Genomic DNA, 144,179 nt, shown 5'->3' with positions numbered 1-144,179 from the left:
TTGCATGTATTTTCTCCTGATATCTCAATTCTTTGGGTATTAATTTACTTTGCTTAGATATATTTGAGAGTTTCTTACTATAATTTGCCAAGTGTTTTCCTGTATATGCAAAAGTAGGATAGCTTCTTTTCTCATGCAATGAAAAATGTGCACTATCCACGACTCCCCTAAAGGTACATCTTTCCTTCTCTGACTTTGTGTTTCTAAGAATTTTTGGATAAGAGAAGATGTTTTTGATAAGATGGCTAAATTGACCACATGCTAGTTGAACCTAGAACCTAAAAACTCTAGCATTCCCTCTAGATTGCAGCACCATAAGAATCAAGCAGTAAATCATATGAATTATGCACTTTAAATTGTATATTCACTGCTTATGTGCTGAATTTGCTATATGCCTTGCCTCTACATGCAAGTAAAAAATTTACTTTGTCCTTCATGGTACAAGGAAAACAATTAGGTGCTGCATTTCAGGGGGAGTGTATCAGATGAGGGTGGCTAGGCCCTAGTAAGTTATAAGATTTGACTTTTGGCTAATCTATCACAGATTTTCTCTTGTCTAGAAAATCTGGTTGCTCTTTGTCATTTCTGTGATAGTCATACCTTGTGGGTTAAGTCTTCACACACACGCGCATTGCATGAGTTGAGTTGTCTATTTGAATTTTCTATGTCCAGAAAAATATTTGTGCTAATCTTAACTCTCTTTTATATCTCTGCTTAGTTTTGAGATGCTCTCTGATTACGCTATCAGTGGATTATACATGCGTGTTCTGAAACTGACTTTGGAAAAATTATTTTTCTGCAAATTTTCCTCAAGTTTCAGATTTTCAGTGTAAAGTGTTTGGACGGACTTATTCTTACGTCCAGACGAGAGCAGCCTTGCCATATGCTGACCTAGCAATTGCACATCCAGTCAGGATCTCTATAGGTTTAAGACTTGCTTCTCTTTCTCTGCCATACACACATCTTTGCATTTTTATCATGTTATGTTATGTGTTTTTCTCGTGGATTTCTCCCGAGATTTTGGCATTTTTTGCACATCTCTTTTCATCCCATGATCTTCATTGTGTCTTCCGTTATTCTTTTAAGTCTTTGTGCTTTTAGAATATTGGAATATTTGTTGGGATATTTTCTTGAGATAGTGTGCATGAAAATCCTTCTCTATCTGTGTGTTGGGCTGATCATGATATATTTATGCCCTATGAGTAGCTGCATTGCTTATATTTCTTTTTGGCATCCATTTGACAGCCGTGTTAAATACCACATTATTTTTGGAACTAACAGGATCTAATGGTATTTCTGGAGATATTTCTGGTTGGTTTTGATTAAGGAATATGATATCCAGTGACTCCCAGCACAATGTTTGACAGATGGATCCTTTGGAAAATTGATTGTTGTTGAAGTTGGATGTTCAAATTCCAAAGGTCTCAGGATTAAGACCAGTTGCTTAGAGGATGTCAATCTGCGGATAACTAGGTTTAGGCTTTGCAAAATCAAGAGATTGAAGATCTTTCAGTCCATGGTTCCCAGCTTCCTGAGCTAGAAGCAGAAGTAATACAAATCCAGCCTTTTATACAGAGTTCTCTCTGTTACTTGCATTCAGTGGATCAGCAGGATTTGATACTTGAAGGATTTCTGTTCCTCTCTTTTGGACCACTTGCAGACTTTTCTCTTCTTTTTTTGGATTTTAGAAAGTTTTTGTACGTGGACATTATTACTCTGTTTACCCTGGTCCTTTTGAGACCGTTAGTGGGAGTAATTTCTATTACAGTTAGTTTTTATTACTCTGTTTTTCCCTTTGTCCCTTTGTGACAAAATGGGAGAGTAATTTTTTGTTTGGACCGGGAATGTATTTCCAAACCGGTCAAGTATTTTTGTCCCAGAATGGCCAAAAGGGGAGTTTGTTAGTATTTTAGCCTCATTCTGTGTTTGGACAAAATCACTTGTGTGTGTAAAGATGTTGTAAACAGGGATTCCACTATTCAGAGCACTCTCAAAAGACTTAGCTCTACGAAGATTTCAGTTCCCTGTCAGTAGTCCGGACGATCGAGCCATCCCATCTGGACACCCATCTGACCACTATTCCATCCGTTCGAACGACGTACCATACTGTCCGGACACCAGTCAGACCAAGCATCATCCATCCGGACGACGTGCATTTCAGTCTGGACCCTCCACTGTGTTGAGAAGTTTCTATCCAGCTTGCATCCGTACGGACGTCTCAGCAGCCCGTCCAGACGCATCTCGGTACTCGACCAGTCTCAGATTCTTTCCAAGTTTCGATAAAGGAAAGATCGATCAACCGTCCAGACGATGTGGTATCTCGTCGGGACGTGCGTCTTCTTAAGGCAAGAATCATAATTCAAATATCATCGTCCGGACGTCAGTCAGCCTCGGTCTGGATGCGCGTGCATCTAATATGGAAATTGCCGATTCGACTTCAACCATCCGGACGACTGCCTCTCATGGTCCGGACACGCGCATAGCAGATATGGAAATTGCGTGTTGAAGTTCAGCCATCCAGACGCTCATCCCCCATGGTCCGGACGCGCGAAGCCTTATAAGGAAACTACTTGCAGTGGACGTCCGACCGTCCAGACGATGTGCCATCCCGTCCGGACAAGGCTCTTAAACAGGAAAGATTTCTCAATGAAATTTTTGGAAAATCCTGTCGCACAGTTTTCTGTCCAGACGGCCATGACCACCATTCGGACAGCACCCAGCTATATTTTGCCTGACGTTCATTTGAGCCCCCAGCCTATATAAAGAGGCCCCTGGGCATTGAGAACTGCAAAAATTCGGTATTGAATTCCACAACTGCTCAGAGACGTGATTTTTCCTCTGAAGCCATTTCAAGTGTGTTGTTGCTGTGCTACATCAGAAGTCTATCTTAGGGGTTGGCCCTAAGGTAAAGGATTCCATTGAAGACCCCTTCAGGTAGGAGACCTGGTTAGGAAGTGTTCGTGTTGAGTTACACGTCAGAGAGTAAGGATCGACCACTGCATCGGGTATATGTGAGTGTTACTATCTTGTATCTAGCTTTGTCTTCTGAATAGTGGAATTCCTGGGTTTGGCTGCCCCGGAGTGGTTTTTCTCTTGATTGAGTTTCCACTTCATCAACAAAAATCTCTGTGTCATTTACTTTCCGCTGTGCTTAATTTTTGTTGACACTTTGTGCACACACTTGCCTTTTATTTAGAAGTCAATTTCAATTTTCAGTAAGGTTGCTATTTACACAGGGATACCGTATTTTTCAGAGTCTTCAGTATTTATGGACAGTGCCTATTTATGACAAGTGTCAGTGTCACAAGCTTCAAGAAGGCTATTTCAAATGTCTCATGAATTCCACTCAGCAAAAGTCGGATCCTTTGCAACCGTCTGGACAGGCTCTTGATACCGTCCCGACACTCCCTTGTGTCTAGAAGATTCTCAGTGCTCCAGTACATCCGTCCAGACGATCGGGTAATACCGTCCAGATGCCATTTAGAGTTCGAGAAGAAATTGGATTTCTTAGTCAAACACGGATCAGGAATAGAAATCATCCAGATGGCCTTCAGATACTTCCGGGCGATCATCTATGTCGAGAACCGTCTGATGGATCCAGCAAATATCGGTCCGGACGGCATGGCAACACCTTCCGGACGCTCTCCAGTTTCTAGGAAGATTTTGCACATGTCTCAATATTTTTATCATAACTCTCTGTTCAAGTATCGGATTGTGATGAAACTGGTGTCGTTGGAAAGCTAATAAAAAATGATACAACATGAATGTCCAGATGGCCAAGACAAATGTTTGGACAGCCCAGAGTCTGGACGGAAAGATCAAGCCTCCGGACGCTCTCCAGAATTCAAGAAGTTTTGGAATTCCTTTTCAGACACGGAAACAGTTGACTGTAGACTGTTGTCCAAACGTGCGTGCCAGAGACTCCAATTTTGACTAGAATTAGGACTTGTAAAGCCTATAAATAAGAGGCTCTACGCATGTATTATATCATGAATTCAGTTGTGAATTCCTTGTAGCTTAGAGAGGGTGTTTAGGGAGATATTGAAGATCTGCTAGCTTTCTAGCTATTGCCGTTATGTGCTCTTTGGTTTGTGTGAAGTCTATCTTCTGACAGATCTAGCAAATATCCATCAGAAGGTTCTCGACACAGATGATCGTCTAGACGTATTTGAAGGCCGTACGAACGGTTGCTATTCCTGATCCGTGTCTGACTAAGAAATCCAATTTCTTCTCGGACTCTGAATGGCGTCCGGACGGTGTTGCCCGATCGTCTGGACGGATGTACTGGAATACTGAGAATCTTCTAGAAACAAGGGAGCGTCCGGACGGTATCAAGAGCCTGTCCAGACGATTGCAAGGGATCCAACGTTTGCTTAGTGGAATCTGTACAGAATCTTTATGAGCATCTGGAATAGCCTTCTTGAAGCATGTAACTAACACTTATCATAAATAGGCACTCTCCATAAATACTAAAGACTCTTAAATATACGACATCCCTGTGTAAATAGCAACCTTATAATATAGTGTTTTGTCAACAGAATATAGCCAATAAAAACTAACGCCACTGATCTTTGCACCATAGGATATGCAAAAAAGCCTTTTTCCTTTCTGGGCAACCCTTTTCTTCTTCTTCTTCTTCTTCTTTTCTTTCTTGTCTTGTTCCTTGTCTCTCAAAGATTGACCAATAAGGAAAGTCCGAACAAATATAAAACTTTAGATCATGTTCCATCTTCAAGTTCTTTATTACATTTTCCTACAATTTATGAGAAACCACTACAATGACTAGAAATCGAAATGACGATGTGGATTTGAAGGAAGATCAACAAATAAGCATCAAAATAGGCCTTTCAAACCCATGTTTCAATAATCATCTAACACCAAACCAAATAACTAAATTTTAAAACTTTTCTACATTTTCTAAGAACCTAAACACAAGAATAAAAGAAGGTGAAGAAAACTAACCACTATGGGTTCAAACTCCTTCAACTTCTGCAACTTCTTCAACTCTGTCTGAAGCTTCCTTTGCCATGGGATGGCCGCGAGCCATCTCTCTCGGTGGCCACCCCCAACCACCTCTGGTGGGGGCACCACCACCATTGGGGTGGCTAGTGGTGGAGATGCTTGGGTAAGTTTTTTTCTTCCTTATTTTTTTAATTTTATTTCTTAGATTTTAACTTATAAAACATTAATTTTAATAGTAATGCTTAAATGCAGAGTTTTAAGCATTATCCTTTTTCCCCTCCTCTGTTGGCCTAGGCACGGTTAGCGTCTTATTTGAAGCCTAGGCTTCCTCACATTTAACTTTTAATTATATTCTTTGGAAGCCTAGGCTCCTGAAAACCTGGGTCTTCCCTGGTGATCTAGATACACCAGTTTTTGTATTTATTATTCTCTTTTAATTATATGCTTGTTATTAAACAGATTATTAAAATAATAAAATATGCAAAGTCACATGTACAAACAAATAAATAAATAAAGTAGTAGTCACAATATTATAGGAAAAATCCACCAGTTTTACCCTTATTAAGTATAAAGATACTTACAGTTTACACTTCAAAGATTATCTATAGAAACTACATAATTATATCCAAACATTAATAGAATAGCAAATAATACTATGTGAATCTACTTATTTCTTTATTTCATAAAGAAATCATTATTTATCTGGACATCACAACGGCCATACATAAAATGTAAATATAACCTTATCGTTATATTTTATACCAACAAATAAAATAATCCTTTTTATATTAATAAAAATGGATGGCACAACAGTATAAAATACTGATATTCTTTTTTTCGCTTTTGATCTCTAAATAATATAACGTCGTTTGGACATTATATCAGCATATAAAATGGATTAATTATAATACCACAGTTCATGTGGACATTATAATAGCATTTATAAATAATAACCAAAATACCTATATTTAATAAAAATTGTCCTTTTCACTTTTAAATCATATTAGCATAATATTTCTTTTTAGACATAACAATTTATATAACTAATTGTCATATAAAATAATCCTAGTTTTATCCTTTTATAAAATTGAGCAGAATAACGGCATTAATATATTGAATGCATAAAAATACTTAAAAGTATTTGGGCAGCGTAACGACGCTTTTGTAAAATAGTAACTTTTTATTCGGCCATTATAACGGCGTATTTTTTATATTTAATAACTCCGCTTTGAATACCATGTTTAAAACACAACTTAAAAACGTTAGATTTACTTAACAAATAACTCATAAAATCACAATATTAAAAACAAAATTTTATTTAAACTAAATATCATTTTCTTTTCTTTTTCTTTTTCTTTTTCTTTTTCTTTTTCTTTTTCTCTTCTTCTTCTCTTCTTTTTCCTTCTTCTTTCTTATTTTTCTTTCCTTTCTCTGCAGGTGAACCAAGAACGAGACAGAAAGGTGAAGAAAGAAGGAGAGAAAGAGAACTAAAGAGAGAGATTTACCTTCTGATCTACTTCCATCTTTGTTCTTATTGTAGGACCCAAACCAATAGAGAGAGAGAACTGAATTTGAGAGAGATTGGGAGAGAAATTGAGAGAGGATGAGTGATCGTGAAGGGGAAGAAATGGGCTCCTTATATAGTGAAATGAACAGCGCAGATCACTCTAAAGTGATCGTATCCAACGGCTGGGACGAAGATTCGGATAGATTTTATATTTAAAATCGGATTACAGGTGATTCGGTGCATGAATCTGCATTTCTGCAGAAAATTGATCGATCACATTTTTACACTGTAGAAAAATCAATCAATCGCATTGAACAGTAAGTCAATCGATCGTATTTTTACACTATAAAATAATCGATCGATCAATTATACTTAGTCAGAATTCCATCTGTTTTAGTACCTATATAATTAAATCGTTTGATCGATTGATCGATATAGACTTAGTCTAATTTCCCATCCATTTTAACTCCTATACACTTATATATATAATTCTAATAAATATTTAATCTCTTAAATATATATATATATATATATATATATATATATATATATATATATATATATATATATATATATCGATTAATATTTATTCACCCAATCCAACCATACATGATACCCAGTTCACACACATTCCAGCCTATACACATTAAAAGAAAAAGAAAAAAAAAGCCTAGTTCACACACGTAGCTTCCTTTAACCACAAAGTAAACAAATTAAGCTTAGAATGGATAGTTAGAGATAAAAAGTAATTGAAATATCACAGCTCCACACCCAAACCCTCCACTGCCGTCGTCCATATGCTTTCTTCCCACGTTAGATTTCTAACCTTGGATCATTTTTTCTCCAAGTCATCCTAGCTACCCATTTCACTATAAAACAAAGGTACACCTTCCCCAATTCAAGCACAAATCCCCTTCTTCTTCTCCGTTTCTCTCAATTTGTAGTAGCTTCATCCCTCTCTTTCTCTGTTTCTGTCTCTCTATTTCTAGCAACAAGAAGAAAGCAAAGAAAAAAAAAATAGAAATCAAACCAACACCCATAATCGGCTCAACCCAGAAAAATAGAGAAAGAAAACACAAACCAAGTGCTTCAAAGGAAAATACCTTCTCTTCCTCTTGCTTTCTCTTTTCTCCTCTGCATCTCTCACTCTCTGTTTCTCTATTATTGTAACTACTCTCTCCTTCCTCACTCACGGCAAACACAGAAGAAAGGAAAAGAAAAACTCTCTCACCGTAAGTCACTCTCTCTGTTTCTCCGACTCTCTTGTGTGTGTGTGTGTGTGTGTGTGTGTGTGTAAAGAGAAGAAAGGGAAGAGAAGGAACAAAAAAAAAAAAAAGAAGAGAGAACTCTCTAATAAGAGCTCTCTCTCGTACAAAAGAAAGAAACAAGAAGCAAAAAGAAGAGATAAAAGAGAAATGACCCTGTGTGTGTGTGTGTGTGTGTGTCCAAAAAGTGCATAAAAGGAATAATAAAAGAAAAGATAAAAAGGAAAAATAAAAGAAATAAAAAGGAAAGCTTATTTCTCTTGGCCGGTTCTACGATAGGTGGTTTTTGCAAAAATACCATTTGAGGTATTTTTATTACAGCTTTGATTTTATGCGTTTTACAGTTTTTATTATTTTAAGTAACTAATGTTTTAAGTTGTGTTAACAGGTATTTCAAGTGGCGTATTTAAATAATAAATCACGTCATTGTGATGCCCAAGTAAAAAGTAAACATTTTATAAAAGCACCGTTACGCCGTCCAAAATACCAAAAGTATTTTTAAGGCATTGATAACACTAATACCGTTATTCCACCCAAATTTTATAAGATTAAAATAATTATTATTCATATTTATGCCATTGAGCTATTCAGTTATTTTTAAAATGTAAAACCCATTATTTATATTAATGAAGTTATTATGTTTGTTTGATAAAAATGTATATAAGCTTCTAACACTAAAGTCGTGGTAATGTCCGTTTTAATTTAAAAGGTATTTTTACGCTAATGCCATTATAATATCTAAGCGACATTAGAAATTTGGTTAGGTATTTAGAAGTCGAAAGTTATAAAAGTGTTAAATAGGTCCTTAGTATTTTATACTAATCACATGCATATAACTATGCAGCCATCTTTTCTGTGGATCTCTCTTTGTAGCAGAAAAACCGTGAGTATTTCTTACTCACTGGGGATGATACGTGGTGGTCTTTAGTAATGTGGTGTTTTTTGTTTTATTTAATTGTATACGAGTTGTTTGACATTTTATGTGTGTTGTTTGTAAAATCGCATATATCACTGTTGTAAGTATTTCTTACTCACTGGGGATGATACGTGGTAGTCTTTGATGATGTTGAGATTTTTGTTTTATTTAATTGTATGCGAGTTGCGTGGAACATGTTTTGTTGAGAAATATGTTTATTTTATTGTCATGTATGAAGAACCTATTGATAAATTGTCATTGCATATTAGACTATTGACAATTATGAACCTGTTAATAAGAAAGACTAAGGGTTAACGTCCCAAGGCAAAGACTGCAGGTTAGAGTCCCAAGGCAAAGACAGTGGGTTGAAGTCCCAATGCACCATCAATCAATCTCTAAAGACCGAAGGTAAAAGTCCAATGGAAAAGACCAACGGTTAGAGTCCCGAGGCAGCACTGTTTCAGACAATAGGTTTTAAATAAGACCAAAGATGGTTAAAGTCCCTAGGCATTGATCAGTAAACATCAATCGCTAATAATAGCCTAAGACCGGTTTTGTTAGAGACCCACGACACCTAACTATCTCTATCTATGGTAAGACCGGAGATGGTAAAGGACCCATGACATTGATAAGACCGTATCATGTGTTAAAGTATCAAGGCATCTATTCATCCATCTATCTATGGTAACACCGGAGATGGTAAAAGACCCATGGCACTGATAAGACCGTTTCATGTGTTAAAGTCTCACGGCATCTATCTATCCATCTACACTAATAAATAAATGAGACTGTGTTTATAGAAATCTTAATGAGATTGTGCATATGTATTTATATATGTCATCATATTATTGCATAATATACTTTTAAATAGTTCAGTATTTCATTATGTTATTGAAGGTTGTTGACTCACTTGACCACAGTATGGGATTGTGGTGATAACCATAATCACATACGAGTTTATGCAGGATGGAAGGAAGGAAGGAACTACTAGTATTTATATTTAAGGATAAGACTTTTGTTATGTAATATTTTTGTGTGTTAATTTGTATTAGTTGAAAACTATGGTTAAGTATTATTAAGTACCACATGTGGCACATATGTTATTGCATATGTAAGTTGTATGTGAACGCCATATTATTTTTATTATATTATGAGGTAATTCAGTCAACTCTAATGTGTTATTGTTTAAAAAAATATATATATTTCCATTGCCAATTTCTTAACTCTGATGATGTTGTAATGTCACGTGGAAATCAAAATTTTCACTTACTCTTTTTTGTAAAAAGTGGGGCGTTACATGACAAATCGTAACCCTCGATTTACCTCGAGATTTTGACAAAGGTTGTGGAAGGAAATCGGGATGCAATTAAAGTTTGGTACTGCATTTCACCGACAAACCAACTACCAGTCATAGAAGACTATTCAAACACTAAAGGATGTGTTGCAAGCTTATGTCTTAGATTTCGTGGGCTGTTGGATACGATATATCCTGTTAAATGATTTTGCGTCCAACAATAGTCATCAGGCAACCATTAGAATGCCGCCTTACGAACATAAGTATTAGTCACCATTGTAATGGCACAACATTGGTGAGAAACAATTGTTGGGACCGGATATTGTTCAAAGTGCATGAGACAAGGTAGCCCTTATCAGAAAAAGGATGGTAGCGGCACAGATTTGGCAAAGAGCTACGTCGACAACCGCAAACAAAAGTTAGAGTTTGAAGTAGGGGACAAAGTATTATTGAAGATATCCTATATAAAGGGTGTGATAAGGCTTGGGAAGAAGGGAAAGGTTGAGCCCTCAAGACGTAAGACCCAGTGAGATCTAAGAGAGTAGGCCCAGTGCCATAGAAAGTTTTCTTTCTACTGGACCTAGTAAGGATACATGATGTATTCCCTGTATCGATGCTAAGGAACTATATTGCCAACCTAGACCATGTCATCAAATATGATCCTCTATAGAGGGAGGGTTGACCTACAAGGAAGTACCCGTATGGATTGTGGACTGCAAGGGACATGTGTTGCGCATGAAAAGCATTCCTATAATGGCACAACCATGGAGTTAAGGAAGCCTTTTGGAAGGTAGAGTAGGGCCTACAGAGAGGATACCCATAGTTATTTGAGGAAGCATACGATCATGGCCAAGATACTCACGTACCTTGATCATGAATGGAACTATCTTTTCTTTGAATGGATGAGGTTAGGGGTAGAGTACGATGATGATTGGTCTAGCATGGGTAACATTGGTTACGAAGTCCTCGATGATCTACCCAATGACTTCCCACATTTCTACGGAAAAGTTGGAAGGTGAAGCCTTGGGCATGTACTTACGAATGGAAGAAGATATATGGAAGGACAATGGAGTTATAGGACCGATATCTGTTAAATGGATGAGACGAGATTACCCAAGAGTCAATTGAGCACGGACCTTAGGAGACGCTTAATGATGAAGGATCCTTACAACCTTTGTTTGTGGATTTTGAGATCTGAAATTTTAAGTATGAAATTTTTAGAAAGGGAGAGGAATGTAACACCTCACTTAAAAATCATAGATTAATATGTGAAAACAGGTGTAATGATGATAAATCCAATGAAAATGCATGGTAACTAAAAGAGAATTACCAGGATAATAATTATTTGAGGAATTTTTTTTTATGTGAATTATGGGAGCAATTAAGGTGCGGAAGTTAAGGTATGTTTCCTAAAGGGCAGGAGAATACTAGAAGTACTGTTTGAAAAGGGAAAACATTAGACTTTAAGCCCTAAAACGACACTTACCAAGCTTTACATAGTCTCCATAATGTGTGTTTCAGAAAGAGCTTCCTAGAATTGGGCCACATACGCAATTCAGAGACTCATAACGAAATTTATTCCAGTTTTACATGGCACTACTTAATGCTATCTAGAGCAGCAATCAAATGGCGATTACTTGAAACGTGAACAGGACATGTTTTGAGCTATAAAAAGGGATTTTGGGATATGGTTCCATTATGTGCGCCCTTAAACTTCAAACCACGAATTGACAACCCTAAGAGAGAGAAAGGGAGAAAATGAAGGGAAGTTGAGAAATTTAAGAGGATAAGTACAGAAGAGAGTGTGCTTGGAGCAAGAAGGCATAGAACAAACTTCAAGGCTAAGATCCTAACACTCTTCTCTTTAAGTTTCTTAAAGTTTCAAATTATTTATGATACATGGATCTACTATTTGCAGTTTTATGTAGTGTGTGTGTTTTCTGTTAGGAGAGAAGAAGATCTCCTCCATGAAAAGACCCAATCTTTTCTTTAAAAAGATTGAGACTTTGGGAGTATATACTGAAGGATGGGTTGTAGGAGGATGGAAAACGAGATTAGACTAGAGTGTAAGTCATTTATTGTGGATTAATGATGATTTTAGGGTTACAGAGTTAGAGTTTTATGGATGTTCTTAGCTAGTGTCATTTAGCGTCACGAGTCTACAAGCCTTTCTCATTTCAGTGCTCGCCATTTTCCATACTACTCAAGAGTAGATCTACTACTATTTAAGGTGCTGATGTGTAGATCCATTGTATCTTCATTGTAAATGAAAGCCATTTTGGAAATAAAGGTTGCATTTGAGGATTGATTTGTGTTGAGGGTAGTGTTATGAAGTCTATTTAGGCCTTGGAACGCGTTATATACGTTAAAGGTAGGACCTTTTGAAATTTTAGGGGTTCTATCTATACATCAGGAGAAAGTTCAAATTCTTAAGGTTTAGGCACTAAGATAGGGTTTTTAGATGGGACATTTAAGGAAATTATGTGACAAAGTTGTAGGTTTTGTGTAGAGACTTCAATAGGATTTTGAAGGGATCGATTGCAATAATAAGACGATACGCAACATTGAGAATAAAAATGGGAGTTTAAGCCACCAAGGTAAGCACATTGTGCTAGTATTTTTATAAATGTTGAGCCTGCTGATTTTATGTACAATTTTATGCAGGGTTTAAAATAAATGCTCGAGTTACCTTTTGAGGATTTTGAAATGTATGAAAATATTCTTATGCATGAAATGTGTGACATAGACCACTTTTATAAATGTTGTCTAAAATGATGCACGGAATGTTTTAAGAAATGCTTTATTATGTTAGTATGCATATATAAAATGAAGGGATAAATATACTTTAGCCTCCTGAACTAACAATCATTTTTTATTTGTCCCCATCAACTTACAGGTATGACACTTAGGTCCTTCAAACTGCTATTTTGTTGCAACTTAGCCCCATCTGTAAGTCTTGAAAGTTATGTTGGATGGAAAATCAAATTTGACCAAAATGTTTCGAAAATACTCTTATTTTGACTATTGAAAAACAAAAATTACCCTTTGTAATTATTAATTAATAGAAAAGACAAATCAATCTTATTAGATTTTTGGGATAAATGCATAATCAGTCACTGTGTTTAGCCTAAATTACAAATCACTCCTTGTGATATAAAAAATAATTCGTCATCGGGGTAGGCAAAAATAACAATTTAGTCACTGCAGTCAAATTTCATCAAAACACTTTACGGATTCCATTAATTTGTCATGTTAGCACCAATAGAATAATGACATGTGTCACTCTTAATAAAAAAAAATATTAATATATGGGGGTAGCTCGCCACCACCCTTGACCCCATATGGAGTGCTCGCGGTCCACCCTCAGAGCGGGCTGGGGGTTTTTAATTTATTTTTATTTTATATAAAAAAAAAAAAAAAGTGACACATGTCATCGTTCTATTGGTGATGACACGTAGCACACTAATGGATTCAGTCAAATGTTTTGACAAAATTTGATTGCAAGAAGTAAATTGTTATTTTAGCCTACTTCGAGAACCTTTGAATTATTTTTTATATTGCAACGAGTGATTTGTAATTTAGGCTAACCACGAAGACTAATTTTGTATTTATTCCTAGATTTTATTTTTTCTACTAATTAATAAATATAAAGGTTATTTTGATTTTGTAATGGTCAAAATAAGGGTATTTTCGAAAGATTTTGGTCAAATTTGATTTTTTGTCCAACATAATGGTCAAGACTGACAGAATTGAGAGGGGGGGGGGGGGTTGTCATAAATTGGTAGTTTGACATGTCAAAGTATCATGTTTAACAATTAATGGGGCCAACTTAAAAACGTGTAGTAGTTGAGGCTTTAATATAAATTTACCTTCTGATCTAGTTACTACTTGAGGACTCAATATTGCAGAATTTGGCATGCTGCTTATGGTAATTAGTACTTTTGGCTAAAGCTGCAGAATGAGAGCCAGTTTTGGATTGCATTAAGGAGCTTAAAAAGTGCTTTTAGTACATAAAAAGTTGTACCAAGCAAAAATGGTCAATTTTTATTATTTTTTTTTTTAAAAAAAAAAAAAAAGAATTTTGATTTTTTTTTTGCTCCAAAAAAGCTCAAAACTGGATTTCAGAGAAGGTTGAAAATGAGGCTTTTTCTAAAAAGCTCTTATAGGCATTTTTAATAGAAAAAAAAAAATCTCTATTTCCCAACGTAATCCCAAACAGGTTCTTAATGATTCGAGATGTGTTGTGTATTAAGGTTTAGTATAGGTTTACCTTTTAGTGATGATGTTTACCATGTAGTAATTTTAGTTAACATTAGGGCTGAAAAGGCGGGCGGTTATTAACCACCCTAAATTGCCAAGCGCTAACCGCTTAACCATCTAACCACATTTAAAGGCGGTTGAAAAAAATTGCTAATTGCCTATGGTGGGGCGATTAATAGTTTTAGGGTTAGGCAAGTAGCCGCTATAATCGCTAATCTCCTACCTATATATATATATATACACACACACAAAATGACGTCGTTTTACTCTAGGGTTAAAACTTAAACGTGGTAATTATTCATAGATTCACTTGTTTTGTCGCACTCTCTCATCTCTGAATCATTCACAAATTCACTCATTGTCAGTGCCCTAGTCTTGCTGCTTTTGATCCTCCTCCTTTTCATCTTCCTCACCTACAAGCCATAGTGCTTGATGTGCAAATTTATTTAACTCGCAAGCGCACGAATCGTTTGCAATATAGTGTGCGTGCAAGTGCGAAATTGAATCCACAGGAAATTGCGTTGTAAAAACTAATTTCTATTTAAACTAATTCTATTTTAACCAGTGCCGAGTTTTTGAGATTTTTTTTTATAAAGCATAATAATAAACTAAATTAAAATTGAATAAGAACAATTAAAAAAATACTAATGTTTTAGAATCCACCTCGTCATGTCAAACAACACATTCTTATATTTTATTCATACATTCGATAAACAATTATGCCTTATTGATTGTTCATAGTCCTAAAGAAAATACATATTAAATCATTCAATGAATGCAACCATTAAATAAATCACAACGAATACCCAATTGAAATTAAATCATTCAATGTATTCGTTTTGACAAACAAATCACAATGGATATCATCTTTCAATCAAATCATTCGATGTATCCATCGATTGAAACACATTGAATATCCAATTTTTAATAAATAATCATTCAATCAAAAAACATAAATCAATTAATTGAATTTGGCCTTGAACAATTTAATGGTAAAAAAATTCAAAATTATATAAATAACATAACAAGAACGTAAATGTAATCAATGGCGATGTTTCATCTTCAACCTTAATTAAAAAATTAACCTCTCATAACTAAAAACAGCATACTAAATTTTATTAAAAATAATAATAAAAATAAAAGACTTACAAAAGAAAAAATTGCAGGAGAATAAAAGCCAAAGACGCTATGTACAAAGAGGCTCACGCCTCCACCCCCTCCACTTTTACAAGAGAGGAAAAGAAGCATGTATATGTATAGCCACAAATCCCTAGTTTCGGCGCCTCTCCCTTAAAGGAAACATATAAAAAAATCTGATTGCCCTCTCCACTTTCACGTTTTAGTGCACTGCCAGGTTTGGAAATAAATCAATTCGTGTCTTGTGTCTCTCTGCATCTTTTGCATGGAAAGAAATCATGTCTTGCGTCATAATTGGTATATATCACTGAAAATAACGTGTTCCAGCCTCTTTCTTGCACTGCCAGTTCTTGCAATCACGTGTGTGCAGTGTAATGAGCTGCAATTCTTCTCAAATAAATATGTGCTGCCAGGTCATGAGAAAATCGCATAAAGAGCTGCTCCTTAAGGAAAGAAATCATGCAGAAATCCTGGCTGGGTCTTCGGTGCTGCCACTTGGAGAGAAGCTGTGACTTGGTTGCTGCCCAGCTTAGGAAATAAATCGTGCTGCTGTCATGGAAAGAATTGATGTGCTGCCTGATATGGAGAGAATCACGTATGAGCTAATTATTGCACTTGAGGCGGCCGCACGACTGGTATGGAGAATGACGTGTGTAAGGAGTGGCTGAAACTCTTTCCTATTGTGCAAAACTTGTGCTACCTCAATCGGTGCTCTGCAGGTATGGAAATAAATAACACGTCTTCCACCTTATTAAGAGTTGCTGCCTAATTCTGGAATGATCGTGTGTTGATTCGGTGCACAGGTCTGGCAGTACTTATGGAAGGAAACTCTTGTCTTGAGCTGCTATAGGATTCGGTCTTCCAAGTTGCACGTCTTTGTTCGGTGGGACAGTTATGGAAGGAACGTGTACCGTATCTCGATCTGAATGTGGAAAAGAACAAATACATGCTAAACAGCCGCACACTTCCCTCTTGGCCTCCTCCACGTTCACGTTCTAAAAGGAAATACTGACTTGCATGCACCTAAAGGCTAAACACTTGTGTCCACGTTAAGAAGAAAAAATCATATGTGCTGGGTCGGCGCCTCTACAATATTCCCCCAGTTTTTGCTTTTGTTTGTTTATTTATTTATTTTTCTTCTTTTTATCTTGCTTTGCACTTTCCTTTTCTAATTTAAGTCCCTTGCAAGTCTGGAGAATAACACCCATGTATAAGCACCGCTAAGGTCTAGAAATAATCCATGTGGCTCCTCCACGCACGTGGACGTGTATTTATTTTTTTATGCTGCCAAGTCTATTCATTTATATTTTCTTCTCCTCAATATACCTTTTCTTTGCCGTTCTCAAAAAATACCACCATTTTCTCTCTATGATCCTGCAAAACACTAAAATACCAAAACTAACAAAAAAAAAAAATAGAAAATAACAAAACTAAGGATTTAACAAATGCAAATAAAAGGGTCCAAATATACAATATTTGGCACTCATTAGTGCTTCTTCTGCTCCTCTCGTTCCCGCACTATCAAGGGTTTATTAATTTTTGTGTGCTTGTCTTGAGGTGCATAGACGGGTGATAATTTTTTGTTAGAGAAGTGATAAATGTGTCATTGTGGGATTGAATAAAGCGTCTTTTGGGTGACGATTGATTTAGGGGCTTTATATTTTATTTATTTCTTGTGTTAAAATTTTGGTAAAATCAAAGTTGAAGAATCTTTTGAATTCATCTTCTCTGAATTTTGGTTCGTGGATCTTAGCTATTGTTATTTTTGTATTCTCATTTGGATTCTCATTTTGAAAAGTTGTTATAATTAAGTGGTTATAGGATTAATAATCATTAACCGGCAATTATAAAATAACCACCAACTGCCTAAGGTGGTTATCAAATTTCACTGACTACCTTTTCACCCCTAGATAATATGGTAATTCTTAGTAAATGTTCTGATTGTAATGATTAATGTTGATAGAACATTAGAAAAGTAATGTATTTTCACTGCTTTATATTCTGATTTTGAAGAGTAGAGATAATCTCTTCAAGTTATTTAGTTATTAAATAACCTCGAGGAGATTACGGTGACACTCCGAGTTAATTACTAGTTAATTTATTTCGGAGGCGTTATAGTTAGAGTTTTCTTTTGTATTGAGTTAGTGAGAGTTATGTGTCTATGTGTATATGGTGAGTATTTTTGTGTTGCCATATAGTATTTTGCGCGCATTTATGTTGATTGTGGCATTGATATTAGTGTTGTGATACATTATGAGTTAGTCTCGTTGGGCTTCATGTGCATATGTAGTGATCACTATTTGAGTTATGCATGGTTTATACTTGCATTCTATTTGAGTGGATCACGTGATTGTAAGTACTTGTTATATGCTATGCTTCCTGTATTCTTAACTGGTTACGTACGTGCAAACATATTTGGATCATGTTGTGTTTTGGGATGCCTATTTGCATTTGTTTTGTGGTTGAACAACTTATGATGTCAAAGTGAGAGATTGTTATATTTATTTCTTTTGAATGGGTCAGGTTGTGTTTTGGGATGCCTATTTGCATTTGTTTTGTGGTTGAATAACTTATGTTGTCAAAGTGAAAGATTGTTATATTAAATTTTTTTGGGTGGACTAACATAGTTATTTTATTATTAGTTCATAATAGACTAGGTCATTCTGTAATACTTGAGGAAGCTTATACTCTCACCCTAATTATAAACAGAGTTGGGTCATTTTATTATATCGTCTTACTTGATCTACACATGTTACCAAGGAATGGCAGATATATACGGTTTAAATTCTAATACAAAGCACCCAACAGTCATCTAATCTACCAATATATATATATTGGCATTGTTGTTGCAGTCTGAGTAATTTATTTAATAAACAACCAAAAAAGTGTTTTGCACGGAATCCAAATCGGAAAAAAAAATAAGGTCCATCTCAACAATTAATTCAAGTCACGTCATAAGATAGAGATGTGGCCGTGTCAGTTTCCTCCTCGCTACTCCCAAAAAGAAGCAGCAGAGGGAGGAGATATGGGACTCAAAAGGCAAGCAAGTGAACCGAATGGGGTCAGTGCTGTTTTTTTCTTCTGAGCAACCGAATGAGATCAATCACTCATTGAGTTGTACAAAATCAATTATAGGCAAATTAAGTTTCAATACATTAAGAACGAGCAAATAATGAAATTAAGTCATACTGACAAAATTATTCACCAACTTCTTTTCTTTGCAACTCCCAAAAGAAAGGGTACATAGCAGATCTCAATGGGCCCTTCCAATCATATTTTTGGCGCTCCATGATTTTGTGTATGCATGTACATACATACATATTACATAATGCATATATGTATGTTCCATAAATAACAATTCGTAGATATAAGCAACAAAGTATAACAACAGTGAAGCTATATGTATATATATAGTAATCCAAAAACAGATCAAAAAGAAGTTACCCATACACATGCGTACGTAAAGGGCACGGCTTTAGAAATGATTGAGAGAGAGAGAGAGAGAGAGAGAGAGAGAGAAATGGAAGAGGCTGTCTCTCTCCCCAAGCAATAGTATATTTTAGCATCTGAGCATTTGTACATGATAATGCTTGAAAAACGTCCCAACCCGCGCAAATTAAATTAAAGTATTTCTCCATTAGGAAGATGATCACATGCCAAGCATTAATGATAGGTGAGGATCGGGCCGGGATCACGTATCTGGCTCAATCATGTGCACTTCACATGGTTATATGCATGGGTGCTGCTGTACGTACGTGGTGGTGACATTACTTCAGCCCTAAGATTACACATACCCACAAAAATAAAAAATTAATTATGCGTCGACAATTGAATTGTACAACAGTAACACTTCAATATTTTCCTTCACCTTCTAGCTAGTTCTCGCAAATCTACAAAGAAATAACTCTTATGTTTTATTTTGTTCATCTTTTTTGAGTGGGATGCACCAGGGCCGTAATATTGGGAATAAATTGGTGTATTTAACGGTTATATAAAATTAATATTGACAAGTTTTTTAAAAAAATTTAAATAATATAAAATTATGTACAAATGTGTAAATCTATCATTAAATCTATGTGACCACATGTAGATTTTACAGATTCAATAACAAATTTTAATATATATATATATATATATATATATATAAAAGATGTAAATAAAAAAAAAATAAATAAATACTAAACACATCTTTTTCTATAGTGTCACACGATGCAGGAAGGCCCAATAGGAAGCAACTGTATTGGGCCTTTTTCTTCAAAAATCAATTCAATATGATGTGACTCCTGAATCACGCGCGTGTCAGAAATTAAACAGAATAAATAGATACCATATTTGATCTATCTAAAAAACTAGGAAATGTATACCCAAGAAAACAATGTTATTCCCTCCATCTTAGTTTAAGTGTCTTCTTTCATTTTGGGATCTTTGCGCATCTAAAATTTATTCTAATTTCGATATCAATTCGGTTTCTTTTATGTACAGAGGTTTTTGATGTGATGAACAGTTGAACACATGATTTACAAGTTTTTGAATGATATTAATGTCAATTTTATTTTTTCTTTTATATCTATATTAACTCCCCCTCCCCCTCTTCACCTCACGTACGTTCTGTCTACCATATATATATAAATGATGTAGTGAAATATAGTTTCATGTTTCCACATGCATTCCTGCAGAAGATAAAAAATGTCCATGCTTTCTGCCAGTCCCAAGTGCATGCTACCTCCAACCCTGTTTTATTTTCGGATTGCCAACCCAAATCATATCCTTCTTGCTGTTATCATAACTTACCCTATTTTTTTTTTTTTTTTTTTTTTTTTTTGATATCATAACTTACCTTTTGATGACAATCATTTGCGCTACAATGATTGTTGTCATCTGTCTTTATCATCATCACATGCCAAAATCTGATATGCCAAATGAAGTCAAATTTGTTAGCACAAATAATATTATTATGCTAAACAATATATCCAGCGGAAATAAAATAAAGGTTTAGGGTTACCTTTAGCCATTATTGTTCAACCGTTTTGCAAGAATTTCTGAAGAGTAAAAATTATAAGATATCTTATAACCTATGCCTTACTGTATTGCCGTACTGATAGTGTACATAATCTCTTTATTTATAGGGTAGGTTAGAGACACTCATATATGGTAAACACCGTATTGTTCCTCCCATCAAGGAAACAATAAATAATTAAATTGATTTCAAATCCATTTAATGATTCTATTACGGTAATTTAATTAATTTAAATTACCTAATCATCTGTCTTTATCTCATGACCCTCTTGGCAGCTTTCCAATGCTCTAATCCTGGATTACTTTGATATTGTCCCAGCATTCCAACTGCTAATGCAATGTCAGGTCTGGTGTAGACTTGAGCATACATCAAGGTTCCTACTGCAGATGCATATGGGATGCATTTCATCTGCTGTTGTTCCAATGCATTTTTGGGGCACTGGTCTTTACTGAATTTTTCTCCTTTGGTGATAGGTGCAACACTAGACTTACAGTCACTTATTCTTAATCTCTCTAAAACCTTTTCAATGTAGGCCCTCTGAGACAGTCTTAATATTTTATGTTGTCTATCTCTGTGAATCTCTATGCCAATGACATAAGAGGCTTCACCCAAATCCTTCACTTCAAAGCTTTGAGATAGTAACCGTTTAATTTCATGTAACAAACCTAAATCATTGTTTGCAAGTAAAATGTCATCCATATATCGTACTAGAAATATTACTTTACTCCCATTGACCTTAAGGTATATACATTAATCAACAAGGTTCTCAATAAATCCGAATGAGGTAATTACCTTGTGAAACTTAATATACCATTGACAAGAGGCCTGTTTTAGTCCATATATAGATTTCCTTAACTTGCAAGCTCTCTCGCTATCATCATCAAAACCTTCGAGTTGTTTCATATAAAATTCTTCTTCAAGATCCCCATTTAGGAAGGCTGTCTTCACATCCATCTAATGTAATTCTAGGTCAAAATGAGCTACTAATGCCATGATTATCCTAAATGAATCATTCTTTGATACTAAAGAGAAGGTTTCGTAATAATCAATGTCTTCCTTTTGAGTAAAACCATTGGCTACAAGTCTAGCCTTATATCGTTCAACATTACCATAAACATCCCTTTTGGTTTTATAAACCCATTTACAGCCTATGGCTACAGCTCCTTTTGGTAAGTTATCGAGATCCCAAACTTGGTTTTTAGCCATGGATTCCATCTCTTCCTTCATGGCATCGTACCACAATGTGAAGTTATCTCCACTCATGGCTTGTGAAAACATAATTGGATCATACTTAGGTCCAACATCAAAGTCAAATTCTTGGAAGTATGCAATGTAATCTGTAGAGATTGCTAGTCTCCCTATTCTAGAGTGTTAGTATTTTATTGGCTACATTCTGGATAAAACAAAAACTCTTTATGTAATAGTTGCGTTTTAACAGGATGATCGGTTTTCAATTCAGAATCTTCATGTATTCAGACAATGATAAAATCAAAGACAATAACTGATCACAAGCTGTTTAAAGATGTTCATGAAGAGTCCTTGCAAAATCCAAGACAAAAACAACCGGTTCCTGTGCAACCATCCAGACGGGCCTTTGAATGCATCCGGACGCCTCACAGTGTCTTACAGATAAACATTGAAGACGTCCGGATGTCAGAGCAACACCGTCCGGACGCTAGGTCAATCAATATTCAACAAGGAGTCTGATTTCAAAAGTCGACACTGTTTGGGAAGTCTCTGCAAGACATCCGGACGATGTCCAGTAGTTCAGAATATTCCAGAGTTTCGTTCGAACGCAGAAAGGATTTTAGCGAAGACCGTCTGGACACTCGGTCAAGCCGCCTAGACGTGAACCTGATAAAGATAGAATTACGCTGTTTCTAAAAGGATATCGCAAAAAACCGTCCGGACGTGGCTAACTTCCGTCCGGACGCTCGCTAGTCAGAGTCCGAATCTTAGCAGTTTTTAAGGTCTCTTGAAGCCTATAAATAGGGGGCTCTAGGCTAGTGTTTTATATAGAATTCAGTGTCGAATTCCATAGTGCTTTGAGAGGGTTTCTAGGGAGAATCGAAGATCCGCTAGCTCTCAAGCCGTTGCAGATGTGTGCTTAGTTGTTCGTGTGAAGTCTATCTTAGGGGTTGGCCCTAAGGTAGAGGAATCCATCAAAAACTCCTTCAGGTGGAAGATCTGGTTGGGAAGCGTTCGTGTTGGGTTACACGTCAGAGTTAAAGGTATGACTACTGCATAGGGTTATGTGAGTACGAGTGTCTTGTAACTAGCTTTGTTTTTGGATAGTGAATTTCCTAGGTTTGGCTGCCCTAGAGTGGTTTTTTCTCTTCACAGAGTTTCCACTTCGTAACAAATATTTTGTCTTATTTAAATTCCGCATTTAAGATATTTGTTTGCACACAAACACACACGCCTAGTTTAAATTAGAAGTCATTAAATATTTTCAATTGGTATCAGAGCTTGGTACACTCTAGTTAAGATTTATTTATCGAGTGTGATCTTTCATTGACTTCTTTGTTTCTAATGGAAAAATCTTGTGATATGAGTGATAATAATACTACATCTTCTTCACATGCTATGCCTGCTCATAGAACTATGTTTGTTAAGCCTGGCATGTCTACTCATTATTCGTCTAGTAGGAATAGAGATAAAAGGTACAAATCTATCCCTACTTGTCATTATTGTGGTATTATTGGTCATACTCGTCCTAACTGCTTTCAAATACGCTCTCAGAAACCATGGGATAAAAAGCATGTTCTTTGGGATAATGAGTCTGGTATTAGAAATCAAATCAATAATATATGCGATCAAGTAAAACTCATCAGTGAAAAATTAGAAAATCCTACCCCTTTTAAGAAAAATTATGTCATGTCCAAAAAGGAAAAAGATGTCTCGAATAAATATGTTTCGGTTAAGAAAAGTGACAATCTATGTTTAGTTGTTCATACTGCTTTAAAAGTCCTAGATACTTGCTTGTGGTATTTGGATAGTGCTTGCTCCAAACATATGACAGGTGACAGGGCACTTCTTAAAGATATTCAAATGGCTAGAGGAGGAAGAATTACTTTTGGAGATGGAAGCCAGGCCAAAGTGATTGGAAATGGGCAAATTAACATTCAAGGGTTAGAAGTATCTCAAAAAGCCCTATATGTGGAGGGTCTCAAGGTAAATCTTCTCAGTATCAGCCAATTGTGTGATGATGACCTGGTTGTCCAATTCTCTAAAAAGGAATGGAACATCTTTGACAGCAATGGAAAATGCCTAATGGGAGGAGAGAGGACTAGTGACAACTGTTATGGCATTCCAAATCTCTCTTCAGATTCTCAAATCATCTGCAATAAAGCTACCACTGATGAAAGTGAACTATGGCATCAACGGTTGGGTCATTTAAACTTCACCAACATGTTCAAAATTGCAAGCAAGGAAGTTGTCAAAGATCTTCCTAAAATGAAAAATACTGGGAAAGGAGTTTGTGGTCCATGCCAGCTGGGAGAACAGACTTGTACTGCTCATAAGAAAACATCAGGTATCCTTACTTCCAATAATTTAGAATTGCTGCATATGGATCTCATGGGTCCCACCCGAACCTCTAGTCTCAGTGGGAAGAAATATATTCTGGTTATTGTAGATGACTATTCCTGGTACACTTGGGTTCTTCTTCTTCGGGAAAAATCTGATGCTTTTGAAGCTGCTCAGCAGTTGTTCAAAAAAATTCAGATAGAGCAAAATTGTCCTATCATAAGGATTCGCAGTGATCATGGCAAAGAATTTGAGAATGCTCGGTTTAAAGAATACTGTCACTCATATGGCATTCAACAGGAGTTTTCTTCTCCTATTACTCTTCAACAAAATAGGGTTGTGGAGCAGAAAAACAGAGTTTTTCAGGAAATGGCTCGAGTAATGATTCACTCTCAAAATCTTGCTCAACATTTTTGGGGAGGAGCTATCAATACTGCATGTCATATGATCAATAGAGTCTACCTGAGGCCAGAAACTAGCAAGACTCCATACGACATTTGGCAAGGTAAGAAACCCACTATTAAATATTTCAGGACTTTTGGTAGTCTATGCTATATTCTACGAGACAGGGAAAATCTGGGAAAGTTTGATCCCAATAGTGATGAAGGCATATTCTTGGGATACTCCACCAACAGTCATGCCTACAAAGTCTATAACACCAGAACAGAAACAGTGATGGAGTCCATAAATGTGGTCTTTGATGATGAGATTAGGGCACATAGCAAGGGGGAGATTTCTCAGTCCACCCTAGAGACACTACCTTCTCTCACAGGTAATGTAAGTGAGACTTCCTCTGCAGTAGTAGAACCTGTATCTATTCTTCATATCTCTCCTACAGCAGCAGATGTTCTTCCTGACTCACCTGATGTTGTACCTACTGAGGAAACTGATCCTACATCATATCAAGATTCAGAGCTGATAAATCCTCCCATTGAACCCGCATCTTGGGTCAAGCTCAATCATCCTTCCAGGCAGCTTCTTGGGAATCTCAATGAAGGTAGATGATTGAGAAGTAGAATAATCAACCCCTCTAATGAGGTTGCTAATCAAGTGACTTACAATTGCTATCTGGCTCAATTTGAACCAAAGAAAGTGGAGGAAGCCTTACAAGATGACAGCTAGGTTACTACCATGCATGATGAGTTGCATTAGTTCTCTCGTAATGATGTTTGGACTCTGGTTTCCTGACCATTTGATCAAAACATCATCGGCACAAAGTGGATTTTCAAGAACAAATCAGACGAACATGGCACGATAATCAGAAATAAAGCACGGCTTGTTGCTCAAGGGTACACTCAGATTAAAGGAATAGATTTTGACAAAACCTTTGCTCCAGTTGCCCGCCTTGAATCTATCAGAATTCTGCTCTCTATATATTGTCATCTAGGCTTCAAGCTTTATCAAATGGATGTCAAGAGTGCTTTTCTGAATGGCATTCTTCAGGAAGAAGTTTATGTAGAGCAACCAAAAGGATTTCTGGATCCTCACTATCCTCATCATGTCTACAAACTGAAGAAAGCCTTGTAGGGTCTCAAACAAGCTCCACGAGCATGGTATGAGAGATTAACCACTTATCTTCTGGAAAAAGGGTTCACAAGAGGATAGGCAGATCGGACCCTCTTCATCAGAAATCACAAACTCATTGCACAAATCTATGTAGATGATATCATCTTCGGAGCAACCTTGCTGAAGAAATGAAACAAGAATTTGAGATGAGTATGATAGGTGAGTTGACCTATTTTCTGGGGATGCAAGTTAAACAAACTTCTAAAGGGATATTTATTTCTCAAGCTAAATATGCAAAAGATTTGGTGAAACAGTTCGGTATGGATGGGAAAAGCCATGCTCGTACTCCCATGAGCACAAATGTCAAGATTAGTGCTGATCTAACAAGCAAACAAGTAGATCCTACTTGATGTGCAAATTTTAATACTCTCAAGCACACGAATCATTTGCAATATAGTGTATGTGCAAGTGCGAGATCGTATCCACAGGGAATTGTGTTGCGAAAATTAATTTCTATTTAAACTAATTATATTTTAACCTAGTTCCAAATTTTGTGAATAATAGAAAAATAAAATAAAACAAAAAAAAAAATGTACTAAGGTTTTAGAATCCACACCCACCAAATCACAACAACATATTCTCATGTTCGTCAATTCATATCCAAAGTTCTCACCGTAAAAATCTTATGAATGTTCTACTATGCTTCAAAAATTAATTAAATCATTCAATAAATCCGTTCTTTGCACAAACCACAAAAGATATCCGGTTTAAACCCAATCATCAAATGTATCCGTAGAACGAAACACAATGAATATCCAATGTTTTAATAAATGAAAAAAAATCCAAGCAATCAATTAAATGAGACTATTCTCAAATCATCACATGTATCCGGAAATCACAATAGATATCCAAGAAATCATCTCAATAATTGAAAAGAAGTAGAACATTGAAAATATTAAATCCAATAAAATCGGATAGCATAAACTCTCATGAAAATATTGTTGCTCTTCAAATGTGAAGTTTCATCCTCAACCTTAGTTGAAAAATTAGCTACTCATGGATAAAAATAAAATGATAAATTTTATTAAGAACATAAAAAGAAAAAACTTACAAAGAATAGAAGCCAAAGAACCCAGCTGCTGCTATGTACAATGTTGGGATTGTGTCCTAAGTGATGCCTAGCAGGGGGTATTTATAGCAGAAGATTAGGTTAAACCCAACTTTTACAAAATGGCACCTCTACCCCTCTAAACCCTAAAGGAGAAAAGAACGCTAGGGTTTAGGGCCATATTTTCAAAATGGCACCTCTACCCCTCAAAAACCCTAATAAGAGAAAAGAATGCTAGGGTTTGAAGTGTCTGCAGCCGCCAGGAACAAAGAAATTCACGCTCTTATATTGCGGAGCATTTATAACGTAGCAGACATTCGAATTAGGAAAATTCTATTTCATAATAATTTGTAGAATTTTGAATTAGCTTTCCAACTTTGCTGATTTCACTTCAATCTGATACTTGAACTGAAAGTTATGGTCAAAATATTATTACTTGTGCAGAACTTGAAATTTAATCCAATCTGATTTTGATTTCCAAAATTTGCATTTTTTTTTTTCTCTTTAAAACTACTGTATTCTCTCCATGATCTGCAAAATACTAAAATACAAAAACTAACCAAAAACATTAAAAAATAACAAAGCTAAAAGTTTAATAAATATGAATTAAGGAGTCCAAATATACAATATTTGGCACTCATCACTACTCTTTACAGAAGTATGATTGGCAGTCTTCTCTATCTTATGGCAAGTGGACCAGATATTGCTTTCAGTGTCAGAGTTTGTGCCCGATTTCAAGCTAATCCTAAGGAATCTCATCTTACTATTGTCAAGCGCATCATCAAGTACATAAATGCCACTGTTAATTATGGTATCTGTTTTTCTAGAGAAACAAATCTTGTGCTTGTAGGATACTCTGATGCAGATTGGGCAGGAAATGCTGAAGATAGGAAAAGCACATTTTGGTGGTTGTTTTGATGTTGGTACAAATCTGGTAGCTTGGATGAGTAGAAAACAAGCCTCAATTTCTCTTTCCACTGCAGAAGCTTAGTATATTGCTGCTGGAAGTTGTTGTACCCAGTTATTGTGGATGAACAAATTACTCTGTGATTATGGCTTCACTCAAGACACTATGGTCATTCACTGCGACAATACAGTGCCATCAATATTTTAAAGAATCTAGTTCAGCATTCTCGGACCAAGCACATCGACATCTGGCATTATTTCATCCGTGACCTTGTCGAATCCAGGAAAGTAGCTCTTATGTTTATTCCCACAGAAAATCAATCGGCTGATATCCTCACCAAACCTCTTGATGGAAGCAGGTTTGAATCTCTTAGAAAAGCCATTGGTATTTGTGACATGTCCTAGACATGTCTTTGATTCATGCTCGGATACGACTCTTCTTTTCCTCTTAGTCTCTCTTCTGGGTTGCATGATTTTTTATTTTTTTTTACAAAAAAAAAAAAGAAAGAAAAAAGAAAAAAGAAATTGGGGGAATTTGGTGCAAGGGTTCTGCAACAACATCTTTCAGCTATCTCACATATATTTATCTGTGTTGACAGTTTACTGTACTTTGATAAAATATGCATTCATATGGTTAAGTTTCTAAATCTGATATGTGCTGAATTTTCCTGCTACATTTTTACTAGATAGTTGCTTTTCTCATGCGATAAAACCTGTGCACTATCCAAGGCTCCCCTAAAATATTTTTTTCTCTTCTCTAACTTTTAGCTTCTGGATTTTTTTAATGAGAGAGATTTTTTTTTTTTTACTAAGATGGTCAAATTGACCAACTCGCTAGTTGAACCTAGAACCCATAAGTTCTTGCATTCTTTCTAGGTTGCAGCACCAAGTGATAAAAAGCATTCAAAACTGAATAAAAATGGATAAATAAAAAGATCCACTGCTTATGCTATAAATCTATTCTTGATCTTGTCCCTAAAGAAACAGTTTGTGATCACATCATTGCAAAAATAGACGGTCACTAAAGGACATAGTAAAAGAAAAGTGCTGCAGCTTAGGGGGAGTATATCAGATGAAGGTAACTAGGCCCTACCATAATAACATTTGACTTTTGACTGATCTAACATTGATTTTCTTTCTTGTTTAGAAAATTCGGGTGTTTTACGTCATATCAGTGAACTTCATACCTTATTGAGAAAGCTTTCACACACACACACACGCATTGCATGAGTTAAGTTTACTGTTTAAAAATTTTTGCTCTTAGATTATTTAACTCTTTTCTATATGCTTGCATATTTTTGACCAGCTCTCTGACTATTTTCATAGGTTCAGATCCATGTGTGTGCTGATTTCTCGTTGACGACTTAACCTCGTTCTTTTATCCTATTTTTGTTTTTGGTTCTGGTTTTAATTAATACTCTATTTACCCTTTGTCATTGTGTGACAAAATGGGGGAGTATTTTTTGGTTGTATTTGGTATTTCGACCGGCAATGTGTTTCCAAACCGGTCAAGTGTTTTGTCCCAAAATGGCCAAAGGGGGAGTTTGTTAGTATTTTATTGGCTACATTCTAGATAAAAACAAAAACACTTTATGTAATGGTTGCGTTTTAACAGAATGGTCGGTTTTCAATTCAAAATCTTCATGTATTCAGACAATGATCAAATCAAAGACAATAACTGATCACAAGCTGCTTAAAGATGTCCAGGAAGAGTCCTTGCAAAATCCAAGACAAAAACAATCGGTTCCTGTGCAACCGTCCGAACGGGCCTTTGAAGGCGTCCAAACACCCCACAATGTCTAACAGATAAAAATTGAAGACGTCCGGACGTCAGAGCAACACCGTCTGGACGCTAGGTCAATCAGTATTCAACAAGGAGTCTGATTTCAAAAGTCGACACTGTTTGGGAAGTCTAAGCAAGACGTTTCCACGACGTGGCAACACGTCCGGACGATGTCCAGTAGTTCAGAATATTCTAGAGTTCCGTTCAAACGCAGAAAGAATTTTAGCGAAAACCTTCTGGAAGCTCGGTCAAGCCATCCGAACGTGAACCTGATAAAGATAGAATTACGCTGTTTCTAAAAGGATATCGTAGAAAACCGTCCGGACGTGGCTAACTTCCATCCGAACGCTTGCCGGCCAGAGTCCGAATCTCAACAGTTTTTGAGGTCTCTTGCAGATAAATAAGGGGCTCTAGGCTAGTGTTTTATATAGAATTCAGTATCGAATTCCATAGTGCTTTGAGAGGGTGTTTAGGGAGAATCAAAAATCCGCTAGCTCTCAAGCCGTTGCCGGTGTGTGCTTAGTTGTTCGTGTGAAGTCTATCTTAGGGGTCGGCCCTAAGGTAAAGGAATCCATCAAAAACCCCTTCAGGTGGACGATCTGGTTCAGAAGCATTCGTGTTGGGTTACACGTCAGAGTTAAAGGTATAACAACTGCATAGGGTTATGTGAGTACGAGTGTCTTGTAACTAGCTTTGTTTTTGGATAGTGGATTTCCTGGGTTTGGCTGCTCCGAAGTAGTTTTTTCTCTTCACAGAGTTTCCGTTTCGTAACAAATATCTTGTCTTTTTTAAATTCCGCATTTAAGATATTTGTTTGCACACAAACACACACACCTGGTTTAAATTAGAAGTCATTAAATATTTTCATAGAGGACCTTCTTGGTTCTACTTCCTCTGCATTTTGCAATGGGAAAGGAGATTCATTCTGAACCTGTTCTATATGAGTTGGTTGTTCTAGATCTGGTTGTGACTTAGGAAAATCAAATTAATTTCCTTGTTCCTCATGAGCCAATTGTTCTAGAACTGATTGTGGCCAAGGATAATCAATCTGATTTTCCCTGGATACAATCAATCTTCCTTTATGAAGAGGAGATTTGGCCAACTCTCGTGCTTCCTCTAACTCTATTCTTTGTGGATGAGCACTTCCACTAGGTTCTGCATCTTTTAAAAATCTTGCATTCATAGACTCAACAATCCTAGTATTATGAGAAGGACAGTAAAACTTGAATTCTTTTGAGTTTACTGCATAGCCAATAAAATGACTGCTCGCTGTCCTTAGGTCTAATTTCTTCATGTTTGGATTGTAAATTCTCACTTTAATAGGACAACTCCATATGTATATGTGATTTAAATTTGGATTCCATCATTTCCATAATTCAAAAGGTGTCTTGGGGACAGCCTTGGATGGAACCCGGTTTAATACATACACAGCAATTTTTAAGGCTTCACTCCACCGAAATAAAGGCAATTCAAAATTACTAAGCATGCTCCAAACCATGTCCATAAGTGTGCGATTCCTTTTTTTCTGCTACACCATTTTGTTGTCGTGTGCCAGGCATTGTGTATTGAGCAACAATACCTTCTTTATGAAGGAATTTCGCAAATGGTCCGATCATTTGTCCATTTTCTGTGTACCTACCATAGTACTATTCACCTCTATCAGATTTTACGATCTTAATTTTCTTTTCCTTTTGTTTATCTACTTCCACCTTATAGGTCTTGAAGACATTTAGCGCTTTAGCCTTATTAGTTAGAGAGAGCGAGAGAGGGCTACCTTTAGAGGTTTTGCTCCTCAAGCTAGGAGGCTTCTACCTTGGGGTAACTAAGCCCTTTGTTTTTCATGCACGTTTAACTGTATAAATTCGCATCTATACATGCTTCGTCTCTTTTTCCAAAAGTCTACATAATTAATTAATGGGTTGTTTTTATAAGGGAAAACTGCAATTTACCCCCCTAATGTTTACACCAATTTGCAATTCTGGTACCAATGTTTAGATTGCTTCAATTGCACCCAAGAAAGTTGCAAAAATTTGCAATCCACCCCCTTCCGTCTAATTGCTTCGTCTGATGAGACGGAAATGCACCCACGCGCGTGGCACGTGAGTTTTTTGGGCCAAACTTGACGAAAATGCCCTCATCAAAACGCTGCGTTTTGCTCATCTCCTTCAACGAATTTTCGCAAAAATTGGGGCTTCGATGGTCCTGGGTTTTTGAACCAGCCCATCGACCCAATCTGAGACTTTATTGGAGGAACCAGAGGGAAGAGGGTTTGGGGACTCGGTGATGGAAAGGCCGAGAGTGATGAGGGTTCTGAAGCCGTAGGATTGGGGCTCTTCTAGCTCCTGCGCGAGCGAACGGTGGAGATCGAAGCTGGCCCGGGCGAGTGCCGAGAGGGGCTGATCGTAGAGGACTCGAGTAGAACCAGGGGTCGCCGGCTGAACTCAGAGCGATTTCCGGCAAGACAAAGCTGGGTAGAACCAGGGGTCGCCGGCTGAACCCAGAGCGATTTCCGGTAAGACAAAGCTAGGTTTTCGTTTGTTCAACGGTGGACTGTCGAAGAGCACGGATTTCGGCCATTTCAGTAGGATTTTTCCGGTGAATTTTGGTAGAATTCCTTAATGTGATTAAACCTTGGGAATTGCTTGATTTTTGACCGATTATATGTTTGATTTTTGAAGATGGGTATTTCTGGGTTGTCGTTTGTTCTTGGCCGTGTACCTCTGTTTTCTAGCCAGTGACATGTGTGTGTATTGATGGCCGAACGGTGGTGTGTGTGTTGATGGCCGAATGGTGGTGGTGTTTGATGGATTGATTATGAGTGTTTTGTGGGTTTGATCAGTAGAGAGTGTTTGGCTTGTGTAGCCGATCCTTTGATTTGGCCCAGTCGAGCTCGAGGAACCCACCGGCAACCAACGCCTTCGAGAAAATTCGCTGAAGGAGATAAGCAAAACGCGGCGTTTTGATGAGGGCATTTTTGTCAAGTTTGGCCCAAAAAACTCACGTGCCGCGCGCGTGGGTGCATTTCCGTCTCATCAGACGGAGCAATTGGACGGAAGGGGGTGGATTGCAAATTTTTGCAACTTTCTTGGGTGCAATTGAAGCAATCTAAACATTGGTACTAAAATTGCAAATTGGTGTAAACATTAGGGGGGTAAATTGCAGTTTTCCCTTTTTATAAAGTTGGATCCTGAAATTGAGACATTGAGATTTAAAAGTGTAGATTTCGTTTTATAATTAAAACAGTAGCTAGATGATTATATCACGTTATTTTAAACGCTCTTGCATGACTGTTTGACCACGGGTTTGATTATGGGAAAATAAAAGCTAGCACCTTTGACGTTTTAAAACGATGCATGAGTATGTACTCGATTGATATGTGTGTGTATGACATATTACGTGCATTAAGGTTCTTGTGGTAACTAGGAGGTGGATTATTGCATGAGACTGTCACAGAAGACCGAACATTTGATTCTTGATAGTTGAATGTTCGGTGGTGACAACAGGGTGTAATTATGGTTTTTAGTAATCAATTAGGGTTTTTAACGCTTGGTTAAGGATTTATAGTATGCTTTATGTCTAATATTAAAGTATGATTTGCAGTGATACAAAGACTAAGATGTCTGTGATTAGGATGAGCAAACGAGGTAAGTAAATGCTTACGAAATTGTTCTTTTTCACTATGTTATATGATAATGAACTGAGCATACTATTATTTCCTGTTTCAATACAAAATATATAATGTTTATAAACACTTCAAAAGGGGTATTTGTTTATATAATGGTTGTAATAACTGAACATATGGTTTATCGTCATGTACAGATGGCGGGCACACGTACATATAGGAACTTGACCCTATGGTCACAAATATTTATTTTTATTATTTGGCTTTGGACCCAATGGTTTTATACGTGACCGACTGTATGAACGGATCACAACTACGACATTGTTAGTGGTGTTGACCATCCGAAGTTTAAATTCGGTCGGGCTACTAATGATAATGGTACGCAATAACATCGGGACACCGATATTATACTACTGGCCCTTCCGGACAGCGTCAACCCTACCAAGAAAGGGCTAAGGACTTAGATAGACCAAACTATAGACCGTATGTATAATCTACTTATTATAGTTTTTCTGCATTAAAATATAAGTGGCTTGTTACAAAATTATGTTCACCTTACTCTAAAAACCATGCCAATTTTCATGTTGGCATAATAACGGCAACATTGACCTATTTTGCAAACCCACAACATTGTTGCTTACTAAATTTGAGGCATGTGATTATTTAGAGAGAGAGAGAGAGAGAGAGAGAGAGTCCAAGAACTAACCGCAATGGCAAATTTATTTAGAGGCCAACAGGGGTCACCAATGTCATTAGACCTAGTAAACTTAATAAAGATCGAATCGAGCCCTCTAAAGGAGATCATAGGAAAATAATTGATTTCATAAATTAATGTTTGATTCATAACATATAGGATATAGAACAATATGAAATAAAACCTTATGATCTTAAAAAAAACATGACATCTTTTTAATTAAGTTCATTACCTATATTAGAGAGAGAAAGTCCAATAACTGACCGCAGTGGTAGATCTATTTAGAGGCCATTAGGGGCCGTGGCCTCTTTAGGATCTATGCATATCTAGGTCATATATAGGTAACAAGATATCATATTCTTCATCACAACTGCCATGAAATCATCCTTGCACTCTCAAACGTCACAGAAAGAAATTTTCTCAACATTTTGCTTGTTTAGGTTGTAGGCACAAATGTGAATGACGATAACAATAAAACATGCTGCAGTGCAGGCATCAACAGTTGCAGGACCATGCCTGGGACTACATAGGCTTTCCGCAAGGGTCGAAAAGAGTTCCTGCAAGTGGCATCAGGTTTTAAAACCAATTGCCTGGAATAAGCAAGGCACCTCAGCACCCATTCACCATTTAAGAGCCCAAGATTCTTAATAATGCTTCACAATCTTCACATGCAAAATATAGAATAGTAAAAACTGAAGCCAGCCATCACTAGCAAAAGCATGATGCTGTATCCCCGTACAAAGGTTTTGAACTACCACTTTTCACGCAAAATCAGTACTTTTTCTAAACTATTAGCGCACAGCATACTCCTAGTGTGATTCAATCTCTTAAGAATCCTAGTGAATGTGCTGATAGACTCCCGGTTGATCAAACCTCCTAGTGAGAGTTGATAACACAACCGGTTGGTAAGGATGAGATTATCTAGAGGAGATTTACTTGTAATTAGATTTCTATCTAAGAGTTTGTGTTAAGCTAAGGCTTATCATGTAAACTATACTACCTTGTATGTTCTATATATAATTCTATACACACTCACTAGATGAGCAAGCTTGAAAGCCAATATACTCTGAAATTCTACATAAACCATCAGCAATTTTTCAGCACATATGACTCTTAACTGTGTAACCAGTAGAATATATATATTTGTGTGTGCGCGCGCGGTGTGTAAAATTTCAAACCATTTGCATCTTATACAGTGTCCTGCAGTACCAGCAATTGAGGAATCGTTTTCAATAAAAGTACAAGCAGCTTGATAAGAAATTCATCCCTGATACATTGGATAGTTGGATACTGCCAAAGGAATACCACTAATTACCTTACTATTCACACATCCACGGCCTAAATTTTTCTTTCCAGTTCCTGCCAATTTAGACAATTGGTCACAAAGCTTCCTTCACAGAACTGGATCAATGTAATACTTCAAGCTTCACTCAAATCCTGGGAGAGTAAAGATTTATCTCTCTTACTGCGATGCTGATGGGTCTGATCTTGTGATGTACTAATTGAAGATGCTGGTGTAACTGGTAGAAGAGAAACAAGACAGACAGGTAAAGCATTCACAGAAGAAAGATTAAAACCACAGATCAAGCAACTAAAGACTCAAAAGTTAAACCACTGGACCTTTTTTCTTTAAAACCCCATAATTTGAAAACCAAACTGATCAACAAATAAGAAAGGGAAAAGGGAGAGGCAAGAAATAGATGTCCAGCCAAAATTGGTTGGTGAGTTTAATATTAAGTGTTTTATCCGATTGACTTTTAGACCTCAAATTTTAATTTTGCAAATTTAAGACCCAAATTTACAATCACTTTAAATCCAAGATATTCATCTAGTTTTCCATAAAAATAGCGAAAATGATATAAAAAGTTAAAATTATGCCCCTTGATGGAAAAAAAAAATAAAAATGAAGAAGGGACCAGGATGCCTAACTGACGGTGGCTAGGTACGACCCAACCAGTAGCTGGGCGAGACCATCGCTGGGTCGTATCCAGCCACCATTGTGACTGGGCTATCCAACTACAGCCATGAATAGGTCATAGGTGACAGCAACCACGGTTGGATCACCCAGCCACCGTGGCTCGATCATACTTGGCGACAACCATGATTGGATTGTGGCTGGGTTACCCAACCATGGCCATGGTTGGTGGTGGTTGGGAATGACCCAGTCATGATTGCAGCTGGGCCGTACCCAACCACAACGGTTGCTGGCTTACCTAGCCAGGTCGTGACCCAGCCCCCTTTATCTGTTCTCTTTTCTTTTTCACTTTTTTTCATAAGAGGAACAATTATATTTTCCTTTTTATCATTTATTTGATAAAAAAATTGATCGAATCCCTCGTATTTAAAATGATCGTAAACTCAAGTCTTAAATTTGATAAAACGGAAATTGAGGTCTAATAATCAAAATCAAGTAAAGGAAAGCAGGAATCAATCATATTTTCTCTAAAACAAAGTACAAATAAATTTATGTTAATCACTCCGACCTCCATGGTATTAAAAGCAAAATAGGACCTCCCTCGCATTTTCTGGAAGTACATAAGAGTCTTCTGTACCCAAAGCATTGTCAACCAAAAATATAAATTGGCAATTATTCCCACATTACTTTTTACAAAAATTTAGGATTATGCCTCACTTTGAGAAATTCAAAATAAAATATGACATCCACCTAGAAGAAAGGGTACAAGTTCGAGTCTTTGAGCCAAGAAAAGGTTTATGATATTATAAATGTTACAATAACAAAACAAAAGGTGGGTATCTTTAACATTTTTCATATTTATTTGAACACTGTCCTTGATATTTTTGCCTATGTCAATGATGAATTGGACTGAAGCATTCGTCACGATTGAAACCGATGGGATATCCATTTTTTATTTTTATTTTTGAAAATATGAAAGAGGCTTGTTTATAAAATCACGATAAGTTGAAGTATTTTACTCATTTTTTTCTAGTTAGACATACTAAATTAGATTGCAAGGCATAAAAATTATAATGACAAATAGGTATCACATTGTTTTTAACGCATGAAAACTTTGGAAACATATAACTTAAATATACTTCTTTTTTCCATTTTTGCTTAGTAAAAAGAAATTTTATAACTAAAACGAGACAAATTAGTACCCAAGAAGCATACAAGAAAGTCTGGTAAAGATTGCAATATGAAATTCATAGAATCAAGGAAATCAAAACCATAGAAGAGTAAGCACTATTAAAAGTACATTCTGTCATACAAACATTTAAAAGAACAAAATGTTAAATTTCTTTTTTTTTTTAAATATTTAAGTAATGCATATCATTAATAAGTGCAGAGGAGCGCAACCCTAGAACACAAGATGTATGCAAAGAGAGTCCCCATTAATGGCTAAAAAAAGAACAAAAACCCATAAATTCATAAAAGTTAAAAACATGAGAAATATTATAAGCCTTTGTTCAGATATAAAGCTATATGACCAAAATATTCTTGAGCTCTTCCACCAACTTCGCACGATCTTCAAAACATCTTACATTCTACTATCTCCATCCTTCAAGCGGCTAAAACTAAAACAACTTCCTACATGAGCTCGCCAACAATCTAACTCTATCACCCTTCTAGGCATGACCCATTCTACTCCAAAAAGGCTAAAAATCGCACTCCAAAAATTCTTTCGCCAGTTCACAATGGATAAGAACATGATTTATGGATTCTCCACTCGTCTTACACATGCAACACAATTCCACTATTATTACTATTCCCTTAGTCAGGTTATCCAAAGTCAAAATCTTACCAAAAGCCACCGTCAACACAAAAAAACTCTCAATGGACTTTCCAAATACTCTTCCAAAGAAAAGATGTGTACTCCTCAAATTAGATAACTCGTGAAAAAATTACCTCACTTCAAACTTCCTCCTCTTTGAAGGGATCCACCAAATGCTATCCTCACCACCTTGTCTTAATCTGAGATGATACAATAAATCAAAAAACGCAATTGCCAAATCTACCTCCCAATCCTGTACATATTTTATAAAGATACATTCCACTTAATATCAACATGAGAAAACTGCATATTATCCGCAACCCACACCTCCATACAATGAGCAATACTATACAACTCCGAATAAGATTCCCTCAGTAGTTGATCCCTACATCATACATCATGCCCGAACCTAATCTTAGATCCATCTCCCACTTTATATCTAACAAATCTCGAGCTGTTTGGACGCTTCTCCAAGGCTTTAGATTTGGTTTATGGGTTTTTGAAGAGAGTGGGCTTTTAAGTCCTCTTTTGGGCTTAAACATAAGGTGGGTAATTTTGTGGCAGGTTGGGTGATTAAGAGGTATAAGGTTGCTCTCAAAGGTTTCCAGTTTCGGGCTAGGTCTAGTCAATTGGTGCTTAAGCCCAATGCCAAGAGGGTTGCTATGGATTCAGGTACTGAGCCCTCGTTGGTTTCTAGTGCGATGTTGGGCGGGTCTTGAATCTGGGTGCGAGTCCAAGTGTAGGGTTTGATCAGACCTCTCTCCTCTCCCAAGAGGCGACATCTTCAGTGGCCATAGTTCCGAAAGCGTTTCCTGGTCTGCGGACTTCGGCGGCGTTTCCAAAAGTTCCCTCTATGGTCCCGTCCAATCGTACTCTGGACCGGAATCTATTCTAGCATTTTCTGGGTGGGACTCTTTTGCTCCGGCGTCGTCTGTGCACACATTTTCTTCCCCTTCTACGCACATATCTGCTTTCTTTTCCCCCCCACTTCTATCCCTTCTGTGCAAGTCTCCAATCCAACTCTTTTTGAGCACAATCCGAGTTTTTAGGAGTTTCCTTCGGTGCCAGGCATCACTACTGTTGGGTCAAATTTTCCGGCGGCGGCAACGTTGGGTGAACAGCTCTAGCTTTCGTTTCCCATGATGTCGGTATCTAGGGCGCCTATCTATATATTGGAGTCTAAGTCAGTGTTGAGGTTTTCTCAGATGCAGAAGGATGCGCAGCTTAACAAGAGCTTGATTGCCGAGTCTTTGGTGGCGGCATTCACCGCCTCTCTTCCTCTGTTGGGTCCTCTTTCTTCGCCTCCTATGGAGACCGTGGCCGCTAGGGAGCCTCCGGTCAGCTTTGTTAGCCATGGGTTCCTTCTTCCGCACAATCCTTCTTCCCCACCATTTTTAGTGGGAGGATCTTTGAGGGGAGGTGATTCTGAAGAGGCTATTGGTTCTCCCGGGGAAATGTTCAACATTACGTTATGCCTTCAAGTTGTGGGGATTTCCTTTGAGGGGAAGGAGAAGGGTTTTTTGAATGTTATGGCTCAAGTGGTTGAGGGCCAACGTCTTGAGGTCCTTGTCTCCACTCCTAAGATTAAAGGTAATAGAGAACTTCATAACCTTGAGTGCGATATCAATTATGATGCTAGGAGTCTCGATTCTACTTGGGGAAAAAGCAAGAGGGCTTTGCTGTGATGTAATATTGCTAAGGGCTTTGGGGCAGGTTTTCCAGGGGGTTTTTAGGATTTCTGTTGTGGTTGGGTTTTTGCAGGTTTTTTTTCTTGTTTCTTTGCCCTTTTTGTTTTTGTCCCCTTTTGTATACTTTCTGTATGCTCAGGGGCGCCTACGCTTTCTATAAAATTTCTCTAATTACCTATCAAAAAAATCTCGAAAAAGATCCTTACCCCCTTCAAATATGTTTCCACACTCCAACACCAAATGGCCCCTTGACCTCCTTAGAACACTAACCTCCATTCATACTATCATATTTTTGCTTCCACCACAAAACGACAGTGCTTGATTAAACTTAATCAAGTTTTTTACCTTCAATCCACCAATTTGCTTAGGAGAACAAATCTTCGACCATTTAACTAAATAGAGCTTAAACTCCTCATTGATACCTCCCAATAAAAATTCTCTCTGAAGTTTCTCAATCCTATTAGCCACACCCATTGGAATAGGAAACAATGATAAACAGTATGTGGCCAACATTGGACAAAGTACTTATGATTAAAGTCAACCTACCTCCTTTTGACAAATATAGCATCTTCCAATCTGCCAACCGCCTGTTCCTTTTTTCAACAATGTCGTTCCATATAGAAGTAGATGTTGCATCTAGAGGGAGACCCAAATATTTCATCTGTAACAAAGCCACCCTACACCCAATAATTCTGGCCAAACTTTCTAAATCATCCACCTCACCAATTGGAATGATCTCTGATTTTGATAAATTAATCTTTAACCCCGATAACGCTTCAAAGCAAAATAAGAGACATCTTAGATTATGAAGATGTTCACAACTAGCCTTGCAAAAGATCAATGTGTCATCTGCAAACAACATATGTAATACAACCATTGCTGCATTATCTTGACCCCACTGAAGAGCCATCGAAAAGTCCCCTGTCCACTTAAGCCAACATCATAGTACTTAGAACCTCCATAACAACTACAAATAGTAAAGGAGAAAACGAATCCTCTTGTCTTAAACCCCAAAAAGGGGATCCATTTATTAAAACAGAATATCGTACCGTAGAAATGCAAAAAGCTATAAAAGCTCGTCGTTTCTCCCCAAACCCATTTCTCTTCAACAAATACAACAAGAACTCCCAAGTCACATGATCGATCATATGCCTTTCCTAGATCCAATTTGCACAACCAAAATTGAATCCAAAATATCTCTCCCTTTAAGAAACGCATTATGCGAATCTAATATGATCTTCCCCGGCACCTGTTTCAATATTGTTGGGAAATAATTGGTCCCAAAGCCACATGGCCACCGAGTCAAGTCATACCTTCAACCCATAGGCTCAACCCGGTCCAATCCGGCCCGGTCACCTCGGATAGAACACCTCGGCTCGACTCGGTCCAATCACCTCGGACCAACCCGATCCGACTCATGTGGTTCAGCCTGGTCCAAACCTGCCCGATCACCTCGGTCAAAACGCCTCGGTCGGAGTGCCACGGATGTTTGTCGATCCTCAGCTTAGATAAATCAACCCAGTGCTTGAAACATTTCGGATTATTGCATGACTCGATAGATGGGACACCTCGGACCTCAAGACTCCGCAGGGTGCGGAATACTCCGAGATCTCCTAGTCTGTATGGAGCCAACATGTCTCAGATGTTCCCACCTTGGAGTTTTGGTCAGTACAAACACTGTAAGGTTATCTCCTGATCTTCAGCAAAATTAGTATTTGTTAACTATTAGAATTCTATGTCCAAGATTTATGAGACTTCTGTTGACGCATCCAATCCCAAGATTTAAGGAACAGATCCAATCCCAAGATTTGAGGAACAGATTCATATCCCAAGATTTGGGGAACAGATCCCTATCAACGTGAAGTTCATTTGAAAAAGGAAGAGTCCTATCCAACCTACACTCAATTCAAACTCTGAGACGATAAGGTTGAAATCTGCACGATCTAGTACTAAGACTCATATTCTAGATATACTTCAAGGACTCCTGTAAGTCTATAAATAAGGTCACCATACCAGGTATTAAGATATATTCTCTAAGCTCTGAAATTCTATAATTTTCCCTAAAAAGCATAAAGTGTGTACTGACTTAGTCATCAGAACTAGTCGTTTGTTATTTTTTGCAGATTATCAAGGAAGATTGGCGAACGAAGAGTTTGATTGACGAATTATAAGGCGACACGTCACCATACCGGAAACTGTACCAACAAATATGTTCACTAGTACCTTAGATATTATTTAGAACATAACACCCACTAGACTTACGAGATGAAAATCCTGTATATCCACCACACTAGCTATCTTTGGGATAAGAGATATGAAAGTTGCATTAATACTTTTCTCAAAACTCCCTCGACCATAAAACTCTCTAAATCTTGCCATAATATCTAAGAACCTCCCAACGTGTCTGAAAAAAAAAAAAAAAAAAAAAAAAAAAAAAAAAAAAAAAAAAAAAAAAAAAAATTACATCTGAAGACTTAACTCCATTCATTGTTTTAACCACCTCAAAAGCCTTACTCTACTCAAATTCTATTTCAAACCAAGAACCCTCCTCTTCACCAACGGAATGAAAAGAATGACCATATAGATTTGGCCTCCAACTATCCTGTTTTGAATACAGTTGCATATAAAACTGCACAATATCCTCCCTTGTTTCTGTAGAATCTGCTGTTCCGAAATGGAAACATTCATTGAAATATTTTCTTTACAAAACCTGTGGATAGGGCTGGCAATTTTTTATACGACCCGCAAATCTGACACGAACACAACACGAAGTTATTGGGTTTAGGTTTAGGTTAATTAGGTTCAGGTCATAAATGGGTCAACATGTTTATAATCGTGTCAAACGGATTGACCCGATTGACCTGCGGTTTGAACCGTCAACCCATTTAAAAGAAACACACACAGAAAACCTCCTAACCCTAACATCATTTCACATTCTTACCCTCCAGCGGTGCCGTCCAACTCCAACTAGTGTCCACCACCCTCCAGCCGAAACGAATCATCCTTTTTGCAAAATTTGGACAGGGAAGAGAAAATGGCCCCGCCTCGTCGTCTTGAGCAACGCCAGTCAACGTGTCAAGCTCAATCTCTTCAATGTTCATCTTTTAGATGTTGCAGGGTTCCTCTTTTACTTCAAAATCGACAAAAGCTAGAAGAAAAGACCCAACCCAAACCAAACCTTTAAATACGATTCCTATCTTCTTTTTCCCCATTGTAAATGTTGGAGGTTGGAGCCCTTCCTAAAAGGGCGTAGCAGCTCTGCCCTTCAGCATCAACGATCCGCTAAGCAATAATGACTGTAAACTCTCTTTCCAATTACTATTTGTGTCAGCCAATTAATAGAATTCTAATTTTATTCATGAACTCCGATTTTCATAGGATTGAAATTGGATTTATAATTACAATACAACACTTCAATTCCAACCCTGCTTGACAATCAGAGTTATTAGTTTGATTCTTTTTTTTTATGCTGCACCAGAAGGCATCTGCAAAAATTTTGGTTATCCTGGATTTTTTTTTCATGCTTTTGAAAAAAAAAAGTTTGAAAAACAATTTTTTTTAAAAAAAGGATCAGGTCAGATGGGTCATGTCAATTCGGCACGACCCCTTAACTAACTAGGTCTGTCATGTCGTGTCAAGTTTAGGGTACCATCCTGTTTAGCTAATCATGTCGAGTTTGGGTTGACTCTAACGGATTGGCGGGTCAACCTGAACTCAACACGCCAACCCATTTTGCCAGCCCTACCTGTGCATAATTGGGAGGTGGAAGTGGTCTCTACTTTTTTTGAGTTGTTGTATTCCCAAAAGCTAAGGCAAGGAGCTGAAGATAAAGTGTGTTGGATTCCTTCTAAAAAGAAATCATTTGAAGTGAAATCTTACTATCATGTGTTATCTAGTCCAGTAAGTTCCTATTTTTCTTGGACCAGTATTTGAAAAATTAAGGTTCCCTCAGAGTGGCTTTATTTGTATAAACAGCAGCTTTTGCTAAAATCTTAACTTTGGATAATTTACAAAAGAGGAATGTTATTGTGGTGGAGCGAACCGTATGTTTAAGAAAAGTGGGGAGTCTATGGTAATTCTCCTTCATCGTGAAGTTTGTTTTTCTAATTGTATAAGCTTGCATGGATTATGCCTCGAAGGATGAGAGAGTTGGTGAGTTGAGGGGACAATTGGGACACCGTAATGCTTTGGACATGTGGAGGTTGACATCGTTGTCTTTAATGTGGTGTATATGCAGAGAAAGGGACACAAACAGCTTTGAAGATGATAATAGCTTACATGTGCATATTTTCTCTATTAAAATAAGCATTATCGTACTATGTTTTATTCTAATTCTTGCATTTTTATATTTAATTGATGAGTATTGTTTAATTATTAAATTTGAGCTTAAATTAATATAAGTGCAAATGAATTATTTTCTTTTGTAGGAATTAAAAAGCAAAGAAAAAAGGAAAGCTGTTGGGCAGTGGAATTGCAAAAGACCAAAAGAAAAGAAAAGAAAGGAGTGCCGCATGGCACTGCAACAAGGAAAACAAAAAAGGAGAGAAGACCATAAAGGAAGTGAAGCCCAACAAGCCATGCAACAGTTTTGCTAGACACGACCCATGCACACAACTGGTAATATTAAAAAAGGAAGGAACAAACGTGTAGGAGTTGCCTTGGAGAGCAATTTTCACAAGAGAGGATATTTCCTTAAACTGAGAAGCACCGACCTGAAGTACATATTCTCTTGTAAACGTGGAGGGGTGCATGGGGTAGGCGCAACAGAGAGATTTCTTGCCAAAACCGAGAGACACAGGTCTTTAATTTCCAAAAAGAGCAGCAGACCAAAGCAGCACACGTTTATTCTGGGAAGCGCTGAACTACATGAATCTTTCCAAGTCTGCAATGACCAAATTCACGCACAAGACACAGTTTTCCCTAATAAGGAAAGGGGACCACAAGACACGTTTTCTTTTAAGTCTGCATGCGCCGAATAACCCGAGGCTGAGCATTATATATATCATGTTTTTCTGGTAAAAACGGGGGGTGGGAGAGGGGGGGGAAGCTATTTTCAAAGCAAGTACTGGATTGTCAAATTTCTCTCTGGAACGAGCCAACAGAGTTTTAATTTTTTGTTTTGTTCTCAATTTATTTTATGTTTAGTACTTTGATTATGAGATTTATTTCCATAGACATGAGTGGCTAAATCTCTAGCTAGGGCAAGAGTTGAAACCTAGTATTCTTATTATGTATTCGTGACACCATTTTATTTGTTGTTCTTCATGGTTTAATAATTGAATGTCAGGGATAATTTTAATTAGAAAGAAGTTTCATGAGAATAAATTTATTTTGATTTGTTATGATTTTCGTTTATATCAAATGCTTATTCTATTTGATTTGATATGATCCGAATTAATAATAGATGCTTATTTTATTGTATCATGTTATCAAAATCAAATTCCAATTAACCCACATTCACTTTATTTTATTTTTAAGAGTGCTTTATTGATGTATTTTCCAATTAGGAGAATTGAAATTCTACCTAATTGAGTTATCATTATGTCTCATGAATACGTAAAATGATGCTAGGTGGATCCTTGAAACCCTAGTATTTCCATTAATTTCTTCCAAAGCAAATTTATTTATTTTAGTTTCGTAGTTTACTTTTTAATTCAAATTCTATTCCATTGCTCCACTTTCTAGTGGAAACCAAAGTCAACTTTCTTCTTCTTTTTTTTGGAAAATAATAAAAATTATTCTCTCGTGTTTGATCATTCTCTATGGATCGATCTCGTACTTACCAAGAATTATTACTTGCGAAAGCCTACACTTGGGTTTGCACATTTTTTGGTACAACAGCCTATTTATAATTTGTCTGTTTTTTTGGAGTTTTGTTCCTCTTTTTCTATACTTCAAGAGCTCTCTTGTATACTTCCTAGATACTAAAGTGGCGTCATTTTGTGCTTTTAATTAATTTGAATTACTTATTAAAGAAAGAAAAAAAAAATTAATGAATCTATAGTGCTATTTCTTCTATTCGAATTTGCCAACCTATAAAAAAAGTGTACTTAACTCGTCCAAACCAAAGAACCCTAGATTTCTACCTCAAACTCACTTCTTCATAGAGAAGCAACCTCTCCAACTCCCTAGAAAAATCCTCTTTTTTCACCCTTTCCTCCACAATCAAAGCTTTCCATTCCGCAATGACATCAAGCTCTCAAATACCATCCATTAAATCCTTTTTCCACTTCCCTACATTACCAAAAAATTCCTTCATTCCATTTTTTTCAAATAAACTTTCAATTTGCGTGCCAACACATAACTAGGGGAACCCTGAAATTGATAAGACTTCCGCCATAATTTCACTTGATCCACGAAGCCCTTAGATGTCAGTCACATATTTTCAAACATGAAATACCTACTTCTCCCACTCAAAACCTCACAATCTAACATCAAAGGGAAATGAACCGACAAGAGTCGCGGTAGTCTCTTCTAAACTACATCAGGAAACTGTTCTTCCCAATCAGGAGAAAATAGAATCTATCAATTCTTGACAACATTGAATCATCATTGATCATCCCAATTATTAGACTAAGTGAATGGGTTTCTTGCAGTTCCTTCAGATTTGAATTCCTTCTTTCGTCTCTTTAGTCCTTGGCAAAATGACAAGTATCTCAACTTCTACTCAAGTACGGAAAGGCTTATCCTCTTGTAGTAATGTTATACATTACACTTTTATCCCACTTTGTTGAAGTGCCCTACCAACAAGGGGAATCTCCATGAGCCCCTGTTCAAAGATGAAATCTAAACTCCCTCACAATTGGAGAGAAATGGGTATCTCCTGATCTGTCACTCAGATATCGAATGGCATTAAAATCTCCTCCAATGCACCATGGCTTTTCCCACCAACTCTAATTCCAACCAATTCATCCCAAAACAATTTTCTGTCATGGTCATTATTAGGACCATACACACTCGCAAATGCCCATTCAAAATTGTCACTAATACATCTAAAGGAACACTCAATGGTAAATCTCCCAACACAATCCTCCAACTTTTCCACCACCTTTCTACCACACATTAGCAAAATTCCTTCATAAGCCCTTCCCAACCCTAAGAAACACCAATCCACACGTGCACACCCGCACAAGCACCTTACCACATCCCTAGTAACAAACGTTAGTTTAGTTTCTTGCAAATAAACAATATCCGCCTTCAAATCCCTAATAAGTGCTTTAATCCTCATCCTATTTTCTTCCTCATTCAGCCCTCTCACATTCCAAGATCGTAGCTTAGGCTTCATTTAAGAGAGTGGATGCCCCTCCACTCACCTTCATCTCTGTTAGACCACCCTCCCTTTACATCATAATCAATTTTTTCTTTATAAGTAATTGAAATTTTATTAAAAGCAAAAAGCGCTACTCGGGTACACATGGAGTATACAGAATAAACACCTAGGTAAGAAGAGAAAAAAGAAAAATTATGAAAACTAAGCTCTCAAGGAGCTACAAACGCAGCTATCCAAGTATAAAGAGTAAAAAAGAATAAGGACTCAAGCTCAGCCAACAACCTTTACATCATAATTAGTAGAGCAAGCCAAACTCTTTAATTCTCTTTTTCCCCTTATATATGTCTAAGCGTATAGGTTAGGAGTGCTAACATATGAGTCAGGTTCCTATTCGCTTCAATAGCTGTAAACACAGCCAACATCTGGTCCTTCAACCCCTCACAGGGCAATCCCATGACATGACAAAAAATTTACTACCGAGTCTAACAATATTAAGTTAGGCAACTCCCTTTCATCTATTACACCCACAGGATTAACATCCAACGGCTCTATCTCTGTCAACTCCTCTACACTGTAAGGCACCATATCCAAAGTAGCAACTTGATCAACCCCCATTTGCGTTAAACAAACATGAATCACCCTCAACCAATATCCAATGCCTCTATCTCCTTACTGCCTTTCCCCATTTATTTTTCCACGAAAACAACAGATTCTTAGAACCACACCCTAGGATTAACCTGTTATACCACTCGGGCCCTTTTCCTTTAACTTATGAGGCCGAATATCCTTACGGCCCATCAACAGCTCATCTTTACCTTCGAATGAATACGCCCAAGCCTTAACACTAGGTTCTTTAGAATTTCCTTCTACTAAGCCTTCCACATACTCGTCACCACTTAAATCCAGGACCACCAACTTATCCAATTATCTGTTGATTTCCTTTTCAAGAGAAAGCAAAATCTCCTTTAACGGCTTCATATTTAGACACGTTCCAAAACATTGATCAAAAGATCAACTCCAGCTTGAGCAGCATGGTCTCCGGACAATGTTTTTGCCTCCCTCCTTCCAAAACCGTCCATTGCCTTCAATGACTGTTTACCAGACTTTCCCATAATGCTCATGCTCATATCCCCTCTTTCCTGAACTTGCCCTTTTGCTTCCATCATTTCCTCGTAGGACCGTCGTCCGTGCTCCACTGTCTGCAAGCAGCCTCTGATTAGAAACACATCTCGTCCTTCCTGCTCCCAATAATATCTTTATGCTCAACAAGCTTCACCACTCGCCTCTTCTGCGAGATGCATTTTTCCCACCCACTACCTTCTCAACCCTCCAAGATAATTATAAAGCTGTGCAGCCCTCCACCACCGTATTTTGAAAGTTCCATAAACGTCGCATGATTGTTCTATTGCCTCTACACAACACTATATTTCCAAATCTAAAGGTCCTACAAAACTCTCTCAAATTAACTTCTTTGATCAAATCCTCCATCGTATTTAGCAATCAGACCATGCTCTGTATGCCCATAACCACAGCTTGAAAGATCCCTCTACTCCTCTCGGCTAGTCAAACACCGCCATTCCCAATCTTAGACTAAATCTCGTAGGACTTTGTTTCCACGTATAAGTAACCCAAATAACCCATCAGAAAAAAAAAAAAAAAAAAAAAAAAAAAAAAAAAAAACCCCCGACAAAAACCCCATTGAAGAAAGATCCGTATGGACCCTCACGCGCCATGTCAAACTATATGCTCCAACCCTTCAAAATTTCAACCCTTACCTTCCTTCCAAATAGTTCACAATAGGCATAATAGAACCATCCAAATGTTACAACTATTATGCGGACCAAACTTGCCTTTATACGTTGAATAAAAAGGACATTTGAGACCACAACTCTCCAAGCACCTAACAATATAGGAGAAGATGACTAACAGTTTCCCATTATTCTTATACTGTAATACCAGCTAATATGTTGTATCCGGCTTCCAGACATTTATTGTAATAGATTAATATCAGACACCCTAGCAGGTCCGCCATGATTTGGACATGGTACAATCAATTGTGGTATCACCATATGAGAATTGGAGAAATAAACCCTACTCTTGACGCACAACTAAGTCAAATTGCATTCTTCTGTCATCAGAACAAAGTTCGGCAAAAACAACCAACCTTAATCAGAATAAACAACAGGAAGACAACCAATGCTATATAATATGCAAAAATTTAAGCCTTTGCTGGTGAAACATATAGCAAGAGTGAACAAATCACTATGCCAATGACAAACCCAGGGGGGCAGAAGGAATTCTTTAAAAAAAAAAAATTAGGGTTCTTTTCTTTAATTTATAAATGATAGTCCCCTCAAAATTCATTTCAGCGCAGTCCAGCCCCCAAGATTAAATTCCCAGTTCCATCCCTGCACTGCGCTGAAATTCATTTTTCCAAGATTAGAGTGTATCATACCTAAAATAGTAGTCAAGCAAAAAAGTGTACCTTTTCTTGTTTTGGCTGGTTTTATGCCACCACCAACATTTGATGATGAGGAAAGAGGCCTATTGGCAGGCAAAGGTTTCATCGATGTTTCAGACTTCTTTGACGATATCAGAGAAGAGTAAAGAATAGCATCAACAGCTTCACGTTGTTGTTTCCTCTTTGCAATCAAATCTCCAGGGCCTACCTGACTGGGGGCTTTACCTCTATGATTTACATCTCTCTCCTTCAGGCTGCCATCAGTTAAAAAAGCTGCAACTTCCTGATTCCCCAGGCTTCTATCTACTTCAAGAGATCTCTTTGGTCTTTTGGACCCTTGTGATTTCAAAAGGTTATGACTATCACCCAATTCTTGTTTAGAGTGGTCTGAATTACTCGTAGAATTTTCAAAATTAACTTTCCGCTTGCTCATATGAGTATTACCTAAACTCGCTTTCCTTTTAAGACTCTCTTTGCCTTTTCTATCACCATCTGTAACATCTTTCCCTGAGATTGCAGATTCAACATCCTCAGAGGTTCTGTTGTTACCATCTGCAACTAAAGATGAATCTTTCTTTATTAGGAATTCATCTTCATCTTTGGCACTTCTGTTATTTGGCATATTTTCTCTAGTTGCTGGCAAATCTTTTTCATCTCGTACACCTGTTCTTTTACTCTGATCTGCATATTTTGTTTCCCTTCCAAAGGTTCGCTTTACAGTGCCCTCATTTTGTTTTGCATGCTGGCTAGCATCTTTACCCTTTTCAACATGCTTATGCTGTCTTGAATGATTATAGGATATTCCTGGTGCACCATCTTTATAAAAGGCTGTTTCAAACATGGACTGGTATGGCATTTTAACTGAAATAACCAAGCTTCTCTCTTTAGCATCCTTCAAAAGGGCAGCCCATTTATGGTTTGTCTGCAAAGTCCTGGCATTACCCAAGATCCAGAGCGAGAGCTTGGCTCTAGTCAATGCAACATTCATCCTTCTTACATCAGCAACAAACCCAATACTGCTCGAGTTGATCCCAAGTGAAGCGGAGCTAGGCTCCCCTGCTCTAACAGTGGAAAGTATAAGTATATCAACCTCCCGACCTTGGAAACCATCCACAGTATTAAATTCCACATCATCTATGACAGAAGATCCAAATGCACTTGAAAAACGAGAACGTAAAAGAGAGAGTTGACATTTGTATGGAGTTATGATGCCAATCCTTCCACCAATAAATTCAGATGGGCACCTAAACAATGTATCCAACTACAAAAATTAAAAGTAATAAATCAACAAGTAGAGAAGTTTGTGTACCTCTTCTTGAAAAACAGTGTATTGAATAGAGTTGCCTACCTTTTCTTCATAAACCTAATAACTTCAACTGCAGCATCAGCCTCATTTTCATTGTAAAGGGACAATGCACCAGAATTCTTACCACGATGCTCTCGGCCATCAACAATGTCATAAAATACATATGGCCCAAGACCCTCAATTTCATGAAATGGAGCTGACTTGCTCAACATTTTATCACCATTTAGGAGCTTTCCATCATAAAAATGCAAAGAAGGAAACCGACATATTTCTGGGTGCATTCTATACTGTGAGAGATAAAAATTTGTCACTAAATGTTTTCATAACTCGCAAGAAGGAAAAAAGTGTAAAAAGACTAGGACTTACCCACCTCAATCAATAATAAATAACACGAAATAAACTAGAAGCATAAAAAAAGGACAAAACATATTAACTAGCAACTATACAGGGCAATTTTGTAGAAAGCCAGAGGTCCAAAAATAAGCAAAGTATATGAAAGGTGGAAATTAAGTAACAACAAATAAGAGAATTACGTAATTGATGCGACCATTTCGTTTGGTCAAGATAGACGAAATTTTGCTTGTCTCACCATGCCACATATTTGGACAAAAGATTTTCCATCAGAGAATAAAAGATAAAGAAATTGGAAAGGAGAAATATCATGGGTACACTGTCTAGAAAGATTTGGATTGGCAAGCAAAAGCCATGACATAGTTTACTTGAGCCATACCATGAATGCATTGTTTGTTTTGAATGTCCATCAAGTGTGTGAAACTTATGCCTTTGATACACAAATTGAATCTATTGGATGAGGTGTCACCTTATTGAGTGCTTATTGTCTTAAGATGTGTATCAATTGTGCAAAGTGTCATAATAATACCCTTAGGAGTGCCAGTGTTTTCAGTGATAGGTCATTTTTGGTTAATTATGTCCAAAAATGCTTGCAGCCGTGTCTGGACGGACCTCAATGTCAGAGTTCACTAATGAGTGATTGTGTCCAGATGGATCACTTACCTGTCCAAACACGACTTGAATGGACACGGGACCTTTGTTATTAAAACACCCAAAATGTTTTTCTTTTCTCATTTTTTTTCCTTAGGGGTTTCTTCAAAATCACTCTCGCGCACTCTTATGGGCTGAAATCCTCTTATCTTACATCTTCAAATCATCAACTTGTCTCAAATCTACATGAAGGTATGATGAGTTTCATTTGATTTTCTCATTTTGTTCTCTTTTTCATTTTTGCATTCAAACAACATGGTTTAGGGCTTAAGTTTTTCTTTACTTAGGTATTTCTCATATTGTTTTGGATTGTGAAAATGTGTTGTTGAGTTGAGTTCATATATGTATTTAGGAAGGATTTCATGATTGGACATTGGTTGGTTCACTCACACACACATTGTGCTCACCACGTTCAATAAAATGCCCCAATGGATGTTTTGTTGAATTTTGTGCTTGCAATTGATTGGCAACGCATTCTTTTACACTCCAGTATGCATTTTGATCGTCATTGTGCATTTTGTAGACCTTTCTACTTTTTTTTGCATCAAGTTCTCATTATGTCATTAACTTAGTTTTATGACTATTTGTGACTCATTTTGAATTTTTGCATGACATAGTAAGTTTGTTAATAGTGTTTAAACATGTTGCATTTGGCATATCATATTGCATTGGTCATTCCTAGGGTTTTGGTGGTTCAGATAGTCTTTGGGAGCCTTTACACACTTGGGTGACTTTAGCCTAAGTAGGTGTTAACAAGTCCAGACACGTGCACTTTCAAGTTGGTTTGTGCATCACCTTATGCTTCGTTAACTAACTCGTTTGGTTTGGACTTCTTGTTTTTGGTTTGCTTGTTTTTCAGGGAAATTATAGAATCTTCAAAGAAGCGCTCACGAACAAAGGCTGTTGCTCAAGCGCTCAAAGAAAAGTTCAAGTCCCGAACCTTGGTAGTAGAAGTAGAGCGAGGCGTTAAGGTAGCTGGCCTTGAAGAACCCCTTTACTCTTTATTTTAGAAATCTTTAAGACTAGGGGTCGGGAGTCCTTGTTTAAACCGGTCAATGCTTATATTAAAATTGTTTGCGAAATTCTACACGAACATGGATAAGATAAGGATGGACCCTCCTTGCTTTGTGACCTCCATTAGGGACACCAAAATCAAGTTCACTTCTGAGCTTGTCTCGGAGGTGACTCACATCCCTCTTGTACCTCAGCGTGGCCATCCTTTTGACGTCCTTGAACAACTAAACAGGACAATCATGATGACTGTCTTCGCTTTGGCAAATGGTCCTTCTTGGCTTGAACATGAAAAATCTGTCCCTTCAAATCGTTTCACCACAGCCATGCGTCTGCTTGCTCAAATTATTCTTCAAAATGTGTGGCCCATAGATCACTACACAAGTTTAATACAGAGGAAAAAAAAAAGGAATACACAAAAATCTTCCTTTTTAGACCTTACTGACCTCACCAGGAAAAAATGGGTTTTAGAGGGCTAGGTTCATGTTTGCCGTAGTTGATGGGATTGCGGTTAATTTTTGCGCTCATGCAGTTGTGCAAATGATTGAGTCTTTTTATGATAAATCAAATTCTCTCCCACATGCTGGCCTCATTACAAAACTGGTCAGACATTTAGAAATTCTCATTCCCAGTTCTGAGTTTATCTAGCAGCCTTTTGGGTTTCTTTGGGAAAGCTATGGTTCAGAAATCCCAGGCCCAACTCTCTCTGCCAAAACAGGATGAGACTCAAGAGGAACCTACACCTGCAGCTGGAGGTAACCCTGGTGCTTCTTCAACTTCCTCTTCTGTCCCCATATCTGCTCTCATGGAGCAAGTCACCGCGCTCATACAGACGATGTCTAATGTTGAGAAAAAGGTGACTGCGATGGATGAGTGACAGATAGACATGGAAAAGAAGCAAGCTGCCATGAGCGAGCATTTTGAGCAGCAGTTGGCTACACTTGGGACACAGCTGGGTCAAATTCAGACTAACCTTGCTGCGGAGGCTGACGAAGTTGAGCAAAAATAGATCAATGTGCAGAACATTCTACAGATGATGATTCCGGAAGATGAGCAACAGAAATGACTGCTGATACTTTTTTATGGATATTTTTTGTGTATTTAAAACTTATTTTTGGTTGATATTTCACTTTTGCACTTGGTGACAAACAGGGGGATATATTTTTTGGATATTTCTTGACTGATGTTAACTTATATAAGTTTATAGGTGACATTTATTTATCTATGGATGATGTACTGAATTAATTATAGTGAACGGAGTATTCTCACATGGATGTAATGCTGATATGATATATGAAACCAAAATTCAATTACTTCTTCAGTACTTGCTCATGAGTTTGATTTAAATTTTATTGATGTTGAGCTACTTTAATTATTTGTCAGTTCCCCATGTATTTTATAAGTTTATTCATGATTTCAGGAAATATACTTTCAATAATTCATATATAAGCTATTTTCATGGTTTGTTAGGTTTAGATTGAGTCTTGTGGTAAATCTTGTAGTCTTGTCCAATTTTATTTGGTTGTATATTGTTTTTTCATCGAATGGCCAAATTAAGAGTTTGTTAGGTTTTTTATGAGACAATTCTCAAAACAAGTGCCAAAACGTAATGTGGTTGGGTAGATTTGTATTTAGGTTTGAGTTGAAAATCCTTCAAGAAATTCAAGTACATAGAGCTCAGTTTGCAAGTCCGTTCGCAGGTGTCTGGGCGGAATGTCAAGGCAGTGTATATTGTCTAATGGTTCATTCGCAGATGTACAGACGAATTGCTCAGACATTATGTTTCATCTGCAGGTCCATTCACACCTCTGGATGTTTTGGAGAAACATAATGTTTTGTCTGCTAGAGTGTTCGCACATGTTCGGACGATTTGAAGATAGAGAAACTCATCCGCAATTGCATTCGTAGATTTCTGGAGGCTCACGTGTTAAAGGCATGTAAACCCTAAAAGTGTTCGGACAGCTGACTTACATGTCCGGATGTTGCCACAAAAAACCTAAACTGACTTTAGGTTTTAAGTCTGATTTTTCCAAGTCTATTAAAGGACTTGAGAGGCACGGTTTTTCCATGAGCTGAGCAAGGCTAAAGTTGAGGCCTTTGAGATTATTCATTGGGCGCTTAGCCGTTTATTGTGTGCAAGAGAATCCTTATGGTGTGAGCTGAATTGTTAATTCTCTTGGAGTTGATCAAACCACATTTTCTACATCAACACCTTGAAGTTTGCTAGTGGGTCGATAACATAGACCAAGTAGAGGAATTGCACAGAAAGGATTTGGAGCTGCTGCAGTAGGAGGCAAGTAAGAGTGCATGTCTGTGTAAAAATGTCTAAACAGTTACAAGGGTTGTAAATGTTTTGCTTGTACTACAAATTCATTTTAGTAATTGATTTATTGGGTTTGACTGCTCCGAAGTGGCTTTACCTTTGATGTGTTATGCAAATGATTTCCACTACGTTAATAAAATTATGTTCATGTGTGCTTGATTGGTTCATATTTTTGTGGTTTGATATATTGATTTTTTTTGTTGATAAGTAAGAAGAACTTTATTAAAGAAAGCGTAAGGCGCCCCTAAGTACACAGGAAGTATACGCAGGGAAAACCAAAGCTAACCCAAAAAAACCCACAACACCAAGGCCCCAGAACACAAAAGAACCAAAACAAGCTACAAAAGAACCCAACTAAGAACAATACTACCCACTACCCGTCAAGGCACAACAAACCTACAACATGTGTGCCTTGTCTTTCCTGCGCCTAGAGGGGTAGTTCGCGTCACCATAGTTGATGGAACTATGCAAATTTAGAAGCTCCCTTTTCCTTTTAGACTTCTGGCGCACAAAAAACTGGAACTCCTCTTCCATGGCATCCCGAATAGCCAAAGCCTCATCCCCAAAATCCCCATCCATCGCCCAATCTAAGGGCAAACCATCCCAATAATCATCTTCATCCTCCTCCCACACCACAATCTCCCCATTATGATCAAAACCAACTGGCCAATTCCGAGATTGGGAGACACCAATAAAGCAACCACTCGAAGGGGACGAAGGACATACCACCCCACCAATGTTGACCTCCTGAAGCGCCACGGGAAGGACTGAAATCGGGCCCTGATGCACTGGCGTCACTGACTTCTTCATTGCAGGAGGCTTTGCCGCCTTCTCAGTTGGCGGCTCTGCACCTGTAACCCTCTTATCAACGTAGCCAATTGACATCTTCACGGCTTCCAAAGAATCAGAAAGTAGCCCATCATTCCACTTCACAGAATGCCTTTCCCTCAATTTTTTCGCCCTCCTGTAGTAACACTGAAAAGGCTAAGAAACCACCACAGGGAGGGGAGAACGCAGCTTCTCTCCTAAATTAGCTGCTCTAGCGAGAGACGGAGGGGCAGCAAGGGGTTTAGGAATCAGAAGCTTCCCCAAAGGAGTGAACTTAAAAGAGACAGAAGCAGAATCCGCCGGAAAACCCAGATCCAGTGCCGGAGAAGGGGGGAAACCGAACAGATTCGAGGCTAGAGTCCGGCTAGAAACCGCCAGAAACACCTGGGACCTGCTCGACTCACCCCCGGAAGAAACCTCCGTACCTGAAACTGTCCCTGTATCTGCTGCCGACGAGGGCTCCGACCTAGAGAAAACCCCAACAAAAGCCGATGAAGCTAGGCTCGCGCCCTCTTTAGCTCCCAACGCTGTAACCTCCAAACCCCCAGGAGGAAGCCGATTCAGAACCAACCTAGAGGACACCTCCGTTGACGTCTACGGCGAGGATGGCGTGGATAGGAAACTATAGGTTTCCGTTTGTGTCGGGCCTCACGAAAACCTAAAAGTTTTCGAAACAGCCCCGACCCGGCAAACCGGGTCAGAACTCTCCTCACAGCCCGGCCCAAAGCCAAATGAAAACCGGGACCCAACTTACGCCACGTCCGCAATCTCGAATTTTCAAAATTCAAACGAGAGTACTTACCCTGCGGACGTACAAACTGGTCTTTGTCCAACAGATCAAGCGGGTGAGGCTCCAAAGAAGAGCAATCCACAGCCGATCTCAAAACAGCCTCTGCATGCCGCACCGCCGGAAGAAGATCAAGCTCGCATGGTGTCGCCAACGAAGCCCTTAACCAGGACCAACCATCACCCACTATGGGCATCGTCTTCCAACAGTGGTCGAATCCGACCTCAAAACCTCCACAAAAGAACGCCCCGTCCACTTTGGAGCCAAGCCCAGAGTCGGCCGAACATCCTCCACCGCCTTCTTCTTCGATGAAGAAGAGGAGCCAAGCCCGCCACCCACCGAGACTGAGAAAAAGTCTACAACCTTTCTCAGCTCGTCGGAGAATTTAAACCATCCCCACCCTCCACGGCCCTCGGGGATAACAATGGACCCTTTTCGACTGCCCAATCCGAATGTTGTTGCCTCTAAATAGCGCCCAGCTTTATTCCCACCTCTCCGAGCAATTAGAACCTTTGAACCTTCTCTGAACAACTTAACAAAATCTTGCTCTACCGAGAGACCCAACAACAATTCCAACGTCGACGCAAGCCACTCGGAGCTCTGAGCATTCAAAAAGATCACACCCAGGAAATTTTTCCTCTTCTCCTCCACCCTCAACGTCGACGCCCCACCCAAAACAGAGAAGGTGAAAGACTTCGACTCCACTAAGAAAATCTTATCCATCTATGACACCCCCGGGACTATGACGACCAACCTAAATAGCTACATCGCCGAACAAAGAACCACCCAACGAAACAAATGACCGAAATACAAAGCTAGAGGACCAAGCAGGAGGCTAAGAGAGATAGAGAAAGTGAGAGGACGGAACAGAAATCGAACCCCTAGCTGAACGCGCTCTCACGCGCCGTCACTAGGTCAGAGAGGAGAGACAATGGCTACTTTTTTCTCCCTATATCATGCGCAATTTGGTTTCTTGATATATTGATTTTACAGCTGCATAATTGCCATTGCTGCTGCATAATTGTTGATATATAGCGTTGGGGTCTAAACACCTGTTTTTCATATACTATATGGTAATGGGCTATATAACTATGTGGTGTTGGGCAACCGTAGTGCATTGCACTTATTAAGGATGGCTCCATTGTGTTTGATGTGGTGTCTTTGGCGAGAGCGGAATGCACGCAGCTTTGACGATTGTGAGAATAGTTTGCTTGATTTGAAGTTAGTGCTATAAACCCTATATACATGGAGAGTGGCTTGGAATACTTCATTTGTATCACGAGCTTTATGGCTGAAGGAGGAGGAAGAGAACACAATTTTTCACAGGATGGCCAACTTACATCATAAATTCAATCATGTGGACTCTTTGAATATAAATGGTGCAATGTCCAAGAATCCTGTGGATGGGGACAAGAACACACAATTATTTCACAAGGTGGCCAACTCACATCGCAAATTCAATCATGTGGACTATTTGAATATAAATGGAGCAATGTCCAAGAATCATGTGGAGATTCAGGAGCATATGGTACATTATTACAACAAATTGTATTTTGAGCAATGTTCTTGGAGGCCAGGGGTGGATGGTCAATCTTTCCTATCCATTGTTGCGAATGAAAATATTTGGTTAGAAAGAGCGTTTGAGGAGAAGGAGGTGTGGGATTTGGTTAGAGATTTGAATGGAGATAAGGCTCTAGGTCCAAACGGCTTCACAATGGCTTTCTTTCAGAAGTGTTGGGAAATTTTAAAATATGATCTTCTGGTTGTATTTGCAGAATTTCATAATTGAGGTCAGTTTGAAAAGAGTCTTAATGCTACTTTTATTTCTCTGATTCCAAAGAAGACTTATGCTATGGATGTGAAAGATTTTTGCCCTATTAGTTTGGTAGGGGGGATGTATAAGATTATTTCCAAGGTTCTTGCGAACAGGTTTAAGTCAGTATTGGGCAAGATTATCTCCAACACACATAATGCTTTTATTGGCGGTCAATAAATTTTGGATTTAGTGCTTATTGCTAATGAATGCTTGGATAGTCAAATTTGATCGGAGGAATATGAGCTGCTGTGTAAGTTGGATTTGGAAAAGGCATATGATCATGTTAATTGGGAATTCTTGCTCTATTTGCTGCAACATTGTGGGTTTGGGGAGAAATGGAGGGCTTGGATATGATTTTGCATTTCTACGGTGAAATTTTCTATTCGTGTGAATGGAAATCCGTCGAGTTTTTTTAATAGCACTCGTGGGTTGCGACAAGGAGATCCACTTTCACCTTTATTGTTTGTGGTGGTTATGGAGGCATTGAGCCAGATACTGATTGCCGCAATGGATCAAGGTAACTTGACAGGGTGGGACCCAGGGATTCTGATGCTTTAGTTGCCAATCATTTACTGATTGCCGATGACACGTTGATTTTTTGTGATGCGCAAGAAGAACAAATTCGACATCTGCAATGTATCTTCTTATGCTTTGGGGGCAACTTCAGGATTGAGGATTAATTTAAGAAAATCAGAAATTGTTCCTATCGATGAGATAGAGGATGTCGAAGGGTTGGCTCAACTCCTTGGATGTCAGGTCGCATCTTTGCCTATGACATACTTGGGTTTGCTGTTGAGTGCTTCTTATAAGGCTATGTCTATTTGGAATGGTGTCATTGAGAAAATTGAACGGCGATTGGCTGGATGGAAGCGTATGTATTTGTCAAAGGATCGTTGGCTGACTCTTCTTAAAAATACTATTTCCAACCTTCCTACGTATTACTTCTTGTTGTTCACTATTCCAGTGGGCGTGGTTAATCGACTTGATAAACTTCAAAGGGATTTTCTATTGGGTGGCATTGGAGATGAGGCCAAATTCCATTTAGTGAATTGGAACATGATCTATGCTCCATTACAATTAGGTGGGTTGGGAGTTCACAATTTCATCCAATTTAATCGAGTTGTTCTAGAGAAATGGTACTGGAGGTATGGTCGGGAGAGAGGCATTATGGCAATTGGTGATTGACGTCAAATTTAAGAGCCTAAGGGGTGGGTGGTGTTCAAAGGAGGTGTTGGGTACTTTTGGAGTGGGTGTGTGGAAAAATATTAGGAGGGGATGGGATAAGTTTAGCAACTTGGTTCATTTTGAGGTTGGGGATGGGTCACATGCAAGTTTCTGGCATGATTGGTGGTGTGGAGATAGATCTTTGAAGAAATATTTTCCAGTTTTGTTTAGTTTTGTGAGGAATAAAAATGCGATGGTGGTAGATAACTTGGTTGTTCAAAATGGAGTTATTCAATGGAATGTTATTTTTACGCATCTAGTCCAGGATTGAGAGATGAAGATAGTACTTTCTTTCATAGCTCAGCTTTATTCTATTTCGGTTCGACATGGAGAGGATGACAGGTTAGTTTGAAACCTCTCAAAAGGGGTCTATTTGAAGTGAAGTCCTATTATGAAGTGTTAAATAGGAAAGATGGCTCTTCATTTCCGTGAAAGAGTATCTAGCGTGTTAAGGCTCCGGCAAGGGTGGCTTTCTTTATATAGACAACAGCTTTAGGTAAAATTTTGACACATGACAATCTGCGAAAGAGGAATGTCGTGGTGATTGAGTGGTGTTGTACATGTAAAGAGAGTGGGGAGTCAATTAAACATCTGTGACTTCATTGCAAAGTTGCTCGTGATCTATGGAGCTACATTCTTACTTTATTTGGAGTAGAGTGGGTTATGCCATGAATGGTGCTGGAGTTGTTGAGTAGCTGGGGCACATTATTTGAATATGGTCTAGCTAAGGAAGTTTGGCGGTTAGTTCTGTTGTTTTTAATGTGGTGTATTTAGCAAGAGTGGAATGCGTGGCACTTTGAAGATGTAGTGACATCGATGATGTAGCATCTCATCATAGCTTGAGTGTTGTTACTTATGCAGACTTTTTAAATTTATTTTCCGTTCGTTCCTATTAGGGGCACTCTTATGTACTTCATGTGTATTAGGGTTGCGCCCCTCTATGCTTTATTAATGAATTAACATTACTTATCAAAAATTAAAAAATAAAAGAAATAAAAGTCTAATTGCCTTTCCGTGTAACATATATGGCTAACATTTACTCAGTCATGACATTGTATACTTACAAGAAGAAAAAAAAATACAATAGTTGGTATCAAAGCCAACTTGATCAAGTCATATGTTGCTAAATAGAGTTTGGTGGAGTGCAAATCTAGCAAGAACATTAGGAATTTGAGCGAAGAAATTGAGATTCTTCAAATTGCGTGGATTATATAGGCATATTACACGGGTATATGTGTGGGAGCGATTGTGATACCCCCTAATTGTGTAGATTGTGAAGGCATTGCATGCCCACATGATAAGTCCCACATTTAGTGTATACTCGAAGGTAATGCGTTATATAAATAATTTCATGAAGCTCTTTTTTTTTTTTATAAGTAAGAATTTCATTAAAAAAAGCGTAAGGCACCCCTAAGTACACAGGAATAATTTCAAGAAGCTCTAACTATAACTAATCTTCTTCTTTTTTAAGTGATAAATACAAAATCAGTCTATGTGGTTAGCCTAAATTACAAATCCCTCACAGTCGTATCTGTAAATTCAGAGATCCCTGCCATATACCAAAAAAACAATTTAGTCCCTAGAATCAAATTATGTTAAAAGATTTAACAGATTCTGTTAGGTGCCACGTCAACACCAATAAAATGACATGTATCACTCTTAATTAAAAAATATAAATATATAAAGTTTAAAAAAACTGAAAAAGTATTATTTTTTTAACAATAATACTTGTTTTTTTTTATATATATATTTATAATATATTTATATTTTTTTGTTATTAAGAGTTACAAGTGTCATCATTTTATTGGTGTTGACCCACTTAATAGAATCCGTCAAATGTTTTAACAAAACTTGACTCTAGAGACTAAATTGTTTTTCTAGTATAACCAAGGAACCTCTGAATTTACTTTAATACAATAGAGAGTGATCTGTAATTTAGGCCAACCACAGGAACTGATTTTGCATTTATCCCTTTTTTTTGTAAGTAATTTCATATTATTAATAAAACGTAGAGGGAGAGCAATCCTAGTACACGGGGAGAATACAAGAGAAACCTTAATAAGAACATAAATTCAAAAAACCTGCAAAAGTTGAAACAATCAAATTATGATGTGCTGCTATCCACATATGTAACGTGTTAAGTGTAATTTCGCGACTTTATCACCAATGTCTCTACGTCTTCAAAGATCCGAGCATTCCTCTCTCACCAAAGACACCACATTAAACACAGCAGAGTCAACCTCAATACTTCCTTAATTGTACCACACCCAAACGAACCACCCTAGCTTTTTCAACAAATCGATGACCTGTCTCGGCATAATCCAATTTACACCAAACAAATTTAGAATATAACTCCATAGTTCTCTTGCCACTTCACAATGAAGCAATAAGTGTTCAATGGACTCCCCACTCTTCTTACACATACAGCACCACTCAATCACCACAACATTCATCTTTTGCAAATTATCAAACGTCAAAATTTTCTCTAAGGCTACTGTCACACAAAAACGCCACCCTCGAAGAAGCCTTTATTCTCCAGATACTCTTCCATGGAAATGAAGGACCATCCTGGCTAGTTAACACTTTATAGAACGACTTCACTTCAAACTTACCCTTCTTGGAAGGGCTCCAGCCTAATCTATCCTCCTCTGCATGTCATAATTGGAAAGAATACAGCCACTCGACAAACGAACTCCATCTCCCAATCCTGAATTGGTTGCGTAAAATTACATTCCACTGGATAATCCCGTCCTGAAAGTGCGTATTATCCGCCACCCAAGCATCTTTTGCCGAGCAATACTAAACAAAGCTAGATAAGACAACTTCAACGGCCTATCCCCACACCAAATATCATGTCAAAACTTACTTTTGACCCAACCCTATGACACCTCAGTCCCATATTGGGAAGATGAATTGCCCACATAGGGAGTGGGTGGTTTATAAGAGATGTTCATGCATGCTAAGTCTCACATTGCTTACTTACTAGGTGAAACTGCGCTTTATAAGTGATTATATGGAAACTCCAAATTGACTAGTCATTTGGGGGTAATAGAACAGATATGTCTAGCGCTTTTCTCAAGATCGTTACAAATGGTATAAGAGCCACCTAGTAATGCCATGTGATGTTGTACTATTAGTACTGCATGACGTGGACCTAATGAGAACGTCAAGAGTTTAAAGAGGGAAATTTGTAACACTCTGGTCCCATATTGGAAAGAAGACTAGTCCACATAGAGAGAAAGTGGCTTATAAAAGATGTTCATGGGTGTTAAGTCTCACATTGTTTACTTACTAGGTGAAACTGATTTTATAAGTGATTCTAGAGAAGGCCCAAATTGGATAGTCCTTCTGGGGTGATAGCACAAATGTGGCTAGCGTTTTTCTCTATATCATTATAAACCCCCACCTCAAAGCAGATAAATTTGGAAAACTTCTCCCACCCCCTTCTAATATGTTTTCAAACTCCCACTCCAAATGTCCCCATTACCTCTTTTGAACACCAACCACCCCTTGTACTCACATATTTAGCTTCAACCACCAATCTCCATAAAGCCTCGCTCTCCATAGCATACCACCACAACCACTTTCCCCAAACGACTCGATTAAATTGAATCAAATTTCGAACTCCCAAACCACTTGAGTTAATCGAAGTGCAAATCCTCATCCAATTCACTAAATGGAATTTAAACTCATCCCCAATGTCACCCCATAAAAAATCCCTTTGAAGTCTCTCGAGTCTATTAGCCACTCCCACTGGAATAAGGGAATAGGGACAAGTAATATGTAGGTAGATTGCATAGAGTACTTTTAAGCATAGTCAACCGACCACCTTTAGATTAATAAAGTTCTTCCAACCAACCAACCGACGTTCCATTTATTCAATAACGCCATTGCAAATAGAAGTGGCCTTATATGAAGCACTCAACGACAAACTCCAAATATTTCATCGACAATGAAGAAACTCTACTCCCAAGAAGATGAGCCAAATTTTTGACATCTTCCACTTCTCTTATAGGAACAATTTCTGATTTTCCTAAATTGATTCTCAAATCCGAAACTGCTTCAAAACATAAGAAAATACACCGTAAATGTCGAATTTGTTCGTAATTCACACCACAAAAAAATCAGAGTATCATCACCAAATAGTAAATGAGACACTACCAAGGCTTCATTATCCTTGGACCCCACTGAGAACTAAGAGACCCTGATCCATTGCCACAGTCAACATCCAGGTCAATGCCTCCATGACCACCACAAACAATAGCGGTGAGAGCGAATCCCCATGCCGCAGCCCACGAGAGCTAATAAAAAAAGGGGACGGAGTTCCATTCACAAGAATGGAAAATTGCACCGTAAAAGTACGAAACTCTATCCAATCCCTCCATTTCTCCTCAAAACCACATCTCTTAAGCAAATAAAGCAAGAATTCCCAGTTGACATGATCATACGCCTTCTCCAAATCCAATTTGCACAACACCTCGGATTACCCCGATCTAAGTCAACTATCTAAGCATTCAATAGCAATAAGCACTGAATCCAAAATTTGTCTACCTTCAATGAAGGCATTTTGTGAGTTGGACATAATATTTCCCAACACCGACTTAAACTTGTTAGCTAGAACCTTGGATATGATTTTATACACCCCACCCACCAGACTAATAGACTTGTAGTCCTTCACATCCACAACACCTATCTTCTTTGGATCAGAGAAACAAAAGTTGCATTAAAACTCTTCTCAAACTATCGTCGACCATGAAATTCCAAAAAGACGGCCATAATATCCTTTTTCACTTCTTCCCAACACTTTTGAAAAAAAGACATAGTGAAACCATCTAGTCCCGACGCCTTATCACAATTCAATCCCCTCACCACTACCCACACCTCCTGCTCCTCAAACTCTCTTTCCACCCAAGTACTCTCACCCGCATCAATGGATCAGAACGAAAGACAATCCACCCTTGGCCGCCAATTACACTGCTCAAAATACAATTTGCTATAAAAATGCACTATATGATCCTTCTCCCTAGGATTATTGGACATTGAACCATTGATACTCAAAGATACCACATGATTATTTCTTCCATGTGAATTGGTCACCCTGTGAAAAAATTGTGTTTTTCTCCCCATCCTTCAACCACAAAGCTTTTGATTGCTATCTCCAACTCAGTTCCCCAAAAAAGGAAAGTTTTCTCCAACTACTAAGACATATCTAGCTTCCTCATCCTTTCCTCCTCCACTAAACCACTATCCTCTACAATTATATCCAGATCACAAATGCCCTTTTTCCTCCCTTCTTCACCAAAAACCTCTTCATCCATTTTTTTCAAATCCGCCTTCAAAGCTAACAACTTACTAGCCAAAACATGGTAAACCATGAAAATCACAAGACAGCCACCGAGTTTTAACATGTTCAACAAAACCTTTAGATTTCAACTACATGTTTTCAAACTTAAAATACCTCCTTCCACCTCTAGGAGCCCCACAGTCCAACAGCAAAGGAAAGTGATCTAACAAAAGTCATGACAGTCGCCTATGGATCACCTCTGAAAAATGTTCTTCACACTCCGGAGATAGTAAAAATCTATTTCTAGACCCTGTTTGCTCTCCTGATTATTGGACCAAGTAAACTGCCCCCTTACAATTAGTATATCCACAAGACCTTGCACGAAGATGAAATCCGAAAACTCCACCACAGCTGCAAAATAACTTGAATCACCTAATCTCTCACTTGGAAACCGAACCACATTGAAATCTCCTCCAATACACTATTGCATCTCCCACCATCACATCAAACCAACCAACTCACCCCACAAATCCCTTCTGTCCCCATAATCATTTTACCCATACACCGCCCCAAACGCCCAAACAAAATTATCATCAATATTTCTCAAAGAACAAGCAACTGTATATCTCCCCACACATTACTCAATCTTTTCCACCACCCGCTTATCACACATTAACAAAACTCCACCTGAAGCCCCACTTGATCCCATATAGCACCAATCCACATGTTGGCAACCCCATAAACTCCAAACCACCTCCCTTGAAACAGTTCCCACCTCTCTCTGCACCCTTATGCAAACCGGATACTGTTGAATCCCACAACTGTCCTAATCTCAAACGTTTCATCAATAAAAGAACTAATTCAAAAAAACCAAGAAGGCCCAATGCCAATTCACTTCATCTAAAATGGTAATCTTTTTAGGGTATAATATAGATATGGCGACACTTTTCGGATCGTGACATAATAAATTCTATATCAAATCAAATGTGATAATCTTGGAATCCATATATGGTTGGGGTGCGGGGGGGAGGGAATTCTATTTTACAGGCTAATAGCTTTTTTTTATAAGTAATTGAAATATCATTAAAAGCGAAAAGCGCAACCAAAGTATACCAAAAGTATACAAGAGAAACATTTAGCTAAAAACAAAAATCTTAATATAAATACGATAGAATATCAAAACTAAGCACCCCAGTATAGATTGTCATAAGTGCCAACTTGCATTACGATATCACTTCTTTTGTGCTGAGGTCTAATTATAATAACAATCCTATATATGTTATCCAATCTATCACGTAAAATATATTAATAATACTGATGAGGGGAAGATTTCGCAATCTACTTCACCTGCTTGGTCAGCATAATGACAGGATGGCCAGCCTTTTGTACACGTTCAAACATGCTGCATTCATATAGGAATTTACTTGCAACACTAGAAAGAACTGTCGCAGGAAGCTGCTTTGGGTCGCCAACCTAGAACGGAAGATTGTAAGTTTCAGATCCATCTCTTCTCACGGCATATGAAATTTTAAGATTAAAGAAGTTAACGGTCCTTACCATAATACATTTGGTCCCGCTTGACTTTAAAAGTTGAAGAGGAATGAGAGTAGCAGGTTCCAGAGCCTGTAGTGGCAAGAAGCAATGTTTAAAAGACAAAAAGCGAGAGCAAGACCAGTGCTAAAAAGACTATAACCTTAATCAAGCAAAGAATATTTTACTTGAGCAGCTTCATCAATCACGACGGCATCAAAAAGAGTATGCTCAGAGGGAAACCCAAAGTTATTAGTTGACATAGATTCAGAACACACTCCATAGAGGTCTCCACCACAGCCACTTAATGTAGCCACCACAATCTCAGCTTCCTGTAATATAGACTTCCGAAGCTTACGTCTAAGAAATTTGATTTCTTCATTAGCTTTCCTCTCCTGTGTCTGAACATTGCTAAGATCTTTATAAATTTGCTTCTTTTGTTCATAAAGTTTTCTTAGCTTCAACCCTATTTCTGTATCAGACAATTCTTCTGGAGAATTCTTAAGATCATCATTTCCATCCCTCAAGGTAGTACGCTTGGTTTCATAGAACCTGATACGGTCAACTAATTTTTCAAGATTAGAACGCAGAGCTATTAAAGAATCCACACTTGTTTCGTTCTTTTCATTGCAAACTTTCATCCTCTCTTCCACCAAACGTTGATCAACAAGTGTATCAACAAAGAATGGTAGTGAATTTGGATGGACAGTCTTCACATTCCCAACCCTTACAAGATATGGCTTGTACATCTTTCCATCACTGCCATAAAGACCTTGACTAGAAATTCTAGATACTAACTCATCAACTGCGGCATTCGACTGAGCGCAGATAAGCACTCTTCCTCTTGCTGAACTTTCCACAGATTTTGAATTTTGTTGGACATCGTCGCTTAATTGTCTAGCCAAGGCTGCATCCTGCCATGCCCTTGCAATTGCAGCAGTCTGGCTAATCCATGGACTTGATTTGGTGCATATAGTACTATTTGTTTTCAAACTGGCACCGCGGAAATGTTTTGCAATACCCGTCCTCTGTAAAGGTGAAGCAAGCAAACCACTGACAATGGCCAAAATAGTCCGCGTCTTGCCAGTACCTATATACAAAAGCAATAAAGATAATACATAAATCACGAGCACAAAAATATGCAAAAAGTTGGACCAAGGGAAATCAGATACCTGGAGGACCCTGAATAAGAGATAATTCAAAATCCTTCTTCAACTTAGGTGATCCAACAGCAATACTTATAGCTTGAAGTTGACTGTCATTAAATGATGATCTCAGTACTTCCTGCAAGGGTTGGGACAGCTTACCCAGATCCACTTTCTTCAATACATCATTACCAAGAGAATCATTGACAGGCTTTAAAATAACTGGAAGTATGGGGATGTCCTTAATTGATGACAGTGCCTGAAATTCTCTAAGTTGAGGTGTAATGCTCATGATGCGACTTGCATGCCATTTACTTCGTTCAATGAGGTTCTTTCTAACTTGATTTAACCGTGAAAACCCATTTTGAAGATAGAACCTGATAACTAATATAGTTAACCTTCTCTTGTTGTCTCTCTCACGCCTCTCCACCTGGAAAAAATATGCAGGTTGCTTTAGCAAAATATGATATATGATGTAATCTGGCTTCCCAGGCTCCTAATGGGCCACAAGTAGGCCGGTTAGGGCAGCCTAGCCCATTACGTACCTACTTGGATCGGATATTTGATAGAATTTTATCACAATACCACTCCTTTTCAAAATGTGTAGATGCATTAAAGCTATCTAAACAATTACTTTTGAACATATAACATGGATCTAGCTTCTAACTTCATAGCTCCTTTAAAAGTATGCGCAGACAGATATAGGGATTGAGCAGAATGAGCAAAATAAAAATCAATCAGAACTTAGGAATCAATTTATATAAATAGGAACTATGGCCAGTAAAGATAGCCACATCAATTTAGAAATCTGTTTCTTCTCTTTTGATTGTAAGGATTCTCACCCAACTCTTAGAAAGGATGTTATAAGGTAATATAAGGGCATACCTTTCCAACCATATGAATATCATGGGAAGATTTTTGCAAAGGCTCTTTTGTTATCAAAACAAGATCATTTTCAGAAAGGTTCCTAGAAGCTGCAGAATCATTGTCATCATAGACAAATCGAACCAGATGAAAGTCATCAACTCTCTCAACCACCATCACAGATAGGCTGCCAAAATACATCTCTTCCCATGAAGGCATTTCCAGGAAGGAACTGTGTAACTGTGCTTTGAACTCCTCCAGAACCAGTGGCCGAAAAATCTCCACATATTGTTCAGGTGATTGAAAACACACAGGAACCTCCTTGAATTTGCTAACAATTCGACTCCCATCTGCACCTGTGGATGCTAATCCAACAGTTGCAAAGTAATCAATTTCCAAAATGGGTCTATACCAGTCATCGAGCTTTGGTGGCTTGAACCTTTTCACTCCAGACCCCGGTCTATGTAAATGGCCAGATCTATTTTGAAAAGAAGATTTAAGCTGAATGACTTGCCGTTTAGGAAGAGAAGTATTTGACTTTGCCATAAATGACTGTTGAAGTCTTGCAGATTTAAGCGCAGACTCGATTGGATCATCTTCAGTATAGTGTACTATCTCTTTCAGAACAGATGAGTTATTAAGATTAATTCCATTATGGGATTGAGACTCATTTTTTTTGTATTTGGAGTCTATTTCTTTCCTCTTACTATCTACATCTTTTGATTCGAGGAGAGAAGCAGATGCTGGTATACCTTTTAATCTATCAAAGCCCTTATCCTGAGAAGCAACCACACAACCATCAGTGGCATCTTTTTGCTGAAAAGACTCCAAGCAATTCTTAGAAGTGTCAGTGTCAGAAACTTTCTTCTTTGTAGGGTCAGAATGCAATGCGCTCCCAGGACCTGCAATCTTTCCATCCAAATTGCAGTAACCTCTCTTAGTATCAGATTGTATGACCTTATCGGCTGATATAGATTCTTCAGTTTCACTTTCAGACAGAAGAATCATATTATCTCTATCCTTTTCATGAGCTTCTGTTACCAAGTCCAAGATCTGCACATCTCTATCATCCGCAGAGAGAGGCCGCACATTTGAAACTAAACCAGGACCTGCAGTCTTTCCCTCCAAATTACAGTAACCTGTCCTAGTATCAGATTGTATGACCTCGTCGGCTGATATAGGTTCTTCAGTTTCACTTTCAGACAGAACAATCGCATTATCTCTATCCTTTTCATGAGCTTCTGTTACCAAGTCCAAGATCTGCACATCTCTATCATCCGCAGAGAGAGGCCGCACATCTGAAACTGAACGCTTCCTCTCATTAGACAAGCACTCAGGAACTAAAGATTTTGACCTAAAGGTCGTCACTCCAATGTTACTAGAAGCTTCCTTAGATAATGACGCAGAAAGGCGTGAAACTTGTTCCATCAATTCATCCGTGGCAAAGTTATCTATATCAAGTGAAAGCATAACATATGATGACTATCTTAATGATGGCCTGATAATGCTATACAAATAAATAAAATAATATAAATAATAATAGCAATAATAACAAAATATGAAAGCTTACCGCAAGATATTAGATTTTCAATGGCATTGATTATCATTGTAGCAGTGTTACCAAATGAATCTTTGAGAAAAGACAGCAAAATAGTAACTGTCTGTTTCCAATACACGATTAGGACTTTGAGCGATGACTTTCCCCAATCCATCAGGTCATTGAGCCATGAGAAGTTATACAAACTTTCCACCATCATTCGGGAATCCCCAGGCTTTTTACCAAAGGATGGGTAAATTATTTCAAAAACAACAGGGAGGATCTGAAGTAAGCGGACACAAGTCAACTGAAGCAACAAAGAACTAGTAAGAATGCCTTCTAAGTGAAACAAAGCTGTAATACATCAGATAGAGCTATAGGGTAGAGTTTAGGTGATTTGCGTATACTATTAGATTTCAACCAGAAAACTAAACTACATTTCAAGAAATTTTAAGGAAAAAAATAAAAAGACAACAGTACATTACAAAACAATAGTATTGTACGCTTAACCACAGACAAGAACTGGTAACCTCATAAAGTGTGTGCGCCAACACAGAAAACTACCAAGGACACACACACACACAGAGACAGAGGGAGAGAGGAAACAAATGGCTAAAAAGAAAGTTCTCATAATGACAACACTGGCGCATTATATGTACTCTAAAAAAATGAATATATATATATATATAAATAACCAAGATTTTAAAAGTAGTAGAAGCAGACTTATAAGCAAGCACTAAAGCGCAAAGACAACCATTTACAAGTAGAAAGATTGCTGAATACCTGACAAAAACTGTGATCAATAAATGCCTTCCCTTCTACTAAGCACCTCCGAATAGAAGGCCAAGCAGTTTCTGATAGTAAGTAAATGAACTTTTCCTGTGCTTTTAGGTCAACATTTGAAGAATGATCATTGACATTCACAAGCAATGAATCAAAGACCGGCTGCCTCAGAAATCCGCCTTGGGAAGAGAAGCTCGTGATATTTAAGTTATCAGATGAATTTCCAGTAAAACGTAGGGCAGATAAATCCCCTTCTTCGAGTAATTTGCGTAGAACGAAGAAAAAATGTTGTAAAATCTGAAACTTTTCTAAAACAGAATCCAGTCGAACCTGGAATAGTGCAAACAGAGCTGTTAGGAACAATATGACAGGGATGTTTTTGTTGTAAAATTCATGATTTATCACATCTTAAAAGGACATCCTACAACCGTACAACAAAAAATTCCGCTAGACTCTACGAGCCTCTCCTAGAAACCCAGTAGCCAAGTCAGCTATTAGTTGATCCAAAATTTAATAGAGAGAGAGAGAGAGAGAGAAAGGAAGTCTTTACCAATTTACAAGCATGTCTCAAGCCCAAAAAATTGGCAGACAATGAAGATCTATCAGAGCAGAGAAACTTCAAGCCATAAGCAAGACCCCGCGTATTTGAAGCCTGTTCCAAGATACACTTCCCAAACTGCCTCACATTCTGCATCAAACCATAATATATACATAGATACAAATAGCACTTAATGGAATGCCAACCAGAATATGGAAAGAAAGAACATTAAATTCATCACTTTAATCATAAATGTAAATGAAATGATGTGTAAGATGTAAAAAGATTAATTTGACATACATCACTAGGATCCAGAAGTGAAAGTATCAAGCTTTCACCCATCCTTGATTCCCACGTCCACTGCTTCCGGATTTCTCTTTGCCCCACTTGAACTACGAAGTGTGTAGTTAACCTGTAACACATCTCTCATGTAATCACTCAAGGAATGTGTTCCATACCAAGCTATACATTGTCTGATAATACAGCCATCAATTTAAAATATATACGACTTCCATAAGCCAACTTTAAATATATAAAGGAGTCTCCTACTTTTACTGAAATGCTATCAACCTGTTGAATGTTCTTATTAAAGGGAGACACATTGACGATACTTTTACTGAGTTCGTTGGCTCCTTCCCCTCTCCACCATCATCAGAACCAGTTGGGATTTTCCAACTAAAAGAACTGGAGATCTCTGTCAAAGAGGATGAAAGCCATGTTCTCACTGGAAGTGCCATTTCTGCACTGATTTCAGGTTCAACCATAGAAAAACGAGATCGAGCCCAGAAAACAGCCTTGGAAAATGATATTGGAAAGACTAAGGGATCAATTTCAAGTAGAACATCAATCCATAGCATGGGAATGCACATCCACCCTTGATATTCCCGAGAAGTAATTTTACTCTGCATGCTGAATTCCCTCCAAGAACTATTGTCCTCCTCTTCAACATCTGGAGTAAATGGAAGCCCATCAGATTGTTCATCATCATCAAAGTGGTGAGACATGTTTCTATCAATAGTCCAAGGCATGCTGCAATTCAGCATTGTAGTTATAAGGGCAGCAGCATCAGAGACTATAATAGTTTGTATAAGATCAAAGGCAGGTTGCCTCAGAGAACTGTGGAGTGAAGAATCATTCAGGGATGACACAAGAGAAGGGCCCCTGTCCAATAAAATTGCAAGGAAATGAATTATATAACTTCATCTATGTCCACAATCCATGTCCAACTGAATCACCGACATAGTAATAAATACATGCGCATTGCAAATGTTTATAATTGTGCATTTAAATTGATTTGAAAAGTTGTCAACATTTATAATTGAAATTCAGGACCACACCAAACATCAGTGTGGATAAGGGATCACAGTTCAACCATCACGCCAATGTTTGGTAGGCTGGTTTTTCACATTATACATCCTTTTACCAAAATTAGCTATCTTAGTGAGATTTTAAGATCAATGAAAAATTTCAGATATTTATTTACATATGATTGCTCAGGTTTTGGATCGGGTGCAATGATGGGGCCCACCTGCATGGACAGGCGTGGGCCTCACAACTCAAGCTACCCACCACCTGCCCTCTCATGAGCTACCCCACATTGCATGCAATACAGGCAAATCATTGCACCTAATCTCTATCTGATTGTTCAATTAATTGTCTTGTACAATTAAGTTGGCTCATTTTTATTGTTTATAATTTTCAGCAAATCACAGTATGCTTAAAGGAAATACCAAAAAAGAAAAATTGTAAAATAACTGTTTGTTTGACCTGCAAGAAAAGGCTTATTGTTTCGAGTAATGGGTAAAATGTTAAAGTTAAAACCACTGGTTTAAGATGCTTATACCCGAATGGAACGTCCCAGTTTTATGCAAGCTAAATAGGAAACCCATTAGTTAAACAAACTTTGACCAGGTTTTTTTTTTTATAAGTAATAAATTGGTCTTGTTAAAAGCGTAAAGCGCCCCTAAGTACACCGGAAGTGTAATGTTGGAGACATTATTTAATGTTTAAAGAATAAAAATTAAGTGATTAAATGGTTAGGATTAATTAGATGTCAAGAAAATGCAACCCTACACCATGTGCGCCTTGCCTTTCCTACACCAGGAGGATGCGCTAAAACTTTGACCGGGTTTTAAGCAACTGAAATTCCCATCACGTCTATATATATTTTGTTTTTTGTTTTATTTTTTTATAGGTAAGCAAGCAAAGGCGCCCCTTAACATACAGAAAGTATACAAAGAACACCAAAACAAAAAAGAGAAAGAAAAAGGAAAAAACCCGCAAAACCCAAAAACAAAAGGAAACCCAAACATCCCAACAGGAACTAACCCACAAAAGCCAAAGACCTAACCCATATTTAGAGTGGCCATAATTCAATATTACCCTCTTCTCGTCCCATTTAGGGGCTCTCTTGTATAAATTCCTGTGTATAAGGGTTGCGCCTCTCTGCGCTTTTATTGAACTGCGTTAAAATTACTTATCAAATAAAATAATAATAATTCAATATTACCCTAACGAAACACGATCTTGGAAAACTCAATCCGACATTGAACATTTTACTCCAAATGCTAACTTTAGCAATTTGGTTTCCTTTTTTACCCTTCATAATTCATCATTTTGAAACGGAACATAGATTCAAAATTTTTTAGGCAAACAATAGATTCACAAGTCAAGACTACCATACCACCTTTTACGTGCCTTCAGCTTCTTGTCTACAGGGATTATAATCAGGGTAAAACTCTTGCCACTCTCTCTCTCTTCCCATGGCCCCCAACCCCTCTCTTTCATTCTTTGTCAAGGTGGTTCTCAACCGGTAACTTGTTGGCAACACCTTGGAGAGTGTTCATGTGAGCAGTGCGTGGCGGCATGTTTGTTTCGATCCCCTTCAGCGATTGACGCCTGCGGTTGGGTATGGAGAGCTGGTTCTATGTGGAGGCTAAATCTTTTTTGTTCTCAATCGAGCAAGGGTCTGCAGAGCACTTGGTAGTGGAGAAGCAGAAAGCTTTCGTAGGGATATAGTCCTTTTGGGCTCGCGTTGTACTACGTGGCTGCTGTCGATGGTGGAAGAAGCTTTGCGAAATCCCGGGGTTGAAGATTTCGTCAAGTCTTTTAGGGAAGGGTCTAAGGTGGGAATAGGTCCGGCCGTTTCTTGGAGGTAGCAGTCTACGCCGTGGGTGGCTTAAGAGGTCTTGTTCTGTTTCCCGAAGGCCATGATGGGCAAGGCTGGAGCCGTGTTTCAGGCAACCCAGGAAGCATCCCGATCTCTTTGGGGAGTGGATCGAATGGGCTCGCAGGCCTACCCCAAGAATGGGTCTTAAGTAGGGCTTGGTTTCAGGTTGGGTCCAGTAGCTTGGGTTCCAGACCAATACCCAGAAGGCTATTTTGGTGGGTTCTGACACAGTTGTGGATTCAAGCTTTGTGACTTCGTCAGGTTTTGGAGCGGCTGACGGGCGGGTCTTGGTTACTCGTGCAATTTCAGGTTTGTCGTCGCCAATGGCTGCCGATGGTCCTGTTTCGAGTTCCCCTGGTCCTGTTCTGGCGTCTTCTTGGCGGAATTTTCTGTGCAAGCCTTTGGATCAGATTATTCTGTCATTACGAGTTCTGCGACTTCAGGTTCAAGGTCGTTGGTGGCTGTGTTTGGTCCTATTCCGACTTCATCTGGTCCTATTCTGGAGTCTTCTGGGCCGAAATCTTTTGTGCAAGCCTCTCCCTTTTGATCAAACTTCCTCTAGGCAACCCTATGTGCAAGCCTTCATTTTGGAGGTAGACTCGGCTACTGAGGTGTCTTCTCCGGTAGGGGTCTCCCTTGGCACCACTTCTTCAGGGGCGGCTGCTTTAGGTGGAAGGCTCTGCTTTTCTCTTCCAGTAATGTCGAAGTGTGGGGCTCCTATCTACCCATCGGAATCCAAATCGATGCTGAGATACTGCCAAAGATCAAAGGTAGGCAGAAGAGCTCAATTGGACACTTCTCTGATTGACGAGGCTTTGACAGCGATTAGTGCTTCGACAGAGCCGCCTTCTAGTGCCATGGCCCAGCCCTCGTCGAAGCTTGGTGGGGGAATGGTTAGTTAGTCTCCTTCGGCTAGTCTTCTTCGGCGTGGCTTCCTTCTCCCAAGCGTTGTGGCCCTTCCTTCGACTGGAGTGGGTGGGTCTCCTATCTCTTCGGCTTAGTGTGCGGGTGTGAAGATGATGGGTGTTGGTGCCCCACCAAGGCTTGGGTGCCCTCTGTTGTCGTCTTTCTTAGAGGTGGATGAATCTTCAAGAGGAGATGTTTTTGAAGGGGTTGGTAGTTCTCCCGAGGCCGCGATAGATGTTAATTTCTGTTTCCATACTCTAGAGGTCTCCCACGAGGGGAATGTGAAGGGCTTTTTGGATTTATTGGCTCAAGTTGATGAGGTGTAGTGTCAATAGTTTTCAATCTCCACCCCTAAGTTTAAAAGGAGTAGAGAGGTAAAAAACTTATAGTGCTCAATTAATTATGATGCTAGGGATTTTGGTTCTAGCCGGGGCAAAGGCAAGAGTGTCCTTGCTGTGATGTAATGGTCTCTGGGTTTTGTGGGCTAATTCCTGTTGCGGTGTTTGGATTTCCTTCTGTTTTTGGGTTTTGCAGGTGTTTTTTTCTTTCTATCTTTCTTTTTCCTGTTTTGGTGTACTAAAACTTTTACAGCCTAGTGGATCCATCTATATACGCTCTGTATAAGAGCACTAGTAATAGACACCTTATGGTCCATTCCATTCCCTATATAGGGGAAATTTCAAAAAAAAAAAAAAAAAAAAAACCACCTCCATCATTTTCCCTACATTTTTTTCAAAACCCTTGGGTAGCTACAGCACTACCCAATGGATTGGGTAGAGCACTATACATACCCTATGGATTATTACAATCCTATAAAAAGCACTCTCTCTCCTCTCACCTCTCAAGTCCCCTTCTCCTTCTTCCTCTCACAACTACCCCATCTCCCTCTTCCCCTCGGGCCTCTCTCTCTCACAGAACATTCCACCACCACCTCAACAATCCTCAAAATGCACATTCCACCACTACTCACTTATCAAATTCACACCCCAAAACTCCACAACTAAAAAAAAAAAAAAAAAAACCTAAAATTTCACTCGAAATCAACAAACAAAAAATGAACAGCAGAATTCATGCTTTAGGCCACTCACAACCACCATCGTCAGCTCAAGGAGCAATCAATCTGGCTGGGCGGCACAATTCCTGAGAAGAAAGAGACGAGAGAGAAAGTTTGAGCGACATAGAGGAGAGAGAGAGAGAGAGAGAGAGAAGATGCAGATGGAGACTAGAAAAGAAACGGATGTTTCTGGAAAAAAAAAAAAAAAAAAAAGTACAATTAAAAAATATTATTTTAATGATATAGGGAAATATTAAAATAATATATTGTGGGGTGTATATGGATAGGGAGACAAAAAAGTAGTTTGATTCTTTAAATTTAGGAAAAATCGTTGGATGTCTACTGCTAGTGCTCTAAGCCTACCCCTGTCATTCTGCACTACATGGTAAGTAGCAAACCACATTCTCATCGTCATCCTGCATACCACAAAATGAACAATCTAGGTAACTAAAATAAATACCGAATTGGGCCAGATAAATGCCCAGTTCATAATTTCCCTGCTCAACCATAGGGTCGATCTGGTTTTAATAATACAATAAAAACAAGATTGTGAAAGGCAATCAAACAAGAGAAGCGGAACTAAACAAGGACATAACTTTCCCTTCTTTGTTCTTGGCGCAGGAACAAAAAAAAATAGCTTTAGCAAATGTAATGTCTATCGATAATTTCTATGCTAAGTATTTAAGGAACAAACGGGAGAAACGGTGAAATGATGACTGCTATTACTAATGCAAATTCTATTGTCTTTCAAAAGCTCTCAACCTCTATATAATAATCTTCATTGTTAGAATAAAAATTAAATGATTAAATTTATCCATTCCTATTAGCTTAAAATTTTGAGATAAGTGGTGATTTTTCTTTTTTATAAGTAATTCAGATCTTATAGAGGAAAAGGTTAAACCCTCGTACACGAAAAGTTTACAAAAGGGACTTAAGCCTATAAGCTACTACAATGTAAAAGCAAAACAAATCAACCATGTTTGTAGAGATAAAGCTAGGAACATTAACAAGAACCAACACAAGATAAATCTCAAAAAAGAAGATTTTAGAACGAATACATTTGTCTTACTATTCTCGAAAATACGACGATTCATCTCTCTCCAAATGCTCCACATTAAGACCTCATTTGGTTTGCAGAATGAGTATTTCATTGGGAAAATGAATAGTTATTCCCAGGAATAGAAAAGAGTGAAATGAAATGATTATTCCTAATCTTTAGTTTGATAACAACACATACACTTTAATTGGAATTGGAATCCAATCAAACTTACTAAAAAAACCCCCACATTATATTTTTTTTTTCAAAAAAACTTCAATTATAAAAAATAAAAAATAAAAACAAAAAACAAAAAAAAATTGAAAAATGGTGGGTGGCCACCTACCAATGAACCGAGGGTGGCCGCAATCACCCCCAGAGTGGTCTCCGGGGTTGGCCTGTGCCACCCCCAATTGCCTTGGGGGTGGTGCGACCACCCTCTACGCTGTATGTGGCTAGCCGGCCACCCCAATGGTCGATTGGCCAACCACTGTATAGGGGGTTGGGTTTTTTTTTATTTTTTGAAAAACAAAAATCGAAAAAAAATAAAAAAAAATAAAAAAAAATAAATAAATAAGTCTTTTTTTTCTGGAAATTACAGTCAATTTCCATTGGAATAGCTATTCCTCATTTTTTAGAGGAATCCGTATTCCTCTTCGTAATGGAATAGTTATTCCAATGGGAATAACTATTCCAAATAATAGATCCCTACCAAACAAAAGAATAACTATTCCATAAAAATAGTCATTTCATTCCAGGGGTCTATTCTGCAAACCAAACGAGGCCTAAGAGTGCAGGAATAACTGTCCAGATTGCCTCTCTGGGATGTCCCCTCCCTTGTACTATCCAGCAATGAAGAAGCTCTTTGATGTTGCGAGGCATAACCCACGAGACTCCAAAAAGATTAAGAATCAATTGCCAAAGAGCCAAAGTATACTCGGAGTGGATAAGAAGGTGATCTGTCGTTTCCTCGTTCTTTTTGCACAGACATCACCAATTAGCTAAAGAGAAGCCCCACTTTCTAAGGGTATCCACCGTAAGGATTCTACCAGAGCTGCTGTCCACAAGAAAAAGGCAACGCGAGGAGGCGCCTTGACCTTCCAAACACTTCTCCAAGGGCATGGACTGTGTTCACCTTACTGTAACAAAGTATTAATAACTCTTCATGTAAAGCTATGGCTGCTAGAGGGAGTCCACAACAAGCTGTCCACTTCCCCCGGATGTGTCTTCAAGGAATACAAGAGACTAAAGAAAGAGTCAAAAGATTCTAGTTCCCAATCATGTGCAGCCCTAATGAAACTAGGATTCTAATTGACAAAGGAACTGGATAGATCCAAATAATTAGACACAGAGGCCTCCTTGTTTCGAGCAATGGAATAGAGTTCGGGAAAAGAAATCTTAAGAGGCTCTATTCCACACCAAACACCATGCTAGAAACTAATGAGAGAACTGTCCCAAACCTTGTAGAAGATTGGAAAAAGAACCCCAAACATTTCTAATATTCCTCCAAAGGCTCATCCCATAAGGACCTCGAGCTTCCTCTGAGCACCAACCTCCTCTCTTGAGCCCATATTTTGACTCAATCACCTGTCTCCATAAGGAATGCTCATCATGCCAAACTCTCCAAAGCCACATTTACCAAGAAGACCTTTGTTGAATACCATCAACTTTTTAATACCCAAACCCCCTCTGGATACAGGGGCGCAAACTGTCTTCCAATTAACCAGATGTATTTTGGGATCCCCGCCTAGACCATACCACAGAAAATCTCTCTTAAGGCATTCCAAACGCCAAGCTATACTTGCTGGTAATGGGAAGAGGGAAAGAAGGTATGTAGGAAGACTGGATAACGTGCTCTTTATGAGCATAAGACTCCCCCCTTTGGACAAGTAGATCTCTTTCTAGCTAGACATCCTTTTTTCCATTCTCTCAACTACCCCATCCCAAATGGCTCTAGATTTGAAGGGGCACCTAGAGGAAGACCCAGGTATTTCATAGGAAAAGAAGAAATTCTACAACTAAGAATACCGGCCAGCTCCTTTATATTAGGAAACTCCCCCACTGCGGCTAACTCAAATTTTTGGAAGATGATCTTCAATCCCGAAATGGCCTCAAAGCACAGGAGGATGTGATCCAGATTATGGATATGTTCACTATTAGCATCGCAGATAATAAGTGTATCATCTACGAACGAAAGATGAGAAACTTCCAAAGAAGTATTGATGTTGTTAACCCGAAATCCTAATATAAAACCCCCAACCATCGCTCTAGAGAGCATACATGACTAGAACAAAGAGAATAGGCAAGAGAGAGTCTCCTTGACGAAGGCCTCGAGAACTCCCAAAAAAACCGTTCAGGCTACTATTAATCAAGATGGAAAAGAGAGCCATGGAAATGCAAGCAGAAATCCACTTTCTCCATTTAGCACCAAAACCATATCGCCTCAAAACATAATAGAGGAAGTCCCAATTGACGTGATCATAAGCCTTTTCCAGATCTAGTTTGCACATAACACCAGGAACACCCGATTTCAGCCTGCTATTCCAGCACTTGTTGGCTATTAAAACTAAATCTAGAATTTTCCTCCACCCAATAAATGCGTTCTGGCTGCGGGAAATGAGATCTCCCAACACTTTCTTCAATCTTCCCCTCCACCTTGTTAGACGTAGTCAAGTTGAAAGAAGAGCCATGTTTGTCCTCACCACTCACGGAGTTGACTTGAAATTTTGAAGAAACAACAGCCTTTGCGTAAGAACGATCCACCGGAAATGCACATTGTGTTGGTGCTGAAAGGGCATCCTCTGGAGGAACTTGAGTAACAGTAATGTAAGGTTTCAACAACCACCTCAACACCTTGTCAAAACCGCACCAACCCCATAACTCTCTACCGTCGGGTAGAGGAGTATGACTCCCCTCTGTCCACCTCCACTCAATTCCTTGATGACCAGGTAGGCACCATGGGAGTTACGACTCTTCTGGCAAAGAACTACACTATAAGAATCTCTAACTTTCCTAACAAAACCCACATTGTTGTTCAGACCAAACACCTCCTCCATCATCGACAGAAGCCATAAAGCTCCCTCTCTTCCCAAAATAATCGACCAGAGATATCCCTTACCACGCTCAATAATCTGAAGCCTGAAAGATTTACCCCCCAAGTCGAATACGAACTCAAAGGATTTCGACTCAACACAAAATATTCTGCCCATAATAATAACCCCAAACTGAAGAATCTTATAGAGATTGCGAAAGCACATCCATCTCAAGGACACCCGCAATCTTAAAGGGTGCTTAGGCGCATCTTCTGCGGTCTGAGGGATATTTTGTAGCTGCTCTAAAGCACATCTGTATAGGCCACTACTTTTAGTTGAATATTCAATGTTTTTAGTTGAATATTATGTGGTGCATCTTCTATGGTGATTTAACTTGGCATTAGAGCCAAAAGTCATGAGTTCGTGACTTCTCAATTCACCTCTCATTTTTATTAAATGTTCTACATATTGGACCTCACTTATTAAGGGGGAGTTTGAACCCACACGTGAGAAGTGTTAAAATATAAATTAAATTAATAAATTAATCCATTCCTATTAGCTTAAGCTTTTGGGATAAGTGGTAATTTAACTTTCATCATATAAAAGACATCCTTTTTATTCTTGGTCTTCACCACCGGCATTCCTGATAAAGGCACAACAAGGAAACACAAGCTCTACGAGACTGAAAGAGATGCGTGGTGGAGAGTAGTGGACTCCAAATACGGTAGTTCTTGGGGTGGGTGGTATTCTTCTAAGCTAGTAAGAGCTTTAGGAGTGGGGGTGTGGAAGTTCATCAGAAAAGGTTGGGGATTCTTTCGCTAGCTTTACTAGATTTGTTGTAGGGGACAGCTCCAGGATCAACTTTTGGCATGATTTGTGGTGTGGAGACACAGCCCTTAAGGTAGCTTTCCCAACCTTTTTTGGAATTGCTTGAGCGCAGGACGCCTCTGTTGCTGACAACTTAAAATTTTTGGGTGGTGCCATGGAATGTGAGCTTTTCTAGAGAGGCACACAATTAGGAGGTGGATGCTTTTGCGTCTTTTCTCCAGGCGCTGCATTCAGTTAAATTGGGAAGAGACAGAGAAGACAAGTTGTGGTAGGTCCCCTTCAAAATAGGTTTGTTCAATATCAAGTCCTTTTGCTCCTTGGCCTCTTCTGGAGGTCGCTGCTTCCCCTGAAAAAGTGTGTGGTGCACTCAGACCCCTTCAAGGGCGGCTTTTTTTGAGTGGTCAGCAGCTCTTGGCAAGTCTCAGGAAGCGGCATGTTATTGTGATAGACGGATGATATGTGTAAGAAGGTTGGTGAGTCTGTGGATCATCTTCTTCTCCACTGCGACGTGGCTTCTGCTTTGTGGAGCTCTCTCTTCATTCGTTTCGAGTTGTCCTGGGTTATGCCTAGACGAGTTATTGTTGGTGGTCCTCTAGAAGGCCGAAGAGTGCTACGGTGTGAAAAATAGCGTCTATTGGCCTCTTTTGGTGCTTTTGGAGAGAAATGAAAAATAGAAGCTTTGAAGATTTGGAAAGGTCCTTAGAGAAAATTTTATCCTCTTTCTACCATAAGTTGTACCTTTGGACTACTGCCTATGCGTACCCTTTGTCTTTTAGCTTTGATGTCTTTGCTGATCATTTTTCTCTTTCTATTTAGGTGTTTTCTTTGTATATTCCCAGTGTACTAAGGGGCGCATTACACTTTCAATGAGATTGGCTCATTACTTATTAAAAAAAAGCTCTAAGCCATTTCTTATCTCTAAATCCCTTATTCGTAATGTTATGATAAAAGTATCCAAGCAAATCTAAAGGAAGTTCACATTCAAAGAATAGAAATTATTTGACAAGTACTAGACTTCATTAAAAGAACAAAAGAGCGCACCCTAGTAAACAAGAGCTATAAAAGATAAATTCATATAATAAGAAAATAAACAAAAAACGAATTAAGACCTAAGGATACTATGGTCTAAGAACTCCAAGAACGAAAAAGAAGATACTGGTAGACAACTGTAACGACACAGGAAAAGCACTAGCCACATATGCGATATCACTCCAAAATGACTAGTCAATTTAGAGCTTCCTGAAAATCACTTATAGAGCCTAGTCTCACGAAGTTAAAAACCATTATGGGACTTAACACCCATGAATGTCTTTATAAACCACCCACTCTATATGGTGGGCTATTTATCTTCTCAATGTAGGACTAAGGTGTTACAACAACATTTCAAACAACCATAGAAACGCCGGATATAAAAATCATATCAACCACAAAACAATTAGGATTACATACCACATATGTGCACATTCAAAAGGTGGGCATGGCGGGTTCATCTTATAACCTCGGAGTATAATAAGAAGAGCTATCTGAAAATAAAATCTTGCAATAAATAGCAAAAGGTGAGCCAAAACAGTAGAACTATCATTAATACTAATCGTATAACATCAATATTAGCACCAATACATGGCTATAACCACATTTATGGCCACTATTTGAAAATCTAGAGGTAGAAAAAAGAACCTGGCAAGCCTTTTTTCTTGTTAAAACACTGAAGTTACTGCTCACTGGCACTTGATGAAGGAGAAAATATAGAAAATTCCTACGTTGCTTTTCATGCTCCCCATCTTGCAAAGCTTCAAGAGACTGGATAGATTGAATGTGTACATATCAGTAATGCCAGTAAAATATACCTAACATATAACATAATCAGAAAAATAGTATATTCAATGAAACATTTGCATAGGACTTAAAGATGAAGTGGTATAATGGTCCACTGACGTGCCTGCAGAAAAGGCTGAAAAAGATCAAAAATGTCTTTATGGCTTTTCTCGTTTCGAGTATGGAAACACTGACCCAATAGAGTGTTGCGCATCACACTTGGAGACAATGTAGACCTCAACCAAAGCTTACAACCTTAAAAGGAGCTCAAAACATCAAAAGCAAAAATCAGCTCAACATTAAACAGCATATTGACCTTTGCGATTGAAAAAACAACAGGTGCTCACCAAGCATTTCAAATAGTAGTCTCAGACAGGTAACTGCATGAGAAAATACAACCGAATCGCCACTGATATGATTGAGTACAAGGTCAAGAAAAATGGGGTAGCGCTCCAATATCCCTTCTTCAAAAGCTGGAGGTTCTAAGAACCCAAGCCTTCAATAAAAAGACGCGCACAAATTTACCATTAGCAGAAAAACAGACTAGGAAAAAAGGGAATACTTGTTGAAGATGAAATTTAGCCAACACTTCCTACAATGATTTGATTCCAAGCCATATGGATACACGGTCCAGCTTTGCTCTTGGCCTTGAAGTCTCAAAAGTTGATGGCAAAGCTTCTGTGTCCAAAAAGCCTATAAATTTCTTAAGCAAAGGCTGCAAAGGTTCCAAGTCTGTTACTCTCCTGCACACACAGAATACATAAAACGATCCAGGTTTACTGGGCTGCAAAGCAGTAGAGAATTTAAGAAACCATCCCCCCCACTGATGATATTAATTCCAAATTACATCCTTCAAAACCAGCCAAGCTTTAATGAGATTCTGCACAAGTTTTTTTTAGCCAGAATCACTAATATGTTGGAAGTCCTTGTAGTTTAAAAGTCACTCTGTCACAAGATAGGTTATTACTCTTCCTTTTCTTCCCCATTTTCCCAGAAAGGGGATTTGTGTTGGAAGGGGCTTTTTGCATAAAAGACAAGAAATTTATAATTTCATGTGAAAAGTGAAGGACATAAGCAGAAAGAATGAGTCCCACAATAAGCAGATTCTGTGGCTGGAAGAATAAAATAAAATTCACAACACTAATAAATTTTGGATGCACATACTAATAGCAGTGCTTAGAAAATCATATTAAATTAAATAGAACAAAGACCATCAAATAACATAGTGCCAAAATCCCCCGCAAAACAATTCCCCACTCCACAAACTGCAAAAATCAGTGCTTATAAAAATGATATTAAATTAAAAGAGAATGAAGAGCATCAAATATCATAGTACCAAAACACCCCCAAAACAATTAGCTTCCCCCAGGCAAGACAAAGAACCCAAAAGTAGCAATAGCTTGAACAGCGTAACTGTAAAAGGAGGGGGGGGGTAGTATTACCTCAATTTTCCCATCGATCCAGCAAGACGATGACCAACAGAACGCACTCCTCTTTTGAAAAAAAACAATGCATAAATGCCCTGAAAGGAAATAGGTTACTTCGTAGGGCAAAAGAAAATTTTAAAGATAAGTGAAAGCGACTTGAGAAAATATGCAAACACAGCCAAATAAATACCGGAAACTGTTGATGTCTATCCAAAGCCAGTTCGTGCTTACTATCAATTGCTTCAATAAATGTTTCAAATTCAGTGAACAATAACTGATCATCCAACAGGATAGGGAACATCAAAACCTGTGATCAGATAGACAACAAATTCAAGTCACTTGAGCATCAATTGCAATGCACAAAAGCAAACATAACACGCTTCTGCATAACAAGCCGAAGAGATCCAGCGCATAGCTATAGATTCATCTATCTGTTTGCTGAAAATATGGCAAAGTCCTCAATATAAATACAACCTTTTAAGTAAATGCTCCAATAAAAAAGGTCAGAACTCTATAATCACCTTATATCTTGTGTGGCAACCAGGTAAAGACTTGAGTAGATAAATACTTTGTAACATATTAGGATGATCAATTGATGAGACTCGCATTCAAGATTACACTATTTAGAATATATTTGAAAATGAAACCCAAAGGAAGAGTGATACTTAACAGAAACTTGAATCGATCAGGAGAGGAAGGGAGCTAAAAAGCAAGTGCACACAAGGGGGAGGGGTGGAGAGAGAGAGAGAGAGAGAGAGAGAGAGAGAGAGAGAGAGAGAGATTACTCAAATATGGAAATGGAGCTCAAAAAACCACAAATTATCAACGAAATGAAGAAAAATCTTTTCATCACGGAATTCTATCCTCAATGAAAAGAGTTTTCACTGAAAGCAGCAAAATTAATCAAGAAAAGCAAAATAAAAAGAGAGGAAAGAAAAAGAGAAGTGTATATTGGTCATAGTTTGATGTTAAAAGGCTTATGGATTGTTAAATTTTGTTAGAATAAGAACTTAGGTATCGATCTAAAGGTTTTTATAAGTTTAATTTAAAGATTACAGTTCTGGCAGCAGATCAAATCTGGTTTCAGAAGCTTGAAAAGGAGAGGAAAGGATAATTCCCTTCCCATTATTAAGCCACAGTGAATACCATATACCTTCAACATATCATTCCATAGAGAAGCTGATCTAGTACATGAACAAATATTATTACAAACAAACAAAAAAAAAAAAAAAAAAAAAAAAAAGGAGAGTAGCAATTCACCCATGAAACAAAAACACTACTTGTTATCCATTTTCAAGCCAACACTGGCAACTAACATGATGTTGATTATATTACAAAACAAGTAAACATGAAGAAACATCACAAAGAACAATGTACATGCCTCATACATGACACTAACAACTTCAGCATTATCACAAGCTGGATCATATTCTTCCCGTGCTATTCTTGCTTTGATCTCTCTCAAGTGCTCAGTTACCCTTTCCTCATTAAGACTTCGTATCACATCAAGAAGGGGACTAATGCAACTCTGCTCATACTCCATATTGTATGCCTCTAGGGCTTGGTAGTGCTGAGAGATGCACTGGATGCATTGCCGCATTTCTTCAGTGATCCTCTTCCATAAACGCTTGAGAGGAGAATCAGGATTCTCATCTTTAAAGTAATTGTAGAACGTCTCCAAAAGAGGACCCATTAATTCCCACGAGCCACACCAGATATGGGTTTCTTTTGGCAAACAAATTAAGAGATCAAATGCATCTGCAAACCTGACATAGTAAAAAAGCTACTTTACCAAATAATGAAAAGGAAACCAAACCAGAAACAAATTGAGAACAGTTGCAAGATATGAAAAATTGGAAGAACTCCAAATCAGGCTATGTATAGAAATTATTTTCCAAGTAACAGATTTTATTGTAAATAAAAAGGGCTAGTATTACAAGGAACAGTCCTCTCTCTCTCCTTCCTCTCTACCTCTCTTCACCAGCGAGTGCTGAGTGCGTGAGGTAAGTTTGGTGTGTTTCTCGGCTGGAACTAGTGGAATCAGTTTCTTTCTAGCGTTTCTTCTAATGAAATCATGTCGGTCTCTAGGAGATGGTCGGTGGAATCCAAGGATTTTGAACTGGTGGTAGTTGGAGGTGAAACAGGGGTACGCTTCCAGGAAAATTGCAAAGGAAAGTTGAGGTCTATACTTTTGGATAGAGACGAGATAGCTTGGTTGGTACGCATCTTCAAGGAGATTGTGGTAGTGGAAGACTCTTGGGTTTTTTGGAATCAAGCTCAACCTGGGTGTCCTCGGATCATTGCTCAGCGCTGCTTTAACAGACACAGTGGCTTCTTGATGGTTGAGGAACATGGCGGTGGAAGGAAAAGTGGCGTGGTCCTAATTCCAGAAGGAAGACGCGGCAAAGACTAGGATCTTTTTGGCTCGGCTTTACATTTGGTTAACGAGCATTTTAGTTCTGGAGTTAGATTGGTGGCGGCACGAGCAGAGGTTCAAGCGGTGAAGGGAAGTAGGAGGAGTTACGCAAAGGTTTTGTCGAAGACATTGCCACTGCTGGAGGAGAGTCTTGGTGTTTGTTCAGGGCATGTAGCGAGGGTGCCTAAGTGGGTGAGAGAGGTGACACTTGGTGTTTCCATGAACAAGTCTGTCCAAGCTCCGGTGATCAGCAAGAGGAAGGTGAAACTTCCGGCAAAGTCCACCCAATTTTCGACAGAAGTAATTCCGGTTCCGGTGAAGACTTCCAATCCTCCGGTGAAGGTTTTCACATGGAAGCATGGTCCAACGGTCTCTGAACAGCAAGTTGTGAAGGGAGGGGTGGCTTCCGACACACTCTTCCATTTTGGTGAAAGCCTCGAGCTCTCCAATATAAGGAAGACACTGCTGAAGCTAAAAGAGGAAATAGGCATTTGTTTGATGAGGCTGGGCTCAGCTAAGGATGGGCTTCTGGGCAGGTAGCTTAAGTTGTATTCAAATCCAGCCAAGCCCAATCCTAGAGGAAATTTCACCTCAAAGCAACCCATCAGTGCTTGTAAACCCAATACTAAGGTTTTTAAGCCCAAGAGGAAGAAGTTGCTGGTGGATTCAGGTGTGGGTCAGAAGCCCGACCCAAAAGGGAAGGCCACTATCACTGGTGGGTCGGCCCATTCGTTGGATATTTTGGACGCAGATCAGCCCGATGACCCAGGCGCGTCATCGTCTACTGGGGGTTCTCACGCAATGCTGCGTCCGCCGGTGGGTTCTCTCCCAATGAGTGTTGGTGTGGTGAGTGGTCCATTAGGGCTTTCAGGCTCCCCTTCTGCAGTGGGTCTTTTTTTCGGTGGAGATTCTAGCAAGGATCAGGTGGCTGATAAGTCGCTTGTGAGGGTTTATTCTAAGTAGACTAAGCCGGTGAGTGTGGTTCAGGCCGACGCTCGTGAAGAGATGCCTCAGAGGACACCGGCGAGTGAGAGTCTGCTAATTTCGATGGTCGAGGTGAGTGATTTGGGGCAAATTTTGCCGGTGAGGGTGGTTCAGGCCGACAATCATGAAGTGATGATTCAGAGGACATCAGTGAGTGAGAGTCTGCAATTTCCAATGGTAGAGGTGAGAGATTTGGGGCTGTTGTCTCTGGGTCTCAACTCTATGTTTGCTGGAGTTGGGTCTTCTGAGTCTTGGTCGCATGGTTTGAAGTTGTCAGTGGTTGTTTCTCAGTTTGCTTGGTTTTGCAAAGGGCTAATTCCAGCTTGCCAATTGGGTGTTCAGAAGTGGTTGTGTTTCAGGAGGGTGCTCAGTGTATTGAAGAAGTTAGCAGTAGGGAGGACTTGTGCGTTGCGGAAGAGGTAGTAGGAGAAGCTGATATTGGTAGGGTGCCTCCTCTAAATACCTATTCCCCATCCTCGGGGGGTCTTTCGGGGTATTCTGATTGGGTATTCAGTGTGCTAGTGCAATTTATCCCATTGTGGGAATCTCATATGTGAGTCATAAGTTGCAATTGCTGGCCCTCTTAACTTTTCTTTAAGAGGAATGTCGTTTAGAGGCGCAGGGTGATCGGTCTAGTAGTGCTATGAAGGATAAGAGGGAGGTCAAGAATTTGGAGAGTTCAGTCAATTACGATGCTGAGGCTCTTGTTCCATCCGTGGGAAAAGGAAGACAAGGAGGCATCCAAGTGTGTTATGAAGCCAAGAATTCTCTCTTGGAACGTGAGGGGGTTGAACAAGAGGAGAAAATGTCTAAGAGTTGGTAATCTGCTCAGAGATTGAAAGGTGGATGTTATTTGCTTTCAAGAAACTAAGCTTCATAATTTATCGTGCAACGTTGTGCGCAGCTTATGGAGATGCAATCATATAGACTAGTGCACCTTGGATTCCAATGAGGCCTCAAGGGGCATCCTTATAATGTGGGACACAAGTGTGGCGGAGAAGATCAATCAGTGTGTGGGGGAGTTCACCCTCGCAGTCTCTTTCAAGTACGTTGCGGATAATTTCGCCTAGGCCTTTGCAGGTGTTTATGGCCCGAATTCTGGGTGTGATCGTAGACCTTTTTGGGATGAATTGGCTGGCATTTGTAGTTGGTGGAACCTATCGTGGTGTATAGGGAGAGACTTCAATGTAACGTGCTTTCCCAATGAAAGATCTGGCGAGGCTCGTCTTTGTTCTGCTATGACGGACTTCTCTCACTTTATAGCTAATCAGGGCCTCATGGATCTCCCTCTTGCTGGTGGCTCCTTTACTTGGTCGATTTCTCATGATCCTCCGGATTGATTGTTTTCTTGTTTCCCATGATTAGGAAGTCTGGTTTCCCTTAATTTCTCAAAAGAGGCTTTCTCGCCTTTTTTCGGAATACTTCCCAATCCTCTTTGATTGTGGTGATGTTTCTCGAGGGAGCATGCCTTTCAAATTTGAAAACATGTGGCTTAAGGTAAAAGAGTTCATGGGTCAGGTGAATTAATGGTGGGATTCTTACTAGTTCCAAGGTTTGCCTAGTTTTGTTTTAGCTCGTAAGCTTAAGGCTTTGAAGATGGATTCGAAGAAATGGAATGAAGAGGTGTTTGGCAATGTAGAGAGAAACAAGAGGAAGCTTTTTCAAGATCTTCAAGCCTTCGATGTTATTGAAGAATGTAGAGCTTTATGGGAGGAGCTTTGGAGGAAGGCTAAGGTTGTCAGAGATTTAGAGAAGTGTGCTCTTATTGAGGAGGTGAGTTGGAGGCAGAAATTTAGGGTTTGTGGTTAAAGGAAGGTGATAAGTGCACTAAAAATTTTCATTCCATAGCCAACTCAAATAGAAGGTACAATTCTCTGGATTCCTTATTGATTGGCGACACTCAGTCCTCTAATCAAACAGAAATCAGTGAGCACATCGTCAAGTTTTACCAAAAGCTTTTTACAGAGCAGTGTAGGTGGAAGCCTTTGGTTGATGGTATCTCATTTGATTCTATTTTGGAGATAGAGGCCAGTTGGTTGGAGAGAGCTTTTGAGGAGGAGGTTAGTAAGGTAGTGTCAGCTATGGTTAGAGATAAGGCACAACAGACCACAGCCAACTTCCTATTATGCGTCCTTCAGCCAGGTCCTGATGGCTTTTCTATGGCCTTCTTCAAAGAGTGTTGGGATGTTTTGAGGGGGGACATTATGGAGGTGTTTCGGGTTTTTCATGATAGAGGTTTTTTTGAAAAGAGCCTCAATGCTTCGTTCATTTTGCTTATTCCGAAAATTCTAGGTGCTATTGCTCTCAAAGATTTTCGACCTATTAGTCCTGAAGGTGGAATTTACAAAATCATTGCTAAAGTTTTAGCAGATAGATTGAAGAAAATTTTGGAGGTCATTTCCAAATCTCAAAGCGCCTTTGTCAAGGGGAGGTAAATTCTTGATCCAATCCTCATTGCAAATGAATGCCTTAATAGTAGATTAAGATCAGGGGAGCCTGGCGTCATGTGTAAAATGGATTTGGAAAAAGCTTATGATCATGTAAATTGGGACTTTCTTTTGTATGTGCTGAAGAGGTGTGGTTCTAGGAGAAAATTGTGCTCTTGGATAACTCATTGTATCTCCTCTATGAGATTCACAGTGTTGGTAAATGGTTCTCCTAATGGCTTTTTCAGTAACTCGTGTGGGTTGAGGCAAGGGGATCATCTCTCACCCTTGTTGTTTGTTTTAGTGATGGAGGCTTTGAGTCGCATGATTTCTGTTGCGGTCAATGGGGGTCTACCTGAAGGCTTCAAAGTTGGCAATGCTACTTTCTCTCATTTGCTGTTTGCCGATGATAACTTGATTTTTTACAATGCTTGTCCTTCTCAGTTGCGCTATCTTAGAAGTCTCTTTCTTTTGTTTGAAGCTACCTCGGGCTTGAAGGTTAATTTGGCCAAGTCAGAATTAAATCCTGTGGGCGATGTAGATCAAGTAGAAAGTTTAGCCGATATCTTAGGGTGTGGGGTTGCCATTCTGCCGGTGAAGTATCTAGGCCTTCCGTTGGGGGCTTCCTATAAATCTATTCATATTTGGGACAGTGTTATCGAGAAGATTAAACGTCAGTTGGCCAGCTGGAAAAGGTTATACCTTTCCAAGGGAGGTAGAGTCACCCTTATCAAGAGTATCCTTGCCAACTTACCCACATATTTTTTTCTCTTTCTGCTCTTCCGGCAAGTGTAGGTGCTCGCATTAAGAAGCTACAACGAGACTTTTTATGGGGAGGGATTGGTGATGAGTTCAAATATCACTCGGTGAGTTGATCTATGGTTTGTAACCCAATTTCAGAAGGCGGGATGGGTATTAGAAATTTGGTGATGTTCTACCGGGCTCTGTTAGGCAAATGGTTATGGCGTTATGGGATTGAGAGGGAAGCTTGGTGGAGAATTGTGGTAGATTCCAAGTTTGGCAGTTTATAGGGAGGTTAGTGCTCTTTAGAGCTTGTACGTGCCTTTGGGGTAGGGTTGTGGAAGAACATCAGGAACGGGTGGGAGAAATTTTTAGGCCTTTCTAGATTTGAGGTGGGGGATGGGGCTAAGACCAAATTTTGGCTTGATAGGTGGTGTAGGGATACAATTCTTAAGGAAGCTTTTCCTGTTTTATTTGGAATTGCTCATGCAAAGGATGCTTCTATTGCGGAAAATTTGGAGCTCTTGGGTGATTCTAATCAGTGGAGCGTGAGCTTTTCTAGAGAAACGTATGACTGGGAAGTAAATGTCTTTGCTTCTTTTTTCTAGGTGTTGCACTCAGTCAATGTAAGAAGAGGTAGTGAAGATAGGCTGTGGTGGGTCTCCTCCAAAAAAGGCTTGTTCAAGGTCAGATCTTTCTTTAGCTCTCTGGCTTGCTCTGTAGGGATTCATTTTCCTTGGAAGAGTGTGTAGTAGACTCAAGCTCCTACACGGGCAGCTTATTTTGCGTGGTCGGCGGCTATAGGTAAGATCCTTGCAATGGATAATCTCAGGAAGAGGCATGTTATTTTGGTGGATAGATGTTGCATGTGCAAGCGAAATGGGAAATCGGAGGATCATCTTCTTCTTCACTGCGATGTGGCTTACGCTCTATGGAGTGCTCTCTTTATGCATTTTGGTTTGTCTTGGATTATGCCTAGGAGAGCCATTGACTTGTTTGCTTGTTGATGGACATCTAAAAGGCTGAGGAGTGCTGGGATTTGGAAGATGGTATCGACATGCCTTCTTTGGTGTGTTTGGAAGGAAAGAAATAATAGATATTTCGGGGATTTGGAGAGGTCCTTGGAGGATGTTTTAGCTTCTTTTTTCATACTTTGTATCTTTAAACAATGGCTTTGGTGTCCCTTTTATCGCTTAGTTTTAGCGATTTCCTTGTTCGTTTGTCGCTTTCTAATTCGTGCTTTCTCTTATATACTTCCGGTATACTTAGAGTCGCCTTACGTTTTCAATAAGACAAGTTTATTGTTTATCAAAAAAAAAACAAGGCAAAATTTACCCAAAAACAATTAAAACAAAATCTGGAAAATCCAACAAAGAAAAAGCAGAGAAACGATTGGAGGTCCCAATCCACTAGTAAAATGATCTCAAAAAGATAAACTTCAACCTGGTAAAGTTTAATTAGAGATTAGAGAATCTTTGCAGACTCTTCTAACATGAAACTCCAAAAAAGTAATGCATAAACTCCTTATGTTCTGTGCCCAAAAAGAAAGAGGTAATCAAAATAGTGACAATTAGGAAATTTAAATGGTTATGTTTTTTGCTTAGAAAAAACAGAAATGGTTATACTTTTTCGCATTTGAGTTTCAACTCTATCCCAAGCCCAAAAAGAAAAGAAAAACTTTAACTTTAACATAAACTCAAACTTAATTTTTGTAAAAATCCACTTAAAAAGTACAATTTAGTTAAAATAAATTATGCAAAATTGCCAAAATATGAAACCAACTCCTTATGTTGGCAACAATTTCCAACATGTAAAGCCTCACAAATTAATGAAACTCTCAAAAGAAAATTGAAAAAAAAAAAAAAAAAAAACCAAGACATAGGAAATTGAGAATCGTATAAATTGGTTGCTGGGAAAAGGAGAAAACAAAATAAACAGACTAAAGGTTAAAAAAAAAAAAAAAAAAAAAAAAAAAAAAAAAAAATCAAAACTGTATGAGCAGCATGAAATCCACTGAAAAAATAAAAATAAAAAATAAAAACTCAAAGTTAATCAAACATTCTATTATCACTGTATTTTTAATGACTCTTCTCTTTTTCTTTTTTTTCCTTTTTAATGTATTTCGACCATTTTGTTAGCAACCAAACTATGCATTACTACATTGGAAAAAATTCCAAATTAAAATTAAAATTCAAAAAACAAAAGAAAAAGAAATTGATCAAATGCATTAATATAAGAAACGGAAAAAGGAAAAATAAGCCTACAAGAACTGTTACGCTTCATCGAAATTCCGTTTCGAATCAAAGGGGAAAAAAATAATAAATAAATAAAGGCCTTGCTCGTTTACCATTGCTCCTTAAGGTGGTGGAGACGGCGTCGTTTGGAAGGGTCGTGAGCGTCATCGTCATCTTCTTCTTCCTCGATGGCTTTCCAGCGGCCCAATAGATCTCGTCTCCTTGCCAACCTGTTCGACATTTCTCAATTTCCCAAATATTTTCTGCTCTTTTCATCAACTTTCTATTTTTATTAGGGCTTTCTCTTTTTCTCTAGTGCGCGCTCAAAAGGGCATTTGATTGCAGAGGGTATATGCATACCGAGGAAGGGAGTAATCAGTCATTTAAACTGAATAAAGGGGGGTAAATTTGGTTCAAAATGTACAGCCATACAGGTCGGTTTGTTAAGTCTTATTCACTCAAATGATATTAATCCTCCTTTGAAATTTAATCCTCCAAATAAACGTAAAATGTTTTTTGAAAAATATTTTTTTTGTGTTTGGTACGACAAAAAATAATAATTAAACTGAAATTTGACAAAAAAACTTCTTTAGTTTCAAAAAATTATTTATATTTTTAAATTTCGCAAATCGTTTTTCAAGTGTTAGATTTTGCTTCGACCACTGCTACACTACCAAAAACCCAACATAGGGTCATTGTCAGACCATTACCGAGCCACTCGAAACCACCACCGAGCAACCTTGGAAGACAATCGAGCCACTTCCAGACCATTGATGGACCACCACCAAGCCACACTTGGACCACCACATAACCACCTCGAACCACCACCTAGGCACCTCAAACCACCATCGAGACAGCCCAAACCCCCACCGGACCACCACTGAGCCACTTCATATCACCTCCAAGCCACCCATGGACCCCCACTGAGCCACCCTTAGGACAACGTCGAACCACTACTGAGCCACTACCAAACCACCATCGTTAGACCACTACCGAACCACCATTGAGCCACCCTGGACTTGCATTAAGCCACCCTCGAACTGTGACGACATATTTATTTTTCTTATACAAACATAACATCAATCATTACAGTGGCACGACTATATGTCGCAAAGCCAACATATGATACATACCCTATAATATGTACCTGATATATAGAGTCACATCTAAGTAGCGGAACACATCTAAACATAAACTGAATAGCGGAAAGCACATCTATAAACATCAACTGTTACACAAAAGAGCCATACAAAAGTGTATTTGTTTAAGGCTTTTAAACATAACATTAATTGCATACTAAAAGGATGGCTCAATAAATACAAATGTCACAAGCGACACGAGCCATATACCAAAATATGTACAAAAGCATGGACTATCTGAGTCCAATCAACCTACGACCCCAGCGAAGTGTCTCAGTCGTAATGTCCCAAGTGGTGTGCCACAAGGTCCTCGTCGACGTCTATGGTACCTGCAACCAAAGCATTAGCATCTATACGGTCATGATGTTTGACATGTCCAACACCATGCCCGTATAGGTGAAAGCATGAGTCCAACAACTCAGGAGCATTGTACACGCTGGTTTTCGCAACTAAATCACAGATATCTAAACATTTCTAAGCATATTAGCTATCAACATCAATTGAATCATCACAAACATGTCATACATACTCAACATCTCTTTTTCATCATATTACACATCATCACTTTCACTTTACCTGCTCAACATCATATTCATCACAATACGCATCATCATTTCACAATGCATACTCAATATTAATTTCTTATCTCATTACACATCATCACTTTCATCTCATTTTAATGTCATAGGAGACGCAGCCCATTGGTCTTCCTTTTTCTTACTTTATATTTCATCTTTCACTTTCATTTTGTTGTGCCAAAGGGGACTTAGCCCAATGGTCTTCCTTTACTTTGCCAAATGGGACGCAGCCCAGTAGTCTTCATTTGCTTTGCCAAAGGGGACACAACCTAGTGGTCTTCCTTTGCTTTGCCAAAGGGGACGCAGCCTAGTGGTCTTCATTTGCTATGACAAATGGGACGTAGCCCAGTGGTCTTTATTTGCTTTGCCAAATGGGACGCAGCCCAATAGTCTTCATTTTACATAACCTCTTTTTTCTTTACATTTGCTCTTTTCAATTCTAAATGCCAAAGGGGACACAGCCCAATGGTCTTCATTTCACATTTTGAATTTCCATGCACATACTCATCATCACATACTCATGTTCTTTTCACAAACTTTCATCATCATGCTCATAACTCATTCATCATCACATAATCATATAATGGTCACTACATCAAATTCTCATCTCAATATCATTTCATAATCACTTCATAATCAACATAACATATCCACATCTCAACATTCTTTCGTCATCACTTCATAATCATCATTTCATAACCATATCTGAAACAACATTTCATGATTCTATTTCAAACCAACAATTCACGATCATATTATTCACACATTTCATATTTATACTCATTCACTATCTCACATTCACTTCACAAACCTCATATCAATTTCACAAATCAATCATTATATCAAATTCTCATATCATACATCATTCTATTTTCACAACTCAAAGATCATTTCATATCAATATTTCATAACTACTATCTCTCAATTAACATTTCGTAGTCATATTATTTTCATATTTCCAACACCATTTCATATACATTTCACAATCGTCATCTCAAATATCATTTCATCATCTTAAGCACATAATCAACATAAATAACAATAGTTCAATTATAAATTCATAACATAAAACTCCCTAAGTTTTCAGTGAGTAAAATACTCACATTGGCTGCTCAGTTTAAGGCTTAATGATGGATCCCCAACAACAGCCTTGCAATGTACCACTGCATTTCATAATACAATAACACATTAAAACTAAATCGAAATACTCCTAATTCTAAATACTACATAGGTTCTTGGTTTGTCTCAAGAACCCAACACGATGGCAACTTATGTAATTTATAGGGTTTACTTTTACTACCCATTAATTAATTGTTCAATACACTAGGACTCATTATTAATATTTGTTTCCTCATTTGATTACTTTACTTCAAACCCCCTTTTTTATTTCGATACCATAAATATTATAACTTGGAATCTATTATTAGTCCCAACTTATTTAATAAATATAATTTATTAATGCTAAACTCTTTATTTATTTTCTTGGCTGTTACACGAACTACCATCAAGCCACCTTAAACCACCATCAAACAATCCTGAACCACCATCGAGCCACCTCGAACCACCACCGAACAACCACCAAGCCATCTCGGACCACCCCAAAGCTACCCCTAGACCACCATTGAGACTCCCCTAGAACACCACCGAGACACCCCCTAGCTAACATCGGACCACTACCTAGCCACTGCTGAACCACAACCGGGTCACAGTCAGCCATTGCCAGACCACCGTGAATAAAAATTGATATTACAGATTAATATGATTGAATGAAAATATACAAAAAAATTTGTGATTTTCCATACGCGCCAAACACCGAAAAATGTTTTCAGCAAAAAACATTTTAGGCTGAAACAAACGGAGCCTAAAGGAAAACTTTTCATGCTCAGCTTTTCAATAAGAATCTGGTTTCTATCTTGTAAAAATAATAACATGACACTTCCTGTTAAAATAATAGACGACTGAGATATAACTTCAATATTTGTAGGCCAAACATCATCCGGTAGAGCTAGTACAAACGTTTACATTTGACACCGTCCCAACAGTACATCGGTGCTTGTAACACTTAATGTTCTATTTGTTTTGACATAAAATGTTTTCCATCGTAAAATAATTTTAACGAAATAATTTTTCAGAAAAAATGATTTTTTCTGAAAATATTTTCCAACGTTTAGCTCGTACGAAAAAATACCAACAGCGTAAAACAGAATCCGGCAACTATCGCCGAAATCCGGCGACGTCCGGCCGCCGTTTCCGGAATTCGGTAAACCAGATTCAGACCAAACTGGCCGGAATCCAACAAGTTTGGTTGGAAACAGGCAGAAATTTCCAGATTCCAGCCAAATTGACCGGAATCCAACTATACTGGCCGAATTTCGGCCGTACTGGTCAGACTTTGGCACCGACAGGATTTCGGCCTATTTCCCCAGAATTCGACTTGCTAGATTCTAGCGGCAGTTGCTAGATTCTGGCAATCGGATACCAAAATTCGAGGATCTTCGGTAGAAGAATTGGGCTACCAACAAACTCCAATGCTCGACGGTTGCGGATTTCCACAAACGTGAGTGCAAGAATGAAGAGTTTAAATCTAAAAAACGATTTAAGTTTTCAAAACCGTAAATCGTTATCCAAAAATTAAAGAGGCTTTTACGATCAAACTGAAAATGATTTTCGTTGACCATTATTTTCGCTCCCACCAAATATCGAAAAATACCGAAATCATTTTACGCCGAAACAAATGGAGCATTATATTAATGTTGATAGGTATATCTTCTTGTTTCCGAATGGCGAATGCTTTGTCCTTCCTCTGCCAATGTTGAGAAACTTTCATGTCTGGATTTCCTGTTGTCCTTTTATTTGGGTTGCAGTCCATTTCTTTACCATACTTATCTATTGATGTATTCACAAATAATGATAAAAAAAAAAAGAAAAAAAAAAAGAAAAAAAAAAAGAGATTCATTATTCATATAGAAATTTTGAGGAAAAGCCAGGCCTTAAGCGCACAGTATATAATGTAATTTTTTTGAAGAACTATATTCCTTAAGCTAGTTAGCACATATTTCAATGGTAAAAAAATGTAATTGAGTATAAGCTGCAAGAAAATTGGGGAAGGAAGAACAAGGATGACAGTAAATCTCTTTAAACATTTAGAGCCATCCTATTTGAAATCGTATGATAATATACTCTAAAATTTGTTTGAAGAACCATAAATGTTAGGGAAAACTTCACTTAACCCCCTCAAACTTTCATCGCTTTTTGCAATCTCTCCATAAAGTTCAAAAACTTTTTAATTGAACTTTAAAAAATTTGCAATCTCACCCCTCCGTTCGGATTTTCCGTTAAATCCTACTGGAAGGGCGAGAAATTCCCAAAATACCCTCAATTTTAAAAAAGATAGTTGTAATTTAAGGGTAATTTTGTAATTTAATAAAGTTTATAGGGGTATAACGTTCATTTCACTATTTGATCATCTGATTTAACCCCAAATCTTAACGGGAAGAGTGAAATTGCAAAAAAATGATACCTAACCGGAAGTTTCATGGAAACCTCTCCATTCCATGGAAACGAAAAAATTGCTCTATTCTTGACACCCAAACAGATGGGTCGTCTTCATCCCACCAAGGAAAGTCCATTTTCATGCACAAAAGATTGTGATGACGTGTTACAAGTGAGGTTCGAGGTGGAGATGGTTCCACACTATGCTTCTTCGGATGACTTGCGTAATAAGCTCCTTCAATTGCGTCACAAATCCTAAGTCAAACTGTGTCTCCAGTGAAGTCTCCTCCTTGCGTGGCGAAGTGCTACCACATGCCATTGAATAAGCTGTTAAATCAGAAATTCCAAGTACTCGCTTTTGGTTGCGTGTGTAGGGCATATAACTTTTTTATTATTATTATTATTGTTTGATTTTTTTCCCCTTACACAGAATAGGCTATTCTCAGAAGAATAGAATCTGAGTAAGGGTTGTCATAAACTTGTAGCCAAACAGGTACAATTCTAATCTTCCCCTTGGCTTGGTCTCTACACAGCTAAGGGGAAGATTTGAGAACCACCAATAATCGTATCACACCCACCTTCAACACCCTGACCAACTGAGACGGGGATCGACTGAAGCAACCTCTAGTAGCCACGTCCGTCATCGATAGTTGCTGATGCATACCACGACGGCTCCCTGAACAAGATCTCACATGTGAGTTCTACTGACTTCCCTATCTCTCATTTCTCTTCTCCCTTAGCCATTGACAACGGCGACTAGCTTCAGACACCGTCGTAACAAGCTAGTTGACCTAGCCATCATGGTGGTTGGGCTTCGTTACTGAGTCACAACAATTTGGTTGGCCACATCCACTATTGTGGCTAGGCCCTCTGAATCGCCCACTGCGAGCCCAATCACTGCGGTGGCTAGGCTTGTCGTGTAATACCCCAAAAATGACAATTTTATATAATAATAATAATAGTTAGCATATAATTTGTAACTAAATCCTATTTTCCAACATAAAACATACTTGTATTATTAACTTTACTTTATAAATAAAAAAATAATAATAAACCTTGATCGAACGTTCGACCTATCTTTAGAACGTTTGATATGGACCCTTACTCTAACGTTCGATGTGGACCTCTTTTCGTGTTCAAAACAGTACACCAAACATTTGAAGAATCTATGGAACATTCAATGTGGACCCCTTTCCTTGTTCAGAATAGTACACCGACCGTTCAAAGAATCTATGGAACATTCGATGTGGACCCATTTCTTTGTTCAAAACAGTACACCGAATGTTCGACCCTACCTGAAAAGTAATTTTAACCTACTATTTACCTCATTCAGCCATATCTCCTTCAAACCTCATCTATTTAAACCACCCTGATGCCCTTCAGACTTCTCTACACCACCATGCATCCTTGTTGCCTAATTTCTTGAATAAAAGAGAGGTCCTAAAGAGAGAAGAGGTAATATTGGTGTAGGTCTACTTCATTAAGAGGTAAACCCTAAACTTGAAACTCGTTTTTCATGCTGTTAGTGTCCTAATCATGTGTTGTATTGTGTTTTTAATGATTCTTAAACATACCATGAGATCTTCATAATTCATCTCTCTTAAAAATGAATATTTTCTAAAAAAATTGGAGCTTACACTCATTTTTCATAAACTCTCATGTTGGCATGATTTAACATGTTATTATTATGCTATTTTGAGCCTTGGTTATAAGGGAGAATGGTTTGGGTTTGAGTTTTGTATTTTTCATGCATTTTGTCACCCCCTCAAATGTTCGCTGCATTTGATCGAATGATCGACCTCGATACCGAACGTTCTATAGTGGCCAGAAAGGGTTAATTAGGGTTATAATGATATATAACGCTTGGAAAATTAATTAACTGGTAATTAACTTGACGATTCATCTCTCAGTCTCATTCCATAAGGAACAAGACTCAGGGATCTACTACTTATCAATAAGAGAATACTACTCAACGAAAACATAAGATATTTTATCAACATTAATTACAATCAAAGCATCTACTAATAGTCATTACATTAACTGAAATCACACTATACATATCATCGATAAAAAATCAGAGCTAAACCTTAATACACAATCAAACCTCAAATTCTAAGCCTACAATATCCCCCCAAAAGTACTAACTACCATGAGTGATCTTTAAAATCCAGCAATCAATCATCAAGCATAACCAGATCGATATCATTATGCCAAACTGCCGCAATTGCTACAAGATCCAACTCGAATCCAATATCTAAAGGTAGCCCAACAATAAAACAACACGTTTCATAAATAGAAAGGTACAAGCGTAAGCCAACGACTTAGTGAGCAATAATACACATAATACAAATGTTATCATATGGTGAACTCAGTTTAAGATATAGATCACATGCAACAATGTAAATTTCTAATTCCTCATTTGACAAACTGATCATGGATGCAATATAGATATAATATATGCTTTAACAAGAGAGTCATGTCATAGTTCAATTTCATATGGTCTACCGAGGATATTAACCTTTTCCCTGTAGGAATGGCGCTGTCTCGAGGGACCTGTAATACAACACCAGTGCCCATGATATCTACGTTACCATCCATCATTAACAGCATGACTGAGTCTAAGCTCGGGTGGCCCACACTGCTAATAAAGTCCGTAATTGTGACCCCCTATTCAAGCATGGTGCAGCAATCACAAAACAACTATTGGATCTAAGGCTAACACAAAAAGAAATAAACCTTTGACCATAGAGAATAACCTGTATAATAGTAAGCCCATGGCCGTTATCCCACACGTACCAGTGTACCATGTCATGTGATGCAATTTAATATTCACTGTCTTTTACATGCATGCTTTTCATAAACTCATTATTTTCATTATCTTGTCATTAATTACTCATTTTCACAAAATATAATTCACAGTAATCAAAAAGTATATTTCATGTGAGTTGTAAACATGCATGTTTTGGTACACAAAATAATCATGCATGTTTTGGTACACCAAATAATCATGCAATGCGGGAAAAATGATAATAAAAAGTATCTATGTGAGTTTTACTCACTTGTATCGCAAGGCTCCTCAAAAAAATCCTCCATAGGCTCCACAACCTTGAAATCTGAGAAAAGACCTAGCATTAGCCCTAATCTCGAGCTAAAACAAGTCTTAAATCCTAAACAACTCAAAATAGGCTTTTTGCCTGTCAGTCGAACGTTCGGCCTTGACATTGAATGTTCATCAGTGAAGGGCAAACGTTCGGTGCTAGAACAGAATCCCAAATTTGAACCTAAAAGCCACAAAACCACTTCTAAGCAACTCCTAAGGCCTTAACATGATTCCTAATTGAGTCCTAAGCCACAATAATGCCTCCATGCAAAACTTGGTACGTTAAATCTCATCAAACTACTAATCTAGTATTAAAACCAAATGCCAACTAGAGATACCAAAACCATTAGCTAGGGCATGAAAACTAACTAAACAACATAAAAACAACTTAAGAAACGAGTTAGGTTAGGAATGTTACCTCCTTTAAAGATTAAGAACCAAGAAAGCTCATTCAGTCTCTCTCCAAAACACTCTCTCACTCTCACTCTAGGATTAAACTGAAGAAATGGGCGGAAATGAGGTGAAAAGGGTGATGGTGGGGGTATGTATAAGAGAAAAATCGGAGTCGATAAGGATCAACAGATCTGTCCATTAGCGAATGTTTGTCAAGCGAAGCTCAAACCCTCGTGTACAATTTAGGGTTAGGCAATCGTTTGGCGTACGATTTTTGATCATTCGAGGTGCTGTCTGACATACATGCTGAAGGTGTGGGATATGCCTTCCGACACAATACAACAAGTCAATGATTGTTCGTGGTGGGGAATTCAAACGTTCTCGGTGGGGGGACCTTGAATGTTCTCGGGGGAACTACGATTATTTTAGTGAGGGAAGGGCGAGCGTTCATGACTCTCAGTGAACGTTCGGTCAACACAAAAAATTCAAAAAGGTCTAAACTTCCAATTAATACCTACTAAATCCTATTAATGATAGGTTAGAATGTTAAGGTTGTATTTAGGTTTTTTTAGAACTCTTTGTTAGTTTGTGATTGGCTACATTCTATTGGACAAAATCACTTCTATGTGATTAAACAGGGATGCTGATTATATCTAGAGTCTACACTTCTGTTTTGTACTTCAAGAAGACTCTGTGCGGATTTCAAAATAGTTAGTTCAGTTCCCTTGCATTCGTCCGGACGACGTAGTATTCTGTTCGGATGCTCATCTGTCAAGCATCATCAGTCCGAATGACGAGAACTTTCCATTCGGACTCGAATCTGTGTCTCCACATGTAGAAGAGGAGGATTCTTACTACTCAGAGCACAATGATGAAGATGGGGAGAACTCAAGGAGGCATATAAAATCCTCTATGTAGAGTTCAAGAAGCTGAGAGAGACTTGGAAGCAACATATCCATGAGCTGAATAGTTTACAGACTGAGAAGAGTTCACTGCTGCTCAAAATACAAGACCTAGAGGAGAAGCTATTAGAGACACAGCTTCAGTTAGAGAGGGTCACCGATGAGAAGCTGACCCATATGCTGTCAATCCAGAAGAGCTCAATAGACTAGACCGGACTCGGGTATGTAGCTCCTCCCTCTAACATTCCCTCTACTTCTAGGACTGTCTTTGTCAAGCCCACAATCCTCGAGTCTCCACTCACAGTCGTGGACAAAGGGAATGACATAATCAATGGAGATATTCCTGTCACTCAAAAACTCCCTACCATTAGATGATCTCCCATATGCCATCACTGCGGCCTAAGCGGGCATGTCTGACCCTAGTGTTCCCTTCTCAAGGCTCAAAGATCAAAGGTCAAAAAAGAGGTGCCCAGACAAGCAAATTTTGGCACAAGACCTCTGGCCCAGCATCAGGCTCCAAGGTATCAGGTCCCCCCAGTATCAAGCTCCATGGCATCAAGCTCCAAGGCATCAGGCCCCACGACGCTAGACTCCCTAGCATCAGCTGCCTTAGCAGAGATTTGTTCCTGCCAATCAGAATGGCAAACAAAAGGCTAACAAATCAAGGCACTTCATGAAGAAGCCGCAAAAGATGAAAGATGCTCAATTCTATAGGGAGCTTCCTATTTGGATGCAGAGCATGATACAGTGGATAGATCATCAGATGAAGTCCTGTAAACAACTACCAAAAGGAAGGCATGCATGGGTCATAAAGGAGGCAAACATTCACCCCTTGAGGGAGAATGGACTCACCTAGTTGGTGAGAGTACACATGCCTAGGATTTGGTTCCTAATCCTAGAGCATCAGGTTTGATTGCATTGCATGATTTTCTACTTGTTATATCTTTGTTGCTTTGCAATTTAGGAACCACTGTTATTTGCCCCCTATTTCTCTTATTGCTTTTGAGAGAACTTTGCAGGTACTATTTGGGGAAGACAGAAAAAGCATGTCGGCTGACTTTTTTTTGTATTGGTAATTTTGATCTTTCACAGGTTTGATCTTGCCTTACATGCTAGTCTTATGGTTGTTTACCTTTATAGCATGTTTTTATTGTTTTTCATAAAAATAAAAACTGAGGGAAAAGTTGTAGGAATTTTATTTTTTCTTTTCTTGGTATGTCAGATATTGCATGTATTTTTGCCTGATATCTCAGTTCATTGCGCATTAATTCACTATGCTTATATATGATTGAGAGTTTATGCCTGATATCTGCCAAGTTTTTCATGTGCATCTAAATGCTAGATAGTTACTCTTCTCATGTGATGATTTTGTGCACTATCTAAGGCTCCCCTACGGAACATTTTTTTCTCTTTGACTTTTTGCTTTTGAAGATTCTTATGAGAGAGATTTTTTTGTAAGATGGTCAAATTGACCAACTCTCTAGTTTAACCTAGAACCTAAAAATTCTAACATTCTCACTAAGTTGCAGCACCAAGTGATAAAAAGCATTCAAAAAATCAATAAATATGGATAATTAAAAAGATCCACTGCTTATTGTGCTATAAATTTGTTCTTAAACTTGTCCCTAATGAAACAGTTAGTGACCAAATCATTGCAGAAATAGACGGTCACTAAAGAACTAACTAAAAGAAAAGCGCTGCATCTTAGGGGGAGTGTATCAAATAAGGGTTGCTAGGCCCTAGTAAAATAAGGTTTGACTTTTGATTGATCTTCATCAATTTTCTCTCTTGTTTCAAAAATTCAATTGTTTTAAGTTAGATCAGTGAACTTCATACCTTATTGAGAAAGTCTTCACACACACATGGATGACATGAGTTGAGTAATCTCTTTAAAATTCCTATCTACAGGAAATTTTTGTGCTGATTAAACTCTTAACTCTCTTTTATATCTCTGCATATTTTTGAGATGCTATTTGATTGCTATTTCAGTTGATTATACATGCGTGTTTTGAAGCTGACTTTAGGGAAAACAATTTTTCTGCAAATTTTCATTCAGTTTCTGTTTTTCAATGTGGAGCGTCTGGATGGTCTTGTCTTGAGTCTAGATGGGTGTGGCTCAGACGGCCGGAATGTCAAGTGACACGTTCGGACGTATGCAACCTTGTCACGTGCTTATGTGGCATCACGCGTCCGGACGGGTTAGTGATGCGTCCGGACGAGCACCTACAGGGTTAATTATCGTTTTCTCCTTTAGCCACCGCACACTTCCTCTCCTTTTCACGATTTTTTTGTTAGATTTTGGAGTTTTGTGCATTTTTCTCACGGTTTCTCACGATTTCTCAGTCCCTTTTGTCCTTTTGTGCATTTTTTATCCATTCCAGGTACTTTATTAGTTCTTTTATATTCTTTTCAATGTATTATTAAGTGTTAGAATATTGGATCTTTTGTGGAATATGTTTAAGATGGAATTTGCATAGTTTTGATTTATCTGCTGCTAAGATTGGGATTTTTGTTCCATCTTTTAAATGGACTGTTTTGTCATATTAGTGTGTATATTTTTTTTAGGGAAGTCCATTTTACTGCCGTTATAATGCCAAATTTTTTTTGGACTAACGGAACCTAATATCTTTAAGGTTATTTTTGGCAATTTTTTGTTTGGTTTTTATTTACAGAACCATGTCTTTTGGCAATTCACAGCGCAGAGTTCGTCAAATGACAGAGGAAGACATGGCTGCTTCCAGAGCCCGAATAATCACCAAGCCAGTCATTCCAAAGAGGAATATAGTTAGAGTTGATATTATGGTAGCTCTCCTTCGATGTTTTCAGTGAAATTATCCAGACCTATCACTGGGGCTACCTTCACAATTGTGCATGCATCGTGCTCACTAGGCTAGTCAGAGAATTTTATGCTCATCTAGAGGTGGTGCAGAATGAGGACAATGGCATTATCCTTCAATCTACTAGTGCAGGGCATGTTATTATGGTTGATCCTTAGGTCATTAGCCAGATCATTGGGGTGCCAGTGCTTCAGATTTCAGCAAGCCCTTTTAATGAGGTCGTGGTTGCTCCCTCCTTGGATAATCTCAGGGAATTCTTTCATGATGTCCCACAGGGCGAGGAGCGATCTTCTACCATCCAAATCGATGCTTTGTCTCCCTTGCACCGCCTGCTTACGAAGATCATCCAGCACAACCTTTGGCCTATTGTTAGGAGGAGTGATTTGATTATGAAGAGGGCTCAATTCTTGTATGTCATCTGTCTGAGATTACCATTCTGCTTGTGTAAGTATATTCTTGATGTTATGCTAGAGGCTTGAGATAAGGGTAATACCTGTCTTCCATTCGCCTGCTTGATTACTCAGATTATTCTATAGGCTGGCATTGATGTTTTTGGAGAGCCCAAGATGAAAATTCAGGATCCCATCAACAAACAGACCCTGATGAAGTCCAATGCCCAGCTAAGGCATGAAGATCAGGATGAAGCTCCTCAGCCTCCTCCTATTCATGTTGAGATGCCTAACATAGCATCATCTTCTTAGACTGCTCCACAGCCTCCACAGCATGATGCAGGTTATATTCAGATTTTAGATGCCTTGGCATCTTTATAGGGGGTATGAGTTCTATGCAGCAAACTGTTCTCACTATGCAGCAGGAGGTTAAATCTATCAACCTTCGGGTGGAGTAGTGCTAGTTGGACACCCAGGAGTGTCTCAAGCACCATCATCCGTTTAGCAGTGATGATAAGGATCATCTACCCATGGCTGAGGATGATTGATTTTTTTTTTCTTTGTTTTGCTTTATTTTGAGACATTTTATTTTATTGTTTTGGATAATTTGTAAACACTTTTGAACTCTTGGATTATTTTTACTTTGTTTACCCTTGTCATGTTGTGACATTAAGAGGGAGTAATTATATTATGGTTTTTCTCATACTCTTTTTTACCCTTTGTCCTTTTTTGACAAAAAGGGGGAGTATTTTTTATTTTTCGACCGAGATTGTATTTTTAACCTATCAAGTGATTTTTGTCCCAGAATGGCCAAATGGGGAGTTTGTTAGTTTGTGATTGGCTACATTCTGTTGGACAAAATCACTTCTATGTAATGATGTTGATTAAATAGGGATGCTGATTATATCTAAAGTCTACACTTCTATTTTGTACTTCAAGAAGACTCTGTGCGGATTTCAAAATAGTTAGTTCAGTTCCCTTGCATTTGTCCGGACAACGTGGTATTCCATCAGGACGCTCATCTGTAAAGCATCAACTGTTCGGACGACGAGAACTTTCCGTCCGAACTCCAATTTGTGTCCAGAAGCTTCGAATTGTTCAAGGTTGAATCTGTTCAGACGTCTCAGCAACATGTTTGGATGCCCTTTTAGTGTTCGACAAGTAAAAGGATTTCTTTCCAAAACACAGATATGGGAAGACAGCTGCAATCGTCTGGACGATGTAGTGTTCCTGTCCGGATTTTATCCTTGATAAGGCAAGTCGTGCAGAAGACGTTCAACCACCCGGACTTCAGACTCCATTGTCCGGACGCTCAGGCCTTAATAAGGAAATTACATGCAACAGAAGTGCAACCGTCCAGACTCTAGGGCAACATCGTCCAGATGCGGCCCTATTCCGAAAAGAATAATTAGCGAATTTGGAAAGACGGTTGCAAAGTTGTCCGTCCGGACGCCCTCAGCTACCGTCCGGACATTGCCTAGGAAAATCGTATCAGACTCAGTTTTGGTTTTTTGTAGCCTATAAATAGAGGCCTCTAGGCATGTAATTTGTAAGAATTCGGTATTTAATTCCATAGAGCTTAGAGAGTATATTTTAGGAGTTGTTGTGCTGATCCACTTACTCTTAAGCCGTTGCCGTTGTGTGTTGTTGCTGTGCTAAAATTGAAGTCTATCTTAAGGGTTGGCCAAAAGGTAAATAATTCCATTGAAGGCCCCTTCAAGTAGGTGACTTGGTTGGGAGGCGTTCATGTTAGGTTACACGTCAAAGTTCAAGGTATGACCACTGTATAAGGGTATGTGAGTGCTATTGCTTTGTAACTAGTTTTGTCTTCTGAATAGTGGATATCCTGGGTTTAGCTGCCTCGGAGTGGTTTTTATCTTAATTGAGTTTCCAATTCGTTAACAAAATATTTGTGTCATTTAAATTCCACTTTTATAATATTTTGTTACACGATACTGTTCGAACAACTGTGCAACCGGCTTTCCAAATTCGCACAATATTCTTTCTTGAATAGGGCTACGTTCGGACGGTGTTGCCCTCGGACGGTTGCACTTTAGCTGTACATAATTTCCATATCAAGGATATGAGCGTCCGGACCATGAAGGCTGACGTTCGGATGGTTGAACCGATGCACGCAATTTCCATATATGAAGCTTGAGCGTCCCGACCATGAAGTCTGATGTTTAAACATTTTAACTTTGTATGCACGACTTGCCTTATGTAGGATAGCGTCCGGACGGGAACACACATCGTCCGGATAGTTGCAGCTGTCTTCCCATATCTGTGTTTTGGAAAGAAATCTTTCAACCTGTTGAACACTGAAAGGCGTCCGGCCGTGTTGCTGAGATGTCCGGACAGATGCAAGCTGTAACAGTTCAAAGGTTCTCGACACAGAGGAAGGACAGGATGGAAAGTTCTCGTCGTCCGGCGAATGATGCTTGGACAGTCAAGCTTCTGGACGGAATATCTCGTTGGCCGAACAGATGCAAGGGATCCGATTTCTCTAACATTGGAATCTGTGCAAAATCTTCTAGAAACGTATCTCTGAATATGAAGACTCTGAAAATACTGAATCATCGATAAAAAGCATCATTACAAGGAAGTGATTTTTGAAAAATTAAAATGACTTCTAATATAACTAAGTGTGTGCAAAGATGTGTGCAACAAAATATCAACAAACAAAAATAAAGGAGACAGATATTTTGTTAATGAAGTGGAAACTCAGTTAAGAGAAAAACCACTCCGGTGCAGCCAAACCCAGGATATCCACTATTCAGAAGACAAAACTAGTTACAAAGTAGTAGCACTCACATACTCCGGATGCAATGGTCGTACCTTGAACTCTAACATGTAACCCAACACGAACATCTCCCAATTAGGTCTCCCACCTAAAAGGGTCTTCAATGGAATCCTTTACCTTAGGGCCAACCCCTAAAATAGACTTCAGATCAGCGCAACAATAGCACACACAACAATGGCTTAAGAGAGACTAACTCAGCACAATAACTTTACAATATAACACTCTAAGCACTAAGGTATTCAATACCGAATTCTTGCAGTTCTCAAGCCTAGGGACCTCTATTTATAGGCTACAGGTTCAAATGAGTGTCTGGCTTGATAAACCTAGGCGCCGTCAGGACGGTAAACATAAGGCGTTCGGACGGACAACTGTGTGATCGGCTTTCCAAAATTTTGCTGAAATTCTTTCCTGATTTGAGCCGTGTAGCGCCCCAGATTTTAAGTAATTAAATAAAATGTCTTAAATTAGAATTTAAGACTGAATAAAATAGACAAGTCTAGAATTGACGTTCAATTCTCATGATTCGACGTTTGAGTGGCTTAACATTGTAGGAAACAATATTCACATCCAGCTATTAATAAAATATGTGGCTTTAAACACGATATTTTTAATCCCCGATAAATAATAAGGAATACATGGATATTTATGAAAATAAATATTCCTTGGTCTTATTATTTATAAACTGTAATTTTATAAATGAAGTATAATATTATTATACTCTAATAATATTACAGGACTAATTAATAGACAGATTGAATTAATCAGTGGATTAATTGATGCGATAATATTATCGAATAATATTAATGTGTAGTATTTATTGTATGTAATATTATTGTATATATTGATGGTGTAATAATATTATTGAGATAATAATATTGACAATGAAATGAACTAGAATCAAAACGGACTTAGTTTATAATTTTAATGAATTATACATAATGGTAAAGACCCAATGTAAAATATCCACGAATAAAACATCTAAAGATATTTTTATGAGAGATTTTTATGAGATATTTTTATATAGGGATATTTTATAAGCTTAATGATTAAGAAAAAATAATATCTATTGATATTTTATAAAGTCATCATTTCATTTGATGACTCAGCATCATGACTCATCACTGTCATGATTACTGCAGTGACTCAGCCCAGTGACTCACCCTGTGACTCACTCTCTACACTGCCTACACAACCAACTCTTCTTCCTTCTTCTTTTCTTATCTTTTCTCTTCTATTCTTTCTTCTTCGTTCTTCCATGTGCTTTCCGAGTACACAGAACAGAGAGAGAGCCCGAGAGGAGAGAAACTGAGACGAGAGAGTGAGATCGAGAGATCAGAGAGATGAGATCGAGGGAGAGAGAGAAGCAGAGATCGGGAGAAAGAGAGAGATGTCGAGAGAGACAGAGAGACCCAGAGATAGAGGTAGCCGGAGAGAGAGAGAACCGGCGACACTGTTTCTGGCGGTCTGGAAGCCGATCTTTCGATGGCCGGAGCTGGGTTGATGATCAATGGAACCCAAGAACCCGAACCTGTGACCCAAAGACCCGAGAGGAAGACTCGGTTCTTCAAAGCGTTTTCCGACGACTTTTCCGGCAAAATCAGTGGCGAATTCCAATGGGTTTTCGAGGAAAATCCCCAAGGTATATAAATCCTATAATTTTGTGGATTAATTTGCTGATTGATGAATTAGGGTTTGATAATTTTGGGGCTTCTCAATTGATTATGTTTCGGCTATACATAGTTCCAGAATTGATAAATTTAAACCGATTGTATGGGTTTTGTGTGGGCTGTTTACTGATTTGGGAGCTGTGATCTTGTTTGATGAATTTGGTTTTGTGAGGGAGGTGTTCGGCCAAGCCCCTGTCTATGGGTTTGCTGTGTTTTCTGTCCTTATCCGGTTGCTGGAGTTGAGTAGTTGGGATCCTCTGTTTTGAGTGCTGAGAAATCTCAGTGGGTGTGTTAAACTATGGAGGATTTTCTGTGTGTGGAGTTTGGGCAGTGACCTTGTGATGTTTAATGAGAGGATTTTTGGTAACTTGATGTTTGGTCTGTTAGTGTTGATGATTTGAGGAATTATTGTAGTTGATTGGGTGTCTTGGATTCTTGGTCGAGTGAAGTGTGATTTTTGTGATCCCTGTTTGTTGATCTTGGCTGGAATATGTCCTTTGTTGATGGGTATTCTGATTCTGGGGTTAGAATAGCCGAATGAGTATTTGAGTGTATTGGTATATTAGTAACTAAGTCAGAAATGGATTTGAAAAGATAGGTTTCCTATGTTGGCCATATGGTGTTTTGGATATATATTTTAGGTGGTTTCAATTGAATAGATATTGGAATGTCATTTGGAGATTCTAGGGATTATAGAAAATGTTGGTACTGTTTAGTTAAACCAATATTGGACATGTTTTCCTTGTTTCGATCAAAGCTAAATGTATTGGGGATTACATTTAGTTGTCGATAATTAATATATGATATTTTACTCGAGTGCTTATAATTTCTAGAATTGGATATATGCAAGTGATATTGGTGTTTTGATTCACTCGTCAAATATAATTGATTTGTGGTATTTATAGGGTTGAGTGTTATCTTGATAAGTTTAGGTCTTTGAAATGATCAAACATGTTTTTTTTATGGATGCTACCCAAAAGATTTGTTATTAATTATTGTGGTTGAGTATTATTGTCAGATTGATTTTGGTGTTCAAATAATATGAGAGATGACATGAACTTTTAAATGATTTATGAGAAAGTACATATAAGTGTTTATTATTAGATATTAATGAACAGATTAAGAACATGCTAACTATATTAGTTTACTTTGATATGAAACTAATTATGGAAATGGAGTATGCTGTTTTATTGTGATTTCTAATATATGTTGATTGAAATAATTGTTAGAGTTGATTTGGTGCTTGGATTGATGTTCCTTAAAAATAATTAGGCTTTGTTAGAAGTGTCAGCTGTTATGATTGAAAAATAATGTAGGAACTTAGCCATGTTATATTAAGTAATAATTAATGTAGATTGTGTTCCATAGATAATTGCTTCTATGTATGCATATATGAATGATTAAGATTCATGTTTAGGCATGAATTTCTAAAAGAAATGTTATTGACCTTCTATGCACATATATGCATGTATTTGATGCAGATAATGAACTGTGACTGTACAAAAGGGCTGTAAGTATAAATTACTTACTGAGGGTAGTATTGGATTTCAACAGTGTTGTGTTTATGTTTTATTTTAATTGGATGCGTGTGACTGATTATTTCATACTGTTAATAATCAACCTATTAATATTGGGCGCTACGTCTCCCAAAGGTTCAGGATGGGAATAGTGCCTGGAACCGAAAACCCAATAATTCATATTGATTGCTACTGTCTCTCAAAGTGCTAGTGGAGTGACGTGGGACGTACTCTGCTAGTGCGGAAACCATGCTAATAAAATGTAATGTAGGGGACACGTCGTCGAACGTCTCGAATACGCTGACCGGGGGTACGACCCTTATACGAGAGGAGTGCAATGACTATATTGAACTGTTAAATTTTGCATAGAAAACTATCACTACATCATTATGTTATCTCTGTTCCTTAAATAATGCATAAATCATGATGTTGTTGAATGACAGTTAGCTCACTTATGGAACTATGGGGTTGTGGTTATAACCACCGTCTCATAGATGTTTGCGCAGGTTCTGAAGATTATGGAATGGATTAAATGCTAGCTTAAGAGATTTAAAGCTATTGTAGTTAGGATTTTAGTGCTTGGTACTTGTAAATGTTTGTACTGTTTTGTATGTAACATGTTTAGGAATTTACTTGTATGTAGTAAGTTTCCATGTATGCTTTCGTGTCATGTGTGACACATGTTTCTTTGTAATTAGTGTGAAAGACTTTTAATGTATTTCTAGTGGATGTCAGTTAAAGCTCTAAATGTATTGTAAGGGAGTTGTCCCTGATGGTTGTAAAGAAAAAAAAAAGATATTCGTATTTTCCGCTGCCAGATTTATCGTCTCTGAATGGTTAATGACACGTAATTATCCAGATATAATTACTTACGTTTTTTTGTAAAAAGCGGGTTGTTACAAGCCGCATCCGAACGGTGTTACCCTATCATCCGGATGGTCGCACTTCAGCTGCACGCAATTTCCATATTAAGGCTTTGCGCGTCCAGACAAAGGGAATGGTCGTCTGGACGATTGATCAGAAGCACGCAATTTCCATACAAGTAGCTTGCGCGTCCGGACCATGAAGGTTGACGTCCGGACATCTGAATTTTGAATGCGCGACTTGCCTTATGGATGAGCGCGTTTGGACGGGAATCCACATCGTTCGGATGGTTGCAGCGATCTACCAATATTTGTGTTTTGGAAACAAATCCCATAGCTGGTCGAACACTGAGTGCCGTCTGGACGTGCTGCTGAAACGTCCGGACGGATGCAAGCTGGAACAATTCAAAGCTTCTTGACACAGAGGAAGGTCTGGACGAAAAGTTCTCGTCGTTCGGACGGATGATGCTTTGGACAGTTAGACGTCCGGACGTTATATCACGTCGTCTGGACAGCTGCAAGGGATCCAATTTCTCTGGCTTGTAGACTGTACAGAATCTTCTAGAAGAACTTTAAATAGCTGAATCCCTGTTTAAAAGCATCATTACATATAAGTGATTTTGTCTAACAGAATGTAGCAAATTACAAACTAACAAACTCCCCCTTTGGCCATTCTGGGACAAAAATCACTTGACCGGTTAAAAATACAATCCCGATCTAAAATAAAAATTACTCCCCCTTTTCATCACAAATGGACAAAGGGTAAAATAGAGTAATAAGAATCAAACACACAAAAATTACTCCTCCTAAATGTTTCAAAAGGACAAGGGTAAACAGAGTAATAACATCCAAGATTTTAACAACTGTAGCAAATTATCAAAAAGATAACCAAAATGTCTCAAAATACAACTAAGCAAACTAAAATCAAGATGCATCCATAGGTGCACCATCCTTATCAACACTGCTGGACGGATGAGGATGCCTGAGACACTCCTGGATGTCTAGCTGGCTCTGCTCTACTCGGAGGTTGATCAAGTGAACCTCCTGCTGCAGAGATGAAAGAGTCAGCTGCATAGTGCTCATGCTGCTCAATAGTGCAGCTAAAGCCTCCAAAATCTGAGCATAGCTGGCATCCTTCTGTGGAGGAGCTGTCTGTGAAGAGGATGCCATGTTAGGAACTGCTACGTGGATGGGAGGGGGCTGTGGAGAATCATCCATATCATCACGCCTCAGCTGGGTGTTAGACTTCATCAGCGTCTAATTGCTGATGGGATCTTGAATCTTCATTTTCGTCTCTCCAGTGACGCCGATGCCTGACTGTAAAATAATCTGAGTGAGCAGACAGCCAAAAGGGAGACCGGTATTGCTCTCATCATGAGCCTCCAAAATAACTCCCAACATATGCTTGCATAGGCAGAAAGGCAAGCGAAGGTAGATGGTATATACAAACTGGACACTCTTCAAAATCAAATCATTGCGCCTCACAACGGGCTAGAGGTTGTGCTGGACAATCTTGGCAAGCATGCGGTGTGGAGCAGTCAGGGCACCAATCCTAATGGAAGTGGCACGCTCCTCACCCTGAGGCCAAGCCTAAAAGAACTCTCTGAGATCATCCAGAGATAGAGGCAAGACTACCTCATTGTATGGGCTGGTAGACTGCTGGAGCACGGGTAGCCCAATGATCTGGCTGATAACTTGAGGTTAACCGTAATGATATGACCATCCACAGATACTGTAGAACCAATTTGTGGTCATCATCTTGCACGACCTAAAGATTGGCATAAAACAGGCGGACCAATCTGGTGAGGACTACATAAGCACAGTTGTGGAGGTAGTCCAAGTGGTAGGTTTGGATGATATCATGAATGCTGTCTAGCGGGGCCACCATAATATCTGCACAAACACGTTCCATTCGGCAATGACAGATCTGTTCATGATTTTGGCTCTCAGGGCTACCAACTCTCCATCTGTCCTCTGTCGGACTCTACGTTGTGGACTGCCGGTAGACATATTTCTGCAAAAAATAACCAACAAGTTGTGCCAAAGATAATCTGAAAAAGATTAGATTCTTGTTAGTTCCAAAAAAAAAAATCGGCAATATAACGATGGAAAAATGGACTTTTCCAAAAATTACAACCAACAAATATCACAATACAGTCCAAAATAATGCCTAATCATATAATCCCAACACAGCAGATACCACAAATATGCACTTTATAATCTCAAAAAACATTCCCCAAAGATAAAATATTCCAATAGATAAAAAAAAAACTAAAAGGAATACTAAGAGCAAAAAGGATATACCTGGAGAGAAGAAATGTACGCACAAGAGGACAAAAAGAGTTGAGATTTTGAGAAAACCACGAGAAACGGAGCATTAGAAGCCAAAAAGTACGGAAAAATCGAGTGGGGTCAAGAGCATGTGCGGGGGCTAGGGTTAAAAACCCTATTTATAACCAGTGGGGTCCTCGTCCAGGCGGCTCATTAACTTCTCCGAACACGCATTGCCACATAAGCATGAGACAGGCTGCGCGTGTCCGGACGTGTCATCTTATCGTCCGTTCGTCTGTGCCGCATCCGTCCGGACGCCAGGAGAAGCCGTCCGGACGCTCCACATTTAAAATAGAAACTGAAAGAAAAATTGCAAAATAATATTTTTCCTAATGTTAGCTTCAGAACACGCATGTATAATTAACTGATAAAACAATCCCATATCATCTCAAAACTATGCAGAGATATAAGAGAGAGTTCAGAGTTCAATCAACACATAATTTCTCTGTAGACCAAAAATTTAAATAGATTACTCAACTCATGCAATGCGTATGTGTGTGAAGACTTTCTCAATAAGGTATGAAATTCATTGATATGACAAAAAGCAATAAGATTTTCCAAACAAGAGAGAAAATCAATGAAAGATCAGCCAAAAGTCAAACCTTATAAGGTACTACGGCCTAGCCACCATCATCTGATATACTCCCTCTAAGATACAGCACCTAATTGTTTTACTTGTAGTTATTTTTTATTTTTTTTTTATTTATTTATTATTATTTTATTATTATTATTTTTATTTTTTTTTGAACATGAACAACTAATATGATATATATCATTAAATGTGCAAGTGGTACATCAAGAGTGTGCGTGTCATCAGTGGAAAGGTTTCATCCTCAACCTTAGTTGAGGTTACTAGCCTTCCATGACTAAGAACACCACAAGAACATGATGAACAACCTTGAAAATAAAAGAAAAGCTTTACAAAGATAAAGTGTCTGAGAACAAAAGCTACTGAAATACACTACAAAATGCACGAAATTAAACCTATCTACTGTTCTCTACTCTCCCAACAAGGAGGCATGGCTATGGCTTTTATAGAAGAAAACTAGGGCTAGAAACCCATGTAAAATGACTCCTCTACCTACCTCTAGGGTTCCTCTCTTGCTAGAGACAACCAAGAATACGAAACCAGCGTGTTCTGCTGCGAAAATCAGAGGGAGGACTGCTTTTTGGCTTCTGATTGGGTGTTCTGGCGCGCTCTGCAAAAGCAGGTTCTGGGAAATTTCGATCGATCGACCTCGGGCAAAGTTTCGATCGATCGACTTTTAAGTTCGATCGATCGACTTTTCAAGACCTCCGAATTTCCAGTCATTTCCTTATGAAATTTGCCATTCCTCTCTTATTGTCCTACAGAAACACAAAACACAAAAACTAACCAAAACATTAGAAAATAACAAGGCTAAAGGTCTAACTAGTGCAAACCAAGGGGTCCAAATACACAATATTTGGCACTCATCATGTAGCATGAAGGACATGGTAAATTTTACTTGTACCATGAAGGACAAGGTATATTGCTAATTCTGCACAGAAGCAATGAATATAAGCATATAGCACCGAAATCTTAAGAATAACTGCTTGATTTTTTTGGTGCAGCAACCTAGAGAGAATGCCAGAATTTTTGGGTTCTAGGTTCAACAAACAAGTTGGTCAATTTGACAATCTTATTAAAAACCTCTCTCTTATTTAGAATCCACAAAAGCAAAAAGTCACAGAGCAAAAGATGTACCTAAGGGGAGCCTTGGAAAGTGCACATTTTTATCGCATGAAGAAATTAACTATTCAACTTTCGCATGCACAGAAAAACTTGGCAAATATAGTCGTAAAGTCTCAATTATATCTAAGCAAAATAGATTAATGCACAATGAACTAAGATATCAGGCAAAAATACAAGCAATATCTGCCATGCCAAGAAAAGAAAAAAAAAATACAATTTCATGCAATTTCTCCCCATTTTTTTTTTTTTTTTTTTTTTAAAAAAACAAAAACAAAAAACATGCTTTATGGAAATAACATCATAAAGTAAGCATGCAAGGCAAGATCAAACCTGTGAAGGATCAAAGTTGCCAGAACAGAAAAACAGTCGCCTGACCTACTTTTTCTGTCTTCCCCAGATAGTACCTGCAATATTCTCTCAAGAGAAATAGGGGGCAAAAGAAATATGGTTCCAAGTAAGCACAAGATATAGCAAGTAAAAGATCAAGCAATCCAACCTGATGCCTTAGGATTAGGAACCAAATCCTAGGCATGAGTACCTTCACCAACTAGGTGAGTCTATTCCCCCTCATGGGGTGAACGTCTTCCTTCTTTCTGACCCAAGCCTGCCTTCCTATGGGTGGTTACTAGTAGGTCTTCACCTGTTGACCCATCCACTCCATCATGCTTTGCATCCAAATAAGTGGGGGCAGTATTGATCATCTTCCACTTTCTACGGCCTTTTAAAGGGCTTGGATTTGTTCTTTGATTTGCCACTATGGTTGGCAGGTACAAATCGCTACTGAGGCCGTTGATGCTCGCTGCTGAGGCCGTTGATGCTCAGATGCTTGGTGCCGTGGTGCATGAGGCCAAGGGGCTTGATATTGAGGGGCCTGATGCCTAGGTGCTTGATTCATGGAGCATGATAAGGAGCCTGATACCATGGAGTCTGATGCTGGGCCAGAGGTCTTGTGCCATAATTTGCTTGCTTGGGCACTTCTTTCTTCACTTTCGCTTTTTGGGCTTTGAGAAGGGAGCACTGGGGTCGAACATGCCCACTTAAACCGCAGTGATGGCAAATAGGAGATTTTCTGATGGATGAGGGCTTCTGAGTGCCTGGAACATCTCCATTAATTTTGTCCTTCACTTTATCCCCAACAACGGGGGGAGGCTCTGGGACTTCTAGCTTAACAAAGACAGTCCTGAAAGTAGAGGGAATATCAGAAGGAGGAGCTACATACCCGAGACTAGTCTTGTCGGTTGGGCTCTTCTGGATTGATAGCATGTGAGTAAGCTTTTCATCAGTGACTCTCTCTAATTGGAGCTGTATCTCTAGTAGCTTCTCCTCTAGCTCCTGTATTTTGTACAGCAATGAACTTTTCTCAGTCTGTAAACAGTTCAGATCATGAATATGCTGCTTGCACCCATCCCTATGCTTTTCAAACTCCACATAGAGGGTTTTATAAGCCTCCTTGAGTTCTTCCCCATCACCATTGTGCTCTGAGTAAAAATCTTCCTCTTCTACATGCGAGCCATAAAGGCTAGAAATTTCTCTTGCTCAAAAGCTTCTTTTTCTTCAGACTCATCATTGAGAGTCGCGTTATAACCCTTCCCCTTGCCTTGCTTGAGATTCCCACAATCAGCCCGGATATGCCCAAACCCTGAGCATTCAAAACATCTTGTCCTCTGGGATCCTTCTTCTCGGCTTCCTCAGGTTCAGCTTCTTTGGGGACCTTCTTCATTTTTTCGGAAAAATTCTTTTTGAACCGCTCATTTCTCATTAATCTTCCAAAAAATTTGGCTAGCATGGCCACAGCTTTTTCTTCATCTTCAAAGTCGCCTCCAGATGAGACTTCGACCTTCTTTTTGGAAGCTTTCAGAACAATGGTTTTTAGCTTCTTAACTGGGAGCAAGGACAAATCATAAGTTTGAAGAGATCCCACCAACTCTTCAATCTTCATTTCTTCCAGATCTTTGCTTTCTTCTATTGTAGTTACCTTCATCCTGAAATGCTCAGGCAAAAATCTTAGAATTTTACGGATGAGTTTTACATCCAAGACGGTTTTCCCAAGACTCACCATTTGGTTTCTTAGGTCGCTCATCTTGGAGTAAAACTCTCCAAATGTCTCATCCTCCAACATCTTAATTTTTTCAAATTTGGAAATGAACATTTGAAGTTTGGCAGATTTAACAAGTTTAGTGCCTTCAAATGTTTTTTCCAAAATTTGCCACGCTTCTTTAGCGGATTCACTATTTGAGATTCTTGTGAATTCAGATGGTGAAAGTGCTTGACAAAGAGCATGGTGGGCTTTATCATTGGAAAGTCGCATGTTTTTCTCAGTGACTAGTTTGAGAGTTGCATCAGCTGGCTTCGTCCAACCAGTTTCAACAATACTCCAACAATCAATAGCTTTTAAAAAGAACCGCATACGAGCTTTCCAATAGCCATAGTTTGCACCCTTAAAGGCAGGAACAATATTAAGACTTTGAGACATTTTATCAAAGAGAAGTCAAAAAGAGTAACACTCAAGAATTGAATCTAAACTGAGTGTACTAAGCTCTGATACCAAATGGAAAATTAAAATGACTTCTAATATAACCAAGTGTGTGCAAAGATGTGTGCAACAAAATATTATCAAACAAAAATAAATGAGACAGATATTTTGTTAACGAAATGGAAACTCAGTCAAAAGAAAAACCACTTCGGGGCAGCCAAACCTAGGATATTCACTATTCAGAAGACAAGACTAGTTACAAAGTAGTAGCACTCACATACCCCTGATGCAGTGGTCGTACCTTGAACTCTAACGTGTAACCCACTGTGAACGCCTCCCAACCAGGTCTCCTACCTGAAAGGGTCTTCAATGGAATCCTTTATTGATGGATCCCATGGTAGGCCGAATCTTAAAGATCTCTTGCAAGTTCCAGATGGGCCAATCACAAGGTCAAGAGCGAAGAAGATCAAGGAAGCAATGCAAGGATTGATGCAATCCACTTGGGCCGAGTTTGCAAATTTATCAAGCAAGACCCCAACATTCAAGATGGGCTTGAAAGAAGAAGAACCAACTTTAATCCATGTGATATAAGCGACGGATGGGGAGGCATAGCCTAGTGCTTCAGTGCAAACTCTTTATTTCACTAAGTAAATGGTGTGTGGGCCTATTTTTTGTTTCTATGGTTATAAGCTTTTTGGCCTATTTATTTAATTAAGAGGACTACTTTTATTAGCTATAGAAGTGTAGTTTAGGATGTTTTGGGCTTGAAAATGTTCAGCCCATGTCTTTTAATTGATGTAAGCCTTAGTAGGTTTAGGGTTTCATGGAGAGGTTTTAAAAAAGACTTGTAGCCGCATTTGCTAGACAAGTTGAATTTGAATGAAGATTTTGTTCTTCATAGAAAACTTTTCAGTTTTCTCTACTTGTTCTTGATTGAACTAAGGACTTATCAAAGGCAAACCCTTTGTGGCGTTCTAACCAAATCTAGGTTTTTGAAACAAGATTTCAACGGGTCTAGATCTTCTTGACTTGATTCTTGGCTTTCTTGGGTAGGTTTCAATTTGATTGTGGGTTCAAGGGAGTTCGATCCCACGGGTTCGCATCAGTTGGTATCAGAGCTCAGTTCCAAATCAGGTCTGATTTATCCTTTTTAATTCTTCCATTTGTTTTGGTTTTTTTCTCTCTTTTTCTTGTCTTAGGTGTGTTCTAAGGTTCTCTAGTCTCAATTGCGATTCCTTCTTCATTCTTGTTAATTTCGTGTGTTGAATTCAGATCTGTGATTTTTACAATTGATTATTCGTGTACTTGATTCAAGAATTCAAATTTGTGAATTCTTTAATTGAGTATACAAATCTTTGCTTAAATTTTCCAGATTTGAATCTTTGCCTTTAATTTTCATATTTGAATCTTTGTCTTAATTTTCCAGATTTGAACCTTTGCCTTTAATTTTCATATTGAATCTTTGTCTTAATTTTCCAGATTTGAACCTTTGCCTTAATTTCCAGATTTGAATCTTGCCTTTAATTTTCCAAATTTGAATCTTTGCCTTTAATTTCCAGATTTGAATCTTTGCCTTAATTTTCCAGATTTGAATCTTTACCTTAATTTCCAAATTTGAATCTTTGCTTTAATTTTCCAGATTTGAATCTTTGCCTTAGTTTTCAGATTTGAATCTTTACTTTAATTTTTCAGATTTGAATCTTTGTTTCGATTTTCCAGATTTGAATCCTTGCTTTAATTTCTATATCTGTAATTTCCCAAATTTGAATTCCCTTTTTCATTAGCGTTTGTCCTTTGTCTACTTCTGTTTCTTGTTGTATAGTTAGCGTATTCAAAGGTTGCTACATATTTATTCTAAAAAAAGAAAAAAAAAAAAAAAAGGAAAAAAAAAAAGAAAAAAAAATTCGAAAATAGCTGTTTGATATACTTTGCAATTCAAAAATTGAAGTGATTTGGTGTTGATTGATCTTTACCTTCAAATGAATCGAATGTATCATCTTTAGTATCTTGTTTCCTATTTGCTCTTTCCTCGTACAAATTCTTTTAGATCCGTGTCATTTTATTCCTTTCTTGTTTTTAGAATCTATTGTTGGTTGGAATAATACGAGGTGGTGTCTTGATTTAGTTCAACTAGTTCTTAAAGAATTGAAAGGGAAAACAAGTGAGGTGAGAGACCAAAAGAGTGAAAACAGGAGTGGAGTGACAATATTTAAGTGTAAACACGTAAGGGAGTGTGTGAGGTTTTACCACTAACATTTTTTTTTATTTTGTAGTGCATTGAAAATGTCTCATAAGAGTGACTCAACACCTAAGGAGGAGGTGGATGATTCATTCTTTGTATTGCGGGCCATGCAACAACAATTTGAACGGTTGAACTTGGTGTTGGAGGAGGTGAAGGATAGGATGGATCAGCAAGAAGTAGTGATTAGAAATCTGCAAGGTGGGCGAGATAGGAGGAGACGTGCGCCTAGCGTTGAAAATGAGTTTGAGAACGAAGGAGATGATGATGATGAGGAAGACATAGCATCTGAAGTTGGAATGGGTGGAGTTGATAGACCTAGAGGAGGTAGGCGTGGAAGAGGACATGGGAGAAATCTAATGGGTCGAGATGGGGTAGATAGGAACCTTGGGAGCATGAAAATGAAAATACCATCTTTCCAAGGTAGGACTGACCCTGAAGCCTATTTAGAGTGCGTGAAGAAAATAGAGTTGATTTTTGATTGTCACAATTATTCAGAGGAGAAGAAGGTGAAGTTGGCAGTAATTGAGTTAACTGATTATGCAATTATTTAGTGGGATCAATTAGTGACCAATAGGAGGAGGAATCATAAGAGACCTATAAAAACATGGGGTGAGTTGAAAGCCCTCATAAGGCGAAGATTTGTACCTAGCCACTACTATAGAGACCTTTACCAAAAATTACAAAACCTTACACAAGGGTCTAGGAGTGTAGAGGATTACTATAAGGAGATCAATATTATTATAATGAGGCAAGAGATCTGGTTACTCAGTGAAAAGCTCAAAGTGATCAATATTACTCTTTTTTTTTTTCTTTCATTCTTTTTTTTTTTTAATTTTTTTTTCTTTATGCCAAGGTTATTCCTTTAATAAGTTACCCAGTTGCATCCAAGATATTAATAACAGATATAACTGATTTCAAATTTCATACCCCACAGACTACGTGCTAGTGTGCTTGTGAGAATCAAATTGAAATAAGTAATATCTCATGCTACCAAAGAAAATAACAAAACTTCTTAATTTTCTAGTCAAGTGATCATATATTCATCATGTTAAGCTCACCAATGAAATACGAATCAGAATTCAAAATCAACAGCATGCTCAAGAATAACATAGCAAAATATTGAACAGTCTTGATTTCTTCCATAGCCCCAAACTTGAATCACACATTGTCCCCAATGTGTGTATAGAACTGAACATAACAATAAGATGACAGGAATATCTAAATGAGCAAATGCAGGGCATATCATACCCCCAAACTTGATTGTAAAAACGCATGTCCTGAAAAAGAGAGTGATACTCCAACCAAATACTAGTCAAGTGCAACACATTGTTGTAAAAATATAAACTAAGAATGAAGCAACAATGGAGAAGATAAACCTAGAAGGAGATCATGTACCCTAGCCTGATAGAGGACTTGAGCGTACATAGCCTGTGCTCAAACCAATGAAGCTGACTCATTTAGTCAAAATATGTGGGATCCGCCAAGCCAACGAAATCTACATCCTTGATGCGCTCAATGCTCTCTGACCCTTAAATTTAAATTTGAAGCACCAATCTTTTCTTCTCTTGGACCAAAGAGAATAAATTTTACCTATAGAAAGGTAATTCCGAATGGCCGCATATCGAGGTAGATTCTTCTGAGTATTCTCAAACAGTTTCTCATCCGGAAGGGAATCATGAACTGGAATAAAATGAGGAGAATACACAAGGAAGTTTTCTACCTTGATGGTCTCTTTTTGCTCTTCTAACAACCCTAAGAAACTACTCTCATGACCTCTTGGTAAGTCATAAGCAATAGAGACTCGGGCTTCATATGGCGTCTCGAGAATAAGAGTGGATGATGGAGCCTCAGTGCTCACTTCTGCACCTTTTGCCCGATGTCGAGCTTGTGGGGCCTCAATTTGCTCCTCCTTCATCTTTTCCACTTGAGTTTCGACCACTTCTCCATTCTTCATTGTGGTGATCGCTTGCTTATGATAAGAAGTACTCTCATTTACCATGTAGTGTCCATCAAGATTGGCCACCGACTGTCTTTGAAGCTCTTCTTCTTCTCTATTGAGGTGGTTCATGATTTGTTCAAAGTGAGCATCCATCCTGGCTTCCAATAGATGGGAGATGGCTCCTCTTCGTGAGCTTCTATCTTGGCAATAGATTCAGAGTGAGAGTTCGATGTCTGACTGAGAGAGGTCACTGTCTAATGAGTTTCTAATTAATCTCACCCATAAGTTTCAATATTTGAGCTTGAACGTCAGAATCTGATTGAGGAGATGGTGTAGCCTGAGAAGAAGGCTGCCAGTTATCCTCAAAGCCAGCACAATATGGAGATGATTGCCATTGCTGGTGGGGAGGATGGAAGTTAGATGGTGGATAGACCGCTTGATCATTGAACTGCAGATATGCCTGATGGTATAGTTCATGAAATTGTGGAGCATAATTTTTAGGAGCTTGAGCTTGCCAAGAGATATTAGACTGGTTGCTCCATTCCGGGTTATAGGAATCACAGTAAGGTTCATTCCTCGGTCTAGAGAATTGTGTGTTCATATGCTCATAAGAATAGTTAGAAAATTGTCCTACAGTAGGACAATCTTTAACATGGTGATAAGGACTATAGCAATATGAACATGGTTCATAGGGTGTTGGAATGCCTCCGCACATGAACTAAATTAACAAAAACAAAATAAAATAAAATAGAAAAGAATCAAGTTAAATTCAACCTTTAAAACTTAATAACATAACCGTTTGCAGTCCCCGGCAACGGCGCAAAAAATTGATGTGGTCTTTTGTTTACCAAAATATATCAATAATAATTAACCACTCGCAATAGAATGAATCCTTGTAGGATAAGGCTATATTGATGGTGTCGAACCTCAAGGAATACGTAGGTGTTGCTATCAAGCTTTTCGAGATTAAATATAACTTAATTTAAAATATGTTTGATTTGATTTTATTTATAACTAAGTTAAATGCATAAACTTAAAGACATAAAAATAAAGATTAGAGTGATGAGAGAAAGAATAGAGGATTGATTTCACCACTCACCGCATAACAATGGTCAATCATGAATTAATAAAGAAAATTCATACTATGCATGATATAGGGCTCGTCTTACTCAAGTAATAAAGAAATTACCACTAAAGAATGAGTATTATCCATCTTCAATTTGGCACGGACCGTCCACCTAACCACTAAGATGCGGTACGACCCGTCTTCCCTAGGTATGGATTAGCTACTTCTTTAATAGGATACACACAATCAATGGAATAGTATAACCAATCTTCGATTGGTACGAGCTGTCTACCTAAGATCAATTCTCACAATTATATAACCATCATTCATATAGAAAATACCAAATTAAAATACAATTAAACCATTGTCACTTGGAAAGGGCTACATTAACACCCTATTAGGAATGTAGCCACTCATCGTGGTGTTGGGATAGCCTCATGCCATGCTCTTCTCCTCTTCAACTTGTCCAACCTCCAAGAAGAATTTACTGTCTAAAACTAAGCACAAGAACACCCTCTCTTGAAGCTTAGGGGTCTATTTATAGAGACTAGGAGAAGCCTAGAAGCTTTTGGAATTCCATAAAAATCGTCTCTTGAGTCTTCTTGTCTAAGTTGGAGATTGAAACTTCAATCCAAGTAGGAAAAGGATTCCAAATTCGTCCAAAATTGTGGTTTTTTATTGTAGGGTGATTTTGGCATAGTAAAAGTCCGAATTAGGAAAAAACTATTTCTGCCATATTCATTGCATTTTTTATTAGCTTTCCAATGCTACTAATTTCATTGCAAAAAAATATTTGAGATAAGAGTTATGATCAAAATACTGATACATGTGTAGAATCCAAATTTGAATCCAATCCGATTTTAACTCTTATTGGATAAATTCCGATTTAATTATTCACTTGGTTTAATTAAACTTAACCACATCTTCTAGGTATTCTCAAAGTGTGCTTTAAGCCCAAAATCAATGGAATTAATTGTATCTTTATTTAAATCCTTAAAAACAATAAAACAACATAAAATCAAACAAATAACAATGCTAAGGAATTAACATATATAAGTTAAGGAGCTTGAATGTGTAACATTCAACACTTATCAGCTACTCCAAGGTAGGACTGGCATAAATAGGTAGGACTGGAACATCAATGATGGCACTAATAAATTGAGGATCAATCTGAAGCATGTGACCCTGAATGTAAGTTTGAAGAATGATCCCATGGTCCTCATCCTGAATCACCTCTAGATACCCATAAAACTCCCTCACCAATCTGGGATAAACTATGCAAGCACAATTATACAGATATCTCCAATGATTGTCCCTGAAGATCTCAACAATGAAATCTAAGGGAGCCACACTAACGTCTGCTCTGAGCATATTCCTCTCTGGAATAGCCTACTTGTTCTTTACTTTTGCTAAAGTGGCATTTATAGCTTCCTCTATCCTCTGATGGACTTTGCCCTGATGGTTGCTGGCACGCATAGTTCTGCAAAAGAATATCAAAAAATTTGCCAAAAAGTATTACCAATGAAATTAGATACTATTAGTCCCCAAACATTTCGACATTATGGCGGCACTTCCCAGAAATTACAAACACAATAAATTTCTCGAAACAATCCAAAAATCTGACATAAACAAATATCCAAATCTCAACAACATAAAATAAAGATAGATCCATGCATTTATTTATCTCAACATCATCCCAAAATATATCTTAAAATAATAGTTAAAAGGAACTGAAAAAACAATAAAGGGCATAGCAAAATACCTGGAAAGAAGATAAAATGCAGAAAATGACAAAATAAGCCGAGAACTCGTGAGGTAGCACAAGAAAGTCGCACACAAAGCTAAGAGAAAAGAGGAAAAATTGTGAAATCAAAAGGCATGTGCGGCGGTTAGAGAGAAAGATGTGCGATTTTAAAACCTGTAGGGTGCCCGTCCGGACGCGAGCAGCCATGCCACCCTTCGGTAGAACCGTACGCGTTTGGACGTGTCACTTGACCGTCTGGCCATCTGAACCGCACCTGTCCGGACGCAAGAGAATACCGCTTGGACACTTCACACCGAAAATTTGAAACTTGAGAAAAATTTGCAGAAAAAATATATTTCCCTAAAAATAGCTTCAGAATACGCATGTATAATCAACTGATCAAACAATCAAATAGCATTTCAAAGACATAATTGAGAGTTAAGAGTTCAATTAGCACAAATTTCCCTGCAGATAAATTTTTTAAATAGATTACTCAACTCATGCAATGCGTGCATGTGTGAAGACTTTCTCAATAAGGTATGAAGTTTACTGATATGACTTAAAGCAACTGAATTTTCTAAACAAGAGAGAAAATCAATGATAGATCAGTCAAAAGTCAAACCTTATTTTATTAGGGCCTAATCACCCTCATCTGATATACTCCCCCTAAGATGCAGCACTTTTCTTTTACTTAGTCCTTTAGTGATCGTCTATTTTCGCAATGATTTGGTCACTGGCTGTTTCTACAAAGACAAGTTCAAGAACATATTTATAGCACAATAAGCAATGAATCTTTTTACTTATCCATTTTTATTGATTTTTGAATTTTTTTTATCACTTGGTGCTGCAACCTAGAGAGAATGCTAGAATTTTTAGGTTCTAGGTTCAACTAGCGAGTTGGTCAATTTGACCATCTTAGCAAAAGAATCTCTTATCATAATTTTCAAAAGCTAAAAGTCAGATAGAAAAAAAAAAATTGTAACTTAAGGGAGCCTTGGATAGTGCACAAAATCATCGTACGAGAGAAGTAACTACCCTGCATTAAGATGCACAGGAAAACTTAGCAGATATCAGATATAAACTCTCAATCATATCTAAGCATAGTCAATCAATGCACAATGAACTGAGATATCAGGCAAAAATACATACAATATCTTCAAAGCTATTTAAAAGAAAGAATAAAAATCTTCATTTTTTCCCCCATTTTTTTTTTTTATTATTATTATTATTATTATGAAAAACAAACAAAAAACATGCTTCAAAGGTAAAGAAATAAAACTAAACCTAGCATGTATGGCAAGATCAAACTTGTCCTCAAGGAGAAATTATCAAAATTACCAATACAGAAAAGTAGCCGCCCGATGTGCTTTTTTTGTCATCCCTAAATAGTACTTGCAGTATTTTCTCAAGAACAACAAGAGAAATAGGGGGAAAAAATAACAACGGTTCCTAGATTGCAAAGCAAACAAAGATATGTCAGGTAGAGAATAAGGCAATGCAATCAAACCTGATGCTAGGCATGAGTACCCTCATAGGTGAGTCCATTCCCCCTCAAGGGGTAAAATGTCTTCCTCCTTTCTGACCCATGCCTGCCTTCCCTATGGTGGTTGTTGACAGGACTTCATCTAGTGATCCATCCACCGTATCATATTATGCATCCATATAGGTAACTCCCTATAGAATTGATCATCCTCAAGCTTCTACGGCTTCTTCATGTAGTGCCTTGATTTATTAGTCTTGGTTTTGCCATTCTAATACCACTGATGCTGAGGAGCCAGATGTCATGGGGCCTGGTGCCGTGGAGCCTGATATTGGGGAGCCTAATGCCGGGCCAGAGGTCTAGTGCCGAATGTAGCTTGTCTAGGCAACTTTTTCTTGACATGTGGTCTTTGAGCTTTGAGAAGGGAGCACTGGGGTCTGATGTGACCACTTAAACCACAGTGGTGGCATATAGGAGGCCGTCTAATGGTAGGGAGCTTCTGAGTGGACTCTGCAGTACCTAGAATATCTTCACTGTTAGTATTTTGGCCTCATTCTGTGTTTGGACAAAATCACTTGTATGTGTAAAGATGCTGTAAACAGGGATTCCACTTTCAGAGCACTATCAGAAGACTTAGCATCGAAGATTTCGGTTCCCTGTCAGCCGTTCGGACGATCGAGCCATCCCGTCCGGACGCACATTTGACCACTGTTCCATTCGTCCGGACGCCAGTCAGACCAAGCATCATCCGTCCGAACGACGTGCATTTTCGTCTGGACCCTCCACTGTGTCGAGAAGTTTCTATCTAGCTTGCATCCGTCCGAACGTCTCAGCAACCTGTCCGAACGCCTCTCGGTACTCGACCAGTCTCAGATTCTTTCCAAGTTCCGATAAAGGAAAGATCGATCAACCGTCCGGACGATGTAGTATCCCGTCCGGACAAGCGTCTCCGTAAGGCAAGAATCGCAATTCAAATATCACCGTCTGGACGTCAATCAGCCTTGGTCCGGATGCGCGTGCATCTAATATGGAAATTGCCAATTCGACTTCAACCGTCCGGACGACTGCCTCTCATGGTCCGGACGTGCGCATAGCAAATATGGAAATTGCGCGTTGAAGTTCAGTCGTCCGGACGCTCATCCCCCATGGTCCGGACGCGCGAAGCCTTATAAGGAAATTACTTGCAGCGGACGTGTGACTGTTCGACGATGTGCCATCCCGTCCGGACGCGGCTCTTAAACAAGAAAGATTTCTCAGCGAAATTTTCGAAAAATCCTGTCGCACAGTTGTCTGTCTAGACGGCCATGTCCACCGTTCGAACGGCGCCCAGTAATATTTTGCCTGACGCTCATTTGAGCCCCCAGCCTATAAATAGAGGCCCCTGGTCATTGAGAACTGTAAGAATTTGGTATTGAATTCCACAACTACTCAGAGACGTGATTTTTCCTTTGAAGCCATTTCAAGTGTGCTGTTGTTGTGCTACATCAGAAGTCTATCTTAGGGGTTGGCCCTAAGGTAAAAGATTCCATTGAAGACCCCTTCAGGTAGGAGACCTGGTTGGGAAGCATTTGTGTTGGGTTACTCGTCAGAGAGCAAGGTACGACCACTGCATCGGGTATATGTGAGTGTTACTATCTTGTATCTAGCTTTGTCTTCTGAATAGTGGAATTCATAGGTTTGGCTGCCTCGGAGTGGTTTTTCTCTTGATTGAGTTTCCACTTCGTCAACAAAAATCTGTGTCTTTTACTTTCCGCTCTGCTTATTTTTGTTAACACTTTGCGCGCACACTTGCCTTTAATTTAGAAGTCAATTTCAATTTTCAATTGGTATCAGAGCAGGCACACTCCGTTGAAAGGATTTATTTCCTAAGTGTGATCCTCATCTCTTGTGACTTCTATTTTTTTGATTACACCTTTTATCATGGATTTCTCTCAGTTTTCTGAAGAAAATCATGATATTGAGCTCTCTAAAGTTTTTGCTGAAATAGATAAAATTGTTTCTCCAAAAGAGCTCAAAAAGGTGAAGCAAGAAAAAAAGTCTTTGATTGTTCAGTTATCTGAATCACATGCTTTGGTTGACTCTTTGAGATCTGAGAATACCATGCTATTTAACATTATTGATACACTTGAGAATAAATTAAAAGAATCTGAGGATCTCTTGAAAAAATTCTAAAGTGATAATTTGAAAAGCATGCTTTGTATTCATTCAGATATTTCTGACAAGCTTGCTTCAATTGTTGATGATATGAATACTTCTACTTCACATGCTTCTGATTCTGAAATAGATTCTATTGATATTAAACCTGTGATAGTAGATGCAGCTTGTTTAGAAAATTCTTGCTTAACTAATCATGTGATGCCAAAATCCAAAGATACAGGTACACAAGATCATGGTAAGTTTGTAGCTACTTGTCATAATTGTGGGAAGATTGGTCATATTAGGCCAAATTGTTATTTGTTGAAATCCCACAGGCCTTGGATTAAGCAGGATGCTCTAAGGAAAAGTGAAGTTGAAGATTCTTCCTTAGCAAAATATGTCCCTCCGCATAGGAGACATATAAAAGGTAAGGGCAATGTTATTTGTAAGAATGCTAACTATAATTCTACAGAGAATGTCAAGAAGCATTCAAGCAAAAGAAGCTTGCCCACCTGCCATCACTGCAGCATCACCGGTCACATCCGACTCAAGTGTCCACAACTCCAGGCTCAAAAGCCAAAGAAGCTGCCAACAGGAGCTACATCAGGCACTCTACCTCCTACATCACTTCAGGCTTCACGGCATCAGTAGCAGTTTGTTCTTGCCTATCAAAGTGGCAAATCAAAGAAGAACAAACCAAGGCGCTACAAGAGGAAGCCACAGAAGCCCACTAGCAACCATGGCTATGAAGGGTTGCTGAGCCTGATGCAAGATATGCTAAGGAGTGTGGCCAATATGGACATGACTCGCAAACCATCTCCACGGGTTAAGCAGGTATAGGTCAAGAAGGATGAGACCATTGACCCCATGAGGGGGAATGAACGCACCTAGCAGGAGAAGGTGTTCATGCCTAGGATTCGGTTCCTAATCCTAAGACATCAGGCTTGATTGCTTGCACTTTTACTTGTTATATTTGTGTGCTTACTATGCAATCGAGGAACCGGTTTGTTGTGCTCTCCATTCTCTTGAGAGAGCATTGCAGGTACTTGTTGGGGAAGACAAAAAAAGCAGGTCGAGCGACTGTTTTTCTGTATTGGCATCATCAGGTTTGATCTTGCCTTGCATATGATGCTTTTCCATATTGCATTTTTTTTAAAATAATAAAAAAAAAAAAAAAAAATTGGGGAGAATCTACAGGATAATTTTTTTTTTTATCTTGGCTTATCAAATAGTTGCATGTATTTTCTCCTGATATCTCAATTCTTTAGGTATTAATTGACTTTGATTAGATAGAATTGAGAGTTTCTGACTATAATTTGCCAAGTGTTTTCCTGTATATGCAAAAATTTGGATAGCTTCTTTTCTCATGCGATGAAAAATGTGCACTATCCACAGCTCCCCTATAAGGTACATCTTTCCTTCTCTGACTTTTTGTTTCTAGAAATTCTGGATAAGAGAAGAAGTTTTTGATAAGATGACCAAATTGACCACATGCTAGTTGAACCTAGCACCTATAAACTCTGGCATTCCCTTTAGTTTGCAGCACCGTAAGAAACAAGCAGTTAATCATATGATTTCTGTGTTTTTAAGTGTATATTCACTGCTTATGTGCTACATTTGCTTTATGCCTTGCCCTCTACGTGCAAGTAAAACATTTATGTTGTCCTTCATGGTTCAAGTAAATCATTTAGGTGCTGCATCTTAGGGGGAGTGTATCAGATGAGGGTGGCTAGGCCCTAGTAAGTTATAAGGTTTGACTTTTGGCTTATCTTCCATTTATTTCCTCTCTTGTCTAGAAAATTTGGTTACTTTCTGTCATGTCATCGAAAGTCTTACCTTTATGGTTTCTGTCTTCACACACACACGCATTGCATGAGTTGAGTTGGCTAGTTGAATTTTGCATGTGTAGGAACTTATTTGTGCTGATTGATTTCTCAACTCTCTTTTCTATCTCTGCTTAGTATTGAGATGCTCTCTGATTGTGTTATCAGTAGTTTATACATGCGTGTTTTGAAACTGACTTGGAAAAATTTGATTTCTGTGAATTTTCCTCAGTTTTATGTTGTTTTAGTGTGGAGCGTCCGGCTTATCCATCCGGACGGTACTCTCTTGGAGTCCGGACGGGAATGGAACCCAATCATCCGAACGCGCGTGGCAACCACCGGGCGGACAGTTAGTAAAACCGTCCGGACCACGCGACCTGTTTGCTTGTTCCCGATGCAGCGCGCGTCCGGACGACGTTAATGCACCGTCCGGACGGGGACCCCACAAAGGCTATATATACCCCAGAATCGCCGCTAAATCTCTTCTTTGGCATTTTGTGAGTGATTGTTTTTGGTGCTTTGGAGTAATTTCATCTCTACTTGTCTTTTTGTGCATTCTCATTCCATTCCAGGTATTTTTCTAGTCTCTTTCTTTTTCAATTTATTTATTTTAAACTGTTAGATATTTAATTTCGGAATGAGGTTGAAATTATGTGATGCATATCTACTATATTGGGAGTATTTGTGATGATGTTTTAGGACTAAAATTGTGATACATGCTGCCTATATTCTTGCAAAAAGTCCTTTTACTGCTGTTATTCTGCCCAATATTTTTTGATGACCTAACAAGACTATCATTTTGGATTTTTGCTGCAAATCTTGTTGGTTTTTTTGTGCAGAATCATGTTTGCAGGCAGTCCACCGCGCAGGGTCTGTCAGAGGACTGTGGAAGATAGGGTTGCAATCCAGGCCAAGACTATGGACCGCACTGTCATTGCCGAGTGGAATGTCATCCGGTCTGATATCATGGTGCCACCGCTGGACAACATTCATGCCATTATCCAGACGTACAATTGGGGATATCTCCATAGCTGTGCCTGTGTGGTGTACACCAGACTGGTCAAGCTCTTCTACGCCAACCTGGAAGTGGTGCAGAACGATGATCGTGGATTGGTGCTTCAGTCCAACGTTGCAGGCCATATCATCACTGTTGATCCTCAAGTAATCAGTCACATCATCCAAGTCCCAGTGCTCAAGATTTCGGCCAGCCCATACAATGAGGTGGTGCTTCTTCCTTCCCTGGATGATCTCAGGGAATTCTTCCATGCCATTCCCCAAGGCGAGGAGCGCTCTACCTCCATCAGGATTGGTGCCTTGTCCCCCTCCCACCGCATGCTGGCCAAGATCATTCAGCAGAACATCTGGCCTATTGCTCGGCGCAGTGATCTAATCCTGAAAGGGGCCCAGTTTGTCTATGCAGTCCACCTTTGCTTGCCTTTCTGCCTGTGCAAGCATATTCTGGGTGTTATGATGGAGGCTCGTGATGAGGGAAATGTCGATCTCCCGTTTGGCTGCCTGCTCACTCAGATTATTCTTTAGTCGGGAGTCAACATCACTGGCGAACCGAAGATGAAGATCCAACAGCCCATCAGCAAGCAGACATTGATGAAGTCCAATGCGCAGCTGCGGAGGGATGACTCCGATGATGAGGTGCCCATAGCTGCTACCATGCCGGTTGGATTTCCAGAGATGGCTTCATCCTCCCAGACCGTCCCGCCCTCTGAGCCGGAGGTCAACTATTCCCAGATCATGGAGGCCCTTGCTGCCATTTAGGGGGGATGAACAGTATGCAGGTGACTATGTCCTCCATGCAGCAGGAGATACACTCCATCAACCTGCGTGTAGAGCAAAACCAGCTGGACCTTCAGGAGTGCCTGAAGTTTCATCATCCTAGCAGCAGTGATGATGAGGATGATGCAAACAGGACTATACCCTTGCCTGAGGATGTTTGATTCCCTCTTGTTTTGTTTTGTTTTGTTGTCTTTTTGTTTAAGACTTTTGTCTGTAAAACTGTTTAACTTATATTACTTTGTTTCCCGGGTCCTTCTGAGACCGTTAGGGGGAGTAATTTTTATTACAGTTGGTTTTTATTACTATGTTTTACCATTTGTCCCATTGTGACAAAAATGGGGAGTAATTTTTGTGTTTGGACCGGGAATGTATTTCCAAACCGGTCAAGTGATTTTTGTCTCAGAATGGCCAAAAGAGGGATTTTGTTAGTAATTTGGCCTCATTCTGTGTTTGGACAAAATCACTTGTATGTGTAAAGATGCTGTAACAGGGATTCCACTTTCAGAGCACTATCATAAGACTTAGCATCGAAGATTTCGGTTCCCTGTCAGCCGTCCGGACGATCGAGCCATCCCGTCTGGACGCACATCTGACCACTATTCCATTCGTCCGGACGACGTGTATTTCCGTCCGGACCCTCCACTGTGTCAAGAAGTTTCTATCCAGCTTGCATCCGTCCGAACGTCTCAGCAGCCCGTCCAGACGCCTCTCGGTACTCGACCAGTCTCAGATTCTTTCCAAGTTCCGATAAAGGAAAGATCGATCAACCGTCTGGACGATGTAGTATCCCGTCCGGACGCACGTCTCCATAAGGCAAGAATCGCAATTCAAATATCACCGTCCGGACGTCAGTCAGCCTTGGTCCGGACGCGTGTGCATCTAATATGGACATTGCTGATTCGACTTCAACCGTCCGGACGACTGCCTCTCATGGTCCGGATGCGCGCATAGCAAATATGGAAATTGTGCGTTGAAGTTCAGCCGTCCGGACTCTCATCCCCCATGGTCCGGACGTGCGAAGCCTTATAAGGAAATTACTTGCAGCGGATGTGCGATTGTCCAGACGATGTGCCATCCCTTCCAGATGCTGCTCTTAAACATGAAAGATTTCTCAGCGAAATTTTTGAAAAATCCTATCGCACTGTTGTCTGTCCGAACGGCGCCCAGCTATATTTTGCCTGACGCTCATTTGAGCGTCCAGCCTATAAATAGAGGCCCCTGGGCATTGAGAACTGCAAGAATTCGGTATTGAATTCTACAACTGCTCAGAGACGTGATTTTTCCTCTAAAGCCATTTCAAGTGTGCTATTGTTTTGCTACATCAAAAGTCTATCTTAGGGGTTGGCCCTAAGGTAAAGGATTCCATTGAAGACCCCTTCAGGTAGGAGACCTGGTTGGGAAGCATTCGTGTTGGGTTACACGCCAGAGAGCAAGGTACTACCACTGCATCGGGTATATGTGAGTGTTACTATCTTGTATCTAGCTTTGTCTTCTGAATAGTGGAATTCCTGGGTTTGGCTGCCCCGGAGTGGTTTTTCTCTTAATTGAGTTTCCACTTCGTCAACAAAAATCTTTGTGTCTTTTACTTTCTGCTCTCATTATTTTTGTTGACACTTTCTGCACACACTTTGCACACGGTCCTAGAAGTAGAGGGGATATCAGAGGAAGAAACTACATACCCGAGTCCAGTTTTGTCAGTTGGGCATTTTTGGATTGACAGCATATGGGTTAGCTTCTCATCAGTGACCCTTTCCAATTGTAGCTATGTCTCCAGTAGCTTCTCCTCTAGATCCTGTATCTTGAGCAGCAAGGAACTCTTCTCTATTTGTAGACTGTTCAGCTCATGGATGTACTACTTACGAGTCTCCCCCTCAACTTCTCGAACTCTACATAGAGGACTTTATAGGCCTCTTTAAGTTCTTCCCTGTCTTCATCACTGTGCTTAGAGTAGTAGGATTGAGAATCCTCCTGGTCTTCATGTGGAGCCACAAAGGCTAGAAATTGATCTAGAGCAGGAGTTTCTTCTTCTGACTCATCACTGAGAGTCGCATTGTAGGACTTCCCTTTACCCTGCTTGAGATTCTCACAGTCAGCCCGTATATGCCCAAAGCCTGAGCATTCAAAACATCTGGGGTCTCTTGGGTCTTTCTTCTCAACTTCTTCAGGCTCAGATTCTTTGGGAGCCTTCTTCAGTCTTTTGGAGAATTTCTTCTTGAATTTATCATTCTTCATTAATCCCCCTAAATTTTTGGCCAGCATTGCCACAGCATCTTCTTCATTATCAAAGTCTTCTTCAGATGAGACTCTAGCCGTTTTCTTGGATGCCCTGAGGAAAATAGTTTTGACCTTCTTGACTGCAGGCAGGGAAAGCACATATGTTTGAAGAGATCTGACCAACTCTTCAATCTTCATCTCTTCTAGATCCTTGCTTTCTTCAATAGTAGTCACCTAAATTCTGAAACGCTCAGGCAAAGATCTTAGAATTTTTTGGATGAGCATTACATCAGAGACGATCTTCCTAAGACTCACCATCAAGATTCTCAGGTCGCTCATCTTAGTGTAAAACTCTCCGAATGTCTCATCTTCAAGCATCTTAATCTCTTTAAATCTAGAAATCAACATCTGGAGCTTGGTAGATTTTACAAGTTTTGTACCCTCATATGCTATTTCTAAGATTTTCCATATTACTTGAGCGGATTCATAGTTTAAGATTCTTGTGAATTCAGACGGTGAAAGCACTTGACATAGAGCATGGAGGGCTTTATTATTTGAAAGTCATGCGTTTCTTGCCAAAACAAGTTCGAAAGTTGTATCCTCTGGCTTAGTCCAACCAGATTCAACAATTTGCCAATAATCAATGGATTTTAAAAAGAAACGCATACGAGCTTTCCAATAGCCAAAGTTCGTACCATCAAAGGTAGGAATAATATTAAAATTTTGAAACATAGCAAGATAAAATAGAAGTCAAAAAGGAAAACACTCAAGAATTAAATCTAAACAGAGTGTACCAAGCTCTGATACCAAATGAAAAATAGATGACTTCTAATTTAACAGTGTGTGTGTGTGCAACGTGTAACAAAATAATGTAAATGCAGAATTTAAATAACATAATTATTTTGTTAACGAAGTGGAAACTCAATTAAAAGAAAAACCACACCGGGGCAGCCAAACCTTGGAAATCTACTATCAGAAGATAAAGCTAGTACATAGACAGTAACACTCACATACCCGATGCAGTGATCGTATCTAGCACTCAGACACGTAACCCAACGTGAATGCCTCCCAACCAAGTCCCCTACTTGAAGGGGTCTTCTATGGATTCCTTTACCTTAGGGCTCCTCCCTAAGATAGACTTCAATAAACGAGCACAGCAACAGCACAATGGCAATGACTTAAGAGTTAACAGATTAGCACAATATCTCCCTAAAATATACTCTCTAAGCTATAAAGAATTATGTCAATAATAGAGGCCTTAATAATAGATGCCTAAAGGCCTCTATATATAGGCTACATAAGACCAAAATCGACTCTGATTTGGATTTCTCTAGGCGGGGTCTGGAAGTAAGTTAAGGCCGTCCGGACGATGAACTGTGCAACCGACTTTCCATAAAGCGTTGATTTTCTTTCCCGAATAAGGCTGCATCCGAACGGTGTTTCCCTAGCGTCTGGATGGTTGCACTTCAGCTGCACGTAATTTCTATAATAAGGACTAGCGTTCAGACAGTGTTGCCTTGACGTCCAGGTAGTGTTTCCCTGACATCTGGACGGTTGCAATTCTTCTCCACGTCTTGCCTTAACTAGCATAGCGTCCGGACGGTGTAGACCTGACGTCCGGACGGTTGCAGTTGTCTTCTCATATCTGTGTTTGCGAAGGAAATCCTTTTACTTGTCGAACACTGACTGGCATCCGGACGGTATTGCCACATCATCCAGACGGATGCACTTGAACCCTGGATTCTTCTAGAACTTGGAAGAGCGTCCAGACATGTTGCTGAGACGTCTGGACGGATGCAAGCTTAAACAATAGGCACTAATGGGCATCTGAACGCATGACTGGGCCGTTTGGACGGAAGCTTGGGATCCGATTTCTTCTGACTTGGAAGCTGCACAAAATCTTCTTTGAACTTTGCAAAGCACATTTCTGAAATGAAGACTCTGAAATAAACGGTATCCCTAAATAAATAGCAACATTACATAAAAGTGATTTTGTCAAACAGAATGCAGACATTCACAAACTAACAAACTCCCACTTTGGCCTTTCTAGGACAAAAATCACTTGACCGGTTAAAAATACAATCTCAGTCCAAAAACAAAAAAATACTCCCCCTTTTTGTCTCAAAATGACAAAGGGTAAACAATGTATGAGAAAAACCATAGATACTCCCCCTTAAAGTCTCAACAGAACAAGGGAAAATAGAGTATAAAAACAAACCCAAATACAATTCCAAAATCCGAAGAAAACTGTAAAAAGCCGTAAGCAAAAAAGAAAAAAAGAAAAAGAAAAAAAAAGCATCTTGCTAAAAAAGAGAGGAAGACAACGAGGTTAGTTCTTTCACAAGTAAAGTAGCACACGCATGTATCTAAACCTGAGAGATCAGTCAGATAGCAAGTCAGACTTATGCAAACATATAGTTGATAGACAAGTATGGAATAAGCAAAAAATTTCATGCAGACATAAAATTTTAAACAGCTGCTAAACTTATGCAATGCGTGTGTGTGTGTGTGAAGGCTTTCTCAATAAGGTATGAAGTTCACTGATATGACTTAAGGCAACTGAATTTTCTTAACCAAGAGAGAAAATCAATGAAAGATCAGTCAAAAGTCAAACCTTATTTTACTAGGGCCTAGCCACCCTCATCTGATACACTCCCCCTAAGATGCATCACTTTTCTTTTATTTAGTCCTTTAGTGACGGTCTGTTTCTGCAATGATTTGGTCACTGGCTGTTTCTTTAAGGACAAGTTTAAAAACATATTTATAGCACAATAAGCAGTGGATCTTTTTATTTATCCATATTTATTGATTTTTGAATGCTTTTTATCACTTGGTGCTGCAACCTAGAAAGAATGCTAGAATTTATAGGTTTTAGGTTCAACTAGCGAGTTGGTCAATTTAACCATCTTATCAAAAACAAATCTCTCTCAAAAGAATCTTCAAAAGCAAAAAGGCAGGGAGAAAACAAAATTTACCTTAGGGGAGCCTTGGATAGTGCACAAAAAGCATTGCAAGAGAAAATCAACTGTCTAGCATAAAGAAATAGCAGGAGAACTCAACTAATCTCAGACTCATGATCTTAACCATATCTAAACATAAATCGTCAAAGTACAATGAACTAGGATATCAGATTAACAAACATAAGATAGATGAAAACTTCTTAGAAGAACAACCTGCAACCTTACTCCCCAATTTTTTTTTTTAATAAAAAAATATCATGCTTTCAAAGGAAAAGACTTAGACACAAACATAAGTCTAATCCTAACATGAAAAGACATGTCACAAACACCAATGGCTTTTCTAAAAGACTCAAACCTGCTACCATCAAGAGGTTTGGTAAGAATGTCAGTCAATTGGTTGTCAGTGAGTATGAATTTATTGGAGACTGATGGCGTAGTGGAGACGGCGTCTCGAATCTATCCTTACTCTTACTGTATAAACATTTCATAATAGAAATACTACTTGGGATTCCACAAGATCACGTATGGAGTGATGTATGATGTCAATGTGCTTGGTACTAGAGTGCTGAGCTGAATTCTTGGAAATATTGATGGCACTTGTATTATCACAGTTGATAATCATGGTATCCTGAGTGAATCCATAATCACATAATAGCCTTTTCATCCATAGCAATTGAGTGCAACAGCTTCCCGCAGCAATATATTCAGCCTTAGCAGTGGAGAGGGAAATTGAAGATTGTTTCCTACTCATCCAAGCCACAAGATTATTCCCCACATAAGAGCATCCTCCCGAGGAGCTTTTTCTGTCATCCGCATTGCTAGCCCAATCTGCATCAGAGTAATCTGCAACCACAAGATTTGTTTCCCTAGAATACCAAATGCCATGAAAAAGAGTATCATTTACATACCTGATGATATGCTTGACTGCAGTGAGGTGAGATTCTTTAGGATTTGCCTGAAATCGAGTACAAACTCCAACACTGAAGGCAATATCTTGTCGACTGGCTGTGTGGTAGAGAAAGCTCCCGATCATACTTCTGTAGAGAGTAGGATCAATTGGTTTACCTATAAGATCAGTACTTATCTTGACACTAGTGCTCATGGGAGTACGAGCATGACTCTCTCCATCTAGGCCGAATAGCTTGACCAGATCCTTAGCATACTTGGATTGAGAGATGAAAATTCCTTCAGAAGTTTGCTTGACTTGAAGCCCCAAAAAGTAGTTCAACTCACCAATCATGCTCATCTCAAATTCTTGCTTCATCTCCTCAGAAAATTCATGGGCTTGGGAATCTAGAGTTGCTCCAAATATGATATATCAACATAAATTTGAGCAGTGAGCTTATGATTACCTTGATTCTTGATGACTAGAGTCCGATCAGCCTACCCCCTTGTAAATCCTTCAGCCAAAAGCTATGTAGTCAGTCGCTCATACCATGCTCGAGGAGCCTTCTTGAGACCATATAGAGCTTTCTTCAGCTTGTAGACATGATGAGGATGATGAGGATCTTGAAACCCTTTTGGCTGTTCTACATACACCTCTTCTTGAAGTATGCCATTAAAGATGACAAGCGATGGAGAGAAGAATTCTGATGGACTCTGAAAATAATTATTGACTTCTAAACAACCCAAGTGTGTGTGTTTGTGTGCAAACAAATATCTTAAATGCGGAATTTAAATAAGACAAGATATTTGTTACGAAGTGAAAACTCTATGAAGAGAAAAACCACTCTAGGGCAGGCAAACCCAGGAAATCCACTATCTAAAAACAAAGCTAGTTACAAGACATTCGTACTCACATAACCCTATGCAGTAGTCATACCTTTAACTCTGACACGAAGCCCATCGTGAATGCTTCCCAACCAGATCTTCCACCTGAAAGGGGTTTTTGATGGATTCCTTTACCTTAGAGCCGACCCCTAAGATAGACTTCACACAAACTATTGAGCACACACCGGCAACGGCTTGAGAGCTACCAGATCTTTAATTCTCCCTAAACACCCTCTCAAAGCTAAGAGAATTCAATACCGAATTCTGTACAAAACATAAGCCTAGGGCCCTCTATTTATAGGCTTACAAGAAACCTAAAACTGCCGAGATTTGGGCTTTGGCTAGCGAGCGTCTGAACGGAAGTTAGCCTCGTCTGGACTGTTTTCTGCGATATCCTTTCAAAAACAGCACAATTTTATCTTTATCAGGTTTACATTCGGACGACTTAACCGAGTGTCCAGACGGTCTTCACTAAAATCCTTTCCACGTTCGAACGGAACTCTATAATATTTTGAAATACTGGACATCGTTTGGATGTGTTGCCATGTCTTCCGGACGACTTGTAGAGACTTTCCAAACAGTGTCGACTTCTGAAATCCAACTCCTTGTTGAATACTGATTGACCTAGCATCCGGACAATGTTGCTCTGACGTCCGGATGTCTTTATCGTTATCGGCTGGACCACTGAGGGGCATCCGGACGCCTTCAAAGGCTCATCCGGACGGTTGCACAGGAACCGGTTGTTTTTGTCTTGGATTTTGCAAGGACTCTTCATGGACATCTTTAAGAAGCTTGAGATCAGTTATTGTCTTTGATTTGATCATTGTCTGAATACATGAAGATTCTGAATTGAAAACCGACCATCTTGTTAAAATGCAACCATTACATAAAGTATTTTTGTTTTATCCAGAATGTAGCCAATTAAAAAACTAACAGACTCTAACCGGACAACTGAAGCGAAGGTTTCATCAAAATCTACCCCTTCAATCTGAGAATACCCTTGAGCAACAAGGCACACCTTGTTGCTAATCATTGTGCCATGCTCATCTGATTTTTTCTTGAAGATCAACTTGGTGCCAATGACATTGTGATCAACAGGTCTGGAAACAAAAGTCCATACATCATTTTTGGTAAACTGATGGAATTCTTAATGCATGGAAATGATCTAGCTTTCATCTTGTAAGGCTTCATCCACTTTCTTCGACTCAGTTTGTGCAAGGTAGCAGCTGTAGGATACTTGATTTGCTACTCCACTTGAGGGCTGGATCACTCTGTTTCTTAACTGACGCCCTTCTTCAAGATTCCCAATGAGTTGCTGGGAGGGATGATTAAGCTTGACCCATGACCGTTTAGTAGGATTCGTGGGTTCATTGTCATCTTCAGATACACTAGCAATATTCTTAAAAGTCATAATAACGGGAGGATCTGGAAGAGACATAGCAACTGAAGGAATGACATGAGTCTCTTGAGTTGGGGCAGATGGCTTGATTATGTCAGCTGAAGGAATAGACAACTCTTCAGGAATGGGCTGAATTTCCTCCCCCTTGCTAGATGCCCAAACTTCTTCATCATCAATTGCCACATTGATTGACTCCATCACAGTTTCTACTCTTTTATTAAACACCTTGTAAGTAGGACTGTTGGTGGAGTACCTCAAGAATATCCCCTCATCACTTTTGGGATCAAATCTACCCAAATTCTCATTGTCTCGAAGAATATAACATTTACTTCCAAAGATTCGAAAGTACTTGATTGTGGGCTTCTTTCCTCGCCAAATCTCATAGGGAGTTTTGTTGGTTATTGGCCTCAGGTAGACTTTATTGATGATGTGGCAAGCAATATTGGCAACTTCTCCCCAAAAATGTTGAGCTAGATTTTTAGAGTGGATCATTACTCGAGCCATCTCTTGAATCACCCTGTTCTTCCGCTCTACAACTCCATTCTGTTGAGGAGTAATGGGGGATGAAAACTCTTGCTAAATGCCATATGAGTGGCAGAATTCTTCAAATCTGGCATTCTCAAACTCTCTTCCATGATCACTGCAGATTCTCATTATGGGGCAGTTTTGCTCAATCTGAATTCTCTTGAATAATTTTTGAGCTGCATCAAAAGCATCAGACTTTTTCTGGAGAAGAGTAGCCCATGTGAACCAGGAATAGTCATCCACCACCACTAATATGTACTTTCTTCCACCTAGACTAGCAGTTCTAGTGGGACCCGTGAGATCCATATGCAATAATTCTAAGTTTCTAGAGGTGAGAATACTTGAAGTTTTCTTATGAGCTGTTCGAGTCTGCTTTCCCAGCTAGCAAGGACTACATACTCCTTTCCTAATTTTCTCCATCTTGGGCAGATCTTTGACAATCTCCTTGCTGGCAATCTTGAGCATATCTATAGAGTTTAAGTGTCTTAGCCTTTGATGCCATAACTCACGTTATCAATAGTTGCCTTGTTACAGATTATCTTAGGCTTTGAAGTGAGACCTAGAAGACCATAGCAGTTGTCAACAGTTCTTTCTCCTCCCATTAGCCACTTCCCATTGCTGTCAAAAATATTGCATTCCTTCTTGGAGAATTGAACAACCAAGTCATTGTCACAGAATTGACTGATGCTGAGGAGATTTGCCTTGAGTCCTTCCACATATAAGGCTTCTTGAGATGCTTCTAGTTCCGGAATGTCAATAAGCCCTTTTCCAATGACCTTGGACTGACTTCCATCTCCATAGGTGATTCTTCCTCCTCTGCCCATCTGAACTTTTTTTAGAAGAGTCTTATCACCTGTCATATGTTTAAAGCATCCACTATCCAAATACCATAAACAAGTATCAAGTATTTTTAGGGCAGTATGAGTAACTAGACACAAGTTGTTCTCTTTCTTAATCCAGACTTGTTTAGAGGTATTCCTCTTTTATTAGTCAAGATAGATTTCTTTTCATTAGGAGTAAGGCTTCCTAGCTTTGCACTAATGAGCTTAACCTGATCACTGAAATTCTTAACTTGGTTCTCAATACATGGTTCATCTTTCCTAGGCACATGCAGTTTATCCTAAGGTTTCTGAGAACGTATCTGAAAGCAATTAGGGCGGATATGACCACTAACGCCACAGTGATGACAAGTAGGGATAGAAGAGAATATTTTATGCCTAGTCAATTTAGTACTTTTCCCTTTATCCCCACAAGTAGAATGAGTATGATGTTGAGACATTTTAGGTTTAACAAACATAGTTCTATAAGCAGGCATAGCAAGTGAAACAGAGGCAACGCTATCAATACTCACACTAGAATCAAAAGGTTTTTTCAAAGGAAGTTTTGAATTCATTAGAGCATCTTCCAAATACTTAATTTTTTCAATAAAAACATCTTTCTCAATTTCAAAATTTTTAAGTCTTTGTAGATGATCAATGCTAGAATTTTTAAACTCTTCAAATTGATTAAACAATTCGACACACATCCTTTGGAGTTCACCTTTTTCCATCAAATCAACATTGATAGACATGATAAAAAATATTAGAAGTAAAACAGAATCACACTCAAGAAATTAATCTTCTCAGAGTGTACTAAGCTCTGATACCAATTGAAAAATAGATGACTTCTAATTTACCGTGTGTGTGTGCACAATGTGTAACAAAATATTGTAAATGTAGAATTTAAATGACAAATATTTTGTTAACGAAGTGGAAACTCAGTTAAGAGAAAAACCATTCCAGGGCAGCCAAACCCAGGAAATCCATTATCAGAAGACAAAGCTAGTATATAGACAATAACACTCACATACCTGATGCAGCGATTGGATTTAGCACTCAAAACACGTAACCCAACGTGAACGCCTCCCAACCAAGTCTCCTACTTGAAGTGATCTTCTATAGATTCATTTACCTTAGGGCTCCTCCCTAAGATAGAGTTCAATTGACGAGCACAGCAACATCACACAATGGCAATGGCTTGAGAGCAAGCGGATCAGCACAATATCTCCTAAAATATACTCTCTAAGCTCTAAAGAATTCAATACAGAATTATGTCAATAATACATGCCTAGTGGCCTCTATATATAGGCTACAGAAGACCAAAATCGACTCTGATTCGGATTTCTCTAGGCGGCGTCTAGACGCAAGCTGAGGCG

General features: G+C 38.7%; 1 protein-coding gene across 4 annotated transcripts; it reads right to left on the bottom strand.

Moving 5' to 3' along the window:
* Positions 1-34,612: 34,612 nt before the first annotated feature.
* LOC133862849 (uncharacterized) lies at positions 34,613-93,053 on the bottom strand. Of its 4 annotated transcripts, none has more exons than XM_062298738.1 (22): positions 92,815-93,046; positions 85,282-85,666; positions 84,091-84,207; positions 83,916-83,995; positions 83,070-83,216; positions 82,821-82,969; positions 82,598-82,728; positions 82,336-82,458; positions 82,108-82,181; positions 71,204-71,794; positions 70,934-71,045; positions 70,646-70,783; positions 70,096-70,425; positions 69,346-69,619; positions 67,797-69,226; positions 66,939-67,341; positions 65,955-66,856; positions 65,794-65,859; positions 65,584-65,709; positions 50,004-50,248; positions 48,680-49,899; positions 34,613-35,025 (listed from the first exon to the last, which is right to left on the bottom strand). In XM_062298738.1, the coding sequence occupies exons 1-22, from the start codon at positions 92,940-92,942 to the stop codon at positions 34,925-34,927; spliced, it is 7,272 nt and encodes a 2,423-aa protein (XP_062154722.1). In that variant the 5' UTR covers positions 92,943-93,046; the 3' UTR covers positions 34,613-34,924. The 4 variants fall into 4 exon arrangements, with proteins under 4 accessions (XP_062154722.1, XP_062154723.1, XP_062154725.1 ...); XM_062298739.1 differs by having other exon boundaries at positions 69,346-69,595; XM_062298740.1 differs by lacking the exon at positions 34,613-35,025 and having other exon boundaries at positions 49,713-49,916; positions 92,815-93,053.
* Between the last annotated feature and the right edge of the window lie 51,126 nt (positions 93,054-144,179).

The sequence above is a fragment of the Alnus glutinosa genome, chromosome 3 (genome assembly GCF_958979055.1).
Source record: "Alnus glutinosa chromosome 3, dhAlnGlut1.1, whole genome shotgun sequence".
In the NCBI taxonomy this organism is placed as follows: Eukaryota; Viridiplantae; Streptophyta; class Magnoliopsida; order Fagales; family Betulaceae; genus Alnus; species Alnus glutinosa.
This window is presented reverse-complemented; position numbering and strand designations above follow the sequence as displayed.

Bases quoted from the DNA above. Each gene is read 5' to 3' on its own strand.
- LOC133862849 (XM_062298738.1), bottom strand. From the start codon at position 92,942: ATGTCGAACAGGTTGGCAAGGAGACGAGATCTATTGGGCCGCTGGAAA. The intron at 83,996-84,090 runs GTATTTATTTGG...ATTTCCTTTCAG, and splicing joins ATAGACATCAACAGTTTCCG to GGCATTTATGCATTGTTTTT. The intron at 82,459-82,597 runs GCACGTCAGTGG...CAATCTATCCAG, and splicing joins TTTTTCAGCCTTTTCTGCAG to TCTCTTGAAGCTTTGCAAGA.